This window comes from Carassius gibelio, chromosome B25, assembly GCF_023724105.1.
Source record: "Carassius gibelio isolate Cgi1373 ecotype wild population from Czech Republic chromosome B25, carGib1.2-hapl.c, whole genome shotgun sequence".
Classification (NCBI taxonomy): Eukaryota; Metazoa; Chordata; class Actinopteri; order Cypriniformes; family Cyprinidae; genus Carassius; species Carassius gibelio.
The window spans coordinates 21,726,876-21,828,324 of NC_068420.1; the positions used below are offsets into that span (position 1 = coordinate 21,726,876).

Genomic DNA, 101,449 nt, shown 5'->3' on the forward strand with positions numbered 1-101,449 from the left:
TCTCCTCTTTTTCTGGCTTTCTCTCGGCCATCCTGATCTCTCATTCTAAGTGCTATCAGCTTTCTCACTCAGTTCGCTGCTCCTCAGCGTGTTGTGTCAGTGAATCACGTGACGACACAACAACGAATCACAGCAGAGCAGCAGGAGGGGGAGGAGTTGGGAGGGAAAAGTGGGCCAGGATGAGAAAGCAGCATTTTCTCAGGATTGTAGAGATAGAAGACACGAGCAAAGTATAATGAACATAGAGGAGAGATATTTAAATTAAAATATCGATTCAATTACAATTGTATTGATCCGATACCAATGCCAGTGCTGGCATCGCTACTATCGATATTTAGATCGATCCGCCCAACCCTATTGTAAACAATGAAGTCCTCTATATTGCTTATCAATTTGATCCCGATTGAGATGCAGAGAATATTAATGAAGAGGGTCGTGTAAAACCTGTGGAAGCACGGCTCTTAATAGTATGTTTGTTTGTTGTTTTCTCATACTTATAGATGCACTGTTGTTTGTAAATGCTACTGCTTCTGTTAGCTTCCGGTTTTATCCTGATTACAGCTTTTATACAGCAACGGTACGCCATGTGTAACACTTCTGATTGCTATGTGAAAAAAAGTGTATACATGGAACAGTTTGGAGCTGATCTGACAAGCTGAATGAGAGAGAGAGAGAGAGATGTAGAGCAGGGCGACACAAGGAACAGGATTAAGAACCTCTGCTTTAGAACACTTGTGAATCCATTAGAATTGTTAGAAGACACAATCAGGATTCTTATATGAATAGATTTCTAAGTGCAACCATAGTTTTCACTTCCTTTTCTCTAAAGCAGCACAACATGGCCCCGCCTCCTTTGTTGCGTGTTCCCGGGGGCGGGGTCTATCTGGGTTTGTGATGTAATGGACCTGGGAAGAAGCTCGTTGTAGTCCCTTACCAGCTGTTTTTGTAGGCATTAAATCGCCAGAATTTTAAAAGATGATATCTCCATTTGCATTGAACTTTCAGCGCTGCAACTTTGCAGATATTGTTTATGTTCAATCAGCAACATTACAAACTAACTGACATTAAAAGAGTGAAATTGCAATCAACCACCCCTTTAAAACCTAAAATCTGACATTTGTACAAAGTGCACTTTTTAAAAGTTTACTTAAGTGTTTTAAGAAGCACAGACTGATATTTCACTTCATCTGCAAGAATGAAGTGCAGGGAAGCGCACTTCATTTTTCCCAAGCGATCCTTCAGCTCTGCTTTCTCCTGCAGACTTGCAGCGGATGACGGCAGGTTTCATCGGTATGGCTGTGGCCATCATTGTGTTTGGCTGGATGGTCGGTGCTCTGGGCTGCTGGAGACACAATGAGCTGATGCAGTATGTAGCTGGACTGCTCTTCCTGATGGGAGGTGAGACGCACTCAGTGCAAACGACCACTAGGTGGCAGCTTATTACTGAGACAAGAAAAACAACAACAAGCCTGTGATGGCATATTACTGCTCTGCTGCTGTGCACAGTATGCAGTGTTCTGTATCTGTATCCACAATGCTTCTCTTGAGTTCCTACTGTGTTGTTATGAACTCACTGTGTTGTTTTGTTGGCGATCACACTTCACAGGCACCTGCTGCATCATCTCCTTGTGCACATGTGTGGCTGGCATTAACTTCGAGCTCTCGCGGTACCCACGCTACCTGTACGGCCTGCCGGAGGACATCAGTCACGGGTACGGCTGGTCCATGTTCAGCGCATGGGGCGGTCTGGGTCTGACGCTGCTGGCTGGGTTTCTGTGCACTCTGGCGCCCTCTCTGCACAGTCCCCAGATCAGCAGCAGCACACACAAACCTTGACAGGAGAACGGCATTGTGTGAGGCTCGCACACTCCACGCACCACACGCATAGATCCGCTAGCACAGACTCAACACGCTGATATAGACAAGGTCTTTACATGTCAGAGAGAAATGGCAAATAAACAGTCACACATACCGCAGACACTGTGCAGACACTCTGCTATAACATGACGGTGAGAATAAATCATGATGCAGAGTGCAGCTGAGCTAAACATGCTGGAGCTGAAAGAAAACATACACTGCAAATAGTGTCAATCAGCACGATTGTCTTATTTTCCAGAAAAAAAGAGTGGGAAAATCATTAAAGGTGCTGTATGTAAGATTTTGACTACTAAAGCATAAAAATATCATAATATGTTTGCAGAAACATGCTAAGTTTAAATACTTGTTTACCTGAAAAACAATACTACAGTCAGTTATTCTCAGGGCCGGAAAAGTTGGTCTCTGTTTTAGTTCACTGCCAGTTTACCCAGTTGTATTTCGGCACCCCTGGTTGCCAGCTGGCGGAAAACAGTGTATTTCATTTCATTCATCATCAAGTGCACTCGTTCCTGTTTGTGTCATCAATCTGGCAACCTGCATGTGCCTCAAGTCTGAGGAGAAGGGCCAGAAAAAAAAAATATATATCTCCAATATTTTGAATTTGGAGTGCAATACCTTGTTCAACCACAGCACCTTTTAAATTATAGTAGTAGTAGCCCTTTAAAAAGTAAATACCTTTTAAAGTATATATTTAAAACAATTGTACTGGCAGATAATGACATTAATAAAAAAGACCACTTAAGTGTGTTAAACTAAAAAGTGCACTTTCTAGTAATGTCAATTTAAAGGCTTCACTTTAAAGTTATAGTATGTTTTAAAAGTCTTTTGTTATGATTTAAAGAAGCACACATATTTTGTGTTGACTAACATAAAACACGTGTAAAATACTTTTGGTAATACACTGAAAATGAATAGATTTGAAATGAATCAAACTGCAACTTGCAAATGTAACACATATATTTCAATACATGCATACGTACAAGTTTCAAAAGAAAGTACATTAAAGTGTATTTTAGTTTATCAGAAATGCTTGTCAGTACACTTTACAGTACACTTTCATAAATTATGAAATTACATATAAATATATACTTAAGACCTATAAGTGGGTCAGATGTACTGCACTGAATATACATTAAAAGTGCAATATATTTTCTTTTAATTATAATCATAATGCAAATAAGTGTTCGAAGACATTCAAGAATATTCTATATTATTTCCATAAAAAGTACTCTTTTTAAAAGTGTGCTAAACTGTACTTTCTTTTCAAAAAGAATAGCTCTGATGGATGGGACAACTAGCCCCGGTGTCTCCATTCTCGAAAATGTAAAATAAATATTTTGTGAATTCATATTGGTGTTAACTTAAGGATATTTAGATATTTTTACTGGAAAACAAATCAAAGATGCTGATTAGACAAAACACAGTCAGACAGGCTTCTTCTCTGGTTCTTAGCTCATATTTGAGTGAAGATTTGTGTCTCTTATGGTGCTCTCTTTCTGTCTTTATCTTTGTCTCTCATTATGTTCATTATGTATGTATTAATGATTGACTGTTTTTTTTGCTTTTCCTGTCTGTTTCTCCCCTCCAGTCTCCTGTTTATGTTTCTCAATCAATTTAATATGGAAATGTCTCAGAGAATGACAGATTCATATTTTTGTTCAATAAACTGTTCTGTTTCGGCTTTGCCTGCTACTGTATGTAGAAAGGAGAATAACAGATCAAGACACAACTAAATAAATATTATTGTCTTCAGTGTCTTCCTATATATGCTTTCTTTATTTTTTTAGGTTTTACAGTAAAAATGAAAATGTCAAACAGCACAAGCAAAGTAAATTTGAAGGCAATATGTGAAAATGAACCTGCTTGTGCACAACCTCATTATCAAGGAATCTTCTGAATAGCAGTTTTAGGAGAAATTAGACAGGACATTATTTGTTTTGAAATTACAATATGATTTATGATTTTTTTTTCTAATAAAATGATCCTGACTCACCATGTTTGATTCACGTTTTTGTTTCTGAATTTCTGAAACACTGTTCAGTCATACTGGCAGTGAGATTTGAGCTTTATGATGATGGGTATTTTTATTCCAGCAGATTTTTGGCTGGGCTCATAAAACACCAAAAATCTTAGTTATTTCTGTCTGTGGTTGTAATTTTCTACAGCATTTAGACTTTTAAGGATTGTTTGTACTGAAATTTAATACTTCCATTTAATGTAAACACACAAACACACACATATATCTATCATGACAACTCTTAGAAGATTTTAGCATGGTAATGTATTTGGTCTTGGTGGAATAGATCTGCTACACTGTTGCTGTTGGTTATTGCTGTTGTTGTAGATTACTGCTGCTGATGCAAATCAAAGACAGGAACTTACTTCTGCTAATAAATACAGCGAGATGCTGAAAAGCTGTGAGTATTTCAGACATACTGCTATTAAAATGACGGTAGAAATTGGTGTTTGGCGAATCCACCACAGCCTTTACCTTATCTGGATCCATACGCATTCCCTCAGACGAGGTGTATTCAAAAAATGGATGTGCATGGAATGCGCATTTGTCCACCTTGACAAAAAGCCCATTCTTGAGCAGCCTCTGGAGAACTAATCTGACATGTTGAACATGTTCTTTGAGAGAAGAAGAGAACTGATCCACCATGTCACTCAGCACGTCAATAACGAGTGTTTGGAACCACTCCAACGGCGTGAAGACAGAAGACATCAATGGCAAAGGATAAGTATTCTTTACCGTGATGTTGTTCAACCCTCTATAATCGATTCATGGTCTCAGGGAACCATCCTTCTTCCCCACATAAAAAAATTCCTGTCTCAACCAGAGAAGAGGAAGGACGAATGAGCATCAGAAAAGTATTTAAAGTGAGTATAACATGACCTTAGGAAGAGACATGCCGGATACTAGATCTATATCACAGTCATAGGGATGATGTGGAGGAAGAAAAACAGCCCGGGACTTACTGAACACTTCCTTCAGGTCAAGGTACTCCTTGGGCATGTTAGACAGTTTCACTGGTTCATTCTGCAACAAAGAACAAGACCAGCAGACTTGAGGCAAGAAGCATAACACTGATCACTCCACGTCGAGATGGAATTCTGACCCCAGTCCACCCTAGGGTTGTGTTGCACTAGTCAGGGGTTTCCCAGAACGACAGGATCCAGCGGACAGTCAATGAGCAGAAGTGTGAGTTTCTCAATATGATTCCCTGAATTGATGAGGGTGACAGGCTCAGTAGTATGTGTGATACAAGGAAGAGCCTCAGCTTTACTGCCGGGCTTGGCCTTTTACTTGACAGTCAAGTGACCCACAGCGCCACAACACAAGCAAAGTCCCCTTGCTCCCTGACAGTCTCTCTCCTCCCGGGAAAGCAGAGCTCTTCCTACTGGCATGGGTTTATAATCAGATGTGTGACTGACCTTATTACAGGAACTGGCAGTAGAATACTCAGGAAGTTCCAAAGCTGGCTTACAGCACCACGCTGATCGTGCTGCTGTAGACGTGCATCTAACCGAAGAGCTAATTCAATGACTCCAGCAAGATCAGTGGGTAATTCCATTGTGAAAATCTCCTTCTGAATCCGGTCAGCCAACCCATGCAGGAACATGTCCCACTGTGCCTTTGTTCCACTTGCACTCAGCTGCCAATGTTTGGAACTCGATGGAATAATCTGAGGTTGCAGGGAAAAGAACACTGAGCACTCATTTAAAAAAGCTGTACAAAGATTAGGCTCACAGTCATATGCTTCTAGTGTGGGTAGACACGTCTCATGTTGACGTCTGGTGCTTCTAAAAGTGGGGTGAACTGGCAGCAGGGGCAGCACATTGGGCAGTCTCAGTTGATGGAATTGGGTTGTGAGCTTGGACACCTGCGCTACCAAGCCTTGCACAGCTTGCACAGCTTGACCTGTTGCTAATATCCGTTCCTCCTTACTGCATTGTTATTGGACAATGTATTCAATGGATCCAATGTATTCTCTGAGTCCACTGTTTGGTCAGATCATTCTGTCACAAATACAAAGGAGGATTCAGTAGCAAATGTGAAATATAACAATTTATTTTGAAGCGTTCTAACAAAACAAAAGGCAAGAGTCAAATAAAGCAAGTGCAGGAAATGAGTCACTCTTGGTGGTGCAGGGACGCAAATGGCAACTGTGGATATCCTGGGGAATATGCAATCCGTAGGAGAATCTGGAACCAAAACAAAGAACAGGAACAGGTAACTTAAACACAGCAGAAATACCAGTGATCTGACAACGCAGGAAATGGAGCATCATCACCGCCGCTGTTTAAAAGCCCAACGTGCCTCTCCTCGGGAGACCGGTCTCTCCTCCGTGTGTGCACACTGGTGTCCTCGTGGGTCCAGGAAGGGTGCGTTGAGGGACTCCTGCGCCACCAGAGACGTGAGCTGCCAGACCCGCGATACGGATGAGAACTGCACCCGTTTACACGGCCGACGGGCCAGGATGCCGGGTCGTCCATCCCCTGCCAGCGCCGCGGCCGCTAGAGGAACCTGCCACCCCTCGCACCCCGGACCGAAGAGGGGAGCGCGTGCGGCTGCCGGACTCCTCCCCTTACCTGGACCTTTCCTTCATGAACACTGCCCGACCCACACGAACCCTGCAGCACAACGAGGACACCAGATTCTTCACACACACTCTTCCCCTTTGGCCACCTTTAGCCCCTGTTTTATGATTTTTGTTAATAAAAGCCTCTCCGAGGTCTGACGCCATGCCCACTGTGTCTGTCTTTGGCACAAGCCGATTAGTTAATGTTGCATATGCAGCCAAGGAGCTTGCTGCTTTACATTTAAATGACTGATTAGCATTTACTAGAGCAGTCAGTACTAGAGCAGTACTGACAATTTCAGCCAACTAGCCACTCCTCTGACTGTCTTGACCTCCACCAGAACGACGTTCAGGTGGTCCAGTGCAGCTGAAACTGCATTTACCAGCCTCAAGTGCCGCTTTTTTTCATCTCCCATTCTCATAGCCCCTGATCCTACATGTCAGTTTCTGGTGGAGGTCAGAGGTGGGGGTAGGCAGTGTTCTTACCCAGTGCTCTTCCTCTGATGACAAGATGCACTCTTGCGCTTTTTTTCTCATCGTTTGTCATCTGCTGAACGTAATTACAACTTTGGTAACAGAGAGTTGCTGCCAGTCAAGTTACCTTTGGAGGAATGGTGTCATTGGTTAGAGGGTTTGGAGGTACTCTTTATCATCTGGACCGATCATAAGTACCTCGAGTATTTTAGATCTGCTAAGCATCTTAACTCAGGCTTGTGGGAATTTTTTTTTCAGTCATTTTGATTTTACACTTTCCTATTGTCTGGGTTCCAAGAACATAAAATCGAATGATTTACCTCATATTTTATAATACCTGATAGACTCAGTGTCTCTACATTCACATGGGAGGTCAAGTCAAAGGTTTTTGCAGCCTTAGATGGGGTTACATCTCCACCCGGGTGCCAACCGAGTCAGTTATTTGTGTAGGAGATATTACAGTCTAACCTTATTCGGTAAGGCCATTGTTCCAATGTGGCTGGTCATCCAGGAGTGAATCATACTAACTTTATTTTTAAACAATGATTCTGGTGGGGTTCCATTTTTCCTGGTCTGCAATCCGAAGTCGCAGTCTCCTCTGCTCACGCCTTTGTCCAGATGTGGAAGAGCCTGAGAGACTACCATCCGGGTGGGAGTGCGGACTAAGGCTCAGGCCAATTGCCACCGGTTGAAGCCTCCCATCTATGTCATTGGTCAAAAGGTTTGGCTTTCTTCTAATGATATTCCTCTCTTCTCCATTTGTAATAAACTTGCCACAAAATTGATTGGCCCATGTACTGTCATTAAGATTCTTAGCCTAGCCCAGCATATAGGAGAATTCATTTTATTTTTCATGTCTCTAAATTGAAGCCTGTTTTTCATTCACCCATTAATCTGCTCTAGTTCACCCTCCCCCTGCAGCACCTCATAGATGGGGAACCAACTTATTTCGGTGAACCGTATTCTGGGCTTGAGATGGAGGGGATGTGGATTTCAGTACTTGGTGGACTGAGAAGGTTAAGTGAAGTGACGTGACATACTGCCAACTATGATGACTCATACTCAGAATTCGTGCTCTGCATTTAACCGCAGTTGGGGTTCGGTGCATTGCTCAAGGGCACCTCAGTTGTGGAATTGCCTGCCCGAGATTTGAACCCTCAACCTCAGGGTTAGCAGTTAAACTCTCTAACCATTATGCCATGACTTCAGAGACTTTACAGTCCAGAGGAGAGAAGTTTGGTTCCTGCCAGGGACATTCTGGATTACTCCCTTATTGATGATTACAATCAACGGGTAAGTTGACCTGGGAGTGCCAGGGGGCACTCCTAGGGGGAAGGGTACATTCATGGTTCAAGGGTTCACTTACTCATTTTCACTCTATGTGTGAAAATTTCCTGCACATTTTGACCAGAAATGATATGGCAATTAATAATTTATACTCCTATTTTGGTAAAACTCTAGGGACCAATTCTACAGTATCTATCAACTAGTAGTTAGCATGCCTATTATTAGCGGTTTATTAGTGCTTATAAAGCATTTATTCTACATGAACATATTCTATTTACAGTAAGACTGACTGAGCTGTCTTTTAATTATAATATTTCCTATGTATAAGGTACGGTAACTTGTTTGTTAGTTTGCTTACAGTCTGAATTCCTTTTTTTTCATTGTTTTTGTACAGATTTTCTAAAACATTAGCCTTTTAAGGGTTCCTGCAAGTACTGATCATGTTTATGATTGAATGTAAATGTATTTCGGTGCCTGTGGGAACATAAGTAATGAACTTTATTTTGGGCTCCTGAGATCTTCACTCCTCCAAACCACATCCAGCATGATTTTGGGCAGAATATTTGCTTCATCCAATCTAAGCATTCCTTGGATTCAAACCTAACCAAAAACAGTTCATTCGAAGAATATTGTTTGACCAAGCAGATTTAAATATGCAGCGGTTGAGCAAAGTAAAGTTTCAATGTTTTCAGTGTAAAGTCAGGACTTTTGAATCTCAGTATTTATTTGAATATATTAATGATAGCGTTTATCTAATTTTTACATATAGTGAATATATTTAAATGCTTCATATGAGCCAATTCACAAAAATCTCCTTTATTTTAGTGGTCTGTGACTAAACTGTGGAAAATGTCTGAAAAGTCTTGCTTAAGCTATGAGTCACTGTTCACGTCTAGGTAGGGTAGACCTATCATTTTACTGTGGTAAACATTCAGATTTTCCAAACACAATTTAGGAGATTTCCCTTTATTCCCACTGACAGAGTAATGGCTGTGAATGCATAAGTGTTTTTTTCAGTTCAGGATGTGAGTATCTGTTTCAGTGAAACACAAGCACGCTTTGCTAACACAGCGTCTAGCTTTCTCTGGAATCTGAAACAGAAACAAGAAAGAATCCACATCCGTCTGTTTGCACAGATGTCTAACAATCCAACTTTATACGGATTTGAGAAACTCTATAGTTCAGTAGATTTCTGCAGCTTTTTATAAACTGGATACAAACTATTGCTACTGCAGGTTAATGTGTGGAGTATGATATTATGGCATTAAAAATGAAACAACATATGTTTGCAGAGGGTAAAGAACGACCCTACCCACAATTTCAAGCATCAAAAATTAATTTGGATCCCAAAAGGGTCGACTCATACTCCAAACCGAAAGCACACCAGTGAAATCTCAAAGCGTTTGTTTATTCATTGCCTCCTGTTTTTGATTTGTTCTGTTTTTCCACTCATCTAGACTAAACATTTTGTGAGTGGTTCTTGCCAATTGAAAAGTTAATACCATGACACTACATTGATCTGGGCATTGTTAGATGGTTTCTAGGGAACTCTAAGTGGTTGCTCAAAGTCCCAAGCCAAAAGATTCCATTCTCAAGCTTCTAGTCTCTGCATTTTACCATACATTGAAAAAAGAATACTTAATGCAGAAATGAGTAATGATTACTTAATTATATATATAGAGAGAGAGAGAGGAATCATTCGTGTCAGCATTAACGTCTGATGCCACACGCGGAAGAATTTCACATGTTAAGAAACTTTATATTGAGCAGTGCTGCTCATAAAATCGCACAATTATTCAACTTCACATAAAAAGTTAGATTGTGCAGAAGCTGGATGATGAAGCTGTAGTGGTTGTGGTTTGGAGCTGGTGTGCAGGGCGGCTGAAGGCTTGTGTTTGGACTGGGGTCCCACCGGGGGAAAGGGACTCTGAGGTGGGACGCACAAAGAAGAAGGCTGTTAGGATCTCTCTGAGCAGGCCAAACTTCAGACCGCTTTCTCTTACACAGCCCTTCAAGATCCACAATAAAGAAATATTACAAATGATAATAATTGTTTCAGAGAATAAAATCGAGACCTTTGCTGAAAAAAGAAAACAACACAACAGCCATCAAAAGAAATCTCCCCAGTGCCCCAAAATGTGCTCAGATTCGACCACAAGATCAGCAGGATCTCAGTATGAAGCCAAAAACTTCTCTTTCTGTTCTGATGCTTTATATGAATCTCTCAGAAACTGAGTGCACGCTGAAAACTATCAAAACTTTAGAGTTCAGCACTAAACACTACACAGATGTGCTGTTTCTATGATAATGACTGATGACGATTATGAAGGAAAGAGAAACACACTTAACAGTTTAGCTAGAAATGGTTCTCTGCTGTGTGTGTGTGTGTGTGTGTAGGTGTGGGGGTGCTATGATGAGCACCAGCTGCTGTTTGTTTTTACCGAGGGCAGATTCCAGAAGAAACGCACACACACACACACACACACACACACTGGCCTGGGAGCTAATCGTCACTATATGCTAAAGCTAACGTTCACAGAAAGCCGCTGACATCATTAGATTTATAGTGAAATATGACTTGGCTTTCGAACAGTGATAACCACATCAACTGGATGCTTTCAACATGTTTCATCATTTTGAGCACATTAAGCCATCACAAGTCTATAAAACACAATATTAATTATTACATGGACAAAACGAGTGAGATTGTTTAAAACAAAAGGGTGTAGCTAGAGCTCCTGACATGTGATAAATTGTACTGAGTGAGAATTTAACAAATACAAACAAACAAATATAATATTAAGAACGTGTATACACTATTAATGCATCAGCTAGGTTTTTTTACCAGGTCAAGAAAATATGATCATATTACCCCAATTATACAGTCTCTGCACTGGCTACCTGTTAAGATCCAGTTCATTTACAAAATATTAATACTTGCATACAAGACTCTTAATGGTTTGTTCAGCTCCTGCGTACCTAACTAGTTTTCTACCACGCTACAACCCATCTCGCTCCATAAGGTCACAAAACTGGACTTTAGGATAGCAAAGTCCACTAAAGGAGGTCGAGCTTTCTCACATCTGGCTCCCAAACTCTGGAATAGCCTTCTTGATAATGTTTGGAGTTCAGACACACTCTCTCTGTTTAAATCTAGGTTAACAAACATCTCTCTGGTCAAGCATTCAAATAATGCATCTCATAATCTTAAACTGCAGTTATATCTGATCAAATGCACATTATTAATCTTTAGCTTGGGTTAAACTAATGAATTCTGCTTGTGCTGTTTATGTCTCTGTTTGTTTCTCTGTTTTTGCTTCAGTCTGGATCCAGAAGAGCTGAGAAGAGATGATGCTGACCCTGAAACAACAAACACAACTCCCACATTCTGCTTTAAGTGTGAATGCATCACATCATAACTGCTGTTAATAGTGTTTGTCTGTTTGATTACGGCTTTCATTGATTTTTCTGTACATTTCTGTCATATGTACATAAACTCATCACTGATAAGCTACTACTAAATACTGAAGAAACATTCATTTGTAGTGGGCATCCGATGCACACAAGCCACACTTCCAGTCTGATTCATAGCAGTTAGCACATGAAAGCTGAGATGAGCATCTGAAATCATTTTATTTTAAATGTTCACTGGAAATCTATCACCCAAACCCAACGGTACGGCTCTGCTTGATTGATAAAGACAGCTTCTTATAGTATCTCACTTAAAATAACCATCAAGAACTTTTTGCCTTTGTTGTTTATTCCTCTTTTTGCCTCAAAACCACAGAAACTGGATCCATATGAGATGTTATTGAGCAGGCTCAGATCTGCTAACACTAAACCATTAGTAAAGACATTCTTTCCTTGAGCTTTAACCTCCAGCGAGAATAAAACTCTGAATGTGAGGACGAGAAAGAAAACAGTCCCAGCCCGGGAGACTGTGGGCAGAAACCATCTAGAAGAACCTCATTGTTCTGGTCAGAAATGAACATGCAGGTTTCGGTGCAGTGTTTTAGCTCATGAATGTGTGGTTCAGGATGTGTTTTATGCTTCAGTGTCATTTTGGTCGTGATGATTAAACCTTAAAACTGTTCACCAGCAGATATCCCAGCATTCTTGTGGAGTTGGCAGAAGGAGTGGTATATTTTGTTTCTTTGTATATTGCTGCAGAGTTTGATTATTCTTCCACATGGCAGAAAGAGACAGAGACGTTCTGTTCTAGAGGCACAGGAAATGCCAAATCTCCACCAGCCTGTTTAACCAGCACCCTTCCAGCTTCCTCAAACCTCAGTCCTCCTAAATGAATGTCAGCAGTACACAGACAGCTGAGAAAGACTGATTACAGGAATAACAGACCTGGACATCCACCAGACCTCTGTCTGACAGTGAACCCACAGTATAAGATGCTGTTTCTATCTCACATTAGAGAAGAAGTTTAGAGTCAGGTTAACTAAATCTTATTAAACAATATTTCTGACTTGAATAAAACTGTCCACTTTGATGTTACACCTCATGAAGTGTATTTCTTTTTCTTACTGGTGGCTATAACAATTAATTTATTGATGCAACTAATCAAAAAAGGCATACACATTCTCCACAAAAAGCTTCTTTGCATGCATGCCTAGAGACTTGTCTTTTCAATATATATATATATATATATATTTTATTTGTATTATTTACTCAGAAAATGTTTACATTTAAAGGTTTTTATGGCTTCAGGTTTACTGGTACATCTGAACTGGCTTTACATTTGACACTTTTTAAATAAAAACTCCAATAAGAATTTGTTGCACTTATGTTTTAAACCCAGAAACCACTGATGATTCAATAACTTTTTTTTTAATCTCCAAAGGATAACAAATGTATAATACACACACACACACACACACACACACACACACACACACACACATATATATATATATATATATATATATATATATATATATATATATATATATATATATATATATATATATATATATATATATATATATATTTGAAGCGTGAATGAACCATCAGTAAAAAAGAGTTTCACACTTTGGGAGAGTCTGGATAGCCAATGTTTAACATACTTGGGGAAAACAGTCCAACTCGGACTGTAGTCTGTCCAGAAGGTCTGTGACTCTAAACACTCAGGTAGTCATTTTTAAGCCGGCTTAACCTGGATCCGTGACTCCGAATGATCAGAGAGATGAGTTCATGTTTATCCTTGAGTCCAGAAGAGATGTCCAGGGTTTCCTGTAGAGTGTCCCTCACATTATACATGGGCTTGATGAAGTTACTGGTGAACTCATTCTCCTCTCTTTGCTCGGTACCCTGGTTTTGCTTGAATTTGGTCTCCAGCTCCACGAGAGATTTCTCCACGTTTGTGAAAGCCTCGTTGATCTGCACGATCTCCCTCTTCAGGTATTTCCCATAGCTGTCCTCTCCGTCCAGGTCGTAGGAGATGCTCTTCCCGAGGCTCTCCAGGACGCGCGCCGCGTCTTCTATCTGCTGCTTCATGATGATGAAATCCTCTCGTATGATCGAGTCCTGGTCTTCCTCCAGCGGACACGGTCTGCGGTCGATCCATTTAAAGAGCATCTGGCATTTCTCCGGGTCTACAGTCTCCTCGTAATCTCCGTCCGGGACGAAGAAGTGGTGAAAAGTCCCGTTGGACATTTCAGGGAGCAAAGGTCCACTGTAGACCGCAGCGCAGAGCGGCAATAAAAACAGAGCGAGGGAGAAAGGTAACATGATAGATCTTCTGTCCACTCGGAAGGTCTGACTGAGCTGATAGAGACGATGTCCACATCTGGAGTCTCTAGGATGAGTGCGCGCGCTCGAGACGCTCAGACTGTAATCTGAGTCCAGCGCGCGCCGCGCGTGTCCGCTCGAAGCGTGTTTGCGCATCTGCGTATCACTTTCTAATAACTTTGCCCGATAAGCTAACATTGTCATATGTGACCATGGACCACTGAAGCAGTCATAAGCAGTTAATTGAGCAATAGCCAAAAAAAAAAAAAAAAAAAAAAAAAAAAACATTGTATGGGTCAAAATGACAGATATTCTATTTTGGCCATGTCCCATGTAAATATATCAATTCAATTTTTTTTTATTAGAAATATACATTACTAAGAACTTCATTTGGACAACTTTAAAGGCGATTTTCTCAATATTTGTATTTGTTTATTTATTGGCAACCTCAGAATGCAGATTTTCAGATAGTTTTAACAAACCATACATCAGTGGAAAGCTTATTTATTCCGCTTTCTTTCTGATGATGTAAAAAAAAAAAAATACAGTAAATGTTTATCATACAATCTGTAATCAATAATCCATCGCCAGCTTGTGTGGACTCATGTGCACACCATCATATAATGTGATGGGCCTCAATGCAAATGTGACACTCGAGTATGGAAGACAGGCGACAAAAGCAAGTAAACAGCGTTTATTGGATAAGATGAGATCATGGAAGGTCGGAGAATGACACAGGAACCACGATGGCAGCGCAGACTGGTGAGTAGATGAGTTGAGTGCGCTGATGACGATGACGGTGGTGGTAAATCCAAGTCAATCAATCAATCACCTTTATTTATATAGTGCTTTAAACAAAATACATTGCGCCAAAGCACTGAACAACATTCATTTGGAAAACAGTGTCTCAATAATGCAAAATGATAGTTAAAGGCAGTTCATCATTGAATTCAGTTATGTCATCTCTGTTCAGTTGAAATAGTGTCTGTCTTAATTTGCAATCAAGTCAATGATATCGCTGTAGATGAAGTGACCCCAACTAAGCAAGCCAGAGGCGACAGCGGCAAGGAACCGAAACTCCATCGGTGACAGAATGGAGAAAAAAACCTTGGGAGAAACCAGGCTCAGTTGGGGGGCCAGTTCTCCTCTGACCAGACGGAGTGCGGTGATAATAAAATCCGTGTGTGAAGGTAAAGGTCCAACAGAAACCAGACAGGAGACAAAGCAAGGCAGGAACACACGAACAAGACATCAGCCACGGATCTACAAACAACGATCTGACAAACAGAAGACGAAAGACAGGGCGTTAAATAGGCAGTTGGAATGAGTAGCACCTGCCGCTGATCAGACGATTATTCATGTTACGTCATGTTGATTGTTTCATGTGGGTGTTGCCGCAGATCAGACGATCAGCGGCAACACCCACATGAAACAATCAACATGACGTAACATGAATACAGCTGGAGACGGTGCATTCACGAACCGTGACAGTACCCCTCCTCCTAAGGACGCCTCCTGGCATCCCCAGAATCTCTTACCTGTCGATTGTAATCATCGATAAGGGAATGATCCAGGATGTCCCTAGCAAGTACCCAACTTCTCTCCTCCGGACCGTAACCCTCCCAGTCCACCAAGTACTGAAATCCGCGTCCCCTCCTTCTAGAGTCCAGAATGCGATTAACCAAATAGGTGGTCTCCCCATCTACGAGACGTGGTGGGGGAGGAACCGGGGTAGGCGGATTAATGGGAGAATGAAATACAGGCTTAATTTTGGATACATGAAAGGCGGGATGAATTCTCCTGTACGTAGGAGGGAGTTTAAGGCGGACTGCCACCGGACTAATGATCTTGGTGACAGTAAACGGGCCAATAAATTTGGGAGCCAATTTATTCGATAAAGAACGGAGAGGAATATTCTTGGTAGAAAGCCACACTCTTTGACCCACAACGTATACGGGAGGCCTAGACCGGTGGCGATCGGCTTTGGCCTTGGTGCGAGCCCCCACTTGGAGTAGAGTCTCGCGGGCTCTGGTCCAAGTGCGGTGACACCTCTGGACGAAGGCGTGAATGGAGGGGACCGCAACCTCGGATTCCATACTGGGAAAAATAGGTGGCTGGTAACCTACACTACACTCAAAGGGAGATAGGCCCGTAGCTGATACTGGTAAGGTATTGTGGGCGTACTCCACCATAGACAATTGTTGGCTCCAGGAGGAAGGATTCTTGGAGACCAAACATCGCAACACCCTTTCCAAATCTTGATTGGCTCTCTCGGTTTGACCATTGCTCTGGGGGTGAAACCCTGAGGACAGACCTACAGTAGCTCCCAGTAATTTACAGAATTCTCGCCAAAATTTAGACACAAATTGGGGTCCCCTGTCAGAAACCACGTCTATCGGGAGGCCATGTAAAGGAAAGACGTGGTCTATGACGGTCAACGCTGTCTCCTTGGCTGAGGGCAACTTGGCCAAGGGAATAAAGTGGGCGGCCTTCGAGAACCGGTCCACCACAGTTAAAACAACCGTGTTGCCCTGGGAGGGCGGGAGGGCGGTAATAAAATCTAGTACGATGTGGGACCAGGGTCTCGAAGGAACCGGCAGTGGTTGGAGTAACCCATCAGGGGGCCGATTGGAAGTCTTACCAGTGGCACAAACCGAGCAAGCCAAAACAAAACTGTGAAGTAATAAACACTCGGGAGTAAACGGGCGTTCGGAATGGTCAAAAATACGTGATAAAGAATCGGGTTTGATATTTTTGGAACCCGGGCGGTATGAAATAGTAAAGTCAAAACGTCCGAAAAAACCTTTTGGCGGTGCTAATGTACTCTAAATTCTTGTGGTCAGTCCATACTATAAAAGGAACAACCCGATCCTTCTAACCAGTGTCGCCATTCCTCCAATGTCATCTTAACTGCAAACAATTCTCGGTTACCAATATCATAATTTCGTTCTGCAGGAGATAAACGATATGAAAAATACGTGCAAGGGTGGGCCTTGTCGTCTAAGGGAGAACGTTGAGATAACACCGCTCCTACCCCCACGTCTGACGCATCGACCTCCACGATGAACTGACGTGTAGGGTCAGGGGTAATCAGAATCGGAGCTGAAATGAAACGGCTCTTAAGTTTAGCAAACACAGACTCAGCTTTGTCTGACCACCTGAACGCAGTCTTGGCGGAGGTCAAGGCGGTCAGAGGTGCGGCTAGTTGGCTGAAGTTGCGAATGAAACACCGGTAGAAGTTAGCGAACCCCAGAAACCTCTGTAGGGCCTTATGGGAATCTGGGCTTGGCCATTCTACCACAGCCTTAACCTTCTCGGGATCCATGCGTATTCCCTCAGTCGACACAATATACCCCAAAAATAGAATTGACTGTGCATGAAACTCGCATTTCTCCGCCTTGACAAAAAGCCCATTCTCTAGCAACCTCTGAAGCACTCGTCGGACGTGCTGCACATGTTCCTGGAGAGAGGAAGAAAAAATCAATATGTCGTCCAGGTAGACATAAATGAGCTGATCAATCATATCTCGCAGCATGTCGTTGACGAGTGCTTGGAAGACCGCTGGGGAGTTGGAGAGCCCGAAGGGCATAACCAAATATTCAAAGTGCCCTCTGGGGGGTGTTAAAAGCGGTCTTCCATTCATCCCCCTCCCTGATCCGAACCAAATGATACGCATTGCATAAGTCCAGTTTTGTGAAAATTGACGCTCCCTGCAACCTCTTGAAAGCTGAAGACATCAACGGCAAAGGATAAGCATTCTTAACCGTGATGTTGTCCAGCCCTCGGTAATCAATGCAAGGTTGCAGTGATCCGTCCTTCTTTCCCACAAAAAAGAACCCCGCCCCCGCAGGAGAAGAGGAAGGGCGGATGAATTTGGAAGCTAGAGAAGCAGAAATATATTTCTCCATAGCCTCCCTCTCTGGAACAGAGAGTGAATAAAGTTTGCCCTTTACCTGATAGTAAATCTATGGCACAGTCGTAAGGACGATGCGGAGGAAGAGAAGCAGCCCGAGACTTACTGAACACTTCCTTCAGGTGGAGGTACTCAGTGGGCACGTTAGATAAATACAAGGATGTGAAAGGAGATGGTCTCGGAGTGATTGCCAGAGGTGATGAGTGTAATGTCTTCAGTAATGTATGAGATGGTGGGGAGTTGCTGTCCAGTGAGGGCGTGATGTGGTGCGGAAGGGGTCTGAGGTGAATGTGGAGCTTGTGTGAAAGTGAAAGTGAAGTGACATTCAGCCAAGTATGGTGACCCATACTCAGAATTTGTGCTCTGCATTTAACCCATCCGAAATGCACACACACAGAGCAGTGAACACACACACACTGTGAGCACACACCCGGAGCAGTGGGCAGCCATTTATGCTGCGGCGCCCGGGGAGCAGTTGGGGGTTCGATGCCTTGATCAAGGGCACACACACACTGTGAGCACACACCCGGAGCAGTGGGCAGCCATTTATGCTGCTGGGGAGCAGTTGGGGGTTCGATGCCTTGCTCAAGGGCACACACACACTGTGAGCACACACCCGGAGCAGTGGGCAGCCATTTATGCTGCGGCACCCGGGGAGCAGTTGGGGGTTCGATGCCTTGCTCAAGGGCACCTAAGTCGTGGTATTGAAGGTGAAGAGAGAGCTTTTCATGCACTACCCCCACCCACAATTCCGTCCGGCCTGAGATTAGAACTCACAACCCTTCGATTGGGAGTTCAACCCTCTAACCATTAGGCCACGACTTCCCAGTGCTAAAGCACTGTCCATGAAGTTACCTTCTGCCCCAGAGTCCAGTAGTGCTTGACAGTGGTGTGTCTGTGCTGACCACCGCAGCCTTACCGGGAGGAGCGTAGATGATGATGATGATGGTGATGAGGTCTTCTCGGCGGAGATCCCACCCGATAGTAGCCTCATGCGTACTACCGGGCTTGGCCTTTTACGGGACAGGCATGGGCTTGATGTCCAGCTCCCCCGCAGTAAAGACATAGGCCCAGGGACGTCCGCCTCTCCTTCTCCTTCCAGGAAAACCGAGCTCGCCCTACCTGCATGGGCTCATGATCGTAGACGGGGCTGACCGCGTCCCCGCCGCTGAATCGCACGTCTGCCGGTCCCCTGGATGGGGTGCTGAGTAGACCCCTCCTCTCCATCCGCCAGCTCAATAAGTCAATTGAGAGAGAGGGGAAGATCCAGGGCGTAGATCTCCCTCTGGACGCGTTCAGCTAGCCCATGCATGAACATGTCCCACTGCGCCTCCTCGTTCCAATGGAACTCTGCCAACAGGGTCCGGAACTCGATCGAAAAGTCTGAGACGGATCTCTCGTGCTGGCGTAACTTCGCCAGCCTCCTGGCCGCCTCCCGTCCTGCAATGGCCCGATCAAAGACCCGCCTCATCTCGGCGGAGAGCGTCTGAAACGAGGCGCAGCATGGGTCCTGGTTCTCCTACACCGCTGTCCCTCATAGTGCCAATCTCCCAGAGAGCAACGTTAATACAAAGGCCACCTTTGCTCTTTCGTTCGAAAATGTTCTAGGCTGAAGGGAAAAGTGCATATCACAACGGGTTAGAAATGCTCTACAGAAGTTAGGCTCACCCGAGTATGTCTCCGGGATCGGAAGGCGTGGTTCTGGCTGGGAGGCGGTCACTGGTGGTATCGGGAGAACAGGCGGTGTGGGTGGTGCAGTGGGAGCTCGAAGAAGATGGAATTGTTGGGTGAGCTCGGACACCTGTGTCACCAGGGCTTGAACCGCGTGACCAGTGTCGTTAAGAGTCCTCTCCTGGGAGTCCATCCTCCGAACACTGTTTATTGGATAAGATGAGATGATGGAAGGTCGGAGAATGATGCAGGAACCACGATGGCAGCACAGACTGGTGAGTAGTTGAGTTGAGTGCGCTGATGACGATGACGGTGGTGGTAAATCCAAGTGCGGTGATAATAATCCTTGTGTGAAGGTAAAGGTCCAACAGAAACCAGACAGGAGACAAAGCAAGGCAGGAACACACTAACAAGACATAAGCCACGGTTCTACAAACAACGATCTGACAAACAGGAGACGAAAGACAGGGCGTTAAATAGGCAGTTGGAATGAGTAGCACCTGCTACCACTCCAACACCCACATGAAACAATCAACATGACGTAACATGAATACAGCTGGAGACGGTGCATTCACGAACCGTGACAGCAAATGGTTTGAATCAGCTCCCAAAGTTTTATGCAATTAAAAAAGCATAAACGGCCTTTGTGTCACCCCCTGCCAGCCTTTTCATTTTTTGTTTGTTCTGTTAAACCGCTCTGTCAGCAGTGTGTGTATCATTTCATGGATGATAAAGTATTACAAACACAACTAAAGCACATCACCAGTTAATCATTATCAGTGAGAGAGAGTAATAATGAACCACATCAGAACTTTACCACAATATCACACAGTCACTATTTAATTCTTTATATCCTATAATATAATATAATATAATATAATATAATATAATATAATATAATATAATATAATATAATATAATATAATATAATATAATATGAGATAGATAGATAGATAGATAGATAGATAGATAGATAGATAGATAGATAGATAGAGAGATGAGGACATAGGTGAGTGATATAATGACTAATATGACCCCTCGTCCCGTGTCTTGACTCATAAGCAGTTTTAACCTGTTAACACCTCAATGATTAACATAATTAATGTGTGAGGTGTCTGAACTGGAGGAAAGCTAGCAGTTTGAGCAGATTCGGCCTCAAGCATGGAGGACAGGAGTCGTGCCGTGGGGACCTTCCAGGCGGGGGATTACGCGGTGTTCGCCGCTCTGTTCGTGGTCTCCTCCAGCATCGGGGTTTTCTTCGCCATCATAGAGAGGAAGAAACCCTCGTCTAAAGAGTTTCTGGTGGGGGGCCGTCAGATGTCGTGCGGGCCGGTGGCCCTGTCTCTCACCGCCAGCTTCATGTCTGCGGTCACAGTGATCGGGGCCCCCTCAGATGTGTACAGATACGGGGCCTCGTATGTCATCTTCGGGGTCGCCTACACGTTCGTGGTGTTTCTAACGGCTGAGCTCTTCCTGCCGGTCTTCTACAGATCAGGCATCACCAGCACATACGAGGTAATGATATGAATATTTCAGATTTGCTTCGTCATCAGTGTAGGTTTAACTAAATGATTGCATTATACAAATATCTGCATATCAATATCATCAACATATCTCCTCGAGTTGACAGAAGTGAATGATTGAGGTAGGATGGAGATGGCCAGATGATGTTGGGCGCTTTGGAGCTAATGAGTTTATTCTGATTTGTTTTTCTCACAGTATTTGGAGTTGCGTTTTTGTAAGCCGGTTCGAGTCGCAGCGACTCTGATTTATATCCTTCAGACGGTGAGTGGCACTGGATGTTAGACTCATATTGATTGGTAATTGATCATCTTTAATAACGCTGAGCGCTCTGTTTCGACCTCTTCAGATTCTCTACACTGGTGTGGTCGTCTATGCTCCAGCTTTAGCTCTCAATCAAGGTCAGTCTGCATTCATCACACAGATATTGTGTTGACATCAACCTGAGTGGGCATTTATTTAATAAACTGTGTCAACTGTATTTTGTTTGTTAAAGCAGACTGTCTTCATTGTTACTGTGATAAAAGTCAGATCAGAGTCATTCACACAGAATGTAATTACATAAACACAGTTCTGTATTTTTATTAATTTTTTGTCTTCAGTGACAGGATTTGATCTTTGGGGATCCATATTTGCCACTGGCATTGTCTGCACGTTTTACTGTACATTGGTAAGTGAAGCTGAATCCAGACACTGAACTGATTTCACACTAACTGTGAGTGGAATCATGGTTATGATTAAAAAAACATGATGATTATTTATCTAGGATTGGTTAGGGTTGATTGTAATTGTGGTTTCTGTGAGGATACTTCTGGGTGATCCTAAAATGCATCAAGAACTCATTAGTGAATATTAATGTTGTTTAAAAATGTGAATGCTACCTTTAACACATCGTTTCATTTTTTCTTTTTTTTTTTCTTTTTTTTTTCTTCTCAAATTAAACTGTGTGGCTTATAAACAGTATATAAATAAACACACACACATACACACACACACACACACACACACACACACACACACACACACACACACACACACATATATATATATATATATATATATATATATATATATATGTGTAAAATGATGGTATAATAAAATATTATTATATAAATATATAAAATTAGAATAATATAAACAAATATATAAACAGTAAATTAAAACTTGGAAAAGTAATAATTCCAATATCATGTTTAAATTGAAAAAAAAAAATAAAAAAAAAAAAAAAAAAAAATAAAAAAAAAATATATATATATATATATATATTTGAAATTGAAATTGAAATTGAAATATATATATATATATATATATATATATATATATATATATATATATATATATATATATATATATATATATATATATATTTCAATTTAAACATCTTAATTCAGGTTATATATTAAACTACTTTTAAGCCAAATTTGGGAAACGATTAGTAATTCTGATATGGTTCCATCTAGAAAGTTATTATGGGTTTCATGAGAGAACACAAACTGTGTGAACGAACTGTTGAAATATTTCTGTTGAAGTGTGTAATTCTGAGCTAAATGTTTAAAGTTGTGTGACTGGGCCGTTGAGCTCAGACAGAAACAGGAGAAGCAGTGCCAGTGTGTGTGTGCGTGTGTGTGTTTAGGGTGGGCTGAAGGCTGTGGTCTGGACAGATGCCTTCCAGATGGTGGTGATGGTGGTGGGGTTTCTCACGGTGCTGATCCAGGGTGCGAGTCGAGCTGGAGGGATTGAGTCTGTCTGGAGCACAGCTCACGCTGGAGGCAGAATGGACGTCTTTGAGTACGTGTGTGCAGACATACACCTAATCTACTCATGCCTTACACAACTAAACAAGACAGCACACCTGTTTTATTAGAGTGAATATTGATTTATACATTGTGTGCCAATATTAGTGAAGAAATGTGAACATTGACACTTGTTACAGTAGTTTTGTGCACCGTTGTTTCCAGCTTTGACGTGGATCCACTGAGGCGACACACGTTCTGGACGCTCTCTGTGGGCGGCACCTTCACTTGGCTGGGCATCTATGGAGTAAACCAGTCCACCATCCAGAGATGCATCTCTTGCAAAACAGAGCGTCATGCGCGCTGGTGAGCACAAAGCCCTGTTCACCCATTTACACCAGATTGAAAACAACAACAACAACAAAAATTAATAAGAAAAAAAAACATGTATGTGTTTATACAAATGCAACTATCCCCATTTTGCTTTTCAATTACTTTCAATTGCTTTTGAATTATTCGTTGTATTTTCATTATTTACATTTTGCACTTCTGTTCTTGTAATGTAAATTATACTACATAATAAGCGTATAATTTAAGAAATTAACTGAATATATATACCTTAAATGCAAAGTGTCACTTTGTATCTTCCAAATGCATAAGTGTACCTCAATATTGTTTAATCTGAATAATTGTAGGCCTACACTTACTCCTGTATTTCTACACATTTCCATTGAAAGATGGAAACATTTTTTACTCCTTAAAATATAATTTATGTCTTTAAAGAACAAACATTCAAAGTTTTATGGTAAACAGTTTAATTAAGGCCTCTATGCATAATTAATTAATTAATTAATTAATTAATTAATTAATTATAAAGGGTTATTAACGAATGTAATGTAATATAATTGTAATTTATAATATAATGTAATTTATAATATAATTGTAATTTGTCCAAATTTAAAATGCATAGTGTAACAATGAATTGATAAGTGTTATAATGTAAGTGTGGCTATTAAAAGGCATGATTAATGAATTAAACCAGTGTTATAATGCATTATACATAACGGTTTTAATTAAGTAAAGTGTTACCAGTTTTATTGTATTTATGGCAGTCGGCAGGTCTCAGTCTGTGGTCTTCAACAGCTTCAGGCCACAGGTCAGGACACTGAGACTGAGATCAGGTGTGTGTGTTGTGTACAGGGCTCTGTATCTGAATCTGCTGGGGCTGTGGATCATTCTGTTCTGTGCTGTGCTCTCTGGTCTGATCATGTACACCTTCTACTCGCGCTGTGACCCCTGGACGGCTGGAGCGGTCTCTGCTCCTGACCAGGTCTGAAATCATCTCTGATATCAGCGGCTCAGATTAATCAGTGTTATTAGCGGTGCTCGCTAAGGAAAGCATCGCTATTACTCTTGCTCACACACCTAACATCACTCTATCTATTTTCATCTCAGCTCATGCCGTATTTTGTGATGGAAATCCTCGGGGCGTTTCCAGGACTGCCAGGCTTATTTGTCGCGTGTGCTTTCAGTGGAACACTGAGGTAAACTTCATTTTGTCCCTCAGTGATTTTCAATGTATTTATCAAAGCTCACAATAATATATGTGATAGAAGAAGAAAGCAATAAGCTCAATGGCAAATTCACCATTGCAGCCAAGGGTTGTATTATTCCCTTCTGGAATTCAAAGAAACTTCCAGAATAGTTAGACAGCAAATAATGACAGATCTTCCATTTTTGGATGACCTTCCTTTAAATGGGGTTTCATGTATATTTATCTGAGCGAAACATCTGACCTATAAACGGAGACGTGCTGTTCTGCTTCTGTTTTTCAGCACAGTCGCTGCCAGCATCAATGCTTTGGCCACGGTGACGTATGAGGACTTTGTGAGCCAGTGTTTTAGAGATCTGTCCAACCGCGCGGCCAACTGGATCAGCAAAGCCCTGTGTAAATACATCCAGCTAAAAGAGGACACGCTCATCATCAGAATATGAGAGCGGATTTAATCAGTAAAAGAGATCTGTGTCGGCGGATCGGTACATTATTATGAGTCACAGCGAGTTGAAAAAGTCAGTCTATGTGGTTGGAGATGAAAGTGCATCAGATGATGGGGTCTCCTGATTTCTCTAGGAAGGGGCGATGCTTTTAACAGACAGAAGTAGGTCAAACAGAAGGCGGAGTGAACCAAACCAAAACCAGAGGAAGAGTGAACTGTGTAGCCTAGAGTTAGTCTAGAAAATGTAGAAGTGAAACACTTAGCACTTAGCATGATAGCACCAGTTTATCTTAAACAGATGACATTTACAGATTTGATTGATCTTCAATGTAATATTTTCAGACTTTAATCGGATGTCAGCATTAACTAAAAGCAATTCAATTATTGTTTAAATATATATTCAATTGCAGTTCATTTAATTTAAGAGGTTTTTTTTTCACTTCGATAAGTAGTACCTCTTTATATGTATTTTCATAATTCCATCACCTTTGAAAAACAGTTCAAATGTATTGCCCAATGTCATGAATTTAAAACATTTGTAATTGGTAATGATGAAGTTCACTACAAATTTAGCATATTTTAAATATATCCAGATATAAGGCTGGTTAAAATGACTTTATAATCAATAGCTTTACATGTGCTTTAGTATGATTGTCAAACGTATTTAATAAGTGTTTATAGTATAGAAATATAGTCATGTTAATGGTACTCCATGTACACTTATTACATTACTCTTCTATTATCTGCAAATATATATATTTTTTATTGCACGTTGAAGATTTGAATATACTATAAGTGCACATTCAATTAAATAAATAAATAAATAAATAAATAAATAAATAAATAAATAAATAAATCTCCATTAATATTCCATTTATTCTGGTCTTTAGATATTGCTTGAATTGTTTGAAAATTAGCCAGTTGCTCTTTTAATTAACTAATTTCGGATAGCATTTAATATCCCTAAAGTTATGTCCTCAGGTGTGTAAGACATCCCTAACCCTAACCCTAGAGAACTGCACTAGTGCTGCTTGTCTTGGAGAGATGTGTAGTGTGTCTAACACTGACTGTGTGCTGATGTTCAGGTGTGCTGTTCGGTGTGGTCTGCACTACTATGGCCGTGGCTGCTTCATATATGGGAGGAATCGTGCAGGTATCATGTGATTCTCATACGGGCCGAGGTGATGTGTTACTGCTTCATTTCCTGTCACTGAGCGTCTTTCTCCTCTGTCTCAGGCGGCGCTCAGTATCCACGGCATGTGTGGAGGACCAATGCTGGGCCTGTTTTCTCTGGGAATCCTGTTTCCTGTCACCAACAGAAAGGTAGATCTGACTTTCATACCAGAGCTGACATTAATAACTAACTGGTGGACTGAACACAGGAATGTTTGGGATGTTTACATTTTTACATATTTTACAATATTTTAGGATATTTAATGTTTAATAAAGACTTTTTAAATCTTATAGTTAGTTACTGAAAAGGGTATTGTATAATACATTTTATATTAAAGCATATTATTACGCAGAAAATATTTTAAATCTTATTCTGAGCTGTTGATATATATATATGTATATATGTATATAATTTTCTATATAATATATGTAAATCTACATTTAACAAGATTCAATTTTTTTTTCAGACAAAACAACTTTATTTTCTAATGCTTACTCAATTTTTCCAACTACCTTAAGAATCCCCTTGTATAAAGGGTATATAATATAAATATAAGGGTATAAATAATATCACCATTATGAATACTGATACCAATATAAATATTTGCAAGTGGACTATATTGTGTATAATATTCAAGTTCAGACAAAAAAGTGAAAACATTTAAACACTTTGAATTTGTTCATCACTGATGTTATATAAGTTCGTGTCCTCTTGGTTTTCTCTTCAGGGGGCAGTTGGGGGTCTGATCGTGGGCATCAGTCTCTCGTTCTGGGTCGGTGTGGGGGCTTTCATTTATCCAGCACCCAGCAACAACACACGTCCCCTCGAACTCAACACTGCAGGCTGTAACTTCAGCCTCACAGCTGATGGATCCAACCAGACATCAGTCACCTCCGACAGGTGCAATGGGCTTCTACCATTCTCCCGAAGACCCCATCTTTGTTAAAAGACAATTGTGTTTGTCAAACCATTTCATGAGTGCACTCAGTCATCGTAAAAAACGAATGGAAATTCTATAAATGTGATCACAGATGAGCAAAAATTACCCATTTTCTTGCAGTCATCACCATTTTATCTATAAGAAACAAATTAATTAATTTGATTAATCTTTGTATAATATAACATAAAAACCAACTAACAATCATTTTTTTTAGTGACGCTGTAGTAATCATGTCTCTGTCTTGTTCAGGCATTGGCTGGCTGACTCCTGGTACTCCATGTCCTATCTGTACTATAGTGCGGTGGGCTTCATTGGCACTGTAGCAGCAGGTCTACTCATCACACTGCTGACCGGTGAGAGCAACATTTCATTAGCTCACACTGACAGCAACAAAACACTTCCAGTTATAGACTGCCTAAGACTGAAAACAACTGTCGGTCTCAATGAATGGTCAATGCATACCACAGAGGCTCATGAGAGCTGTAATATCAAACAAAGTTGTTTTAAAGGGGTCATACATGTATTCATACATATAACGTTAGGCACGGTTTCTTTCACCAGAAACAGTTGCAAGTTACGTCATTACTAACATAGGTCAATGATTCAGTGTTTCCCCATCCATGGTTCCATTAAACATTCACAAAATAGCACTGCAAAAAAGTTGTGAGGTTGGAGCTACAGCTCTTGACTTGTGGTTAGAAGCATAGTTTCTTGTTAGATCATGCTCTTGAGCAAAATAAGCAACATGCAGTATTTTGGCTAATTATGTTTGGGCAGATCGATCAACTCTGACTTCAACACAAAGCATTGTTTGAAGTCAAGATGACTAAACATGACTAAACTGAAAGTCCAATGGTTATTTTCAAGTGGATGTGGGAGAATTCAAAGGTCTGGCTAGCAAACGTTTGGAGCATGCCAAACTTAATATTATCTTGCTTACTATTTAAGACACATACTGTAGCTGCCCTTTGGCATCCATAAACGGGACACAGAGGGCCCTATCATACACCTGGCACAATGTGGCGCAAGGCAAAGTTTTTTTGCTAGTTTCAACCCAAAGCAGTTCTCATTTTTCCGTCCTGCACCACGTTGTTTAAATAGCAAATGCATTTGACTAAGAAAGACCAGCACCAACTGGTCTAAATGTGTTCAGGCGTATTGTTGGGATGTTGCTATTTTGAGGAACTGAAAATAAACTGCACAATAGACCAACTCAAACCTGGTCTAAAGTCTGGCGCAATGTTTTTTCATTGTTATGTTTTTCAGAGCGTGTTAGTAATATGCACCTATAGGCGCGTGCGTGACGTGTACACTTTACTTATTACACACACAGGGATGCACAGCAGCACACAAAAACATTTTTTAAATGAACAATTACATTTCGCCATGTCAATCACCAGAGTTTCTGATGGGTGTTTCTTTCTTTATTTCGCCCGTGAAGAGCGCCATTAATCTTTAGTTGCGTAACACCCTGAAAATGCACAAAGAAACAACAAAACCAATAAATACAACTCATATACAGAACAATGAAATCAATAAAGACAGTTTGAAACAACTAATTAACAAGTAGAGCTAATTAACACACAAACAAGCTCATATAACTTTGAAATAAACTAAAAAACATAACACGTCAACTTCACATACTTCACTCCGCTTTACCAAAGGATAAAAGGTTGAAACTGAGCAGAATCAAGGCACCGTTCACCATAAAAATAAATGTTATCTTCATGCAATTTGGAGGAACGTGAATCTTCACACTTTTCACTTTACCCCACCACCAACTGCTTAAAGCACGTGATGTCTAGTTCACACTACAGGATTTTAACCTGATTTAAGCCCGATTTGCAAGTTAATGCGCTTGCTATCATCAGTTCAGTTTCAGTTTATTGTCCCCTAAGGGAAACTTGTCTTACAGCCAGGTAAACACACAGGTAGCACAACAGGTAAACACCACATACACATACAACAACAATACAAACTATTAATTAAAAACACTGTTACACTACTACTCATCTAGATCAAGAATTATGCAAGTTTAGCAACCGAATTGCACTTGGTATAAAAGAGTTCTTTGTCCTATTGGATTTAAAACGAGGTACTCTGAATCTCCGGCCTAAGGGGAGGACCTCAAAAGAACAATGAAGGGGGTGATTTACACAGTCCAATATGGAATCTGCTTTCCTCATAACCTGCCTCTCATAGATATTTGTCAAGGAAACCTGTGGGCATCCTATAGACTTACCAGCCACCTTTACAATATAGCTGAGGTTATTTTTCTCCCTCAGGCTGATGCCCCCATACCAGGCAGTAAAAGCGAAAGTAAGAACAGATTCAATAAAAGATTTATAAAATAAAGACAGGATAACCTTATCAACATTAAAAGAGTTAAGCTTCCTTAGGAAGTACAATCGTTGTTGTCCCTTTTTACAGATCATCTCTGCATTTATGTTAAATTTGAGTTTATTGTCTATCACAATGCCCAGATATTTGTACTGCTCCACTACCTCTATGCCGATTCCTTTTATATAGGTGGGTGGAGGACTACCTGATTGTTTTCTCCTAAAATCTATGAGCATATCCTTGGTTTTAGAGGTGTTAAGATGGAGAAAAGACCTGTCACACCAACTTACAAACTCATCGACCACTGGCCCATGCTGAGATTCATGTTTCTGCAGTAAACTGACAATAACTGTATCATCCGCATATTTCAGAATGTGTCTATTACTATACTGACTCCTACAATCGTTAGTGTAGAGGATGTATAGTAAGGGTGAAAGTACACAACCCTGCGGGGAGCCAGTGGAAGAGACACGCCTTCGAGAGAGACAACCATTCACCTTAACTCGCTGTGTTCTGTTAGTTAAAAAGTCCATAATCCAGCACACAAGATTACTCTCAATGTTAAATTCTGATAATAATTTACTGACTAAAACGTGTGGCTGGATAGTATTAAAAGCAGAAGAAAAATCCAAAAACAAGAGCCTGGCATGTGTACCAGGACCCTCTAAATGTCTATAGAGGAGATCTAAGAGTGTAATCTGGGCATCCTCCACCCCTCTGCTAGCCGTATATGCAAATTGCAAAGGGTCCAGGGCCCCACCCACCCTGAACACCAGAAGCCGCTTAACAATCCTTTCAAATGACTTCATGACCAGTGAGGTCAATGCCACTGGTCTGAAGTCATTTAGTGTGCTCACAGAGTTGCCCTTCGCCACTGGAACTATGATAGACTCCTTCCAAGCCATTGGGACCCTTCCCTGTTCCCAGGACATCTCAAAGATGTTTGCAAACACCCCACAGAGCTGCTCTGAACAGCACTTCAACAATCTCCCAGTAATTCCATCCGGTCCTGGACTCTTATTTACCTTAATTCTCTTAAATACAGACCTAACCTCCTCTTTTGTAATTGAGAAAGGAATAGATTTTACCTGAGCTTGTTCCTCCATTAATTTCTTTAGTTTGTCTGAAAAGTCATGATTATCAAAACGTGAAAAAAAGGTGATCAATGCTTCAGATAACTCACTATCATTTGTATACATTGGCAATTGGACTGATTTTTTTTGTGTTTTTTGCAACCCTATCATTCTTTTCACCCCATCCCATGCTACCTTCTAGTTGTTACTGCCCAGTCTTTCCTCTATCTTATTTTTATATTGCAATTTAGCCTTCTTGATTTCTGCTCGGACCTCCTTCGTTGCCTCCCTAATTTCATGCTCATTCCCGTTATGAAAAGCACAATGCTTTTTCATTAATACCTGTTTCAATGAGCTAGTGACCCATTATTTATTATTTGCATACACTTTGACATGTTTTTTGGGAATAATAGAATCCACACAAAAAGAAATATAGCAACATACAGCATCAACAACCTCATCGATATCCGAAGCAGAGTCAATGAAAACGGACCAATCGGTGCAGTCAAAACAACCTTGTAATTTCAGAACAGACTCTTCGTCCCAGATCTCAATCTCTCTAGTTTTAACTTCCCCCCTTTTGAGTATAGGTCTGTACACCGGGATGAGATTAATAGTACAGTGATCTGAAGATCCTATGGGAGCCAGAGGAGAGGCCTTATATGCCTCCTTAATTGAACCATAGCATTTGTCCAAAGTTTTATTTTTTCTAGTTGGACATGTGACATATTGATAAAAATTGAGGGATTTACTCAGTTTGCAATTATTAAAATCCCCCATAAGCAGACATGGGGCATCCGGGGAAAGAGATTGAAGTCTTTGAGTCACTTTACGAATTATATCGGCAGCAGTTTGTGTGTTTGCTTTGGGGTGAATATATATTACAGTCACAAATATCTGGGGAAATTCTCTCGGGAGATAGAACGGACGAACGGAGATGGAAAGCAGTTCGATGTCAGGAGTGCATATCTTTTCCCTGACGGTGATGTTGCTACACCACCGCTGGTTTATATATACACACACTCCACCACCCTGAGATTTCCCTGTGACTTCAGAGTCTCTATCCATCCTAACAGGCGCCCCAAATCCGCTGATCGATAAGTCCGTGTCGCTGTCTTTAGACGACAGCCACGTCTCACTGAAAGCCATAATACAGGCGTTCCTGTATTCCTGTAGATAGTTCGAATTTGCTTGTAGCTCATCGATCTTATTTCTAAGTGACTGAGCATTTGCAAATATTATTGAAGGGAGCGGAATACGTCGTAATTTTTGTTGTTTTAACCGTAGTCGTACGCCACCTCTCTTTCCTCGCTTCCTCTCTTTACGAGAGTTTTTGCAACCATTTCCAGGAGACCTGGGCCTAGAGATCTCGGCTAGAATATCTTCAGATACAAGCGGGTCCCAGTATATATTTCCCATAAGCGGATTGTCCCATCTCATCAAACATTCCCGAGAGTATGTCCTTACCGGCTCACGTTGCTGGCTGTGTTCGCCTTGGACATAATAAATCCATAAAGTCCATAAGATGACAACGTAGTATATCTCCATGGTGACTGCTTAATGAACAATCGTATCTAGTCCATTTCCATCAAACAATGAGTCAAAACAAAAAACTTATTTAGCACTTTTTGACAAACAAACGCAGACAAAAACACACCTGCTGCTGGTCGCTACAACAAGAGCAGTGCCCCCCTCCTCAGATCAGGTTCAGAGAGGCTGTGATTGAGGGAAAATCAACAGGTGATCTGTGTTCGGCGAACTTTATGTGTAAACTACTCAACAACGCTTCAAAGAGGCTCGCTGACACGTCAACAATGGCAAACAGATATCAAGTATGCCAAATATCTGGACTTGTTGGCTGACTCGACATCACATGGTGTCAGGTGCTGTGACGAGCTACAGCCAATGAGAGCGCGTGGCATGGGTTGAGGTCACCTGAAATAAAACATAAAATGTTTTCACTGAGCAAACAGCCTTCTTCCCAACATCATTTTGGGTGAACTAACCTTTAAAGGGTTAGTTCATCGAAAAACCAATATTCTGTCATTAATAGCTCACCCTCATGTTGTTCCAAACCCGTAAGACCTCAGTTTATCTTGGGAACACAGTTTAAGATATTTTAGATTTAGTCCGAGAGCTCTCAGTCCCTCCATTGAAACTGTGTGTACGGTATACTGTCCATGTCCAGAAAGGTAAGAAAAACATCTTCAAAGTAGTCCATGTGACATCAGAGGGTCAGTTAGAATATTTAAAAAACAAAAACAAAGCAGTCAAGATATCCGGTTCGCGAACGAATCATTCGATGTAACCTGATCTTTTTGAACCAGTTCACCAAATCGAACTGAATCGTTTTAAATGGTTCGCATAATACGAATTAATCCACAAATGACTTAAACTGTTAACTTTTTTAATGTGGCTGACACTCCCTCTGAGTTCAAACAAACCAATATCCCGGAGTAATTAATTTACTCAAACAGTACACTGACTGAACTGCTGTGAAGAGAGAACTGAAGATGAACACCGAGTCGAGCCAGATAACGAACAACAGACTGACTCGTTCACGAGTCAAGAACCGTTTCTGTCAGACGTGTCTGATTCGTGAACCGAGGAGCTGATGATACTGCGCATGTGTGATTCAGCGTGAAGCAGACCGACACACAGAGCGTCTGAACCGAACTGATTCTTTTGGTGATTGATTCTGAACAGTTCAGTCAGTGTACTGTTTGAGTAAATGAATTACTCCGGGATATTGGTTTGTTTGAACTCAGAGCGAGTGTCAGCCACATTAAAAAAGTTAACAGCTTAAGTCATTTGTTGATTAATGCGTATTGGAGACACAAACCATTTAAAATGATTCAATTCGATTTGGTGAACTGGTTCAAAAAGATCCGGTTACATCTAATGATTCGTTCGCGAACCGGATATCACTAAACTGCTGCGTTTTGAACTCTCTCACAACAGACCCGGAAGACAATGCTGAATAAAGTCTTAGTTTTTGCTATTTTTGGACCAAAATGTATTTTCGATGCTTCAAAATATTCTAACTGACCCTCTGATGTCACATGTACTACTTTGATGATGCTTTTCTTACCTTTCTGGACATGGACAGTATACCGTACACACAGCTTCAATGGAGGGACTCAGAGCTCTCGGACTAAATCTAAAATATCTTAAACTGTGTTCCAAAGATAAACGGAGGATGTTTGGAACGACATGAGGGTGAGTTATTAATTACATGATTTTGTTTTTTCGATGAACTAACCTTTTAAGATCTCTGGATGAACCAGTTTCTGATTCAATAAATGGTCTTGTTGAACTAAGGGTGGACTCAATGTTGAGAAAGTATTGTAAAACTGTCATTCTGGTGTCTACAGGGCCATTGGATCCCAAAAACGTAAAGCCAGGACTGACTCGATCAGTGAAGGATGTCATCTGCTTCTGCTCTGAGAAATTCATGCAAGCAGACTTTAGTGAAGACAAAGAGGTGAAGAGCATCAGTTAGACTGTGGATTTGAGTCTTCTGAATTTTGGATGCAAACTCAACTTTTCTCTTTTCTCTTAGGATATGGGAGACTTTGGCATGGCATGGGAGAAACATACAGACACGGAAGGTGTTATAAAAATGGAGGAGAAGGTCAAGAGTGATAATGATAGCCTGCATGAAAACGGTTACAGTAACGCCGCTTTTGACCATAATGAAACTAGTCAAGTTCAAGCAAAGCTTTAACTTTTCGACCACATAATCATATAGAAAATGTTCAATGAAGTCAAAGAAAATATCAACTATTTAATTTAAAAGATACAATTACAGAAAAGTGAATCCCCACTCAATGTTAAAGACATATTTTTTACAAATATTGTATGCTACTGTTTTTTTGCTTTACATGTAAACACGGATAAAAGAGGAGTCACATTAATAGCCTTGATAAAATAACTTTAAACAATCAAATCATGTGGTGTCACAGGAGTGTTGAACATTATTCAAGATGACTGGTATTTCGCCAGTGATACTAAACTCCTGGATCGACATCTTGTCCTAAAGCCCGAGACACACTGCATGATTTGTGTCTGTCCCAGATAAAAGATTGGCATTGTGAAACAATTATAGCGAATCAGAAATCACCATAATTCTTTCACAATGCTAGGCTTTCATCTGGGACAGCCAAAAATCATACAGTGTGTCTCAGGCTTAATTCAGGGGTCCAATCCTGCTCCTGGTGGGGTCACTTTCCTGCAGAGTTTGGCCTGGAAAGTTTCCAACGATCTAAAAGAGCTTGATTAGTTGCTTCAGGAGTGTCTGGAGCTAAACTCTGCTGGATTGTGTCCCTCTAGGAGCAGGATTGGATACCCCTGTCTATCTGTAAACCCAATTCTAAACCTGGTGGTACTCATTCCAGTTTCTGAATCTATCCTCCAGCAAAGTTTTTCTCAAATCATAATCAACTGCACCTGAACCAACTCCTTATGATCTTCCAGAACACTTGATAATTGCAAACAGGTTTCTTGGGGCACAGTTGCTGAACAGGAATGAGAAGCTCTGCCTAAAACAACTTGAGGGGTGTCTAAACTCGGTCGTGGAGGGCCGGTGTCCTGCAGAGTTTAGATCCAACCCGTTAGACACACGTGAATCAACTTATTACTAGGCATACTAGAAACTTCCTGGTAGGTGTGTTGAGGCAAGTTGGAACTAAACTCTGCAGGACACCGGCCCTCCATGACCGAGTCTGGACACCCCCAAACTTGAATTTCCCTCTTCTGACCCAGGGATCTCCAGGTCTGCTGCTGGAGACCTACTGTCCTGCAGATTTCAGCTCCAGCCCCAATCAAACACACCTGAACCAGCTAATCAGGGTGTACAGGGTCACTCGATAATTACAGGCAGGAGTGTTGGATCAGGGTTAGAACTGAAGTCTGCAGGACAGTAAAAAAAAAAGCTTGCACTTTATTTTACAGTACGTGTACTAACATGTACTTATATTGTACTTATAGTGTATTTATCTAAGAAAGTTCTGGTAATACAAGGTAACTACATGGGTGTAGGGTTAGGTTTAGGGGTAGGTTCAGGGTTAGTACCTAGTTATTACATAGTTATTGTAATTACTATAATAAGTACATAGTATGTAAATGAGGAACAGGACTGTAAAATAAAGTGCTACCAAAAAACCCTGACACCCCATCCTGAGTCTAACCCAACCCTAACCTGTAACTCCAATGTCTAAGTCCAATCTTGACTCTTAAAGGGTTAGTTCACCCCAAAATTGTAATGCGGTCATTAAATAATTCAGTCTATAATTTATTTCGAAAGTCTTTGATCAAATTATTTTGGTTTTCTTTGCAAACAAAAAAGTATCCTCGTAGCTTCATAAAATTAAGGTGGAACCACTGATGTCCTTACTACCTTTCTGTGCCTTGAACATGGTAGTTACATTATATAGAAAACTCATGGATTTCATCAAACATACATTAATTTGTGTTCAGAAGATCTTACAGGTTTGGAAAGACATGAGGGTGGGTAATTAATGACATAATGTTACTTTTTTGGGAAAATTTCACTAGATTTAAACTAGATTTTAACCATCTTCAGCTTTAACCTCTTAAGACCCAGCGGTCTCATATGAGGACATTATATTTAGAGAATTTCCGTGAGACTGTATGCCACAGTTTTAAGTCTGTATGTCCTGGACAGAGCACATTCAGGGCTTTTCAGAAATACCCAATTATTGGATGTTTTACCATCACCACTTCGTCTCCTTGGTCTTCAGAAATGTCTGAAATTAATTTAATGACTCTCTTATGAAAGATGATAATATTTTGTAATTATTAGTTAAATCTGTCTGATGTCTGTCTGAATTTTTTAATTTCTGTTTCCTAAATCAATGTCTCAGGAAAATGTTATGGGATTTCAAATCAAAATACTTTCTGACTTTCTGTTACAAAACAGGATGTTGATTTCTTATATGAGGACACCGATACTAAAAGCATGTTTATAACACATTTTGGGAGACATTTGAATAGGGAAAGAAATTATATTTCAGTATTATGCGAAATATTATATATTATTATGAAAATCTTGAATTTGAATTTATGCATTTAGCAGACGCTTTTATCCAAAGTGACTTACATTGCATTCAGTCTAAATGTTTTCTCCTAACGTGTTCCCTGGGATTCAAACCCCCAATCTTGCGCTTGTTAACACATTGCCCCCAAAACACATTAATATGCAAATTAGATTTAGTTTATAGATACATTGTATATAATGAGAAAACCTGTTTATGGCCATTTTACGCACATTTTGCAGAAAGAAAAATGGTCTAATGAATCATTGTGTTATAACATTATATACAAAGTCTGGTAAACAAAATCTTGAAAACTAAAAATGTATTGGTGATTTTAAAAACAACCGAGGACATAGCATAAATTATGAATGAAATATCCTTTTTTTTTTTCATTATTTTTAATGCTCTAAACAATATAAAGACATGTCTTAAGCTGTTAAACATTATTCCAAACTTTAATTCCCAATCATTGCAGCTCACAATTCTCATTTTTTAGCCCTACCGCACCTACTGTCTAAATTATGGACATGTTTCTTAAGACCAATGGTGCCCTCCTGGAGGGCCACTATCCTGGAGAGTTTAGCTCAAATTCTATAATTAAATACACCTGAACCAACTAATCATGGCTTTCAGGATTAATCACAACTTCCAGACAAGATTGTTTTGGCAGCTGGTAGCTAAAATCTACATGCCCTCCAGAAGCAGGACCAGAAACCCCTTCTCCAGACCCAACCCATCATTGATTCTTAAATCTAAATAGTAGATGGGAATGTTGTTCTAGAACTTGGGTCTCCAAACTCAATCCTGGAGGGCCAGTGTCCTGCAGAGTTTAGCTCCAACCTGCTGAGACACACCTGCATGGAAGTTTCTAGCGTCTCTAGTAAGATCTTGATTAGCTGGCTTGGGTGTTTAGCGTCACGCAAAGAGGTTTGGAAAAATTAGTCGTTAAACAAATCATTTGGGACTCGTTGAACAAATAAGGTAAAAATAAATGCATAAGACAATGAAAATGTTTTTGTGCCTTGCATGCATGTCAATGTTGGGGATTCCCAAAACCAAAATATGAACCTTTCATAACCCATAATAGGGACACTTTAAATTCAAACCTAAGCATTGACCACAAAATAGCATCCAAAAACTCCAACTTTAACCTAAGCCTAACTTTATAACAACACTAGCAATTGCATTGTTTTGACTAATAACTGATGCAGGAATCGAGTCATTATTCCAATAAAATGCAGTGAGTCTGTGCAAGAGATGTTAAACACTGACTGTAATGGTATAATGCATGCTGTTGATCATAATAAACATCTTTATTGTTTCATGTACTTATGACAGGCATTTTCAATGAAGACATTTTATATACAACCAAGTGTATTTAATAAAACCTGAATAACATTTGTTGTCCAATAGTCTGTAAATGAATGTTAATGAGATCACCACAAGGCCATTAACGACTGATCATTCATGACGAAGAACCACTACAACACGTACTGATCTCAGGTCAGTCTTCTCCGGTTTTAGCAGATAAAGGCCATGCACACTTCACAGTAAAAAGTGCACAGATACACAAAGGTTCGTCAAGAGCCCGAGATGGACTGGGCTTCTCAATGAGGTCATGCATAGATTACAGTACACCAAGAGAACGGTGCGTCATAGTAGAGACTACTTCCTGTTTCAGATCAACCTCACATTTCCATTCATTTTATAAAATTCTGGTCCTGCTGAATATCCATAACACATAAATCATCAAAGCACACTTTAGTGTCTAATACAGTGATTCTCGACTGGTTTTTATCTAGGACCAAAAATGGCGACCCAACACAGTACCAAAACTGGTGCATTTTATTATATACGTTTATCATGTTTTTCACTGCTGTCAGTAAACCTACTAGAACAGACTGAAATCAATTTTGAGTTGCGACTGACCAGTTGAGAACCACTGTTCTAATAAACTACACAGTAATATATATGTATATTTTCTTGAACGTAAATCCTAAACAGAGGTAATGAAAATGATGCTCCTAAAGTGCTTTAATGAAATTCAACTTAAATTCAACTTTTATTGAGTGTAAAATATCTATGAAGCGAGAACACAATCAAAGCTTCGTTTCTGATTTTTTTTAGTGTATATCTGTACCCATATGGGGTCTTACCCATGCAAATGGAAAGTGCAAAAACATACTTAAAAAAGCAATACTTGATTCAAGCTAAGAAAATATGATACAAATATCTCATCTGCAAACACTCAAAGGGCCTGAGGACAGATGCATCGACTGTGTTCGAAATGGAATACTAACGTATTTCTTGAATACTTCTTGCATACTGCACAGTACGTACTTTAATGTGCACTATTTTTAAGTATGTTAAAGAGAATGACACATTACATTGAATGTTTAACTGAATTAAACTATATGGTATCTAGTTATCTCTCTAAAATAAACACACTTATATTAAACTTTTTCTCAGTCTGATCAGAGATAGAGTTGAGAAAATCATGACTGATATTACTTTTAGCGCGTATGTCACACTGAAATATAAGTTCAAGTTGAACACACTGTGCTGAGTGACAGACAATGGAGATTAGAGCACATGTAGTAAACCTTAATATTCCATGCATACAACATTTACATTCTTTGCCTGCTATACATAATAAATACTGAAAAAAAGTATAGTAGTTGGGTAGTATGCTATTTCGAACATAGTCATTGCCTTTTAAAAAACAGTGTAAGAATGAGATGCATGCTGGGAGCACTCACTTCATCAGCTTTACAAAACTCTTGCACTCTTTCACACACACACACACACACACACACGCAAACACACAGTAATGAATGCACATATTTAAACATGCACACATACACGCCCAAAAAAAGAAATATACAGAAAATACATTTTACACACACACACACACAACATGTAAAGTAACAGAGTTCGTCTTCCACCTCCACTGTCCCAATTGTAATTCTATCTTCTCATCTGTTTAAGCTTGAACTGTATGGATAATGGTGGATAGATTAATATGCTGTGATTTTTGTATTTTACAGTGGTTGACAATGTTTGCAGTCGAACACTAGCTTACTGCTTACTTCATACTGCACAGTTTATGTATACTGCATACTATTTTTAGTATATCAAACGGCATCCATTATGCAACAACACATGCAACAGTAACTTCAACTTCAAACAGTAGTATGCTACATTGTTGCTACATAACTTATATATTCAGGAGTGAATGAAAGTAAAAACAGTGAATCGCCATTTTCATAATCAATTTTTGGTGTTCCAATCAATTAATGAATCAAGAAGGAATTTTAATTTTAAAGTACATTAATCACACTGGAAATAGAGTGGAAAGCTTGGAAAGTATGAAAGCTTGGAGTATTTTAGCACTTTCCAATTCTATTATTCTGAACAAAAGTATCATCACTGCATCGCTCTATTGTACTGTAGGTTAAGTCGAAAGCATTGCATTGTGGGATACTGCATTCCACACAGCTCACTCAGGTTGTATTCTTAATAATTTAGCAAACTCACAAACTCAAAAAATTCACAGCATACATACTATAAACTGCAGAGATGCTAGTATGTTGTTCCAAAGATAGCCAATGTCTTGCTCATAGGCTGATGGGAACACAAAACTCATGACAGCCGAGCAACAAACTCACTCACACATCAATTCAGCTCACACACACTACAAAACCAGGTCAATGAACAAAGCACATAGTCTTTTAAAATAATGAAAAAAAAAGAAACAACATGCAATAAAAAAAAAACATGCATGTTACTTATATCACCATTTTGCCAATATTGGCTATTTGTTTTATTTTATTTGCCTTGACAAAATGACTTATCGTACTGAAAGACAGATCGGCATATCTTTTCAAGGCGCTGCAGTACATAAAAACTGTTCATTTGCATAAACAAATTGATTTTTATTTGGTAACCCTTACCAGAAACCACTTTTGTAACAAGAATCACAATGTGAGATGCTGGCAAGCGAAGAGAGGGGTGCAACGGTAAATTTGTTCGTAAGTAAACTTCGTCACGTTGCCTGGTCACCTGGTAGAGAACTGCTTCACAGCGGGATGATAGCTGCCACGCACAGAGACGCAGACAAGTAGGAAAGCAGAAACTCCAAAAACCCTTCATCTGCATAGTAAACAGTCCAACCGCACCAGTGCTCCATTCAGAACTACGACAGAACACAGATGAAAGAGCAGCGCCACTGCAGGCCATGCCGGGAAGGATGCGTGTTCAAAGAATGATATTTCCCACCCACACACTGGAGTTTACGGTGTGTTAGAAAATACTGCAATCCATTGATCTCAATGTTGATGATGCTTCACATGGACAAAGCAGTGGTTTGTGGAAGTGAATCTCCATGTTCTGCAGCGTACTCTAGCACAGACGTTTGCTGACTATTAAGAAGGAAGGTGGATCCAGTTGTGCTCTCGGAAATCCAATTTATTTAATTTCCGCGTGGTTTCAAACTAATACCATTCATTCAATACCCTCAATACATATTTTTATAGATAAAATGCCTTTCATGATTTTCTTTAGTATAGTGTTTCTCAAGCTTCTTTATCCCAATCCATAATTGCTTCATAGCCACCTTTTGCTAATGAGCCAAAAGTTTAAGTAGCCAATCAGTAAAGTTTTAGAACTACTCTCGGGTAGGGATAATGTAATTGAGAAAAACCTCTTTGGTGCAGAGTACAGCTGCCAACTGTAGGCTCTAAAGGGCCACCCGGAGATCAGGTTTTGACCCCACACTGAATCCGCTTCCTGGTTTGTCAGAGCAATGAAAAGTGGGCAGCCCATGCATGGAGTCAATAAAGCTAGCTGTCCAAGGTAGCAGAACGGTTGTATATGAATGTCCGTGTTCACATATGTGCTGCAGGTGTGCATGTTTCAAGGACGCTTGTCCTCCACTCTAAAGTCTTTATGTGCTTTTGTGGGTAGTGAATGTGGTTCTCCAGTGGGCAATTTTTTGTATATTTATGGACAGACATGGCTAAGGCCACTCATGGTGATAACGTTTGCCATTCTTTTTCCGCTCTTTCTGCAAGTGCTCCAGTTCCGTCTCATACATCATCTCCTGCATCAGATATTTCTCCCTGCGCATGCGATCACACAGGTCTTTGGGCATGTCTGGAATCAGATGGGCTATGAAGGTCTTAATGCCAAAGACTAGGTGCTATGGAGAATATAACAGACAATGGAAAAATCACAAACATGTCATAATCTTAGGTTGCATTGCAGTACTGAGAAGTAGCTAAATTAGCCTTGTGTGATAGAAGACCAGTGCCATCATGGTCCCATGACAATGAGCACTTCAGAATCTCAATAGTAATAGGTGATTTAAGTACCTTTTTTGCATAATGTTTTAAGAATACTGCTTATTTATACTTAATATTGCTTATTCTACTTACATTCTACTGGAAGTTTCTAGCAAGAAGCTTAGTAAGACCGTGATTGGCTCATTTAATTATTAATTAGGGTTGGACTGGGTCCAACTTCAGGAATGAGTTTGGAGACCCCTGCTCAAGTACCTTTCAAGCTTTATCAAAGAGCAAGTTTACTTTAACTACTTCCAATCATATATAGCTTACACCTTTGCAAAATAAAATTTTAAAGTAGCTTCTCCAAGTCAACAATTTAATGTGAGGCCAATGTAGGCAAAATATGAACTTGAGGTATGGGCTCAACATGGGTTTGTCCATAAATTACTTATCATCCTTATCTAAATAAGCCCACTTGAATTCCATGATGGCCCTGTCTGAATTATCTCCATTATGGGCTGTAAATGGGATTTGACATGAGTTCCTTGTCGGTCTTGTCTGAATTAACTACAGTATTGGCTCTAATGGGCTTGTTCATGAGTTCCTTGTCGGTCTTGTCTGAATTATCTCCATTATGGGCTGTAAATGGGGTTTGACATGAGATCCTTGTCGGTCTTGTCTGAATTAACTACAGTATTGGCTCTAAAGGGCTTGTCCATGAGTTCCTTGTCAGTCTTGTCTGATTTAGCTCCAGTATGGACCTACATGGAACCTGTGGACAAACCCATTAAGAACCCATACCTCAAGGATCCCATAAAAGGTTGTTAATGGTGTAAAGCATTACTTAGATAATATTGTTAAATAGCACTGACCTCAAAGACTATGATGAAGGCTAGTCTGGCAGCCAAAACATGCCAGAACTGCAGGGTGAACTCATAGGGTTCAGGACTCCATGGAGGCGCTCTATAATCCCGATACCTGTAGAAGGGAATAAGATAAATTTACCTTGAGAAAAAGACAAAACCCAAAAGCATATAACAACATGAAACTGTAGCATGAGTGTTGCTTTACCTGCAGTATCGAGGATGATAACTCCCATTTTTAAATTCACCCATATCAAAAACAGAGAGGCTGTTGTTCAAGTATCCTCTTAGACATCTTTGTAAAGACACACAAAATGAAAATACAAATCATTAGCAACACAGAGATTCACACAAATTCATAATTTTATTTCTGTCATGACAACTCTCGGAAAAAGGAATAGGAATAGATCTGCTACACTGCTGCTGCTGCAGAGTAAGTACAGTACCTAGACTTGCTACTGCCACTACATCCAGAACATGCTGCTGTGCATCATTCATAGTTTAACATTTTTAATAGTTGGGGATTTTAATATCCATGTTGATAATGAAAAAGATGCATTGGGATCAGCATTTATAGACATTCTGAACTCTATTGGGGTTAGACAACATGTCTCAGGACCTACTCATTGTCGAAATCATACTCTAGATTTGATACTGTCACATGGAATTGATGTTGATAGTGTTGAAATTATGCAGCCAAGTGATGATATCTAAGATCACTATTTCGTTTTGTGCAAACTTCATATAGCCAAAATTGTAAATTCTACTTCTTGTTACAAGGATGGTAGAACTAGAGTTGTTCCGATTCCGATACTAGTATCGGAAATATCTCCGATACCACAACAAATTCTGGCATCGGCATCGGCGAGTACATGAACCCATATACCGATCCGATACCATTTTCTTAAAAAAGACCTAGTTATGACCGCAAGCTTTGCCTAACCGCTGCACGGTTCTTCTTCGCTGCTCAAAATGCATTGAAAACACAGGAAGTTGTGCTGTGTTGCCACAAGCAACCCCTGTTTAGAGCAGCGAAGAAGAAATGAAAACGCGTTAGCAGCCCTTATCTATATATGACTGGATCACTCATCACATTCTAAACTGCCAAAAGACAGTGAAGCCGCTACTATATTATAGATCAGTGGTTAGCAGTATGTCTCTGTAGTACCGGTAGTTACAGACTCTCGAGTATATTCAGTACCGGCAACTGCGTTCAGTCGCTTCCGTGTAAGTCAAAACGCAGGGCTCCAGACAGTAGCCGAATATATACTAGTGTCTGGGAATATTAAACTGCAAAATACTATTTAAATATTACTCCCGCAAAATCTACATCTCTGTGGGTGACTGGCACAGATGCGCGAGAGCTCGCTGTTTTGTAGTCTCTGCTGTGTGTCATGAGGACACGAACGCATAAACCGTCACTTCATGAGAATTTACCGTTTCATTTGAGAATACTGTCATATCATAAACACAGACACTCAAAGATCTTCATGGCAGCCCATTAAAATAAATGTTTGGTTTACATGAGTAAATTGACAATATATAAAGCTACTGTTGTAGCCTACAGTAATAATAATACATCTCTATAATAATAATAATTATGCCTAGATGGTTGCTTGTTTTTTACTTGTTTTTTACTTGTTAGAGATTATCTGATTAATAGATCTTTTTTTATATTCCTAGACTTATTTGTTGCAGTTTTTTTATACAGTTATATTGTAAAACTTAAATACCTTTTTTAGTTTGCGGTGTTAGATTTTTGGCTGCATTTGAAGTTCTTTTTTGCATAAGAAAATAAATAATACTGTCAAATTCATGTTAGATAATAAAAATACTGTAATAAATACAGTAGTTCACCATGTATTTGTTCATGTTTTATTGAGGGATCTGTCTGAAGCACACCATAAAAAAATTCTAGCAATTTACACAGGGCTAGTAGTATATACAGCTGTATATACAGATATACACCCAGGTATCGGATCAGTACTCGGTATCGGCCGATACCCTGAGCCCAGGTATCGGAATCGGTATCGGGAAGAGAAAAAGGGTATCGGAACATCTCTAGGTAGAACCATCACTTCTACCACAAAACTAGAGGTATTTCGTATTGCTTAGCGGGAAAGTAACCTATCCTACAGAAAAGCATTAAACACTGCTAGATTCGATTACTTTTCTTCTCTTTTATAAGAAAACAAACATAACCCCAGGCATTCATTCAATACAGTGGCTAGATTAACGAAAAATAAAGCCTCAACAAGTGTTGACATTTCCCAACATCACAGCAGTAATGACTTTAAGCATTCATAAATCACTTCATAGCAGATCTATACAGGTGGAGCTGGGGAAGGTGGAGGGTTTCTGAAGCTGCAACTGCTACGGCAAGCTCTAGTCATATATTTCAATGTTAAGCAGCAAGCTCATTGGCTACCGGTACCGTGTCATGAGACTGATTTAGACCTATCAGACTGTACCATCTAGATTTTCATGCCAGAGCTCTGTTTAGGTCTAAGTACAGTTAGTCTAATTTGACTTGATGCGGATAAGTTCCATAAAAATCTGCCGATTTCTGACTTACAAAATAGTTTCCCAGACATGCACTGATAATGTAAAAGGTGAAGCTGAACCATCTTGGCAACCACCCATCACCAATAGAGGTACTACCCAAATAAATCTGCTCAGCTTTACAAAGCACATGCCACTGGTGTGTTTGGCCCTGTAATTGTCTATTTATATATTTCTATCTTTCTAATCTATTTTGAAATCTTACTTCTCATGCCGGTAACCCTTGTCCACACAGGGCCCATATTTGAAAGCATAGACAAAGCGAGGGATGTAATCAGAAGTGATGGCAATGACGAATGCATTTGTTATGACAGCCACGACTCCAATTCCCTCCAGGACACCATGCCAGATACCTAATTAAAAAAAGAAACAAAACAAATCTATCAAAATATATTGAAATTAGTCAGAACAGATAACATATGAATCTAAAAAAAATATCTGCTACATTTAAGAACATTAAGAATTGATGTATCCTATTTATTGTGAATATTCATGCTAACAATCTATATTTACAATAGACTAAATTAAGTAATCGCAACAAACAACCCTTATGTTTCTTGCATTTAGATTGGAATTATTGACACCAGGCTAATTGAGGTGAAAAGGACCAACCGATGTCAGTAGCGCGAGCGGGCATCGGTCTCCTCCACTGCGTGACAAACTTGTAGGCGTCCAATCGGATCTCGATGATGTTGTTGAGTAGAGCAAGCAGAGGAGCCAGAGGAAATGCCGCCACAAAGATCGTAGTGAAACCAAACTGTAGAACTGTACAGAAAACATACAGAACTTGCAACATATCGTACACGCAAACGCTGAAATGCTTGCACAATGCATTGCAAGCATGCTGCCCTGATGAACATACTTCAATCTCAGCTCTACAGAGCAAAGCAATTATCTTCATTCATCAGTTACATTATTTAAGATGCGTTATTATTAAGGCAGCTATTATCGTGACTGCTTAACTAGGTAACTAACTACTGCTTAATCATGACAGAAAATTAGGCACTTCACAAGATCTCACAGTACGTGTCGTCGAGCAGGACTCACCCATCTCCAGATACTCGTCCACCAGGCCGTGTGCGTTCATGGGCTGCAGGTTCCAGTCTCTATCCCACTGCGGCAGCTCTTCTTTACTCTTATTCTGCTCTCCTGCTCGTTTCATCTTACGCCGGGACCACCAGTTCTGCAGCAGTCTGAGTTCAAATTTGATCACGAACGTGATGGTTATGGGCAAATAACAAGTACCTGAGTAGTACTAGGTTTAGTATGTTAAGGCCTGTTCACACCAAGCACGATAACTATAAAGATATAAAAATCGTTCTCAATATTAAAGAAAAGCGGATTCCACACCACAACTATAACGATAAAGGCAAAGAGAAACGATATTGTTGGAATCACTTTCAGAACAATTTTTTTCTTCTGCCAACCAATCAGAATCAATCCTGCTGTAATGAGCTTGAGAATTTAAAGCTTAGAATACACAGACAATATCGTTCGCTGGTGTGTACATTAATATCGTTATCTGTATAGTTATCTTTATAGTTATCGTTCTTTGTGTGAACGGGCCTTTAGTCAGCAGATTAGTGAACTTCTTCAAAGCACGACAAAAGATTATTAAAACACAACTATTTAAAATGTACTTTATGTTTGATGTAACAAAGAGCGCTTTTAAACTGAACTGAAATAGTCATGAAAGAATATATTAGTGTACTATTTTAAGATAATAACAGAGTTGCCATTGTCTGTGAACACTGATCAGGGGACAGTAATGTTAATATAAACTAAGATAAACTAATAATCATGGTTTGCTGAGAGTTTGTTAAGTACACTCTGTTATCGAGGCTCTTTCTGATGAGGCATACATTTCTCTCTGTACTGCAGGGTTGGCAAAATCAGTCAGCCGTGAACGCAGTGGACTGGAACTAAGGACAAACTCTCTCTTTGAATGTTCAGTGCAGCAAACACCTCCTGTTCGGCTAATAATTGAAGAACACAGACCTCTGTTTTCATACAATCAATAACAAAGTCGGATCTTATGAAATAAAGTGTTTTCCCCAGACATTGCAGTCTTGAGTTTTAAGACGATACTCACGGGTAGCCCAGCTCCATGAAGTTATTCCAGATCTGTTTCAACACCATGATCACTCCCATTTGTAGGCACAAGTCGATCAGACAACCACTAGGATGACACTAAAAAAAATATATATATATGATTAATAACACACAAAATTATAATCCAGTACTCTACATGTCAGTCAACACATCAAAATAAAAGTACTTCCTTAAAACACAACAAAAATTAGTAAAATTGTGACTTTTCAAACTGAGCACTTTTTAAAAGTAAGTGTGTAAGCTAAGAGGACTCTTTCTGTAATTACACTTAAGTTCTTTGTTTCATTAAAATAATACTGTCTGCAAGTGCAGGTCTTAAGATTAAGATTTCTAAGTTTTGAAATTCAATACAGTTAAGCACATTTGTTTTCCACAAGGGAGGTTTTGATTATATTTCACACGGTACACAGACTAGATCTAAATCAGTACACTGGTGTTATGAGCAACCACAGTTGATATGTTGAGGCAATTATGAGAGAGTCTGCACTGAATAATGACCGTTTTTACTGAAATCTCACGGCAGTTGAATAACTGAGGCTGATATTTGATAGGAGGATGTTGATCATGTCGAAGGGCGATAATAACCAAATGTGAGAAAACTCATCTCACCCACCTCCTCCATCCTCCACCGGTTAAACAGCTTATTATAGTCACCCGGCCTGCCAGCAAACCTGCAGAATACAATAACAAGTGAAATTAGCTTTACAGTTCAATTAGCCATGCTACTGTAGGGGAGGCTGTTGTGTTAGCATGTGCGCTAGCGCCATGAAGCTCCTGTATGAGTTGATGAACAGATCTCAAGTGGTACAATCTGTGCGAATGAAAGTAGCAAAAACAGTTCAATCAAGGACTGAACAATGCATCGACAACATCAAGAGTTGCTTACCTTCCTAAAAAGAAAGCGATGTAGAAAGTCGAGCTGTTGAGATTGACGAACTGGAAGAGGAACATTTTTAGGGCAAAGCTGTTTTCCCATTCCGACTCGGTCCGTGGATGTTCTAGATCACAGGCACGAGGAAAGTTTCTCACCGACCGCAGGAATATTACACTCACTCGATCAATAGCAACCTTGACTGAAGCAGTACTTACCCAGGTTTGTGAGTAGGTAGGCCACTTTCTCATAGACCTGATGGGTAAAAGAAAATAAACTGATGAAAGAAAGATGAAAATAAATAAATGCCACAGACTTACACACTATGCCATAAATAATACATTTCAAACAGGGTTTATAATAACCTACAGGTTGTTAATATAACATACACTAACACTCAAGCTTGGGATTCAGAATAGCCAGAGAAGCATCTGAGATGCTATGAAATAAAATTAAAAAAATGAATAAATATATTTACATGAGTTTTTTTGATTGGCCGGTGCTGTGAAAAAAAGCCATATGCCACTTAAATTATACTGAATATTGTTGTTGTTGTTGTTATTGTTATTAGTATTGTTAATACTAGTGCTGTCAAACATTTAATCGTGGTTAACTTTAAAAAAAGTTTTGGTTAGCATTATATATTTGTGTGTACTGTGTATATTTATTATGTATCTATAAATACAAACACAACAATTTAGAAAATATTTACATGTAATTTGTGTAATATTTAAATTATTTATATTATAATAAATTTGTTTAATATAAACATAACATATTTTTTTCCGAAATATATACACGCACACACATATTTATTGTATGCATAATAAATATGCACAGTATACACACATTGGGTCTCATTCATGAAACACGAGCAGAACAAAATTTTGTGTAAATCGCGTGTAAAGTGGTTCTGGCGTAAATTTTCGGATTCATTAAAACGTTTGTATTTTCCAAATGTTAGTTGGTACGAAATAAATCTACACCTGCTCCCAGCCACGCGTAAATAGTGTGTTTAACATCTGAACGTTTTGCTCATTAATACGGCTGCATTTTAATTCATAATCGGGTACATATTTACACAGCATTTTGAAAAAAATATTTTATATAGTAATTACATACGGTTTTTCTTTTCACTTCTGGAACTGTTCGATTAACAGATGAAACTCTATCAACAGCATCTGTATGCTGCCAAGCTTCCTTTTTTTAGGACCTGATACGCCACTATATACGTTTGAAAATAAAACGTGGCGTTTTGAATGAACTTCTGATTTAAAAAAAAAAAAAAAAACTTCAATTTCTACAGCTGAGAAATTGTAATTTTTCATTCGCTTTTGAGAAGCGAGTTGAAATCCTTAGTTTGGTGTCATATTATGATTGTTCGGGAAGTTCTCTTTACGCGCAAATCACTCACATATTTACTCGTATATTTATGAATGTTTCATGAATGAGACCCACTATGTGAACAAAAACTTTTATTTTGAATGTGATTAATCGCGATTATTCATTTGACAGCACTAAGTAAGGGGTCATACGATGCAACTGAAATTGTTCCTTTGTCTTTGGAGTGTTACAAGCTCACACACAGTGGAGATATCTGTCTTAACCGTCTGTTGCTTGTGTCCTGTAAACACATACGAGCTTCCTTTGAAGGAGGGGCTTTGTGTTTGAGAGAGGCGGGGCATAGAGGACCTACAGTAATGTACAGTATTTGAAAAAGAAAGTGCTTTCTGAACATTAAAGCGTCAACATATTCTCTACCAAATACACAAAAGAATGATCTTTAAAAAAGCATATGACCCCTTTAATACTGACAATAGTATGATATATTCCAGGATGTGCTTATTTTATTCCCATGGTATCGTTCCAGGAGAGAGACAAAATACCAGTTGATATTTTCACAATAAGTTTTATTTTGCATTAAAGTTTTCATTTCTTTATTTTTTATTTTTGTAATCGTTTTATTGCGTCAAGGCGTGTTTTGCTCTCATTTGATTTCTTGTTGCAAAGCCATCCTAAAAATGTTCTCTTTTGGTGTGAAACTAAAGTGCAAAAACTTGGACACTTTTTGTCTTTATTGTGTCTGTGCTGGTGGGCAGAAGAGGCCTTCGGGACTGACCACATTCAGAGACATGATGATCATGAAGTTGATGCAGACTCCCGTGCCTGAGGTGGCGAACTGCCAGTTCTTCTTCACAAACTCCCACTGGAAGGAAGCAAACTTCTCCATAGCTATGAGCCGAAACACCACCACGGCAAACACGGCCGTAAGGACCAGAGAGATCTGGAAGAAAGACACGCTGTCAAACTCAAACAGTATAAACAGATGGATATATATCGGTGTGGTGAGTGGGGCGGGGCCGAGAGGCGTGGGAACGAGGAGTGAGGCCAGGTGTAGTGATTGAAGATGAGCTGCACCTGAGCCCCACCGCCGGTATCGAGTCCCACGTAGGAGATGGAAGGATATAAAACTGGAGCGACGACCGTGAAGGACAAGAGAGGACCAGGCCTGGGACATTATTTTATGTTTTGGTTTTTATTTGCACGCACCAGTCGTCCGCGAGGGGCTGGTGCGCTGTTTTGTATTTATTTTTGAATATTAAAGTATTTTGATTGTGCGCCGGTTCCCGCCTCCTTCTTCCAGATGAATATGGAGCTTGTATTGTTACAATCGGAATCTAGCAGAGGTTTCCCTTCACAAAGTTAGCTATAGTTTTGATTTGCATTGTCTTTTAATTTAAGGCCACCAGAGGGAGACAGTTATTTATGGTATAGTGCAGCTTTATGATCTAAAATGATTTGTTTTCATTTTGAATATTCTTCAGGGTGAGAAATGGATACTTATGGATTTTCATGACATTCATTTGTGACGTCTACATTCTTTTGCATGTGTGGATGATACAAAACCATATAATATGTAACATACTGCATGCATCATACCATGTACAAATGCATCTTATCTTAGGATCATTTTGTCAGCTCTGCTCCAAAATCTATAGTTCTACCCTTTCATGGTCTGTACACAGATGTGGTGCACATGATTTGGCTTTTGTGTTATTGCAGTGAAATAATGATAACGCTTTGTTCTAAGGTGTAATTGTTACAGTGTAATTATGCAATTATAAGTACTGCGTAACATTAATTAAAAACTTGTACTTACGATATGGCAAGGGTTAGGCTTAGGGGTTGTTTTGGGTTTAGCTGCATGCAATTATGCATAATTTACTGTTATTACTATAATGATCACATGTAACATTGTGAAACAAAGACACTGCAAAATAAAACATTTTCTAAATATTTACCATTCCTTCGTCTGCAAAATATAATTTAATAAAATATTTGTGTAACACTTGTATGCTTGCTACACAATACATGTATTTACTATATTAATAAGAGCAAATTATCAACAAATATATGCATTTAAGCAAACATCAAGCTTTACCATAACAATACAGTAAGCTAAAATATGAATTAATCATACGTATTTCGACAAGGATTTCTTGAAACAAACCAGCGTTTGTGAAATAGTGAAGAAACAAAAATAAACAAAAGGTCAAATAGGTCAATTCCGCACAATTCTGATCGCAGTTTTCATGACGGGGTGGTGATAATTGGGCTCTGCTTGCTAACACAGGTTCATACCATGAAGAAGATTCCCGAAACAGACACCATGAGTCGGCTGAGTTTGTCTGTGAAGGGCTGGAAGGGCTCCGGTTTCCCTGAGATGGGGTTTACTCTCTCCTTCCGGGAGTATTTGGCTTCAAACTGGGGACGTAGTTCCTCCTTAAAAAAACAAAAACAAAAAAAAAACACATCATATTAATTTTGAAAGTGTTGCTTACAGATCATTTGCACAGATCTCATGAATGATTCTCATCACACACAGATGTTCAACATCATCATCTGTTTCGGCTGGGCATGATGATGTCAATCCAGAGGCTGTTTACATGAGCTCAATGAGTTAACATGAGACGCTTCAATGCCTCGACATGAGATATATATATATTAGTACATTCCACGATATGACAGTTAAATACGGAAGGGATTGTATACAACAGCAGTTCTCAAACTTTTCAGGCCAATTATCACATCTGATCAAAACACCATCCAAGTATGACCAGCTTACTGTTCAGTGTCCCCTAACCCTAACCCTAACCCTAATGCAAGAACGCAGGATAAATATTACAAACACTAAAATATAATAGGATTCACTCAAAAAGGAAAATAATCAACAGTTTGTTTTTCCAAACCCATATATCTTTCTTTCTTTCATCGAGCAAAAAAAGAAGATAATGTTCACGCTGCTCTTTTTCATACAATGATCTGGCACGGTTCTACAATAGACTAAAAGCACTCTGGAAATATAATAAAAGCAGTCCATGCCAGTCTTAATGGTTTAAACCTACAAAAGTAGATCATCCCCACAGGAAAAGAGGTTTGTGTAGCACTGTTTGAGAACCACTGTTATACAGACACTAGCAGAAATCTACAGGGCAGCAAACGCAAACACCAGACGTTCAGCCGCTCACAGCCATTTCTGATCGCTTTGATCTCTGGATTATTTTGAGGTGTTTCCTCAAACGCATCACACACATTACTTCACATAACCCCACCACCACCCCCACCCCTCAACACACACACACACACAAATTAATAAAATACACAGAACATCACTTGACCATCACTCTGCACATGCTGATGATATGGTTCAGCAAGAGCTGTTCACACTGAGATTTGATCACAGGGAGTTGGAAGGTGAATGTACTTCTGGAAGCAGTGTACAGTATGTTATATTTTCAAATGTGTTTCTATTGTGACATCAAATAATACATCAGATGAATACAATAAATCATTATTAATTCATGAACTAAGTGCACTCAGAATGCTATGTTTCCACCACTGAATAATAATAAAATAAGGTAATCAAAACTTTTTATATGAAAATTCGGACCCACTTTATATTAAGTGGCCTTAACTACTATGTACTTACATTTTAATTAATAATTTAGTACAATGTACTTATTGTGTACATGTTTTTACATTGTACTTATATTTAAAAATTTAATATAATTACATCTGTATATAATTTCTGTAATTACATTTATAATTACACTGTTGACCCTTATTTTACACCTTAACCCACCCTTAAACTTACCCAAACCTCCAACCCTCTCCCTAACCTTACCCCTATCCCACCTCAATAGCAACAAAAGTCTTTTACAATACAATATGAACACAATAAGTACATTGTACTTATTTTTTCATGTAAGTACATAGTAGTTAAGGCCACCTAATATAAAGTGGGACCGAAAATTCTTTACTTACATTTATACTTTTTTCCCCTCAGAATAATATGATAGAAACTCGCAGTTGGGAATTGCGAGATAAAGTAAGACTTGCGATGTTTAAAGAAAACATCAAGTCTTTTATTCCCCTCTCTGAATGGGACTTTATCTGACAATTAAAAAAAAAAAGTCAGAATTGCAAGAACAATAGCTAGAATCACAAGATATAAATTCGCAATTGTGAGAAACAAATTCAGAACAGCGTGTATATCTGGAAATTCTGAGAAGAAAAGTCAGAATTTTGAGATGTAAACTCACAGTATAAAAATTCAGACTAAAAGTTGCAATTACTTTTTTTATTGTTTATTACCGTATTTTTCGGACTATAAGTCGCACCTAAGTATGAGTCGCATCAGTCCAAAAATACGTCATGAGGAAAAAAACATATATTAGCCGCACTGGACTTTAAGTCGCATTTATTTAGACCCAAGAACCAAGAGAAAACATTACTGTCTCCAGCCGCGAGAGGGCGCTCTATGTCTTCAGTGTAGACTACAGGAGCACTGAGCAGCATAGAGCGCCCTCTCACTGCTGTAGATGGTAATGTTTTCTATTGGTTCATTTCTCTTGGTCCATTTCTCTCCGTTCAAGTCAAATTAATTTTGATAAGTCGCACCTGACTATAAGTCGCAGGACAAGCCAAACTATAAAAAAGTGCGACTTATAGTCCGGAAAATACGGTAATTGGTGGGAAAATCCATAGAATTCCAGTTCACTGAAAGTAGGCAAAGAAAAATCAATTTTGCTTACAAAGAAACAACATAAGCACATTGGAAATACATGCCTCTACCTACAATTTAGCAAAATATAAAAATCTTTTCTATAAAGTACATACAATTCACAGCAGTTTCCAGCTGAAATGAACACTAGTGACAGTAAAACACCAACAGATTGTATTGCTTTTCACACAAATTATAATTACAGAGACAGATTATTGATAAATAAAGACTTATTTTCGTATGGTTATTTCCACAGTATAATGTTATAACCTCAAAACACTTTTACCATAGTGCATGATTGGTAAACTAATATATTTTGACTTTTCTGACACAGTAAACTTGCTCGATAGCTCACCTGGTAAAGCAAGTCCCATGAAACACCTTTCATAAAAGAGCACAAATCCTCAAGCAAATATGTTTTCCTCACAAATGTACTTTTTGTTAACACTATACTGTAGGTTAGGGTTAGCGTAATGTTTAATATACTGTCGCTGGTACGTTTGAACTTGATTAACTGTTTAGCTGTATTTACTATACAGCAACTAATACAATAAAATAGTGGCAGATTCACGTTCATTTGTTTTGGATACAACTGACATTTTACTTTTAACATGTCATAAAACATGCAAGAAGAAATGTTATATCATTCTGCAAAAAAAAATTCCAATGAGCCTGGGTTGTAGTAAAACCAATGCCTCTTGGGTCTTAAATATCTACAGAAGATGGATATGCATGAACTCAACAATGGCACGCATCAACAGATGCTTTGTCAAAATGAACGGCTGTCAGTGTGAACACCCTTGAGTGGTTTTCACATTAGGAGCAAGGCATGCACAACACAACATGATACGGTAGGAGGCACACTCACAGAACACACCATGACACAGGATTTATACTATAGGAAATACAACAGACAGCACATAGATTGGCCACACACCAGTTACAGTTGCTCGTGAACATAATGGTCATTTTAACAGGTCTCAAAAGATTATGACATTTCTAAAGAAACATAAAAGGTATCATGATTTCAGCTCAAATCTGATTCAAACAGGAGACAGGCTCACCTCCTCTTCCTCCCAGTCAATCAAATCCCAGTCGTATGTTAGCTCCGCCCTTCTCCTCTTCCAGAACTCAAGGAACACTGTGGCTGTGATAGTACAAGAGAAAAACAACAATAGCTTTCAGATGTTCAAAGTTACCAGGCTCACCCAGGTAAAGTGACTACAGAAGGTCGTCTTAGGCCCAAACATATATGAAAACAAGCCTTTACTATGCAAGCTCAATATCAAGCATCATTAAGATCATAAATCTCCTTTGCGAAAGGAACAATGTTGTGTCTTTTTCTAGGTCAGTTACTGTCAACAACAACTGGTGAGAAAGTTTGTTGAAGTTCAACATGTTTATAGCTCCTTTCTTCCCATTTGTGTCAAAGTTTCAAAGGGTCTAAAAGATGTTGATGGATTTGGTCAACTGAACATAAAAGGGCTGACTGCCCTTAAATGCATGTGGATTTTATTTATTTTTTTAAATAAAGCAATTACTTGTTCTAACTTTGCCATTTGATTCTTTCATTTCTCCACTCAGCAAGTGTTGTTGCATTGCTTTGTTTTAAATCCTTTGGTCTTTTCCTTGCAGATTGTTGGTTTCATGAAGTTGCACCAAAATAGCCCCACAAGTCTGGATTTAATAGCATCTTGTAATCACAGATATATATGTTCATCAACATTTTACACCAGCTTAGAATGTGCAACCATATTATTTTTTTTTGTGGTATCACAGGAACCGAATTAGGCACTAAAAAGGAATATTCAATACATCTAAGTAAAAATAAGATAAGTTCTGTGAGGTTTTCATGTTAAATTTAACTGCTAATAAAGAGTGAAAACATCTGAGTTCACATGGCCCTCTTTTCTACCAAAGGACTGTGTGACCCACTTTTGTTGAAAGCAAAAGAGCTGGAAGGGAAGAAAGAGAGCTAGAGAACAAGAAGAGAGACAATGTTTAATTTTTAAAGCCCAGTCTTCTTGCTGAAAGCTGTCTTCGCATTTGAGCTCTCAGGATTTAGACTTGCAGATCCATCTGGGTCTCTCTGGCAGGAACAGCACGGTCCATCAAAGTGTTCTAATAATACACCAATATGACTTTTGTCAACACTCCCCATAGTAGTAGACTCTTTGAAGGAAAGCACTAGATTCAACTTTTTATCTGTATTTAAAGATGATCTCTTTCAATCGCAGAAATTTTGCATTTACATTCAATCTCTGTTAACACGAAAAACGACACACAACAAAAATAACTCAGATCACAGCGTCCTCTATTCACCGGTAGTTGATTTCTGTAAATGGCACGAATAAAAACGTAGATGTCGGCTGCTTCCAAATTGCGAATGCAACCAGGACAATGTCCCGAAGGTGAAACTGGTTCTCGAGGGACCACCATGCTGGGGTGCGTTTCCTGTACAATTATGTACCTCGCTGATAGTACAATGCATTGTTGTGGAAACAAACCACTGTTTCCCGAACACATTAGCATCTCTGTCGTTTGAACCACATTAGTTCAACAATCTAGGGCATTGTTAATGACGTCATGTGCATGTGGTGGAGTAATAACTCCTGCTAGAGATCTCGAAGATGCTGCTGTATTGAACATGGCACCTGATGACTAATTTATTGTTTTTTCCCTGTCATTTTGCTTTTTTGATGTTTGATTCATCGCATGTTCCCTTTTACGTCATACAGAATTCAAGATATAGATTGTACTTCTCTCAAGAGCAGTCGAAAGCTGTAGTTCCAACCACATAAGTTTGCGACGCTGATTGCAAATGTTCATTTGAACTATGGATTCTGCAAACACTGAATTGTTGAACTATGTTGGTAATGATGGAACTTGTGATCATAGTTAGCTAACGACACTTTTGGAAATGCACCCCTTGCTAGATCTTATAACTACATGCTGCGAAAGCCCCTAGTAACAACAGTAGCCCAAAAATCACACAAAAAAATTCAGGTTTATACTTTTATGTCGGTCATTTATTTAACCTAAAAAGGATGAAGGGCTGCATCCAATTTTAGATCACAGGGGCCTAATCCTGCGGTTCCCAAACTTTTTTTCCTGCGCACCCCCTTCTATGTCCCAACCGGGTTGGCGCACCCCCAATCCCCACTTTAAAAAAAAATGCAACAAAGCTTTCTTTTATCGCCATATAAAGAGTCATGTTTAATCATGTGCAAATAACCAGAACATGCATGACAATAAAAACATCAACAAAGTTTCAATATAATGCAACAAAGCTAAGCACAAGCTTCCAGTTTTAAGAGGAGGAGTGACAGACACAGGCTCAGTAACAGAAAGCACGGTTATTTTCAGCCGCGTAAAAGAAACATTGCAGCAATAGGCTAGGCCTATTAAATGACCATGGAGCGAGCAGCACCATCATCTCAACCCGCAGCCCGTCACGAATTCAAATGCGGCCCACCATGCTGAACACAATTATATATATAAATAAATAAATATATATATATATATATATATATATATATATATATATATATATATATATATATATATATATTTTAGTTTAACAATTTTTTTTTAGTTTAATTTAAAAATGTACTTAAGAAATATAAGCTATAGCCTAATGTTTTTTATGTTAAATTATTTTTTGTTTCATATATTTACTTTCAGATATGAGCAGACAGACCTACTCACATAACATTACGCATTTAGCGAACACATACAAGTGCCCGCTTTGGCAGAATTAAATTCAAATAGTCATCAACAGCCATTATAGTTCGGTAAAATTGAGAATCAGAATGGACAAATTTGTTTTTAAGGGAGAAAAAAAAAAGAAATGTGGAAAATACCAGCGAATGAACACATAGAAAAAAGAATCAGTCGCAGTATCAGTAGTGAAGGAGAGTGTTGGATTTTCGGTTTGCCCCGCAACTTACTTGAAGAAGTTCAAGCAAATGGAAACACCATATATTACGTAGCAATTATCCTTAATTGAAGAAATGTGGCAAAACATCTCTGGACCCCTCTCCCCCTGACTAACAACTTTATCATAAGATGTCCCACTTGACAGTTTCCCTGATTTCAGCCAGTTAAGCATATTTATTATATATATTATGGAATTAATGAAACGAGTTGGCAGGCATATAGCCTGGCATGCAGTACATAAAAGAAGAACAGTGCATTTCCATCGAAAACTAATAAATTATAGTTTTTATTTAAAATAAAAGCGATTACAAAGTAAATGTTCACTGTTCATATTTTTTTATTGTATGGAAAAATCCCACTTAAAAAAACAGACCGCCATTAAATTTTTCATCTCGCGCACACCACACTTTGGTAATCCCTGGCCTAAACCATATTCTTCGGACATACAGTTTCAAGATGCTGACCCTCCAGCTAAGACCATCTATGCATCTCAAATGCAGGGGATGATCTTCCACCTTAAGCCAGAGATTTGGAAACCTTGGGTCTGGCCCTTGAAGGGTACAAGCTCATAGCTGGTCTCCCATCCAAGGTTGCTGAAACAATTCTGAGTTCCATAGTCCAACATGAGGTCTTAAGTCCTGAAAGGGGACTCTTTGCATCATGGTACGAGCAGCACCACCTCAACCCACTCAACTTCCCTAGTGATTCAGTGCTGGAGTTCCTTCAGGATTGGCTTTCAACATGTTTTACCCCTGCTATAGTCGGGGCAAGTCGTGGCCTAATGGTTAGATGGTCAGATTCGTAACTCAAAGGTTGCAGGTTGAAGTCTCGTACCGGCAGGGATTGCCACCTTCAATACAACGACTGTGGTGCTTTTGAGCAAGGAACCCCCTACTCCTCAGCAGTAATGATGGCCACAGCAACAAATGATGGCTGCCCACTCGTTTGTGAGTTTGTGTGTGTGTGTGTGTGTGTGTGTGTGTGTGTGTGTGTACACACTTTTGGATGTTAAATGTACAACACTAATTCCAATTATGGGTCACCATACTTGGCCACACGTCACTTTCACTTTACTTTAGGTCTTCGTGACTGCAATTTCAGCTTTGCCTGTAAAAAACTGTCGATTAAGTTATGACTTAAGTGAACGTCTTATAGATTTTAAAATATTGCTTATTACTTATGAAGTTCTGAATGGTTTAGCACCTCGGTATTTTAATGAGCTCATTGCATTATAATCCTCTACGTCCGCTGCGTTCTCAAAGCTCAAAATCAACTGCGGGCGGCAGATCCTTTTCCTATTTGGCGCCTAAACTCTGGAATAACCTACCTAACATTGTTCGGGAGGCAGACACACTCTTGCAGTTTAAATCTAGATTAAAGACCCATCTCTTTAACCTGGCTTACACATAACATACTAATATGCTTTTAATATCCAAATCCGCTAAAAGGATTTTTAGGCTGCATTAATTAGGTAAACCGGAACCGGAAACACTTCACATAACACCGTACTTTCTACATCATTAGAAGAATGGCATCTACGCTAATATTAGTCTGTTTCTCTCTTATTCCGAGGTCACCGTGGCCACCAGATCCAGTCTGTGTCCAGATCAGAGGGTCACTGCAGTCACCCGGATCCAGTACGTATCCAGACCAGATGGTGGATCAGCACCTAGAAAGGACCTCTACTGCCCTGAAAGACAGCGGAGACCAGGACAACTAGAGCCCCAGATACAGATCCCCTGTAAAGACCTTGTCTCAGAGGACCACCAGGACAAGACCACAGGAAACAGATGATTCTTCTGCACAATCTGTCTTTGCTGCAGCCTGGAATTGAACTACTGGTTTCGTCTGGTCAGAGGAGAACTGGCCCCCCAACTGAGCCTGGTTTCTCCCAAGGTTTTTTCTCCATTCTGTCACCGATGGAGTTTCGGTTCCTTGCCGCTGTCGCCTCTGGCTTGCTTAGTTGGGGTCACTTCATCTACAGCGAAATCATTGACTTGATTATAAATAAATGCACAGACACTATTTAACCCCTTTGCGTGCAAACATCGCTGACGGCCCCAGTTTATTATTGTTTCACTTTCACAGCACATTAAACATCACTGTCTTACTTCATCTGGACAAACTGTGCATCAATGGAAAGTTTAAAGACTCAAGCTTCGATATTTGACCAATATTTTGATAAAACATTGTTGCAGTGACAGATATTTAGTGATTTATGTCAGGAGTGCAAAATAATAAATCCGTATTATGCCACATTTTGAATAGAAATTCACAACTCACTCATATTCAGTCACGTCAAGAGCGGTTTATTTGTGTTCACATAGACTCACTGAACAGCGTCAATAAGGATTTACAGACCAAAGATGCATATCTGCGGAGATATATGGATATATTTACTGATGTTTACTTCATATTTCTTCAGACAGAATCGTCATTTCTATTCATTTTCCACGGATTTACGCGATCAGATGATAAACAGCCTCTCCCAGCGATCTGTGTGACGTGCAGTAGTCACAGCTCGTGCGGTGTGTGACTCAGACTCTGATTGGGTCTTTCAAACGTCATTCTTAGAGTTTCATATCTGGACACCGCCCCATCGTGTCACATGCTTCCTGCACACTTCCTGGTAGTTATCTGGCCAAAACAACACTGAAACACCTCTGTACACACAAAATATCCGAATAATAAACCCGCGATTACGATAGTAAAGCTTGGTATGAGAATTTCTTGAGATCTGGGGCGTTTTTATAAAAAAAATTGAAAATGTACATCGGAAATGCTAACTTGTGCAGCGATGAAAAAGGCTACAAATAACATATTTTTACAACAGTAAACGACCAAATTCCACCCCTGATCGCTAAAGGAAGTTATTATAAACACTCGATCGGGGTTTAAAGTGAGTTTTGAGTAAAAGTGTACTAATAATTTCATAAATTGTCAGATGTAGCTTGATGCTAACGTTAGCACCAATGCTACTAATAGCAGGTGCTTTTCTTCTTCATAATGCATTTTTGTCTCAATAATTCACGTAAGGTCGTAAGAAAATGTTTTGTTGTATTTTTATAGTAAGACTTTTGATAAATAAGGGCTAAATGCAAAGAGAGACTGAAGTGAGATCGCTGCTTTGTTGCTTTGTAAAGCCTGAAAAACCACAATCAAGGCTAATAAAGGTGGAATAAAAACAAAAGAATAATGATAAAAGAATAATGCGGATAATGTGTCATACTTGGCGGAGGTGTGAAAGAACCGTTTGGTGAGAACAATACAATCATGATTCAGGCAGTTTTCAACAGTGAAACATACACAAAATACACAGAAGAGTTTACATGTGAGATCTTACAGAGATGACAAGGGCCATAAATCAATCTGATTAGCCTTCTCTAAAAACACACATGACATGGCCTTAGAAAATATTTCATAAAATTCACAGTTTTACAGATTCGATTATGAAATTTTTTATGAAGTCTTGGAAGACTTGTGGCCTTAGCTACACTGTGTTTTCAAACTCATTTCCTACATCAAAATTTTTTTAAAAACATTTAAAACATATGTTTTTAATATTTTTATTTTTGTTTTTATGTTTGAGCTTATATATCTCTATTATCATAACAGTCTGAGTGATTCTGATTCCTGAACAGTAAACTTTAAAGTGTCAGCTTTGTGAACAAAGGTTGATTATGTATCTAGTCAGAAAGAATCATGAGCAGAAACCTTTTTATTTTGGGTATGTAATTTCGGTCTCCATGCCAAAAAAGGGGGGTTACTAGTAAGGGGTTAAACTGAACAGAGATGACATAACTGAATTCAATGATGAACTGCCTTTAACTATCATTTTGCATTATAGTTTTCCTAATGAATGTTGTTCAGTTGTTTTGACGCAATGTATTTTGTTTAAAACGCTATATTAATATAGGTGACTTGACTTGACTTAATAATTTAATCTATACATACAGTATACTTAATCAAAATGTAAATACACTACTAAGTCCCTATTTAGGTTTTAATTTGTATATATTTTGTTATATGAATATCTGAACATCCAAAACATCCAAAGAATGAACAGGTATCTGCTTGTTAACAAAAACATTTTATTCTAGCTTCATAACTTTAGTGTGGTTCGGCATCTGAAAAACCCTGCACAGTATATGACTATGAAAAGAAGTATATCAAGTTTGTTAATGCAAACACATTCTATTTCAATTTCCTTCTACAGCACAATTAGCAAACTTTCAAAAAGTTGACTAAACAATTAGTAAACTTTCATAGTTTGGCAGTTCTTTCAGGTCAGCTGTTGTTAGGGTGGAGCAACATTTGTGAAGAATTTTCTGAGCTAGTGATACAGCCAGCATATTTGTAGCTAGCTATTGTACTTCGGTTTAATATAGCACAACTGAAGGTAAACATCTACAGCCCTATAAATCCCCCAGAGAACCAGCCGTAGAGTCTCCTGCTCACATTACTTTCCTCTTAATTCACTCCAGGTTAAGTGTTTCTTTGGCTTCAGCCAGTCAATTAGACTTTATAATGTACCCACAATTATCAAGCACTTACTCACCTGTGACCGCTGCTAGTGATCCTAAAACACTTATCTATTTCCCTCCCTCTTAGTGTTCAGAAGAGTAAAGTGAAGTTTAAGCACTTTTGAAATGTTTAAATGTTTGGGTTATAAGTGAGGTCTACTGTGACCTGATTGGATCATTTTTTGTAATGTGGGACAAAGCTGTGATTGATTACAGCTCCTTCTCTTGGGCTTTTGAGTCAATCCTATTATAGCAGACCACAGACTGTTAGATTCTCATTCTGTCCTTGTCCACTGAAAGAAGCCTCTTTTATAATTACTTAATTTGTACTGATTTAACTGATTTAAAAGATTCAGACTCACCCCATATTGCCATGAAGATAGCAAAGAAGACTGTGCCTCCATTGTCAAAAAGATAGGTCACCTGGTGGACAAAAAAGAGGCAATGCATTTGAGAGCGTAAAAGCAACTGCCAAATATGTAAATGTACTAGTGAAACTACCTAATGGTTAGGTTTAGGTGAGGAGTTAGTGGTGCAAGTTCATGCTTTTTTAAAATTACAAATAGTACCCATAAAAAAAAGAAAAGAATAATAATATCAAACATATTTGTAGAAAATGGCAACTTTAAAATTGCAACCAGGGTAATATTCATAGCCCAATATGTTCCCTTCCAAGGGAACTATATATGCTGCGTCATGATGTCACGACACTGAACGAACTCCCACATAGTTGTATCTCAGTCACAGTATTGTTCTATCCTAACAAACCATACATCAGTGGAAAGCTTATTTATTCAGCTTTCAGATGATATAGAAACCTCAATAAATAAAAAAAGAGAAAGGAACCATATGACTGGTTTTGTGGTCCAGGGTCACATACTGTATGTAAATAAGAAATGTGACTTAAAATAAGTGCCAAATTGCAGAACGTGTGCAAACATATCAATATCTTTATAATTTTGTTTGGATGTTTATTTTGTTATTGACAGGAAAATGTGCAGTACATTATTACACATTCACCCAAACGTGCTCCCAGCAGCGTGGGCAGCTTCGGGATGGTTTCTAACAGTATACAATACTCATGTGTTTCAAACTTACTTTTACCCCAAGCAAAGAATGAAAAAGATTTAAATATGAGAATATCCAGCTCTTTGGGCTTTAAGGAGTATTCATTCTGATATTAATTTGCATCAGTGAAGCGAAAGAAAGCATTAGCACAGAATGACCACCTACTCACAAAAACTTTGCCAGCTACATAATTCAGAAAAGCCCAAAGATATCACAACACTCACAAGACTTCATTGAATGTATGGTGTTTCTGACAACGAAAACATTTACTCATTGACACAGTTAATAATTAAGAAATGCATGTAGTACAAGAGACCTCAGGAAGAGACCCCAGAGTTCAGTGCAAGGAGTTTGCAATAAAGTTTCCCAAATTCTCTTGAGATAAACATAAGCAGCTTTGGCAAAAAGGGTTATAAGATAGTGTGCTTTCCATAACTTATAGATATCCCCCATTAGTTAAAGACTATATAGGACTATAGAGTTATAAATGTGGGCCTATAGGTGGAGATAGGGAGGAGGTGGGATGCTGAAAAAATATCAGGGGAGAGAAATAAGCAATACTACTGCTTATATACTGTACCATTAAAACATGATTGACAGAATAATGTTAATAAACTTCTTCTGAGACTGCATTATGATCTTCCTTAAGAAGCAGGTGATATGAGAAAAGAAAGAGTTGGTGGACACCAAACTCCAGTAGTAGGATGCAAAGGACTTGAATTGACATGTCAAATGACTCTCCATTGTGGTATACCTTTAGAGTAGAAAGTAGGAAAGAGTATTTGACATTTAATCCTTTTGGATAAGGTAAGACTTGTATGGGGATTTTTTCAGCAGAACTCCTGTTGAGTGAATTTTGAAGCGAGTTTGAAGAACCGTAACAGATGTTTTTGAAAGCAGAAGAGTAGCAGGCAGATATTAAATCACTTGTGGGTCATAAAAATAATCCTCAGAGTTAAAGATTTTCCCAACGTAGGACGCAGATGTTTCTCTGGATGTGGGTGGGACCAGTAGGAACACATTGCTGAAGGTTTAAGGACAGTAGCTTCCAGACTCATGACAGTAGTGGGTTGCCAAGAAAGAACTGACAACATTGTCTTTTGAGCTATGAAAGAGCAATCTTTAAGCAATAACACTCCTCTGGCCAGGAACCAATTGTGTATGTTTTATTCAGATCTTAGCCTCTCTCAGGCATGTCACCACCATTTGTTTTTGTCCTTTAACTGCCTGCACAGCCTAGGCAATCTGTCTGACCAAAGTAATTTAAAACACATGAATGTCTTTGACTTCAGACAAAACATTCTTTCCTAATGAGTCTAGAATAAAAAATAAAAAACAGTCATTCTGTAATCAAATGCAAACCATGTCTTTAGACTAAAACATCGAAGTGAAACAACTTTTCAGCAAAACAAATTGTATTTGGATTAAAATGTCTACAGGAAAAGAATCTTTATTTATCGAAACACAAAACCAAGATGTATTGTTTTCTTGACCTTTGAATTTTCATGTTCCCACATTTCCATTATCATTCATAATTATGATTTTATGACAAGGACAGATGCCAAGACACAAAATGGCAGAAGTAAACTGAATCGATGACATTATCGGGATCAAAAATCGAGGTGGCACACTGTGTTTGAGGAGGACCACTTGAGTGGCTGGCTTATATTAAACCAAAACATAAAAAATCTGTCACTTTTACTTATCTTCTCAAATTGCCTAAGGGATCTTATGTTGTTTATTCCAGTAGAAGGTGGATGTACGGTACCTTTGCATAGACACAGCTGTCGCTCAGAGTCCAAGAGCTGCAGTTGCCTTCACACATGGGGCACATGATGGTGGTGTTGGCCTCACATATCTCTTTACTGAAACACAACAGAAAAATGTATCTGAATCAGTGCTTTATTGGGGAAACAATGGACACTGGTGAATGAAAATGGCATCATTACAGGTAAACTTTGACATATGGACTACTGGTCCAGGCATACTGGGGGTTATTCTGAAATAACAAAACATACCTGCAGGGACTAACCTTACTTGGCTGGAGTCCATGGTGAAAAGCCCATAGAGGAAGACGAAGAGGCCGACTAGCGCAGCAGGGATCAGCATACCTGTATACCAGCCCAACCAGGCAAAATACAACCCAATCTTCTCCCCGAAGTACCGCCTATGAAACATCAGCAAGAAAAGACATTTATTGGGGCTCTATTCATATTTATAGCAGCTAATAATTTTGATTCACATTACTGTATATTCAAAGGAAAACATGTTTTGGAGGCAAAAAAGGTCAATATTTTCAGATCTGTCAGGTGTTCTAGCAATTTCGGCCTCCACTGTAAATATTCTACTATCCAATGTTCATAGTGACTAGATTATGTCATTATTTAGTAGAAACCAGCATGTGTTATAAATTAGATTATTTTTTGTAGTTCTAAATAAGTGTCTCAAAGTGTCCAGTGCAACTGCTACTTCAAGCACTACCCGAGTAAAGTGTTGAGCAGCGAGCTCATTGGCTGCTAATGCAAAAACAACCAATCCTCTGTGCCATGTGATGATGTCATTAAGTCAGATTGCATTAGACCTATCAGACTGTGCCATCTAGAGTTTCATGACAGAACTTTGGATTTCTTTTCTGCTGATGTCAACTTGTCCGCGTGGGCAAAATAGATACTCTTAGCCAATCTAAGCAAACTTTATTTAAATCATTGCATTGTAAAAGTGTCTTTAATGAATGAATATATGGACACTCACACACAAACACATACACATTTGTTTTTGTGAAAAGTGTGTTCATCCCATAGGTGTAATGGTTTTTATAATGTAGAAACTGTATATTCTATGGCCCTACACCAACCCTACACCTAACCCTAACCCTCACAGGAAACTTTGTGCATTTTTACTTTCTCAAAAAACCTCATTCTGTATGATTTAAAAGCGTTTTGAAAAATGGGGACATGGGTTATGTCCTCATAAGTCACCCTCTCCTTGTAATACCTGTGTCATACCCATGTCATTATACAGAGTTGTGTCCTGATATGATACAAAAACAAGAGCACACACACACACACACACACACACACACAGTGACCCTATATGCACCAGATACATAGGATAGATACATAATGTAGATTAACAGCAGGAAAGACTCAAGGTGACTAAAACAGGAACATCCATTCACTTAAAACATACCAGGTCTGGACGGTTACCTCATTCTGAAAATGGAGGGTGACCTTACTCTCAGAGAGATGCTGAGTCTGCAGATCACCATCGCAATTATTTTTCTGTCTCCACTTTAAGAGCTGAGTGATCTAATTCAGCTTCAGTATACATATGTTATGAGCCTGAGACTGCATTTTCTCTCGCTCTGTTTGTCTACAGCAGAGATTTGCACAAGAAAGACGCGGTCAGCCACACCATTACAGTCCTGCACATATGAATGAGTTAGTGATTAACTGTTCTCACACAGCAAATATTTCCTTTCAGGATTTGACTGCCTTTCTAGTCTCCAAGAGCTTTTGAGAAAGCCTCAAACAAACAGACTGAAAGCTTTTATGAAGACTAGGCTCTAAGGCTTTATTCACAAGGCACTTAATTGTGTTTTCAAAATTAATGTAAAAAATCATATGCACAGTAAAGCATTGTAAATATCTGGCTCAGATCATCACAGTTGTGTTTTGTGCCTACTGGCAGATTTAGTTTCATATTTCAATATTGGTTTAAAAAGAGTAATACCCATTTATTATCAATATTTATGCAATATTGATTCAAACATTTCTTTCTAAAGCTAATTTTGTAATGCTTTCCAATGCTTTTCTCATCTAACACAATAATCATGTTAAATTATATTTTTCAGGGGGTAATTTCTCAATCACCAAATAGATATTAGTGCATAACTGAATATGAACCAATGTGTCCAAAAGTGTCCAGACACTTCTATATTATATATACTGTGTTATATTATATAAAAGGCCAGGCCAGGACCAGCAGACTGAAGGACAGCTTCATCTACCAGGCTGTCAGGAAGCTGAACTCCCCCCCCTTCTGCCCTAGGCATCACTGCCCCCCCCCCCCCCCCACACACACACACTAATATACGATGACATGCACCAGTCACTCTGTGCAGCATTGGTCTGCTCACTACCTCATTCTCCATGGAACTGATGTAATTCCACTACTACCTCATCAGTCAGTTAAATAAAATAACTGCTCTTGAGCCCTTTGTCACTTTAATCAGTCTTAATAAGCTTTTGTTTTTGCCCTAAATAATCTTTTATCTGCACTGTTGTTCACTTCATCGATTTGCACTATATCTGTCATTTGCCTTGCGCTGCTTTATTTAACTTTATATTTAATTTTATTATATGTCTTTTTTAACATTCCCTTATTGTATAGTTGTATAGATTTTATATTTTGATCTAGATGTTTAGGATTTAATGTTAATGATATCTGTATGCACCGGGGGTCTGAGAGTAACACAATTTCAATTCTCTGTTCTGTACATGTGGAAAAATTGACAATAAAGCAGACTTGAACTTGAACAGTTTTTTTTCTTTACTGCTGTGAGTGTGTTTACCGTATGAGGTCTAGAGGCTGGTATTTGTACCAGATCCCCCAGCGCGCCCATCTCTCGTACAGAAGGTGTCTATGGTTTTGAGCCCCATGGGTTTTAATCGGATGTCTGCTTTTATAACTTCCCTAGAAATACAAAAGCAAAGTTTTCCATATCGCACACAAACACTTCATCAATAACAAAACAATCGAGGTAAAAAAAATAAATTTCAAGAATTTTACCTCATGTGGAGGAAACGCTGCCTCATATGTGCTGTTACCAAGTAAGCGATTAATACCTACAAAATAGATGGAAACTGAATAAAACAAGCATCTTCTAACCTTTTTTTAAAGAAACTTTCATTAACACAACATATTATTTCACATTAAACATTGACCATCATCCCAGACACCACAAATGGAAGGAAATAACAGAAAATAATGAAAAAATGCAACACAACAAAATCCATAAAGATACATCGTGGGATGTTTCAAATTTTCTAATTGTACACAACACACATTTTGACTCCAGAAACAGATGGGTTAGTTAGGATGAGGTTGCGAAATCAACCAGAGCGACTAGTGAATGCCCAATTCTTCTAACCAGTCAAGTAACTTATGTATTAAATTTTAATAAAGTGCACTACATATTTATAGGAAGGGCCTCAGTTAACTTTCTATTACCCATATACATACATATATATATATACAGTGTTATAAATGCATCGTTTACACAGGTCGTATATTCTGAAATACTGTATGATGTTTGAAGTATTGCAAATGCAGCACAAAATAAATAAATAAATAAAATTACACTATTCATGTTTTGGCACAGTTAATATATGTTAAGAAATAAAATCACACTGCTTTTCAATTAGCTCTAGTGGGGTGCGTCTGACTGCATTTATTTTGTGATTTTACTGCTTGATTAACTTGCGGCTAACATGACATCCATCCTCGTACATGTTTGGCTTCTGACAGGAGACTCATTTACAAACAGATAACAGCAGAAGTGAAACTGGCCTGCTGACGGCAGAGACGAAAGTACAGCAAGGGGAGATGCTCGGGAAAATAATGACTGAGAACACAAATCATTTTCAATAAAAGTGGTGGAGCTTGCCTTTTCAATATGTGGGTGCAAGTGAGTGCCTGGATAGTGTGAGCTTCAGCAAATGGATTAAGCCTATATCGAATAGCTGTAGGAGAAAACTGATGGAAAAGGGCTCAAATTGTCAAGATAAATTTATTTAGTTAAAGGTATTTTTATGAGGAATATGCAAAATACCAAGTTAGTCCCAAGCGGACAATAAAACAGCAATAAAAAAGTAACAACACAACTCCGGTATTTCTGTAGCTCCTGTAACAGTGGAGAACACTGAGATTTTATATTGTTTATTAGAGGCAATAGTTCAAAAGAAAATAGTTCATGAATTGTTTTATTTAGTCATCAATATGGAATTATAAAATATATCTGTCACTTAAATATTTTCTATAGTCCATTAAAGGCTGGCTAATATGGCAAAATATCCTCTTTGGCAGGTTGCAGGTGTTAATGTCCCAGTTTGTTTAAAGTGCAAAAACATTCACATGAAAACAGAAGAAAAACTAATGCTGAAATATCAGTGTAATATAAAACATTTAACTCATCTTGTCTATTTCTGTTTCAATACTGTATGTAATTATTAAAACATTTACAACACACTAAATGGATGAATCTCACAAAACAGTCCAAAGCACTTCTTGGTCTAATCCAGACATTTAAAATAAAGAAAGAAACAGGGGTCGTCATTACTGTTCTCTTGCTGTAGCTGCTGGAGGTACAATGTGTTGTGTGTTGGGATCAAACAAACATAGGAGTCTCCACAGACCGCTGAGGACATGGTGGTTAACTTTTACTTGTGAAGGAAAAAGTCCTATAAATCTGTGCTAACATTTTACACCGGACTCGACTGCCTTACGAACGAGGGTCAGTTCAGCGCTTGAGTGGTGCAAATATTGCTTCTGATCGATGCCAACACTTTGTACGCAAACGTCAAAACATCCAGCTACAAATATGTACATTATGTGGAAAACAATGTGTTTTTATTTTACTTAAACCGCATAAACACATTGCATTACAAAAATACGCAAAATAATGTTCTTTGAAGCAACGTCATATGACCCCTTTAATACTGTGAAGCTGCTTTGACACAGTTGTTATTGTTAACTGCACGCTTGATAGGAAAAGGTGAGGAGTTGTCCAGGGGGCAACAGCTCTGACACAGCGATGGGTTACCCTGATAAAACACTGGCCCAAGCAACAAGCATGGGATGGAACATGATTTTTGAGCCAATATTGGAGGGGACACTCGCCATCTGGGAGTCAGAAAACTCTTGGCTGAATTGAATCTCAGCAAAAGACGCTCCAGATGGCTGAGCAACCACGACTTGTGAGTAATAAGTTCCCATTCTGATCCAGCTAGCACCAGCCAGTCACTGAGCTAATTCAAGATGCGGATTCCCTTTCGTCTTAGAGGGAGAAGAGCTGTGTGCCTACATTTCGTAAAAGTGTGATCTGTGATGGGGGTGCTTTTTGAAAGTGAAAGTGTGTGTCTTTCTTATCTACAGACAGTGAACTAGTCCTTGTTGCATATTTGCCCAAGGATCTGTTTCAAAGTTAACATTCTGAATGGCCTTCGCATGAGAGCGAACAAGGAAGTAGTGGCTGAAGAAACCTGACTCACTGTTCACTAAAGGGACCATTTGTACACCACCTTTTTCAAGCAATGTTAGCTAAATGTCTGATGCATATGGGACACAAAAGTGGAAACGCTTCAGGAAATGTCGAAGTTGTTATCAGATTGGATGAATTCTACAGGGTTTCCAGTGAGAGACGTGTGTGTCATGTTCTTTAATGTTCTGCCTGGAAACAAAGATAATGTGGCGCCAAACCCCCTCACGAAAGAAGAAAGCCGTCGTGTTTACAACTGTGACGAACAGCGCTTATCAGGATCAATCAAACGCTGGATTTTCAAAAGTATGTGAAATATTTAAAGTTTGCGGCATAGAATCTTTAAAATACATCCGAGACCTTACTGTGTTGAAATCTCCACACCTCAAAATGTGACGATGAATGAAACAAACTGTGATTGGTTGCTGAACGTGTCGGTCAAACGGCCTCATGGGCGGGTCTTGACCAACGAAAGCTGCCATGAATTCCAGACCTTCAGTGTGACGCGAGACTACTTTTTGACAAGGGACCTAGGAATAGTTCTTCCAAAATTATATTATCATTCACTATGTTGTTCCAGAATCATTTTATTTAACTCTTATAATGGAGACAGGCAGTGATGTTATTTTATATTTATGCCAACTGTGTAAAAGTGTATTTTTCTCTTTGCAGAGTAGAATTGTTCTTGATTTAATCATTTTGCAATGTGAAAAATGTTATAGGAAAGTTAAATTAACCATGTTTTTTATATTTTCTTGGGGGTTTGAGTTTTTTTTTTAAAGCTTTATTTATTATTTATTTAAGGTTTTGTTCTTTGAAAAAGCTTCAGTTCCAATTCTTTGCATGATGCATGGAAAAGAGCGACCTCATTTGGAAAAACGTGAGTGAGAAAATGATGACAGATTGTTCATCTTTGGTTGAAATATTCATAAGCTTTCCAACTCTCAGTTTCTGTTGATCTTTAGACAAAAAAAAAAACTAAAATCAACAACAACAACAACAACAAAAAACGCTGTACTTGTTTTAAAGGGACAGTTCACCCCAAAAAATAAATATATAGTGATATTTTATTTTAAGGTCCAATTCTCACAATTAATCATTTATCAACTATGACTTCTGCCTAAGTTTTTCCTTTTGGTAATTTTTGTTTTGTTCTAATTTTCTAGGAAAATGAGGCATCACACAGAAAGGGAAATACATGACTTGTACTTGCAGTATTTATAAATCTTACTGCAGTTTCCAGTTGAAATAGACATTTCACTTTAAAACTTGCTGTGAAACATGCTACGTGCTACAAACACTAAAATGTTATTTAGCATCCATTTTGTACACATTATTTATTTATTTATATATTTTATTATCATTATTATTTTTTTTTTCACAAAACTGAGTTTTTATGTTAATCTGCATCAGCAATGGAGAAAAAAATATATTTACTTATTGTGTTTGCTGTTTATATGTCACCTGAAAAGTGCAGCAAGATGTACCTAGATCAATATATTTCAGGTTTCACAGAAATATTGAGGCAAGTAGAGGCAGAGTCACATATTTCCAATGAGCCTGGATTGGGATTTACACAGAAAAAGGTTACTTTTATTGCAAATTTTACATTATTTCTGACATTATGCCACAAACACAGCTACTATTTAACCCAGAACATTCCTTTAAGGCTTGAGAGCCTCAGGTCAACTACCACAGATGCATTATTGACTGTAACAGAGGAGCTATTTGATAAAAACTCACAGTTTTACAGTTAGGTTTCATCTTCTGCAGATGTTTTGAGTTCACTAGTAGGACATTGAGCTGAGCTGCAGTGGCATGATTGAGTGCAGGGATTTATGGGGGATTGAGATTTCTTCTCCCTATCTGATCCGGTCTGAGCGAGTGGGCGGTCACTGCTATTCATTTATTAACATGTAAATCCCAATTGCAAGGCCAGCTTTAATCAGCAGAAAACCACAAGAGCAAGCAGACAAGAAAGCCAAATAAGAAGTGCATAAGTGTGATAATAAAATGAGAGGACTAGCAGAGAGATTAGAGGCATTCAGTTAAAAAGGTCAGAGGGATATAGTAGGTTGTTGCAGATAAAACTATATCACATCTCTTCAAATATGTATTGAAAACTATTCAGAAATGTATTGACAATGGGTGAATTTCATGAAAACAGCAGTATTATATGATTTACATACTCTTAACTCTTAAATGTAAAGGCAACTTGACTAAATATTTTGACTTATTTCTTCAGTTTTCTTTTTTAATTTTAGTGTGTTTTATAAATTTTGTTGTGCGCTTTTGTCCTTTATAATCAGTTTTTCCCCTATATGGTGTTAATTTGATTTTCATTTCAGTTTTATTTTCTGTATTTTTGTGTTTCATTTTATTTATTTCAGTTCTAAATTAACATTTTTCAAAAAAAAAAAAAAAAAGATTCTTAAGCTTCTTAATAACCATTACTTAAAAAAAGATCATATATAAAAGAAAGGTATGAGAAAGAGAAATGGTATTAATAATGAGTCAGAGATATGATATATCTTTGTGTATGTGATAAAGATAGATGTTAGTGACTGCGGAGTGAGAAAGGAGTGTGTGTGACACATTTGATGAAGGTGTTTGGAAGGGTTTAGCTTCTTCTTACCCATCTTAGACTTCCCGTCCTCGTACTTTGTGCGCTGCAGTACATGATGTACTATCCTGCTTCTGGTTGAGTTTGAGAAAAACGTCTCTCTGTTGTTGATGGTAAAACTTCAAGAAAGCAAAGTACATTGTTTAATACAGAAATTTGTTGTATAAGTTGCATGTATTAAAGCATGCATTAAACTGAATACAGTAAATATAAATACATCAAAGCAGCCTAGAGATCAGTACTCATAGCTTTAGTACAGTGTAAATATTAAATTAGAGAGGATCACAGCTGACCAAACACATAAAGCTCAGAGCAGATTTTGTGGCTCAAAGCCGTCTCAGCATACAGACAAATTCATTCATTAAAGATTGGCTTTCTTCCTGGATGAAATTAATCTCACAGGACCTGTCAAGAACATTTTCAGGTGATACTGCTGCCTTGTTATTATAAGGTTCTGCCTTCTGAGCAGTTTTGAGACACTGAGTTCCAAATTTTTGCATTACAAAGACTTCTGTAGATAGAAACCATTTTTGTTTCCTAAAAAAAGGCCCAAAATTTACACAGCTAACAAAAGACACCTCACCTAACGTAAATAAGATGTCACATAATATAAAACATTTTGACAAAAATGTCAGATAGAATATTATAATTCCAAGGTGACAATATTTCAAAGGTGACAAATGAATTCCAAATATCCTTATAGAATTTGCCTATAAAATATATTTTGCACTGTGACACTGTTTTCATGAGAGATGATTCAAGTGCAAGTGCATGCAAGTGAACCTTTTATTGGGGACTCCCGAAATCAAATTATGAACCTTTCAAATATATAACTGGGGTACTTTCATATATTTTGTTCCTCATAGCGTCATTATTTGGACACAGTGCAAGTTCCCTTAAAAGGGAACACCTTGGGTTAGGACTGTAGCAATGGTTCCCTGAGAAGGTAGTAAGATGCTGCATCCTCTTGCCATACCTAAGTGACTTGCTTTAGCCTATCAGAAGCTTGCTTTTCTGTGAGCAGTGTTGGGGAAATTACTAAAATTAATGCATTACAATATTGTGTTACTCCACAAAAAGTAACTGATTGCATAATTTATTTATTTATAAAAAGCAACTTTTCTTGTAAAAATAAAAGTAATGCATTCCTTTACTAATTACTTAGGGAAAGTAATCTGATAACGCTTAGTAACATGCGTAACTTGTAAAGCATTACCCCCATCACTGGCTGCAGGAATACTATAAAGATGTTTGCCATTAAACTTCACGAGTGATGCAGCACCAATTAAGATTGGAGTAGCTGCACTTACACAATGGTGTTCCTCATAGCATCATCATATGGACTCACCTAGTTCCCTTCTCTCGAATAAAATCGACATTTAGGAAATGTGAACAATGTCAAACAAAATGCAAAACATAATTCCAAATATTTATAATTACCATAACAGCATAAATAATAATGACATTTCTGACAGGTTTCATGAGATACACCTTTCTGCTACTATGAGAGAAAAAAAATACAAAAACATTATCTGTTTCACTCGGTTGTTTTTATCACTGCAGTGCATTGGAAAATATATCAGCAGAGAGTGTTTCAAGTTGTTTGTCAGGTTAAACCTTACTTTCCCTCTACTAACATTTCTGTGCATTCAAAACCTGTGGTCGGCCTCAAATGAAGCCTTACTAACAGCAGCCACTTAACAAAAACTAACTCTACTGCTCCAGGACACAGTTCTTTGTGAGGACATACATTTCCACTGATCTCTGATCTGTAAAGTGGATGTCAGCAACCAGTAACTCAAACATTCACAAACAGTCATCAGGCTCAAGTGCATCAAGCATGTGCTTTGAAAATCTGCTCTGAAAGGGTCAGCTGAGGCTAAAACCTGCGGTGGACACAATAAGTCCCTCGAGCTCATGGGTAGATGAAGGTTGTGGGATTGTGGTTTCAGCTTCAGTTAGCAAACCATGGCTGAAAATGTATATGAAGCCATGGCTATTTAATTGCAGTATCATATTCACAGAAAGCAAAAGGTGCCATTGATTAATTTTTGTTTTTTTGAGAAGACATGAGATTTGGTTATAACAAGGTCATGGATGAGGGACGTACTGGTGCATTCTGGCCCTGCTGAAGGGGGCGGTGTAGCAGTCGGTTTCCTCCAGGTCTGGTAACGCCTCTTTATCCAGTTTCATGGGGTTTCTGGGCAGCCAGCTCTTCAACTGACGAAATCTCAACTGAAATCGACTGTGGACATACGTTCACATTAGCATTTCTCGAAAGTTAGATATTACACTTAGTCTCCAACAAGCAGACTAAAAAAAAATATTACCGTAATTTTCGGACTATAAGTGGCACCTGAGTATAAGTCACATCAGTCCAAAAATACGTCATGACGAGGAAAAAAACGTATATAAGTCGCACTGGACTATAAGTCGCATTTATTTAGAACCAAGAACCAAGAGAAAACATTACCGTCTACAACCACGAGAGGGCGCTAGAGCATAGAGCGCCCTCTTGCGGCTCTAGAGGGTAATGTTTTCTATTGGTTCATTTCTCTCGGTTCATGTCAAATAAATTTTGATAAACAAGTCGCACCTGACTATAAGTCGCAGGACCAGCCAAACTATGAAAAAAAGTGTGACTTATAGTCCGGAAAATAATTCACTCTCTCAGTCACTTCTAAAATCAAACTCTTTTCTGATGTAAATTAAATCAATCTTGATTAACTCAGAGGTAATTTTGTCCATTGAGACGTAAAACAAATATTGGGCTAATTAACTCTATAGCTAAAGTCTGACGCAAATTTAATTTGAAGAAAATGAACTAAATGGAGGCAACGGAGAAACTTTTGACTTGAATGCAAATAAAATGCAATAATTAAATATCAGCCAAGTATGTGTAAACACAGAACAGTGAGAGCTCTGTAGTATCCTACCTGCCCATCGTTTTTTTCTTCCAGTCTGTGAAGTAACACTTTTTCCTATAAAAATATAAATCATACAGTCACAACGCATGCACGTGCAGTACAGTATGAAGTGTAGTAGAGCATGGTGACAGTGATCTCTACCTGAAGGGCATTCTGATGTTCATCTGCTCAGCATATTTACACAGCGTGTCCCACGGCGCGTGAATCTTCACAAACAGGATATCACTGTTTGTTAGTGAGGGCTGTCAAAGTGAAAAACAACTTAATATTGGCATATAATCAATCACATATCTTGGTTTTATAATATTGCGAGTTTTTAAGCAGATTGATTAAAAAAAATGTATATGAAATGTAAATATATATTTTTAAGCGTATCCGTTTACATGTAATGTATTCCATTTTTACAACTCAAAATGTCTAAATACATTTTTTTTAGCAATAGATATTTACATTAAACGGAAAAAGTAATACAATTATAAAAGAAAATAATTAAATAATAATCATCAATAATCAAGTTCTCATAGAAGTCTGATCTCATGTTATTTAGTATGAGAACTATTCAATGTATCTCAAATATTAAAGATAAAATAAAATCAGCATCATATGAAAAGTAGCTAGTTTTGTGTACAACATGCCTTTATTGAAACAGACGCATGCTCCCAACGAAAACTCATTCCACATTACAATTACATTTTATTTAAACTAGCTCCTAATAAATGATCAGTATACGTACAACCACTAGTTATTTCTTCAAGTGTAACTAGTGGGAACAACATTCTGAGACTTTTTTTAATGAGAACATTGATGTAAATATAATACAAACTTAATAAACCAACATATAAAAGCATGTGATATTTAGTTTGCCATCCATTTGTTAAACATCTAACTTCATTGATACCCTACTGAAAAAGTGTCAAAACTTATTTGGATCTGTGTAAAGTAGCAGAGCTAAGAAAAAGCTGATGTTGTTACCGAGCTTGGAAAAAGGTTGTACCTTTGTACTGTATGTTTCGACATTACAAACACACCTCCAAAAGAGCTGTATGGGTAAAAAAATAGAATGACTAATGCTGGAGTTGTGCTACAGTATAAAAATGGTGTGACAGATCTGGGAGAAGTAAAGTAGGTTTGATAAAGTAGAGTTCAGGTGTTCAGCAACCAATATAGAGCATTGAGAGTTCCCTTAGAAAACCACACAGAATTAAATAATGCAGACTCCTTGAGTTTTTGACTCTCAACTGACATTATTAGGTCTGTTCTAAAACTTATCAGCATGAGTTGTAACATATCAAATACAGTGGTTTTGTACTTGTTTCAGTTGAGAATACTTATTTTATATATAAGTATTTCAACCTGTCCTCCAACCAATACGCTCGTATAGGTCGTTTGTCCAAATCCCTGAAATACGACTCATCAGAGCGTTTACTACAATTGCGCCCCTATCGGCAAAAGGTCGTTTTTATATTAATGTTTTGTACTCTTTTATTTGCCATCTAGTTTGCGTTTCGTGTAGCTCAGTTGGTAGATTATTGCGTTATTCCTTGATATGTAATCATGCTATCATGGGTTCGATCCCAGGGAACAGATGTGCACGAAAATGTATCAAGAAATCATAATTTAGCATGATTTCTGAGGGTTAGGTTTAGGGGTGGGGTTAGGTGTGGTCATTCGAGCGAATAAGCCACCTAGAGTAGTTAAACATGTAGGAGATACTGTGAGATCGGTGTAAAATGCCCACACATTGCATTTAAATAAACGTGCATTTTGATTGGTAATGACGTTATACGTCAATTCATGACAACAGATGACTGTCATTATTTTTACGCCCGCTAGAGGGCGCTTAAAATGTAAATATAGGTCGTAATAAATACTTGCACAAATGACCTATATGGTCATTTTTTGTTGGAGGACAGGCTCTCCTTACGGGCAAAAGAATCGATCCAAACAAATGACCGGTAAAATACCACTGTCATCTGGTGAAAGATTGTGTTCTGTACCTCCTTCTCCAGCATTAACCCTTCCGCCCGCAGGTTCCTCTCAAATGTGCACCTCTTCTCCACCTGAGGGCTGGATTTCTTATAGACCAGTATATAGTCAATGCGCTTCTTCCCATCTCTAAACATCAATCCTGAGGGCTTTTCTCGATTGTTCCCCTGAAAATGAACCAGAGCATTTCATTCGGTTTTATTAGAACATACGAAACAATAGTTCGATTAAGTTTAGGTTGAGGTAGGCCTGTAATTTCTGTTGTCGAACGAAACGGGAAAGACTCTTTACCACAGACATCTTTGTACTTGTGAATCTAAAGTACTTTTCTTAAATCCCACTAGAATTATTCAGTGTTGGCTGGGAAATTGACATCATGATTGAACATCTCGATTTGTTGCTGAAACATTTAAGATCTGATTGAATTCATCGTCAAACCCAGATATCGCAGCTGGGTTGGCCGTACATCAGCAGGTAAGAGGACAGATGTTGTACCTGTGTGGAGTCTGTGCGCGACTCTAGCTTTGCTCTGGACACGGGCTTCGGCTGGACGAGGAACGTTTCGTCCGTTTTAGGCTCAAACTCCTCCACCTCCTTCTCTTCCATGTAGACATCCTGACTAGTGTCTGTCCAAGAGATAAACACTTGGTTTATGACATTAACTCATTGAAATGAACTGGTGTTGAATATAGATGTGTAAATTATCAGCTGTTTTCTAATTTATTCCAAGTCTTAATTAATCACATAGGATTCATAGCCTCATACTTCTAGAGGCATACAGCGCTTGTCAAACTGTCAGTGAGATTGGGAATAGCTTTCTTCAGGTATTACAGACCTAATTGGACTAGATTGACAAAGGGCTTTGAATTCAAGCAACGAGCCTTTAAATGTCTGCTAACACAAAGTTAGTGCTCTGATCACCAATATTTTTCCTCTTTTATCTTCTGTGCTACTGGTGACTGCTGCAGCCAGTAACCCTCATTAGCTCTACAGGTTTTTAGACAAGACATCTTGCTCCAAGTGCTGCACAAGGTTCTTACTGAAGACGCTGGAAGCATTTCCAAGTGCTGACATTGCTGCACTCTTCTAAGAAAAGCATCACATTTTCCTTTGAGTTTAGCACCACCCACTAATGGCCATCATTTTGGTACAACATTCCTGCCAGGAGATCTTTTAGCAAAAGCACCTGACCTGATGAGGTCAACACAAATGCAGAATGAATAATGAGATGGTCCTTTTTAAAGGAACACTCCACCGTTTTTTGAAATAGGGCTTATTCACATTATTTCCTACATTTAGATAGGTGGGCAAATGCATTTTTGTGTCAGTGCATGCATTGTTTTAGTTTGACTGGGTCGGCGTTAGCTTAGCTTAGCACAATGAATGGAATCCTTTGTTGCCAGCTAGCATGGCCTGAGTAAAAGTGATCAAAAAAAAAAAAAAACCCACCTAATTACTTCTTGTGGCCTGCGTATTCACAACGAGTACAAATAGCGATCCAGATTAACACTAGGCGATTTCCTAGGCAGATATTGACTTGGGACTATATTATGGGGAAGCACAGGCGAAGCACTGCTACTTCGGCGCAGAGATATCACGCAACACATGAAAACATCAACTCTATGTGAATACAGGTATAATATGGGTCGATCTATACATGCGTCATGATTAAAATAATCACTTACTCTGTGGACAGCTGTCCATTTGGTCCATTCGGCGTGGGGCGTTTTTTCCAGTTCACTTTGTCACACCGGAAAAAAAAATCGAGTACTGCAGAATGGATCAGCGCCGTGAAATCCTCTGTAGATGTGACACAACTTCGGGCACGCTCATCTTGATCTGACGTGTTGAGCCTGGTCATCAATGGCAAAAACATGTCCCACTCTCTACAGCAAAGACACTCTATTTCCGTCGGCATAGATTGGCATATTCCCCCACATTCACACCACCAGTTCATGTTGGCTCTCATCCTCACGTCCTCAGGCTGTTGAGCGAACGCAACCTCCTCCTCCTGTCGTTCTATTTCCAAAGCACGCAGCTCGTCTTCTGTAAACTCTGGTTCAAATAGGTATGGTTCTGGTTCTTGACTGTCTGAGAAGTCACCCTCTTCGTCTCTCTCAAAATCAGCCATGTTCATCGCCATTCGTGTACTGTAAGGAAAATAGCCAGGCAGCTACTATTCACGCCGGTGTTGACGGAAGTCGTGGGATTTCATGTGTTGCGTGATATCTCTGCGCCGAAGTAGCAGTGCTTCGCCTAAGCAGCAGTGCTTCGCCTGTGCTTCCCCATAATATAGTCCCAAGCCAATATCTGCCTAGGAAATCGCCTAGTGTTAATCTGGATCGCTATTTGTACTCGTTGTGAATACGCAGTCCACAAGAAGTAATTAGGTGGGTTTTTTTATTTTTTTTGATCACTTTTACTCAGGCCATGCTAGCTGGCAACAAAGGATTCCATTCATTGTGCTAAGCTAAGCTAACGCCGACCCAGTCAAACTAAAACAATGCATGGACTGACACAAAAATGCATTTGCCCACCTAGCTAAATGTAGGAAATAATGTGAATAAGCCCTATTTCAAAAAACGGTGGATTGTTCCTTTAAGCCAGCTGATTTTCTTAGTTTTTCTGTGGCTTTGGTCCACATGCATACAGAGATATAGAGCTTTATACAAGACAGATTGTGTCAAAGCAGCTGTACAGTCTTAAATAGGAAAATAGTGTGCCAGTAATGTAGGAAGAGAGTTGTAAACAGTCAATTTTTCAGTTAAGGTCAGTTCTTATGGAATTACATTTGGTTCAATAATAATGAATGTAACTTTATAAAACTGAACCTTAACTTTTTCAGAAATTATCAAAAATATGCCATTACAAAAGAAGAAAAACACACTAAAAAAAAAAGAAAAAAAGAACTCGGTCGCACAAATTTAACAGGCTCTTCAAATATGCTTCATTCTTTGTTAATGTTTTTCAAAGATTTGTTTTGAAAAGAGCACCTGTCCATCAAAAGCTCACTATCCAATCAGAGTAGACCACTGTTAACCCCGCCCACAGAAGAAGTTTGTGTCAAAACACCAAACGAAAAACTGTGAAGCAAAGGCGAAATCTGTGGCAGTGCATTCAGAATCCACGATTAGCGAAAATTAATCTTTGAAAAACATTAACAAAGAATGAAGCATATTTGAAGAGCCTGTTACATTTGTGCAACTGTGTAATTTTTTTTTTCCATTTTCATTGTGTTTTTCTTCTTTTGTAATGGCATATTTTTGATAGTTTCTGAAAAAGTTAGGTTCAGTTTTATAAAGTTTCATTCATTTTTATTGAAACAAATGTAATTCCATAAGTTCTTCCTTGATTCAGTTATGTTATCATCCAGCTCAGTTCAGTTCTCTTCAAAAAGTATCTGTGCAATCAAGTCAACAATATTGCCAGCAATTGCAAGCAAAAGGCCACAGTGGCAAGTAACCAAAACTGCATTGGTGACAGAGAAGAAAAAAAAAAAAAAACCTTGGTAGAAATCAAGCTCAGTTGGGGAGTTGGGTGTTGATGAAACCAGCATGTTGTGGTCTGCCTTCTGTAGTGACAGTTCAAAGAACAACACTAGAACTAAACCATTACCTGAGTGACAATAGTTCAGGGATTGGACCTGATTTGATTAGCACTAAAGAGGTCTATAAAACATCTCAATTCATCTCACTGGCTGTGGTACTCTGCTAATGTATGAAGCCCTAGAAGTATGTGACCTGCATACTGTCATCTTTGCTCATGGGCTTATGGAAACCTTTATCTTGTGGCACTCTTAAACTATCACTTAAATATTTGATTACAGCCCCAGACTTGAACCCATGTCCTTTGAGTTACAAGCCTGACTCTCTAACCATTAAGCCATGACTTAATGTCAAATGATCAAACCTATCAAAATGCTAACTCTCGTCTGTCTGACTGACATGAGGCAGAGCTTGAGATGTGTGGGATGAGTGACTCAATAGAAGAAAACAGCCAAAATTCAGAACCAAGGGATTGATTGGAAAAGCAGTGTCCAACAATTCAATGTACAAGAGGCTTTTAGGGCACGTTGGCCGACTAAGAACCGTTGGACACTGCTTTTCCAATCGATCATATCTCAAGCTCTGCCTCACGTCAGTCAGATAGACAAGAGCCAGCATTTTGATACCTTTGATCATTCGACAGCATGATGACTAGTAAGATAATCCTAACAACCTCTTGTCCCCCTGTACCCTCTGGGGAGGGGGCAATGCACTATGCTCCAGCAGCGGTGCTGTGCAGAGAACACACTAAGAGCTGCTGCCAAAACACAGAAAGTGGTGGTTTAACAAGACAGTCCCTCGAGGGCATTGAGAAAGAAAGAACACACAATGTTTCGGTGCGACACACTCTCCCCCAAGGGGCTTGCCCTCAGAACCCATCAGGGCTGATCTTATCTGGCAGATCAGGAGGTCCAGCTTTCAACTGGACTGCTGAGCCAGGTTTAACCACAGCTGCAGCTTCATGGCAGTCATACCAGCCACTGAAAGGCCAGTCGTGCAGGCCGTATGCTTTGGGGTCAGCGGTGTACTGTGATGTCCGAGCAAATCATAATAGATTTGACTTTACATGTCCTGGAAGGTAATCGTGCTCTTCTCCAGGACGAGCTGATTCCCATGCTCTGTCAGCCCCATGATAGATGAACAATTAGTTAACATGGGTTGACGTAACTGAGTCGAATAAGGCTGCTCCCAGGACCTCAAAAACTTGTTATTGAGATCCTGGAAGAAAGAAAGCCGGCTATGAGGAGGATGAATTTGTCTTAAGTAATGTGGGACACTTTCAGTTCTTCCTCAGGCCAATTCGAACTGAGTTCGTCAACAGCATGAGTTAACACATTGGTTAAATCCTCATAGGCAATGAACGGAGGGACTGTGTTTGTCTTTTATCTGTTTGACCTGTTCAACATTTAACTCCACAGAACAAGATGCAGCCTGAATAATGTCCTCATGCTAACCGAATGAAATCGCAGAGTGAGCTTTCGGGTCTGTTAATATGTAAAATACTTATGCATAATCATGGGATTGTGTTGGTATTACCATATCTCACAATGGAAGCCCAAACGGTTGATATGATTACTACATTTCATAAGGCATGTGTTCTCAGCAGGTTAATAGGTTAGTCTGCTAACTACAAGCATATTAAAACACAAAGACAAGTTTGCTAGTGCTTACCTGTGGAAGGAGGTGTGATGTGTGCGCAGGAGGCACTGACGCTGTGAGCGTATGTTTTGGGTTCAGGACTCAGAGGCACAGACAGGAAGTGATTGAGGTTCTGAGGATGTGTCTGACTCTGAGCCAGACACGGCAGACTGCGGCGAGACGACTTTAGTGTTTTCTCCTTCAAAATCTCACTGATACTGGTGTTCATCCCTGCTGGAAGAGAAACAGAGAATATCCGATTCAAAAATACCAACATTTCCACCTTGAAAATACAGAAATATGACATGAAATTATCTCTAGAAAGGTATTTTCAGTTCTGTTGTCCATGTCTCAAGTGTCAGTGTCAACTGTATTTGAGACAAATACTCTGTAATGCAATATAGTACTATTAAAACTCACTTACGTTATCAAATGCAAAGCTATAATGATCACATCAGGGATAACCAGTGTATTACATTTACTTAATTAAATAACTCCTGGAAGCACAGTCAGTCTTTTATTGACTAACAAGGTCATCTAAGGATAAAGGATTTACTAACTACGTTTCAAAACCACGTGGGCCAGATGCTGTTTGGTTTTGCAATAGTCACAGAAAGCAGATTTAAAAGAAGACGTTTTCATACAGATAATGATTTCCATTAGACGGGACATAAACTAGCTGATACAGAAAAACTGACAACACTTTATAATAAGGTTTAATTTCTAACAAAATGTAACAGTTTATGATTATTAATGTTAGTTAACAAAATTACCGCTGCACATATAACATACATGAAATAACCCCCATATAACATGAATCAGCTCATAGCAGATCTACACAGGTGGAGCTGGGGAGGTGGAGGGTTTCTGAAGCAAGCTGCACACTTCTACAGCAAGCACTAGCCATATATTTGAATGCTGAGCAGCGACCTCATTGGCTACTGATACAGGAGAGAACCAATCAGCTGTGCCATATGATAATGATGTCATCGTGTCAGATTGAGTTAGACCTATAGGACCGCGCCATCTAGAGTTTTATGCCACAACTTAGAATTTTTTATTGTAAGTTAAAATTTTGTTTATTAAAACTTAATTCATTAACTACAGTGCACAAATTTTACCATATTTTAAAGTGTCCGTGCAAATCCTAATACACTAATATGCATGAAATTCATGATAATGTTGCATAGTAAGGTGAAGTCAAAATGTCTCGTTTTTGTTAATTGTGTGTTAATTGTGTTTTGTTAACGTACTAACTTTTTAGTGAATTAGACATATTGAAACTATTGATGTTGTGACATTGTGACGTTTTAATCAACCGGCCTAACTCTGTCAACACATCGAACCTCTATTCAGCACCTAATTATGTAATAATTCAAAGTCACATAAACTATGTTTGAAATGCAATTGCTTTCGCATACAACTTTGGAGGGACGGACAGGCTAAGATATAATATAAGGTCAAATATTTAAGGTATTTACCTTAAAGTGAATTTAACATCAGAGAAGTAATATCAAGGTTTAATTGCTAGGTTAATGTTTTACAGCTATTTCACTAACAGTGGACAGTAATTCTGATGAAGGCCACATAATCCTCCTGGGAGCAATTTTCAGTCTATGAATGTAATATGAGAGGGCTATTCTCAGTTTATACACAGATTGACCCATATGGCCCTTAACAAACCTGATCCATGCATAACAGATACAAAAGTAGAAATTAATTTACATTCAGATAAAATATAGACATCTTTGTTAATGCTAAGTGAATACACTCTCCCCTGCGTCCCATTCCAAAACATGAATGAACTGAAATAGCAATGTGCCGAAACCCACCATGAAAACAAAACACGTGAATACACAAATACAAGAAGCTGCTGTCAAATCTGGATACATGACTCCATATAACCATTACATTAAAAACCAATCCACAATGTCATGACAGCGTGAATGTCCGATTCAAGGTCACGCTGACAAAAATCCAGTGGAAAGCTTATGTGTATCCAGTGCAGGCTGGGAAAATGCCTGGTCTTCCCCATGCACACGACTGCACAGAGATAGAGCTGATGTGGAATCCTCTCATAGTGACCTTGTGCGTGACGGCTACATCAATCTAACGCACTCATAACCCACGGCCGGCCTTTTAAATAGAGCTAACATGAAACAAGAAGCAGTGTGAAACCCCAGCGCACAGAGAGAGATACACTGAAAGCTCAAACACATAGACAACATATGCAGGACTGAGATACTCTCACATCTTAAACACTCAGAAGTCACCACGAGGCTCCTGAGAGACGCAATGCTCAGTCCTAAAATATCTCCTTCCTATAGCATCATGGGATCTAGACTCGAGAGGGAAATACTTTGGAGAAAAATCTGCTTTTTGTTGCATAAATAAGTAGATGTTTACTTTCATTTGAAGATGATGTGAATGCTGCTTGCATGTGAACATCTCTCCAGCAGCAATATGAGTGCTATCAGTGGTTATTTTCCATGTTTTGCTATGGGGTACACAGAGAGTGCTGTGTTTCTGTATAAGATAGAAGATGCAACCACCATTGCAAGATGCTATATATAAAAAAGAAGAAGAAGCTAGTAATGACTGTTTCTCGAAACTGATGTAGCACGGTTGCAATGCCATCGCTTCGACCACATTAATACAGAACTGTCATTAATGACATCATGCACAGCTGATTTTGAGGTTTCACACTGAACATAAACTGAACACAGCCTGAAAGTTTCTGAGATTGTACAAGACACATGAATATTTAACGAGGTGAGCTCTGAGGCAGTTTATGATTGATTGTCTGTTGCAAAACAACAACATAACGTTCTAGCACTGCATTGTTTCCCACTGCATTCATTTTGCAAAGTAAAATCAACCCTGCTTTCTTCCATGGTTAAAGCATTGATGAGTCCTCTTTAAAATGAGTCTACATTGTGCCATTCTGTTTAGCTCTTGTTAAAACTGAGGTTTATCCAGAACTTACAGGTGAAGTGCGAACACTTTTCTAAAAGATACCTCATTTCAGACACATTTTGAGGCGGAATTGCATGTGTCCTCTGGCAGTTCCTTAATTTAATGAAAAAAATAAATCCAAGATGTGGATGATTCACAGGAAAAGTTAATATGTGATAAACAAACTTTTATTCAATATGAATATATGTAGCACATATTCGGATTCAGTGCAGTTCACTGTTTATTTATGTCAAGGAATTCTGATTCTGTTTTTTGCAAGTGAAATTTGCTGTGTCAGGGGGTGAAGAATCTGCGATCCTGGATTTAGGATTTAGGACCTTGTGACTGAGTGAGATTATCAGTGTGTGTGTGTGTGTGTGTGTGTGTGTGTGTGTGTGTGTGTTCCTGCTGGACAGTTCGATTCTCAAACCTGCAATTCGATTTCAATTTCAAAATGTTGATGTTGGCTTTGTATTTCAATACAGTTTCTACTCAGGCAAGTTATGAACCTAGGTAATTATACTGTATATAAATATCTCACGATGACTCAAGTGTTTTGCAAGTCATCTTGAAATATTTATGCATTTTCTGCATTTTAAACAGATCCACTGACTGCAGTCATCAGCTGCACGATTATAAGGAACGATCACTATATTTAATAAAATGTGTAGAGAATACTCCAAGAAATACTGTATCCCACAATGCAATGTGGTTCCATTTCGAACTGTGACTAATGAACTGGAACTAATGTCATCTTTGACTGAGATCCGCGTCTCCTTTAGTCTCCTGGCAGATTTTGAGTTTTGTATGTGTTTTAAGTCTTTTGTTTTAAGGGGACACAAGAAGTGTCCTCATAAACCATGTTTCTGTTGCTTTACCCATGTCTTATACACGTGTCCTTATAAACCATATACAGTTTACCAGTACACACACACACACACACAGAGAGAGACACACATATGGTGTGTTATCGACAGGCTTCATGAATTCAGCCAGATGTCATGTGAGGACAGCTGTTGCCGAATGCAGCTGGATTAGTGTTGATGTAATGCATCTAATGCATGGCTAGACTAAGACTGAGGGCATTATTTTTATTCTACTGTAACCAAAAAAAAAAAAAAAGAAAGCTGGACTGCCATCTGAACAGTAGAGAGCTACAGAACAAAACAAGTATTTAGGAAAATGTCTTTAAAAATGCAGGGTAACATAAAGAGCTTTTCTTGCTTGAGGGATCAGAGCGAAGGAAATGAGCTCAGTGTGTTTGTCCCGTCTTCCCCATCTGAAAACCTTGTATAATTCATCTCTAGTTCCCCTCCGCTCTCGGCCCACAGGAGTTTCACATCGCCCTGCCCCACTAACAGATGCTTTATATAGAGCGGGCTGGGTAACACTGCACCCCTCTCAGAGCCCGTCTGTACGGGACGTTACCATCAGGAGCTCGACTGAGGCTTTACAGCCGCTACACTCATTCTCTCATATTGTTAGCTAAATGCAGTGCTGCAGAAATGAATTATTTGTGGGTTTAATCAGTTTGATTCCCATCAGTCTGGACTCCTTTGCTCTCAACACAATGCAGAATCACTAGCTTAAAAATATGAGCGGATGGCACGAGCAAATGTATATCTTTGTAAAGGGATATCACAATATAAAGATATTTATATTGTTTATATTGTGAAAATAAAAAAAAACTAATAATAATATTCAAATAATAGGTGAATCGTTTCATATCAAACTGTGAACTCAATAGCTTCAGATTTTACTACAACACAAACAACCTTCTGTACATGAACTATACTTAATGCATTTCATTTGTTAAGTAACGGAATAATTACTGGAATAATTAACCTTAAAATCAACATTTAATGAGAATTTACATTCTAGATGAAGATGAGTTATTTCTAAATTAGATTTGCTCTTATTGCCATCACTTATTACTCTTTAATCAGAATCAGAATCAGCTTTATTGCCAGGTGTGTTCACACATACGAGGAACAGCGACAGAAACAAAAAACACATAATAAAAGAATAACAAATACAAAAAATACAAATAAATAGGTAAGGAATGACAATATACAAATTGACAATGTATGGCAGGTATATTACAATGAGCAGTTATGTATGTACAGGTATATTATGTGCAAAAAAATCGAGCACTAAGTATGCGAGCTATTTCTAACCGATTAAACCTGTTTTGAATCTGTTTTGCTGGTTTGAATTAATGTAATTATGCAAACAACATGCAAAAAAAATTAAATAAATAATAATAATAATAATAAAATAAAGCTGAAGTTTAAATATAAATTCCTTGGACACATTGTATATTTATTATTATTTTTTGTTTTATTTTTTTTGCAGAAACAATTTACACTTTGTTTTTCATCACAAAGAAAAATGTTAACAAGTTCAAAAAATAAATGTCTGTATTAATCTTGGCATGCCCAAGACTTTTATAGAGGATTGGGTTCACAAAGAGCAATTTCTGTCACATTCTGTACCATATTTCTTTTTTTTATTCAATTGTGTATATAAGGTTTTTGAAACGAATGATAGTATTTATTCATGCATTCATTTATAAAAGCTCCTGCTAGAACACACAGGTCACAGGTTGCTGTTTTAAAGGATCGGTCTGGTGTCGTGATCTACAGCGATACTCTTCCCCATCTGTGCGTTATGTAACATGACAGGTGGCAAGTCTGCGGCTCATGGGATGTTGTGCAATACACACACACCCTCGCTTTGACACAGAAAAACACAAACTCACAGCTCCCCTGTGGAGAAAGCCATGTCTCTGTTTTTAGCAACCTGTACCTAGTATAAGAACACACCTGTCCGATCTATTACATCGAGCATACAGCTTGAGTCTGTATACAGTCAGGAGAGCCAGAGCTGAATGTTGATATGGTCAGCCTCCTACTGACTCACAGTTACTGGAGAGAGAGTGGCCCGTGTGGCAGGAAGTCCATGTGTCTGGCCAATCTGTTAGTGCTACACTGCTATAGAACAGAACACACACAAGCCTGTGTTAACCAACCGCTAGCTTTCCATCACAAATATCTGGACCCAAATCATCTGGGAGTTTATCCATATGGTGTGATTTCTTTAACAGTCAAAGCCTTATTATGGCTTCCAGTCTTTGTTTCCAAAGAGGATTCTGATGCTTTTTGCTTGTCTTCTGTAATGAGGCATATAAATGATCACCGCCGCTGAAGCATATATCAGTTTATTGCTTTGGGTTATTGTGCTGGTTGGAATTGGTTTTGGTGCTCCTCTGAGTCTTCGATGGATTGAAGATGTCAGTGCAGTATAATGCGTCTCAGAAATGTTGGTATTAGATCTTATTTCTTCGTCTTCTTATCACATTCATCATGCCCCTGCCACATGTGGCTCCTCTTGAATGAAAGTGTGCTGGTCTGTAGTTATGGCTGTTTTTTGGTTTGGTTTTCAGATCTTATCCGTTTAGGTTTCAATAATCCTGTTTTTATCCGATTGTACATAATCCATCGTGCTGCGAACACTTCATCCAGGAAATCTCAGACCGATTGTTTTGGTGTTTTGTTTGCAAGGTCTGTGGCTGAAGTGCAGTGAATTTTATGGTAAAAGACCGGAAACATTTTTACGGTAAAAACCTGTTAAATGGTTAACAGTAAATTCCCCTTCTATATAGGCCTACAATGAAAAACTGTACTGGAAATTACATGTAATTTTACAGTAGTATGACGTTTTTGTAAGTGAATAGGAACGTATAATTTACAGTAAATAACCGTCAATCTGACGTTCACAGATTTCGCTGTTATGTTTCAAATTTGATATATTTTTTTTCAATAACTATGTTTCTTCTTAGATTTTCTTCTCAGTTTTGTATAATTGGGCTGTATGTTAATGAATCTTTATTATATTATATAAGTTGCATGTGTGTTACCATGATCGTGTTACAGATTCATTTACAGTGTACTGTATATATTACTACAGGCTGGGTGACATCGGTGATGTATTGTTCAGATTGTGCTTGAAGTGTTTATTCAGTAGATTCTGGCTGAGAAGCAAGCATGCTATTAAATTCAGTCATGCAGTTCTTTTAGAAGTCTAAAACTAGAGTTATAAACTTATTATATTTGAGTTATAGTTCTCAAAATGCCTCAAATGGAAAATACAAGGATGTGTTTTTAAATATATCCAGATTAAAGTGGATGTAGCTTTAGTCCAATCCGGGCCTGAACCTTAAATGAATCTGAGAGCTTATTTTCAAGTCCAATTCAATTCTGCGGTAAACAATAAACCCCATCCTCAGCCGTCTGTCACACTTCCTACAATTATCATTAGCCGAGAATTCATCTCACGCTGAATGCTCAATTACAGATTTTCATTCATTATGGCATTGTGTTGTGAGAGCATTAATTAGTGTAATATCCATTGTCAACACTCAAATGGCAAGATTTGCATAAAACATAATACTCATAAATGCATTATCCTGGCACAGCATATCACTGTAATAATGTGATAAAATACACTGCAAGCCAGTGAAGGTATCTGTGGCCCAACATGCTTTGATGTGGACATAACTGAATATAAATCCACTCTTCTGCAGAGCCTTAAACATCAAAGAGTCTCTTTCTCTCTTTCCCATCACATCTCTCCTTCCCTGACTGCAGTCTCCACACATCTCTCGCATGTCAAGGGCATGCACTGTTTGGGCAAAATCCTGTTTTCATTTAACTGCACAGATGTGTCCAAATGAAGGATGAACAAAAATGAATGTTGGAGGAACGCTCAAACCATAAACAAGAACGCAACAGGAAGGAGAAAGACAGGAAGAGGGAGAATGCTCCCTGGCTGCTGCAGTTATTTCATCAGGCGAGGTTCTGGGGTCAGTGGATATCTGGGGTTTAGTCAGATATCTGCAGAGGCTTCAGGGCCCTTCTTTAATGCAGAACTGGGATATCACTGCTGACAGCAGACGCACTTCAGCAGTTTAAATGAGCCAGCACTTGTTCTCTGTTGGCTGTTTCTCAGCTTGCTCGTGCAGGCTAAAGACCAGGATGTTGTTGCTTTTTCAACATCTGGGTTTGTTTGGAATGAAAATGTATCTGTAAGACTAACCCGAGCCCGTTTTACACATACTGTGTGAAAGGGGCAGTAATGCGAGTCGGTCGTTTCGGTGGATTTCACTTCTGGGACATGGCGTTACTAGTGTGAATTCTGTAACCTGTTAATAATAATAGTACAATCTGGTCTGGGAACTATTTTCACTTAGAAATTGTTAGTAGCTTGCACAAAATTACAAAGAAATGGCAAGTAACACCAAGTATGAAATTCTGACGTAGAAAGACTGAAATAGTATTTTCATGTTAAACACATGAAAATAGATTTAACTCACTTGTCACAATACTGCAATTTCTAAAACTGATATTATACCTTGAAAAATATCAATATTGGATACTATTTTCAATAACACTGCCACAACATTAAGTGCATACAATTTGTTTTTATTAAATTGTTTTATTTTTATTTTTTTTATTGAAAGACCAATTATAACCAGGCTAGAAGATGACAATGAGGTGTAAATGAGCCTGTCCTCCAACAAAAAACGACCATATAGGTAATTTGTGCAAGTACCTTATTACGACCTATATTTACATTTTAAAAATAATGACAGTATCGCGTTGCATCTGTCGTCATGAAATGACGTATAATGGCATTACCAATAAAAACGCACGTTTATTTAAATGCAATGTGTGGCCGTTTTACACCGATCTCACAGTAATTCATACACATTTTACTAGGTGGCTTATTCGTTCGAATGACCAGACCCTACCCCTAAACCTAACTCTCACAGAAATCATGCTAAATTATGATTCATTGAGCATAAAAATTTTCGTGCACGTCCATTCCTGGGATCGAACCCGTGATAGCATGATTACATATCAAGGTATAACGCAATAATCTACTAACTGAGCTACACGAAACGCAAACCAGAGGGCAAATAAAAGAGTACAAAATATTAATATAAAAACGACCTTTTGCAGATAGGGGCGCAATTGTAGTATACGCTCTGATGGGTCTTATTTCAGGGATTTGGACAAATGACCTATACTAGTGTAATGGTTGGAGGACAGGTTCTATTATGACATTATGTATTAGGTAAATTGCGATAATGTGTGTGCATTAACAAGTCTGACAAAAAGGCGTATTCAAATTGGGGTCGATCGCGTTATAAAGAATATGTCAAGGCTTTTATCATCTACGCCACTGAAGCCATTGACTGATGGCTGATTTTGTAACATGCTGGTGGATGGGGTTAAGTGTAAATAGCTTCTGCCAGCAATGCAGGCTAATTGCTCTTAGTGTATCTGAATATAAGAACAAATAACAAAACAGCTAACGAGTCCTCAGATCTCAGACGTCATGTTCATTATTTACAGCAATAATTTGGTTAATAAGTTATTATGTTAATAACTCTGATTCTGTATTGGAACGAAATGACTAATGATGCAGAACACAGTCATGACGATCTATTCTAGGAGATGGTAGTTAAGCAGTGAGTTATGCGCAAATCTAAACACATTCCCATGTAATTATACAGGACAAAAATCATGTCAAAATCAGTGCAAATGCAGCTTACCAGTCCATTTTTGGTACCAATTAAGTCTTACGACTTCCATATTATCACTCTACACTTATAATATTCTCATAGGGCTGTATAACGATGGAAGGTCACAAGTTCACTCCCACAGAGAGTGGGCCATAAGCTATCAGCTTCCCAACAGCCCTGCACTGCACATATTATCTGCGTAGAGACCTTCACGGATGCAAGCCTTTGTTCCAGAGGGACTGCCAGTCTAATATGTGTACTGAAAGTCACTTTGAATAAAAGCATTTGTTGAATGACTGCTGAAATTGCTGTAGTGTCCTGTGTTCGGTGGCCTTACATCAGTCCTGGCATGCTGCATGAGTCCTAAATAATTAACTGTGAGTCATTGAAGAGCTTCTAATGCCTGCAATAATCTGTATATCCGCTCATAGATCGATAGCTAATGATCACGACAGAGATGCGTCTTGGTAGTGAGGATGCACAGTGGCACTATAAATACCTGCAGCTGTCATTACGCTCAAAGGGAGAACTGTGTAATTTACTGTGGCACAAGAAATGGCATCACACTGGAGCCATTCATTCAGAGATAGCATGAGGAATGAACGGTGTGTTAATAAAGTGTGTAGCTTTCCCAAAGGCAATAGCAATTTGATATCAGTAAATCTGCAGCAAAGTAATCAGGCTGGGTGAGTTAACTCAAGAACTACCGCAAAAGATCAGGATTATCCTCACTTTTATATATCTAATTATAAAGTACAATAAAATAAAATCCATAACAGTAATAATAAAATGTTTAATAATTATGTATTATGCTAAATTATTGTTTATTGTTATTATTATTATTTAAATGTGCTGATAGGACCACATTTACATTAGACATTTACAAGAACTTGAACTCCTTATTTAGTATTCGTTTTTATTTTGTGTTACTTTTATGGATACATTGCTGAACTTGAGTACAATTATATTATTATTATTATTATTATTATTATTATTATTATTATTATTATTATTATTATTATTTAAATAAAATAAAAATAAAAAATCCAGAATACTACTACTGCTGCTACTACTATTACTATTAATAATAACAGTAATAATAATAATTCTACTTATAATAACAACAGTTATTATTATTGTTATTTTTGTTTTGCATTCTCTATTAGTACTGATTAATTTTCAATAAAACAAACATGTATTGTTATAATCAAAATGTGTGTTGTCAACCACTAAACTGAGACTGATACAAGGCAGTGTTCCGGATGGATGTTGGTTCTCTAAACTAAACTACTGCAGAAGATTGATGCAAAAATAGGCTCGATCTGCTTAATGAGATGGGAGTGCTGTGAATAATCTAGGCTCAAACACAACAATGTAACAATGCACTCTTTTACCCATTTCAACCTCTCAGTTCAGTCTCTGTAGCATGCTGTAACACTAGTAATGAGTGTTGTTTTGTTTACACTGACCTGAGAAGAGTAATCAGATCTGTTTCTTACTGTATCTCATGTCTTCAATACCAGGAACAAATGCACTTTATCAAAACAAAGTGTAACATATGCCACTAACATCAAAACAAAGCTGCGGTCCTTCTCAACCCATTGCCAACCACTAAAACCTGCAAAACTGGCTCTTTCTTTTCCATTTCACTGTAATCTAATCATCACTCAGTGATTTTCAGCACACTGTGATTTAATAGGCATATGATCGCATAGTTTGTGTGGTGACCCCATTAAACCAGATGAAGGGAGATCAATGGAAAGTGTTTTCCCATAGCCCTGAGTCAAGGTCTACCAGTAACATTTAATATTTCTATGATTCACATGATCACCAAAACTGCAGATATGAGAACAACAAGAGTGAAGCGGCATCCAGGGCCATGCAAAACTGAAAAGCCAAAAATAAATGAAGTGAAGATATATTAGAGCTTGCTGTTGTTGAACTCCACAGATGAGTAGCTTTAACATAAATACATCATATATAAAGATATCCCTAATCAATATATATATATATATATATATATATATATATATATATATATATATATATATATATATATATATATATATATATTTAAGGACTGGTAATAGAATTTCTGTACTTACAGATTTAAATACGAGATCAAGTTAAGCCAATAATAATAAATAATAATAATAAAAAAAAAAAAATATATATATATATATATATATATATATATATATATATATATATATATATATATATATATATATATAATGTATATATATATAATAAAAAATAATAATAATAAAAATAACAAAAATAAAACAATCACATAGCAAATCAAATTAGAATACATTCCACTGTATCCAGTATGTAACAAATTTTGATATCAATTCCATTTGCATTCATTAAAGGTTTTAAGGGGATTATATAAAGGGAATATATATATATATATATATATATATATATATATATATATATATATATATATATATATATATATATATATATATATATATAATTCATTTACATCTTTTTAAAAGCCTTGAAAACTTCTCCTTTGCATGGATCCGTGAGATCTAAACGCAAATAAGCAAAACAGTTGTTTGACTCGTGATCTACTCATTAGAGCGATATTATATTGCAGTGGCATCCAGTAGCAAACCGATATGCGCCAAACATTTGATCGTGAAGTTGAGCACATCATGAAATCATGAGCTACAGCTGCCCAGAGCCGCACTTTCCCCCAAAACATGCTGTCACACGTAACCCCCGCAGAAACAGCGCGCGCACTGACCCTTCTGCTGCTTGAAGGACTGTATGGATCCGGAGTGATGCACCATGGTGGCTCCCGACACAGATCCTCGCGTGCACAAGATGAAGGCAGGATACATGGAGAGTATGGAGCGATCGCGTAGGTGTCTCTCCTCTGCGCAACCCAACACCTGTCTACCCTCGCGCGCCACCATCCGGGGCTGTTGTCATGGTTACGCACTGTAAGAGGATGGACCCTGCAGGGGCTCGATGAATGACCCGCGCGCTGGGGGCGTTCACACTCAACGTGCTGTCTACGCTGTTTCTAATCGTTTAGACGCACACAAATGCGTCAGACGGATGTCTTTGTTACGTCGCGTCCTGCTCTTTATTCCTAAGACGCGCTGTGAAGTTAAAAACAGCTCAACTTTAAAAGACACAGTGCGTTCTGTCTCTCTCGGTTTTTACTCGATGTCGAGCTGTTTTCAGACGCAAGAACGCTCTGCGTGAGGAGATATCACTATAACTCGATAGGTGCGTGACGAAACAGAGGGATTCATGCCAAACCTGTCCCTCAGGAAATTATGCACCAATGATATTTATCATTCCCTATTGCTCGATACATTTTATTAAAAAAATTCCTCTATGAATTTAAACAATAGTCTATGTTGTCTCTACTGTCTCTCACCAATTCTATATGGTGTGGCAAATTATTTTAGGCTACGTCAAAATACAGTTACAGCAGTGACTCTTTCTGAAAGTGTAAGGGAGCGTCCATAATTCACCAGAGCCTTGGTGAGGTTATGGAAATGTTGTGGGAACAGTGTTTTGAAATGGTTCTGAAATGTTTTGTCCAGTTTTCTTGTCATGATTAGAACGTTACTTAAAGGTTGCACAAATATTTCTTACAATATTCCCACTTTTTAACCCCAAATATAACTCTTTTTGAATGTATATTTTTAGAATTCTGAGATTTTTCAAATGTCCAGTTTTCTTGTTGTGATTTTAATGTTATTTTAAGGCTACAGAAAGATTTCCTAGAACATTCATCAAGTACAAACAACATGATAAGGACATTCTGAGAATTTCCTAAGAACATCTTTCCTTACAATGTATATAATATTAAAAAGCGACTTTTGTCGCTGCATGTTGCCAGTGGTTGGCGATGAGGTTTCAAAGTGGTTGTTCTCAATATTGGTTGCATTGACAGGGAATCAGGTTTATTGCCGCTAATTACAAACAATTTGGAGGCAAAAGACTAGATATGATCTAAATCTAAATTAAATCTGTACAAACAAACAAAAATGTTGAAGGGTTTTGAACTTAGTCACGTCACTGGACATGCCCCATCCGGTCGCAAAGGTTGCCCTTGCCACTCGAAATTGCCAGCTCTCCATTGAAATAAATGTGATTGTGTTGCTTTAATGTTGCGTGTCGCTTGTAGTGCAGGGCTTTAGTCAAAGCATTGATGACCAACCACCAGAAGTAGTTCTTGACTTTTTTTCCCCTCTGATGATATTGGTGATATACAATAAGGCCATTAGTGCACAAAACAATGAAATTGAGACAACACAATGCATACAGTAGGACTAATTCCATTGTGTTGAACTAATTTCTATGTGTTGCGGCTTCTTTGCATTGTGTTGCATCTTGTTTTCATTGTGTTGCGGCTTGTTTCCTTTGTGCCACACTAATTTCTTTGTGTTGCGGCTTATTTCCGTTGTGTTGCAGCTTGTTTCCTTTGTATTGTGTTAATTTTGTTTTGTTGCGGTTTGTTTCCGTTGTGTTGTGTTAATTTTGTTTTGTTGCCTCTTTTCGATGTGCTGCATCTTATCTTTGTTGTGTTGCTTGATGTTTCCATTGTGTTGCGTCTTGTTTTCATTGTGTTGCGTCTTGTTTTCATTATGTTGCATCATGTTTTCATTGTGTTGCGTCTTGTTTTCGTTGTGTTGCATCTTGTTTTCATTGTGTTGCGTCTTTTTTTCATTGTGTTGCATCATGTTTTCATTGTGTTGCGTCTAGTTTTCGATGTGTTGCATCTTATCTCCGTTGTGTTGCATGATGTTTCCATTGTGTTGTCTTGTTTTCGTTGTGTTGCGTCATGTTTTCATTGTGTTGCATCATGTTTCCATTGTGTTGCATCTTGTTTTCATTGTGTTGCATCATGTTTTCGCTGTGTTGTGTCTTGTTTTCATTTTGTTGCCTCTTGTTTACGTTGTGTTGCATCTTGTTTTCATTGTGTTGCATCTTGTTTTCATTGTGTTGCGTCTTGTTTTCATTGTGTTGCATCTTGTTTTCATTGTGTTGCGTCTTGTTTCCGTTGTGTTGCATCTTGTTTCCTTTGTATTGTGTTAATTTTGTTTTGTTGCGGTTTGTTTCCGTTGTGTTGTGTTAATTTTGTTTTGTTGCCTCTTTTCGATGTGCTGCATCTTATCTTTGTTGTGTTGCTTGATGTTTCCATTGTGTTGCGTCTTGTTTTCATTGTGTTGCGTCATGTTTTCGTTGTGTTGCGTCATGTTTTCTTTGAGTTGTGTCTTGTTTTCGTTGTGTTGCGTCATGTTTCTGGTTGTGTTGCTTGATGTTTCCATTGTGTTGCATCATGTTTTCATTGTGTTGCGTCATGTTTTCATTGTGTTGTGTCTTGTTTTCGATATGTTGCATCTTATCTCCGTTGTGTTGCGTGATGTTTCCATTGTGTTGTGTCTTGTTTTCGTTGTGTTGCATCATGTTTTCATTGTGTTGCATCATGTTTCCATTGTGTTGCATCTTGTTTTCATTGTGTTGCATCATGTTTTCGCTGTGTTGCATCTTGTTTTCATTGTGTTGCATCTTGTTTCCATTGTGTTGTATCTTGTTTCCGTTGTGTTGTATCTTGTTTTCATTGTGTTGCCTATTGTTTTCGTTATGTTGCGTCTTGTTTACGTTGTGTTGCATCTTGTTTTCATTGTGTTGCCTCTTGTTTTTGTTGTGTTGCGTCTTGTTTTCATTGTGTTGCATCATGTTTTCATTGTGTTGCGTCTAGTTTTCGATGTGTTGCATCTTATCTCCGTTGTGTTGCATGATGTTTCCATTGTGTTGTCTTGTTTTTGTTGTGTTGTGTCATGTTTTCATTGTGTTGCATCATGTTTCCATTGTGTTGCATCTTGTTTTCATTGTGTTGCATCATGTTTTCGCTGTGTTGTGTCTTGTTTTCATTTTGTTGCCTCTTGTTTACGTTGTGTTGCGTCTTGTTTCCATTGTGTTGCCTATTGTTTTCGTTATGTTGCGTCTTGTTTTTGTTGTGTTGCATCTTGTTTTCGTTGTGTTGCATCTTGTTTTCATTATGTTGCATCATGTTTTCATTGTGTTGCGTCTAGTTTTCGATGTGTTGCATCTTATCTCCGTTGTGTTGCGTGATGTTTCCATTGTGTTGTGTCTTGTTTTCATTGTGTTGCATCATGTTTCCATTGTGTTGCATCTTGTTTTCATTGTGTTGCATCATGTTTTCGCTGTGTTGTGTCTTGTTTTCATTTTGTTGCCTCTTGTTTACGTTGTGTTGCATCTTGTTTTCATTGTGTTGCATCTTGTTTTCATTGTGTTGCGTCTTGTTTACGTTGTGTTGCATCTTGTTTTCATTGTGTTGCATCTTGTTTTCATTGTGTTGCGTCTTGTTTCCGTTGTGTTGCGTCTTGTTTCCATTGTGTTGTGTCTTGTTTCCGTTGTGTTGCATCATGTTTCCATTGTGTTGTGTCTTGTTTCCGTTGTGTTGTATCTTGTTTTCATTGTGTTGCCTCTTGTTTACATTATTTTGCATCATGTTTTCATTGTGTTGCGTCTTGTTTTCGTTGTGTTGCATCTTGTTTTCATTGTGTTGCATCTTGTTTTCATTATGTTGCATCATGTTTTCATTGTGTTGCGTCTAGTTTTCGATGTGTTGCATCTTATCTCCGTTGTGTTGCGTGATGTTTCCATTGTGTTGTGTCTTGTTTTCATTGTGTTGCATCATGTTTCCATTGTGTTGCATCTTGTTTTCATTGTGTTGCATCATGTTTTCGCTGTGTTGTGTCTTGTTTTCATTTTGTTGCCTCTTGTTTACGTTGTGTTGCATCTTGTTTTCATTGTGTTGCATCTTGTTTTCATTGTGTTGCGTCTTGTTTACGTTGTGTTGCATCTTGTTTTCATTGTGTTGCATCTTGTTTTCATTGTGTTGCGTCTTGTTTCCGTTGTGTTGCGTCTTGTTTCCATTGTGTTGTGTCTTGTTTCCGTTGTGTTGCATCATGTTTCCATTGTGTTGTGTCTTGTTTCCGTTGTGTTGTATCTTGTTTTCATTGTGTTGCCTCTTGTTTACATTATTTTGCATCATGTTTTCATTGTGTTGCGTCTTGTTTTCGTTGTGTTGCATCTTGTTTTCATTGTGTTGCCTCTTGTTTACCTTATGTTGCATCATGTTTTCATTCTGTTGCGTCTTGTTTTCGATGTGTTGCATCTTATCTCCGTTGTGTTGTGTCTTGTTTTCATTGTGTTGCGTCATGTTTTCGTTGTGTTGCATCTTGTTTACATTGTGTTGCATCATGTTTTCGTTATGTTGCGTCTTGTTTTTATTGTGTTGCGGCTTCTTTCCGTTGTGTTGCATCTTGTTTTCATTGTGTTGCATCTTGTTTACATTGTGTTGCCTCTTGTTTTCGTTGTGTTGCGTCTTGTTTTCGCTGTGTTGCCTCTTGTTTTCGTTGTGTTGCGTCTTGTTTTCCTTGTGTTGTATCTTGTTTTCGCTGTGTTGTGTTTTCGTTGTGTTGTGTCTTGTTTTCGTTGTGTTGCATCTTGTTTACGTTGTGTTGCCTCTTGTTTTCGTTGTGTTGTGTCTTGTTTCCGTTGTGTTGCCTCTTGTTTTCGTTGTGTTGCGTCTTGTTTTCCTTGTGTTGTATCTTGTTTTCGCTGTGTTGTGTTTTGTTTTCGTTGTGTTGCATCTTGTTTACGTTGTGTTGCATTTTGTTTTCGTTGTGTTGCATCTTGTTTACGTTGTGTTGCGTTTTGTTTTCGTTGTGTTGCATCTTGTTTACGTTGTGTTGCCTCTTGTTTTCGTTGTGTTGCGTCTTGTTTTCCTTGTGTTGTATCTTGTTTTCGCTGTGTTGTGTTTTGTTTTCGTTGTGTTGCATCTTGTTTACGTTGTGTTGCGTTTTGTTTTCGTTGTGTTGCATCTTGTTTACGTTGTGTTGCGTTTTGTTTTCGTTGTGTTGCATCTTGTTTACGTTGTGTTGCATCTTGTTTACGTTGTGTTGCATCTTGTTTACGTTGTGTTGCATCTTGTTTACGTTGTGTTGCCTCTTGTTTTCCTTGTGTTGCATCTTGTTTACGTTGTGTTGCGTTTTGTTTTCGTTGTGTTGCATCTTGTTTACGTTGTGTTGCGTTTTGTTTTCGTTGTGTTGCATCTGTTTACGTTGTGTTGCATCTTGTTTACGTTGTGTTGCATCTTATTTTCCTTGTGTTGTATCTTGTTTTCGCTGTGTTGTGTTTTGTTTGCATTGTGTTGTGTCTTGTTTTCGTTGTGTTGCATCTTGTTTACATTGTGTT

At 38.6% G+C, this 101,449-nt stretch overlaps 3 protein-coding genes and 1 pseudogene across 5 annotated transcripts in view; 2 read left to right on the forward strand and 2 right to left on the reverse strand.

The window, feature by feature from the left end:
• LOC128014379 (transmembrane protein 178B-like) overlaps nucleotides 1-3,873 on the forward strand; it is a 7,984-nt gene extending 4,111 nt beyond the window's left edge. The window contains exons 3-4 of the mRNA XM_052597962.1: nucleotides 1,261-1,398; nucleotides 1,607-3,873. Of these exons, the coding sequence (XP_052453922.1) occupies nucleotides 1,261-1,398; nucleotides 1,607-1,836 (368 nt within the window). The 3' untranslated portion in view covers nucleotides 1,837-3,873. The remainder of the gene's footprint in view (nucleotides 1-1,260; nucleotides 1,399-1,606) is intronic.
• A 6,095-nt stretch (nucleotides 3,874-9,968) lies between these two features.
• LOC128014382 (fin bud initiation factor-like) lies at nucleotides 9,969-14,034 on the reverse strand (annotated as a pseudogene).
• Nucleotides 14,035-20,663: 6,629 nt separating this feature from the next.
• On the forward strand, nucleotides 20,664-34,315 carry slc5a12 (solute carrier family 5 member 12). The gene is made up of 15 exons (XM_052597867.1): nucleotides 20,664-21,060; nucleotides 21,265-21,330; nucleotides 21,416-21,467; nucleotides 21,669-21,736; nucleotides 22,700-22,854; nucleotides 23,025-23,165; nucleotides 24,000-24,129; nucleotides 24,255-24,343; nucleotides 24,635-24,747; nucleotides 25,882-25,949; nucleotides 26,033-26,119; nucleotides 26,698-26,870; nucleotides 27,160-27,263; nucleotides 33,698-33,807; nucleotides 33,886-34,315. Exons 1-15 carry the CDS (start codon nucleotides 20,707-20,709, stop codon nucleotides 34,048-34,050), a joined length of 1,875 nt encoding a protein of 624 aa, XP_052453827.1. The 5' UTR covers nucleotides 20,664-20,706; the 3' UTR covers nucleotides 34,051-34,315.
• Nucleotides 34,316-37,673: 3,358 nt separating this feature from the next.
• Nucleotides 37,674-96,360, reverse strand: LOC128014344 (anoctamin-3-like). 3 transcript variants are annotated; one of them, XM_052597846.1, is made up of 27 exons: nucleotides 95,946-96,360; nucleotides 83,677-83,874; nucleotides 78,956-79,086; nucleotides 78,472-78,627; nucleotides 76,616-76,716; nucleotides 76,484-76,528; nucleotides 75,658-75,792; nucleotides 73,560-73,666; nucleotides 68,458-68,513; nucleotides 68,240-68,361; nucleotides 65,699-65,833; nucleotides 65,435-65,531; nucleotides 62,961-63,021; nucleotides 55,201-55,283; nucleotides 55,005-55,031; nucleotides 51,715-51,855; nucleotides 50,192-50,356; nucleotides 48,291-48,327; nucleotides 48,088-48,199; nucleotides 47,815-47,872; nucleotides 47,182-47,279; nucleotides 46,137-46,282; nucleotides 45,702-45,854; nucleotides 45,295-45,442; nucleotides 42,736-42,822; nucleotides 42,537-42,642; nucleotides 37,674-41,579 (listed from the first exon to the last, which is right to left on the reverse strand). In XM_052597846.1, exons 1-27 carry the CDS (start codon nucleotides 96,115-96,117, stop codon nucleotides 41,397-41,399), a joined length of 3,060 nt encoding a protein of 1,019 aa, XP_052453806.1. In that variant the 5' UTR covers nucleotides 96,118-96,360; the 3' UTR covers nucleotides 37,674-41,396. The 3 variants fall into 3 exon arrangements, with proteins under 3 accessions (XP_052453806.1, XP_052453804.1, XP_052453805.1); XM_052597844.1 differs by having other exon boundaries at nucleotides 83,677-83,877; XM_052597845.1 differs by lacking the exon at nucleotides 55,005-55,031 and having other exon boundaries at nucleotides 83,677-83,877; nucleotides 95,946-96,359.
• Nucleotides 96,361-101,449: the final 5,089 nt, after the last annotated feature.

Coding starts and splice junctions, on each gene's coding strand:
- LOC128014344 (XM_052597844.1), bottom strand. CDS start 96,117: ATGGTGGCGCGCGAGGGTAGACAGGTGTTGGGTTGCGCAGAGGAGAGA. Junction 73,667..75,657: donor AGCAGGGCCAGAATGCACCA/GTACGTCCCTCA, acceptor GCTTTCTTGAAG/TTTTACCATCAACAACAGAG. Junction 42,823..45,294: donor AAGGGTTACCGGCATGAGAA/GTAAGATTTCAA, acceptor GTCTTTACAAAG/ATGTCTAAGAGGATACTTGA.
- slc5a12 (XM_052597867.1), top strand. CDS start 20,707: ATGGAGGACAGGAGTCGTGCCGTGGGGACCTTCCAGGCGGGGGATTAC. Junction 21,468..21,668: donor AGCTTTAGCTCTCAATCAAG/GTCAGTCTGCAT, acceptor TTTTGTCTTCAG/TGACAGGATTTGATCTTTGG. Junction 24,130..24,254: donor CGGTCTCTGCTCCTGACCAG/GTCTGAAATCAT, acceptor TTTTCATCTCAG/CTCATGCCGTATTTTGTGAT.